The 143,809-nt window shown below is 48.0% G+C and overlaps 2 protein-coding genes across 5 annotated transcripts; both read left to right on the plus strand.

Moving 5' to 3' along the window:
* Positions 1-244: 244 nt before the first annotated feature.
* Positions 245-1,077, plus strand: TIFAB (TIFA inhibitor; the record flags this gene model as incomplete). The annotated part of the gene is made up of 2 exons (XM_080910614.1): positions 245-373; positions 629-1,077. The coding sequence occupies exon 2, from the start codon at positions 634-636 to the stop codon at positions 1,075-1,077; it is 444 nt and encodes a 147-aa protein (XP_080766740.1). The 5' UTR covers positions 245-373; positions 629-633.
* A 40,741-nt stretch (positions 1,078-41,818) lies between these two features.
* Positions 41,819-104,613, plus strand: MACROH2A1 (macroH2A.1 histone). Of its 4 annotated transcripts, none has more exons than XM_080932640.1 (9): positions 41,819-41,984; positions 48,319-48,523; positions 71,366-71,472; positions 71,826-72,023; positions 79,342-79,452; positions 85,858-85,957; positions 91,456-91,545; positions 93,491-93,665; positions 103,843-104,613. In XM_080932640.1, exons 2-9 carry the CDS (start codon positions 48,352-48,354, stop codon positions 104,006-104,008), a joined length of 1,119 nt encoding a protein of 372 aa, XP_080788766.1. In that variant the 5' UTR covers positions 41,819-41,984; positions 48,319-48,351; the 3' UTR covers positions 104,009-104,613. The 4 variants fall into 4 exon arrangements, with proteins under 4 accessions (XP_080788766.1, XP_080788768.1, XP_080788767.1 ...); XM_080932642.1 differs by lacking the exon at positions 85,858-85,957 and adding an exon at positions 87,481-87,571; XM_080932641.1 differs by having other exon boundaries at positions 79,345-79,452.
* The last annotated feature ends 39,196 nt before the right edge of the window (positions 104,614-143,809 follow it).

Consider the following 143,809-nt stretch of genomic DNA (forward strand, 5'->3'; position numbering starts at 1 on the left):
TCTCAACTAGGGTCTACCTCTGCCCAGATGTTCAGGAAAGGCAAGCTCTGAACCCAGTGCTGGGCTCACTGAAAGCACCACCGAGAAGGTGCTTGCTGTTTGTACCTTCTGTGGGGTGCTCAGGGTCCTTTTATGTTGCTCTGTGTCCCCATAGCTGGAAGCACCATATTTTCTCCTTCAAGAGGGGTGCTCCCAGGACCGGAGGCCTGTCTTCACAGCAATTGACACCCAGCTCGAAGAAGACTCTGCAAGAGTTTGTTGCATGCCTGCTCAAACCAAGAAAGCCTGCCATGTCTGTTCCTCCATTCCTATAAAGCAGGGATAAACTGTCTCCAAATGGCCTGTGGACTATTAGGCTCTGCCCTGTAAACTGGTAAGATTTGTAATACAGGCACACTTGTATTATAAAACAGTACAATTTGGATGGGCAGTACGTCTTGTTGGAGTGTGGGGAGATGGAGTTCCAGTGTTAACGTCAAACCTCCACCCCATCCCAGATTGGGCAGAATGACTTTATCTATTTAGGCACGGTCCTCATCAGCAAGATGTGGCCCCAAGATCCCCAAAGTAGGCAGCTTGTCTGGGCTCAGAAAACCTCAGAGGTGTGTCTTTGTCATGTTCTTCCCAGGATCTATGGAGCGGCCCCTCACGGCCCTGCAGGTGAGCCTGTACCACCCGACACAGGGCCCGGTCGCCTTTGCCAATGTCCCGCTCCAGCTGCGGCATGATGCCAGCCGGTTGCTGGTCGGGCGAGGGCAGGACACCCACCTCCAGCTGCAGTTGCCACAGTTGTCTCGCCACCATTTGTCCCTGGAGCCCTACCTGGAGAAAGGCAGCAGCCTGCTGGCCTTCTGCCTAAAGGTGCTGACCCGCAAGAGCTGTGTGTGGGTCAACGGGCTGCCACTGAGGTACCTGGAGCAGGTCCCCCTGCACACCACCAACAGAATCTCCTTCTCTGGCATCCAGATGCTAGTCCGCAAAGAGGGGGGCACCTCCCTTGAGGCCTTTGTCTGCTACTTCCATCTCAGCCCTTCACCCCTGATTTACAGACCCAAGGCTCAGGAGACAGACGAATGAATGAATAGGAAAACACTGTTAGGAAAGAGACTCCCCCTATTTTGGGGAGAGGCAACTCATGATCTCCCGGGGTCAGACAGCTGTTTCCCTGCCAAGCCCCAGAGAAGCAACAGAAGCAAAGCTCCAGGAGTCCCCAGACAAGACACCCCACCAGCTCTGCTGCTAAGAACAAGCCTTTCAAAAACAGGGTTTGAGATGCCTGAGCTACATCATGCAAGGTTGACACACAGAGTTCACATGGAAAGCCTGCTGGCCGCCATGTTCACAGAGAACTGATCCGGCAAACTTTGAGCAGCCCAGGGGTGAAGAAGTGCCCTCCATTGCTCCCGGTAATGGGAACTTCATATACTTTTAGAGGTTCTGGAAGCCTCACCCAGCATCCCCTCCCCATTTCCTCCCTTGTCTGGCTAGGAGTTACTTTATGTTCCTCATCTCCTATGCTGCCTAAGGGCAGGAACATGGGGTTGCAGCAGGAATTCAAGGACTCGGGGAGAAATTACGTTGTGGTAGCTCAGGGTTACCTTCAGCTTTCAAATACCCACAGACGCCCAGGGCTTAGGAGAGCCTGTGTTTAATAAACTAAAAGTATTTCATTACGCTGGCATGCCCGGTAGGATTCCCTAAGGCCCAGATGGGCCTTATGCATACCATGTTGTCATGTGGCTCTGGGGGAGGGGGGACCTGGACAAGGTGCGAGAGGAAATTGGGAAGGTAGGTAGGCGCTTGTATTTCTGGAAAGGTTGCAAGCAGAGCTACCTTCTGGCTTCTGGCGGGGCAAAGCTAGAAGCTAGAACTGCTTGGGAATGTCTTGTCCTCCTCTCTTCTTCTTCCTCCTCTTCCTCTCCACCCTCCTCTTGTTCCCTCCCCTCTCCTCCCATGTTCTCATTTCTGGACCAGAGCCTAGGTTGACCAGAGGTCAAAGGTCTTCAGGGAAAGATGGCTTTCTAGAGAAATGGGCTCTCTCAGAATTAATTCTGTGGTTGGAGGGCAAGGTTGTGTAAGAAGTCACCCCAGCATTTATGTCACTTAGAGCAAGTCAGATGCCAGTGGCGGCGGGGGTGGGGGGATTCCATTCTTCCTGAAAGGGGGTTAGGGGTAATGGTGGATTGTTAAGGACCCCAGTAGGTAAGGATGGGAGACTTCTCAGGGAGAAGGCCCAGTAAAGCTAGTGCTTACTCGTGTACCAGCAGTAGAGTCCCAGAGACTCCGATAACCACCATAACCCCAGATCCCGCACCAGAACACCCCAAACACTGAGGGTACAGTGCTGCCGGCAGACTGATCATACCCCCCGTGCCTGGGACACCCCTGCCACTTACCAACCCATACTCCTTTGTGCCCACATCCTGGGTTGTGGGATCCATACTGCTCTTCCCCATAAGAAAACTAACACTAGACAAGACACATGCGTGGTTGGGAAGTCCCTCCACCTACAGAATATGGATTGAGTATCCTCAGATCACAGACAGAAGACTGAGGAGGATGTGTCTCTACCCGAGACAGTGCTGGCCATGCTGTGAATGCCTCTCCCTTCCAAGACTCCCAAAGAAGTTTCTCATTTGTCAGTGAACTTGCTAACAAACACTCACCTCATGCCAAATGTGGACCAACTCTCAGGATCCAGGAATAAACAAAGCCAGTAGAATCTGCTTGCCAGCCTCAGAAGAAGAGGTATCTGGGAACAAATGACTTAATTACTTATCATAGCTGATAATATCATCCCTCTCCTCTATTGGAGTTAAGCCCCATCAAGTGGAGCTGGAGTTGACTCTTCTATATGTTCATGCCTCAGTTGAGGATCACAGTGCAATAAACCATTGACTGAGTGCTGGAGCCAGCTGTCACTACCCAGTCACCCCTCACAGTCCCCCAGATAAACACTGGTCTCAAACACAGGCCTCAGGTAAGAACAGTAAAATTTAGAAGGTCAGAAGCCAGGGTTATCTCATTTGTGAGCTGGGTGTCCTTGGGCAAGTGAGTTAGTCCACCATGCCCTGTATTTCTCCTTCTGGAAAGCCAGGAAGCCTCCCAACCTGCTAGAACAGTTGAGAAGATCCTAGGAGGGGTGTCATGCCTGGCGCCCAGAAGGCACTCAGAAAAAGACTGCCACCCTGAGACCAAAGATGGGGGGAAGCTAAAACTATATACATCCTGAAGCTTATCACAAACTGGGAACTTGGGGCGACTTGAACCCCAATGATCTGACCCCAGAGCTCAAGGGCTTTTGTCACTCTGTGACCCTTTAAGGATATCATATCCATGTAGGCCCTGGAGGGAAGAAAAGTTTGGTTTTTTTTTTTTTTTTTTTTTAGCTCCTTTTGTATCAGGAGATCTGGGTTTGTAGAACAAGAGACATTATTGATGCTGGAGAAGAGAAACTGCCCGTAGTTCAGGCTGATGTTCCTCTAATTCTAAAGGAAGCACAGGTACCTAGAGGGTTCAAGTGTTGTCTAGTCTGTTCATCACAGAGCAGCTGCCCACTGACAAAGCTTTAGGTGGCACACCTAGAGAATGTGTGACCACCAAAGGCTGAAGGGACCAGGGTCTCTGGGTATAGCTCCTGACATCTCTGAATCATTTGTAAAACAGACTACAGCTGCTGAATGCCTCTCTTCATCCTCTCCCTCTCCCCGGAGGGTACAAACCCATCGATGCTAGGAGTCCACAAGCTAACACTTGCTCCACAGAGACTATGGTTGGAGTATTGTAGGTGAAGTGTCTGTGTGGTCCTCAGGCTGAGGAGTAAGCTGGATGACAGGCCAGACACAGGAAGGGAGGAAGCCAGGAAACATCTGGCTTGTTTCACAAAGTCTCCTCAGGAGAATTTCTTCCTCCTCCTCCTCCTCCTCTTTCTCTTCCTTCTTTTTATTTTTTTTAGATGGTCTTATTGTGTGGCTCAGAGCGGACTGTCCTGCATCTGTCCCCTCAAGTGCTTCAGCTAGAAGTGTATACCAACCACGCCTGGCTTGTGCCAAGGGTTCAAGAGAGGAAGCTCTGCTAGACTCCTCTTCTCTTGAAAAACATAAGCCTCGAGGTGCTGGATTCAGGGCCCCCCATTTCACCTCTCTATCCCTTAAAATTTCCAGGTTGACTTCAAGATCCTGGTTTGTGGATTTGACACAGCTTTTTCTTGTCTATGCAGGGTCCCCTGTCACCATCTCCTATGAATGTCTTCAGTTTCTCCCTTCCAGAAGTGCAGCCTGCGTGACCACAGGCATGTGCACATGGAAGTAAACAGAGCACCCAGACATACAAACAGATGCACAAAACACCCGTAGTTTCAAGCTGGGCTCTGGTCAGCTTGCTGTCTGGACTACAGCCCGTGCTGCTCATTTACCATCCTATGGTCTTTGGACCCCATGCAGTGTAGAAGTAAACTAAGGCGCTGCATGCAAATGAGCCTGTGACACACGGTGTGTGTTCAGGAGGGTCAGTTGACTTTGACCAGTTCAGTAAACCAAGCTGAGCACCTGTGGTTCAGTGGACTCAGTTGCCCACACTGCACACCCAACTGCCATAAGATAAATCCCTTCTGGTTAGGTGGAGTCCAGAGACAAGGTCTGGAAACTCAGAAGTTATTCCCTTCCCTGCCTGTTGAGGCGATTTCATCTTCACGGGCCTGGGCTTCACTGACATGTGAGTCTTCCCAGCCTGACTGAGTCTCTCTATCCGTTCAATGCCGGATTCTTTGGACTCCCAGTGGCTGTGATGGGGCTGGCCAGAGGATTTTAGGCCAAGAGTGATAGTGAAGGTCTGAGGCAAACTTCACAAAGCAGGCATCAGCAATCAGAGGCCCACAGTGGAAGTAGCCAGTGTGGTCCAGAAGACCAGAGAGTCTGGGAGTTTGAAAGATGGTTGTCTCTCCCTCATCTGTCTCAGTGGGCAGCCCAGGGCTTCAGAGAACTTGGCAGTGTTCCCTTCCTCTTCCTCCTGAGCCTTTGTACCCTAACTCAAGGGGAACCTGGGTTGGGGGCATTTATATGGTGACTGACTGTCATGGAGAAGGAGAGACATCTCCCTCTCACCGGCACGGCACTTTCAGCCTCCAATAGAGGTACAGAGTGTTGGGCTTTCCCAGGAGACCCTGAGGAGGGCCCTTAGTTGTAGCAGTCAGCTGTGGATAGCCAGCTACCTGCCACATAGCCTTTCCCTGCCCCCTCTCCCAAGCATGCACCAGCAATGCCTACCTTGTTCTGCAAGCCTGCCAGCTACACACACACACACACACACACACACACACACACACACACAGACACACACACACACACACACACACACACACAAGCGCTGCTTGAGATCATAAGTCCCAGGAAACACCCTGCCAGAGATTTGGACAGGACAGTTCTTTACCTGAGGGAATACTTATCAATACATAAAGGAGCAATAGTCAATTTTGCCAGCAGGGCATCAAGGGAGCACTACCAGGGCACATAAATGTGTAAAGGAAGTCTTAGTTGAGGGGTCCAGTTTCAGGCCTCCTGGTGTCTGGGAGAGCTGAGAACATGGACTGAGAATCATTTCCATAACTACCCACTGTACTACCAGGTTGCCATCAATCAAGAGGTGCCAGAAGCAAGCAAGCAAGCCTCATTGAATCTAGATGCTTCCTCACTACCTCTGCCCCACACAAACCAACTCAAGCTGGAACACCTGCCTCCTACTCCATCCACCAACTCCTGCTTCCTCTGTTCCCTGCCCGTGGCTTCTGGGTTGTAGTTACTCTGATACCTCCAGGCCATCCATCTAGCCAAGACTTGGGGTGGGGGGAGGAGTTAAGCCCTAGGAGGAGATGCTGATTTTAATGAACTTGGTTCACATCGCAAGGCTGATTCCTCTAACCTTTCACGTGAACTCACAGGCAGATTAAAATGAAATAAAACCTACTATTTGACTTACATTTTCAGCTTATTGGAAACATGCAGTACCTCCCTGTGACTGGGCCGTGAGAAGGGAAGTTATTATCTTTCTTCAGAGTTTGTAAACGCTTTATGGCCGAGGCATTAAGCCTGCTGAGGGTGGGGGTGGGGGAAACTGAGAGGAAGAAAATTGCTGCAGCATACCTTTGTTGTTCAATCGCATGCTTCACTGGGAAAGGAGCATCCCAAATGAGCAATGGGGCGCCAGGTGAGAACCAGCAGAAGAGTGGAATTAGTTTCTTCTTTAGGCAAGTGACCCAAAAGGACACTAAAGTACCATTTGGCAAGAGAGCTTGTTCCATCCTCCAGAGAGGCTGCAACTCACCCCCAATCCCAACCTCTCCTTGTATTCCTGCTGTTTATTACCAGGAGAAAAAATGGCCTTCATCCTGAGAAACACATCTGAGAGGTTTTGTGAAGGGCACAACTCCGAACATTTGGAAGCAAGGAGGAGCCAGAGAAAGGGCGGATCTGAGCCTAAATCATATCTATGAAGTACATGCCATGTAGACATGGCTCAAGAGAAACAGGAGATCCCCCTCTGTTCCCCTAATCCTTCTGTGTACTATCAGCACAGAGAAGCCCCCAATGCTCCAGGCTTGGAGTCCAGCTTTCTACCTCCTGGAAGGAAACCTGTCCAGAATGTCTGTCTTGCCTTCTTTTAAAGCTATGGAGACAGGGGCTCAGAGAGTCTTCATTATACAGCAGAGGCTACCCAAAAAGCCAGTGCTCAGCCAGGTAGCCAGAACTGACATTTCTAGAGTTTTTTTCTGCAAGCTTGGATGTCATGATGCTAGTCTTCCAGAGAGTCTGTCTCGGAAGGCCTGGGAGCAGGGACACTGTCACATATCCTTGTTTGGGGAGTTTTAATTAACTAGGGCCAAGTCAGGCAAACAAGCCCAGTCTCAAGTATTCAACAACAACAGAAAGACTTGTAACAGAGTGGGGGGATTGCTGAGAATATAAACAGGACTCGAGATCCAGAGATTAGCATACAGGGACATGATGACCACTGCTGGCTGAATCCCTATTAACTTCAGTGGCAACGAAGAGAAAGGGTAAAGAGAAACCAGGCTCCGCCCTGAACTGTCTTGACGTTCTCTTGTGGAAATGGAGGCCTCAAGGGAAGGACTGTTCATGGCCAGCTGGGGCCACAGGTGTCTCCTGAGTTGGTTCGAGGAGGCAGAGATGGCTGGGTTTCTCTCCTCTCATGACCCACTGTCTCCCAATAGACCTCCCTTTGGCATTAGCAGCTGGCAAAGGGAACTGAGGCTGGGCAGCCTGAAAGGTCTGAGTTCCTGCAGCATGTATCGGGGAGAGCAGAGTAGATATGTGGGCAGCCAAACTAAGGAAAGCCCAGTGTGTTCTGTGTCTGTGGCCCTTAGCCTTGTCTGGGCCCTAGGGTAGCCATCAAGTAGGGTTGGGGCAGCCATAGGGGCTCCGTTGCCAACCTCTCTGACCTAAGCAACCGTAGGCAAGCAGATGGTACAGCCTAGTAACAAACAAAGAAAAGCCAGATGTGGTCTGGCTTGGCTCTTACCAGGATGCCAGAGTGCACCGCTTTGACGGCCCCTTCCTGGGAGTCATGGCACAGAGCAAAGAGGGAGGTGTCCAAAGAAGACCGATACTCAAATCCTCACTGTTCTCCATTGATTCCAGAAGCTTCCACACATACCACCTTCTCCTCACCTATAAAATGGGGATACTGTTAATGCCTACCTCACCTCTGCGAAGATGGGGAAAAAAAACCCAACATGTAAAGCAACTTAGTGTATGGACCATGCACCAAGTGCCAGCTATCTCGTTAGCCACCAGATCCTTCCAGAAAGATCCCTAGCTGCTCCCACTGAGAAGAGCCCTCTACCATCCAGCTCCACGCCAGTGCCGGGACAGTCAACTGGGGCAGTAAACAGTTATCTGTGGCACAGAAGCCCTCATCTCTGTAGGGGTCAATATGATCTAGTCTGCCGGCTAGAACTTCTTACCAGAAAAACCCTATATGTGGCAAAGACTCTCTCAGACATGATTGACAGCTACCTGGCTCTCAGTAAGGCCCTGAAGGCAGGAGGAACAATCTGGGTGGGTAAGAACAGGCTTCTCTGGACGGAGCCTAACAAACACTGCTGAAGCCTTGATAAACTGTTGTCTGAAAGGCCAGGTGCTCAGGCTGTGAAGAATGAATGACTTGGCTCCTGAAGCAATCCCTGAGCCTACAGACAGGCCTAGCCTCCCACCCTTCACCACTCAGAAACAGGCACACAGCTCCTGAGCTCTGAGCTCTGCCCCAGGAGGACTGGAAGCAGTCTGGAGTCTGGAGGCTCAGAACCAGCACTGGACCTCATTACTGAGGATCACATGGCCCCCACAGACACTCCTTAGAAGCCTAGGCGGGAAGCTAACAGGGAAGGCTACCATCCAGTTTTCTATTGCTCTTCTCCTGGGCCTGTAGATTGTGTAGTTACCACATAGATTTTGGGAGTTGAAACACCTCAAAGCCACATCTGCTCAGACTTCCCCCATGCTGGCTCTCTACAGGTCCCCTGCCTAAAAGTCTGGGTAACAGAAAAAAGAAAACATACACACACATACACACACGGTAGTTACGTGCTGTGATTTTCTCTCCTCAGCTAAAGAAAACGTATTCCCCGTCTGAGAATCCTGGCCTGCCTTCCAAACCAGAGCGAATGCTTTGAAGACTCTCAAAGGAAAACCAGGTGAGAGGAGACCCTGTGAGGAGTGGGGGAGGGTCAGTGAGCCTGCTGAGGAGTCAGTTTTGTGATGAGGGAAAGTCAGGACATTGTCTGGGCCACTAGTTCCTCCTGATGACAGCTGCCCTCGCTTGGGAGGAAGGGACCTCCAGTTTGCACACACTTCACTTCAGCAGCCTCCAGACAGGGACAGCTCAACAACTGGTTCTCTGGTACAGGAACTCCCGTGGTAGCATTTGCCAATTTCCATGATATGGTTCTTCTCACTGTGGTCCGTTTTGAGAGCCCCATTACAAGGTGACATTATTGAATGACAGGGAAGAGACTCAGAAGAGTTCCCGTGCTCCCTCTCCCCCTCCCTCCCTCCCTCTCTCTCCAGGGAAAGCTTGGCTACTAATAATTCAGATGACCACGTCAGAACATTAAGCATAGACTTAGCATCTCCCCTCTGCCACCTACTGGCACACAAGTGACACAGCAACCACACCTGCAATGCCTCTAGGGGCAGAAGCACATGCCTTTCTTTACTGGTTTTTGCCACACAGATGCAGTAGCCTCCTAGATACCAAGAGCAGGGTAGCACCAGGTTGGTCACTCAGGCTGTCTGTGTAGAGCTGCCAGCAGCCCCTGAAGAACCCCATGGCATCACAGCACCACGCTGCTAAAGCCAGAAAGCACCCCTGCCTCCAGCCTCCAGCGTGCAGTTTTCTTCTCTCTCCTCCTCCTCTCTCAGTGAGAGAGCTACTGCTTCAGGTCTAGGCAGAAGGCATCCCGCTGCCCCGACTCCATCTTGTCTATACTCTCAAGAACACAGACATTAGGACCGGAGAGGTTGCTCAGCAGTTCAAAGCACTTGCTGTTCTTGCAAAAAACCCAGGTTCGATTCCCAGCACCAAATGTTAGCTGGCTTACAAGTGCCCATATGCACAGCTCTGGGTGATCTGATGTCCTCTTCTAGCCTCTGTGAGCACTTAATACACATGGCACACATATGAGCAGGCACACAAGAACACATAAATAAAAATAAAAATAAATTTAAAGAACATCATACCACAAAATGCTTAGGAAGCAGTGAGTTTTGATTGTTTGCTGTGAATTAAAGATGGCTTATTTAAGTAAGTTCATATAACTTAAGTTTAATAATTAAAATTTTAGTAATTCTTGTGAATGATTAAATGTAAATTACATATATAATATTTATATGTACATATATAATTATATATATACATTTATATTATACACATATGAGTATGTGCCTTGTAAGTGAATCTGTGCACAACTTCATGCCTAGTGGTCCTCTGGAACTCAAGTTATGGATGCACCATGTGGGTGCTAGGAATTGAACTTGGGTTTTCTGAGAGAACAGCAAGTGCCTAGTCATCTCTCTGGCCTGGCACCTCGTAATCTTTAACAACCAATGCTTATGAGAGAGCCTCAGCACCCTTACTACATGGGACCAAGCGTTCCACTTCCCTGTTGTCAGATGCCGTGGAACAAGAAAACAGTGGAAATACCGGGAAAATGAAATGATTTTACCGTTCGAGAGCAAATTTGTTCTTACTTGTCACCACAGAAATTGGAAGTAGCCGCGGGAGAAGGTTAAGCTGCAGAATGTTCTAGATGAGGAAACGAAGGGCCAGAAGTGAGCCCAGTCTGCTCTACTAGTCAGTGGTGTTGCCAGCGTCTGTCCTACCCTCAGGATTTGCTCACCACCTACTCCTCTGTCCACGCTTTCGATATCGGGCAGACCATGGCCAGCTCTGAACTTGCCTGGTGGAGCCTCATTGCACGTCTGCCTAGCAAGGGTGGCCTGTCTTACTTCCTCCCTGGAGGGCGTATGCAGGACTGGAATCACCCTTTACTTAAAATGCAGCCTGGTAGAGAATAGAAACTGACTATAATAGTGACTCTCCTAGGGCCTTTCTGTATCAGAGCTTAAAGTCAGTGGCAGGATGTGAGGACCACCTTCCTCCTCACAAGGCTGGAGGGGACAGGGTTCTCCGAGCCTCATCTTCTATCTCCGGAATACAGGATGTTGATGTTTCTGAGAAATGCATCAGCAGGGATGAGGTACAAAGGGCTTTAGCCTAGGTTCTCTGAGTTGGCTTCCTGGACACCAAGAGCAAGGTAGCATCACCCTGCAGCTGTCAGTGTTGGGTTCTAGGACCCTGTTGAGTCAGGATAGCGGCCCCTTCACAGCCTCCAGTGGGCACACGGTATTCTTCTCCAACGTCCTCATTTCTCAGTGCCACTGCTGCCGCTTCAGCTTCTGGGCAGGAGGAACCCCCAATGCCCGGGCTGTACTCCTTCCATTTTGTCTCTCCCTGTTTTCTGGCGTGCAGGTTTAGCATGCTTGGCTTTCTTAAACATCACACTTTACGGCCGTTTGCGGTGCAATTCCATTCCTGTCCTGCCATTCTATTTGAGTTAAATATCAAACAGATGTGAGTCGCTTTTTTTTTCTTTCTTTTTTTTTTTTTTTTGGTGCTCTTTTTAAAGAAAAAAAAAGTTTAATATTAGGGAGCATGCCCTCCTAAGATCAGGAAAGCCATTCGGAGAAATAAGCCTGCTCAAATTAAAAAAGAATCGCATTGGTTGAGCTTGAGATGCTTTAAGTGGTACCTCTCGAAGTGCTAAGGAGAAATGTTTCCAGCAAGCTATAAAGCATCAGGAGAAAGCAGGGCAAGATATATGGCCTGGGGCTGATGGGGAAATTGAGCTCCAAAAGGGGGCAGCCCCACCTGGGAGGAAGCTCTGAGCCTGGAGATGAGGTTTGCAGATGAGGTTGGGGGAGGCCATCTTCCCCTGAGGCCCTTGGGAGGGCCTGTGCTCTGCAGCCTGTGTGGCCAGGCTGGGAAGGAAGGCAGAAGGGGTCCTCCGCGTGCTCAGAGACCCAGCCGGGCCTATGCTTCATGTTCTACATTCACATTTTGTACTCCATGGCCCATCTCCCATAGTGAGCTGTGACAGTCCGAACTGCCTTTCCAGACATGCCAAACAAAATGCCTTTTTCTCTCGTCTCTGTTACCATCCCGGACCGCCAGCCATTGACGGACGGATCATTGGAAAATGGGGAGAAGGTTACACCTCCTCTTTGCAGACAAGATCACAGATAAGGTTGCTCATAACCTCAGCGGCTATGGCCACTGCCCAACATACCCTAATAGCATAGAGCATCTATTCACTGAAGTGTTCCACTTGCAGGCAGGGCTGGGGCCCATTTCGTGATGGCTTTTCCCATGAGCAGGAATGGCTGATCAGACTCCAAATGTCTCCCCTCAATTCTTGGCAGCAACCATACCTGCCTCTCCAAATTATTGGACCTGCCGCCACTTGTGGCTTCCAGCCAAGAACTCTTAGGGCCAGCTAAAGTGTTTCCATGTGGTCCCTTGACTCGCTGCACTGAAAGACACCACTCTAGCTTCAGTGCTGACTGCAAACAGCATTTCCATGTCCAGGGCATGGGGCCAGCTTGTTCTGGACATCTTGGATGCCTGCTACAATGCTCTGCACACCCAAGGTTTGCCTCAGGGACAACATGGAAACACCCAGAGTTCTTGCATCAGACCCTGCCGATGACAGAGCCAACACTTCCTAGAATTTCGCAGGCAAGTGGAGGGATTTAAAGAAAGAAAACCCTAGACTTTGCTGTCTGTCTAGTAGCTGAAGTCTAGAGCCAGGTTCTGCCCCTTCCTAGCCCTGTGACCTTAGCAAGCATCACTCTTAGCCAGCCCTTTTTTGTCTTTCGTTGTTTCCTCCCTCCCCCACCGTGTGTGTGTGTGTGTGTGTGTGTGTGTGTGTCTGTGTGTGTGTGTGTAAATTTGTGTATATGGATGTCTGGCCTGCAGGTAGGCAGTTTGCATGCAGTTCCCATAGAGACCAGATACTACAGACAAGGTTGTGAGACACCATGTGGGTGCTGAGGATCAAACCCCCAGGGCCTTTGAAAGAGCAGCCATCTCTTTAGTTGAGTGCTAAAGACATCTCTGACTGCTGAGACATTTCTCTAGCCCCACGCCTGACTCCCCCTTTTGTGTGTGTACTCATTGCATGCCAAGGAGGATGCGGTGGCATGCAGAGTACTCGGTACAGTGTGGGACCAGTACTTTGGTACTCTAGTGTTAAGTAGTTATCTTTCCATCCTACCTTCAGGCTGACAGGCAACCTCTATCTGATAGTACTTGCTAGAAGGCCAGAAGTTACTTCAGAGTCAAGTACCTCCCAGAAGGAACCACAATGATGGCCTCAGGAGGAGTGGGGGATACAAAGGGAGGGAGGATGAATTATGCCTCTGAGGAAGGAAGAGATGGGAGGGGAAGCTGAAGAAATCTCAAGTGGCTGCAGATGAGGAACTGAGAATGGAGAACTGTTGCTACTCCAACGGTCCTGTGTCTAAGGCCCACCTCTGAGATGCCATGCTGGCAGGGTTAGGGGACGGGCAGTTGATAGAATGTAAGGGGCAGCTGTCTGCTGCAAAGGAAGGAACAACCACATCTGGTTTCTAGAAGGACTCTCAGCTCAAACTGAGGGTGGTCAGAAAGGGATGCTAAAGGAAGAAACTGTGCTTGGATGAAGGGCTGTGTGCAGAGAGAGATCAAGACAGGGAGACAGAGAACAAAAGACAGAGGCAGAGAAACAGAGATAGAAAAACAAAGAGACGGAGAGAGGCAGCTCTACCTTACTGCTCACCAGAACAGACAGCTAGAGGGATCTCAGACACCTCTCACCCTGCACAGCCCTGGCAATGATTTTGGGCTTCACCGAGAGCAAGAGGTCCTCGGAACAGAGCTTAGTGTCCCGCCACCACGGAATAACTCCCAGCTCACCACTGAAGGGCTGCACTCACAAACAGACCTAGAGCCCTCTTCTCACAGAGTTTGGAGGATCTCCAGGGTATCCCTTGGATTCTTGGCAGCAAGCATGCCTACAGCTCAGCACAAATCCTCTGCCCCTAGAGCTAACTAAAGAGATCAGATGTCCTGCGGCTGACCATGGGCTGGGGAGATGGCCCAGTGGGTAAAGTGTTTGCCATTCAAACATGAGGCCCTGGCCTTGGATCCCCGGCAACCATGTAAAAAGTCTGTGTGGGATCTGTGCCTATACCCACAATGCTGGGGGTGTGGAGATAGACTGGTCCCAGGAGCACATTGGCTGGGCAGTCTAGCTAAAATGGCAAGATCTGGCTTTAGTGAGAAACCCAGGCTCAAAAGAGTAGGGCAGGGGAGGGCAGAGCAGGGCAAGGCAGGGCAGGAGGTGGAAAGTGGTAGAGGAAGACACTTAAGTCAACCTGCACAAGCACAGGTAAGCAATCTACACACATGCTCACACACACACACACACAGATACACATGCACACACGCACACAAACACATATACACACACATACACACACGGCTGACTGTGGTGTGGATCAGTCTCACATCCCCCAGTCTGTCCCTCATGCCAAGAACCTATATCTGAAGTCACCCATATTCATGCTGACAGCCTGCAAGGCAAAGGGCCTTCTCAAGCTCTTCCCCACCACATCTGAGGTCACATCAGCCTTGTCCTCTGCTGATGCCGCCGGTCTTAGGCTGGTTAGAAGGTGAGCATCTTATACACATCTGCTTCTGTGACTGTGTGTGGTAACCTACTAGTGACTTAAAACCCGCACACACGCAGTCATCTGCATCATCGTTTGGCTTCCCAAATAAATGAGGTAGGCAGGCTTGTAAACTAGACCTTTTCTGGGTCCATGTCTGCAACATCCATGTAACTAGTGACTTTGTCTAACCATCTGACAGGCCTTTGAAATGTTTGAAGTATCTTAGACTGTGTTTGAAGTTATAATCCAATAAATCCATAAAATAGACTTTGGTGGCAATTCCCTCGGAGCTGCCCCGAGGGAGCAGATGCCCAAGTGGGTGTTATGTATGGCTTCTGTCAGCTCTATTCTAGGCATGTACCTGATAGTTGACAGAAAATATTTCATTAGCCCACATGCCAACTCAGGGCACGGTGTTCTTATGATGCCCATATTACAGATGTGAAAACAGGTAGGTGGAACTGGAGGGGGCAGTCACTTACTCAGCGGTACCAAGCGTGTCCCTGTGTCATTTCTTGGGCTCCTCTGCTTTCAAGGTATAGTCTCTGGGTTGAATGGGAGCCCCGGGTGCCTTGGTTCATGTTAGTGAAGGACTAATATGGAAATATTCCCACAGCAGCAGAGGCGTGATGGGATGAGGAAGCTGCTACTCTGGCCTCTGAAACCACCTCTGCAGTTGGTTATCTCAGATCAAACCCAAGACTACCCTTCCTGACCCCTCTGAAGATGTCCTTTTAAGTAAAGGGGGTACTTTAGGATCTCTAAGCCCCTTGGAAGATGTGAAAATGGGGGCAGGTCAGCCACATGAAGAGCGGCCTACAATGTGTAAACACACCTCAGGATGCTAATCTCTCAGGTCAGGCTCTGGGGCTCCTCTGTAGGAGCAGAGGCTGTTCGATCCTGTATAGATGACAGGGGGGTGTTGCGGCTCCAGGGGTCAGGCAGGACACTTTGTTGGCGCCTCTGCCCTGCATCAGCCTAAGTGTCCTGCCCAGCCTTCTCCCAGATACAAAGCAGCCATAGATGCCAGGCTAGAGAGGGGCTCCAGGTTCACACAGAAACCCCTGGCCCCTGGTTGTGCCCCTGGCTGAGGTGCACAGGGCTAATCAGAAACACCTGTGTACATGGAATTTCCTGCCCGGGTTCAGCCTTCATTTCCTCTGCCAGTAAAAACCCGAGGCATGCAAAGGTGAAAGAAACCAGTCAGTCAATCACCAGACGACGGCCACCAGGGCTGCGGAGACGGGGCTTTCTAAATTAAAATTTAATTCTCACCCGATGGCCCAGCCAGGACAACCATGATTCAAACCCTGCAGCCAGTGGCCATGACCAGGCAGCCCCCTTGCAGGATTGGACCTCATCCCCTGCTCAGAGAAAGGTGTCGCCCGCCTGCTTGGTCATCAGGCTGGAGGGCAAGCGCCTCAGATCGAAAGTGACGCCCTTCCTTGTCAGCTCCATCCTGCAGCTGCAAGGGTTGTTGCCTGATTAGCTTGCTCTTGACTTCAGATTGTTTGAATTATTAGGTGCTGGGGAGATCAGAGCTCCCCGGTGACCCAGTGGTCATTTAGTAGACAACATCAAAGCCAGGGCAGCCAGAGTCCAAACTGGAGGATAATGGTCAGAGCCTGAGGGTCTGCATTCTGTCCTAGCCCAGCAGGTTTAGGTGAGGAGAGAGTCATAAAAAAACGCCTCTGGTTTTTTCCAGAACATTTTCCCAGAGATTCCTGAGGGCTAGTAGAAGTGCGGCTTGGAATGGGGAGGAAGAAATGGTGCCCTGCCCATTTTATGATCATGCCAGCTTTGTCTGAAGAATAACTCCCCGGACAACGGAGGGGAAGTCATGAGGCCATCACCAGAGACTGAGGTGTGGAAGAGATGGGGAAGTGGCCCCCAGAGGCCAACTCTGGGATAAGGATCTAGGCCTAAGGTTGTTTTATCCTGATCTGGAAGCCTGTCTTGGGCCACTATGCAAGCTGACTTAAGTTCCCCCCTCCCCCCCATATGATAGCTGAAAGGTGGTTAGGCACACTGGGAGCTCTAGGTTGGGAGATGCAACAACATAGTGATCTCAGAGAGGAAGCATCTGCTTCTGGGACAGCAGCACCGCATTGGCAGTGGGCACAGCACAGGAGGGATGATCTAGATTTCTGGAGGACCTGATCCCCCTGCTCACCACAGACGCACTTCCTTTCGGTTCAGGCCTGAGCCCCTTTGGCAAGATGCCCACAAACCATACTCCACCCTGCCTGATTGCCTTCCCCAAGAGACTCAAGTACAAATTTGCATTGGTGATGTGGGCACTGGGATGGCAGGACCAGCCCAAGTCTTTCCTAGTCCTGGAGATGTGAGCAGGTGGGAGAGACTGTAGGAGAGGCGTAACCATGACAGCCTGGCAGGACACAGCATTTCTCAGAAGTAGAGCTTGACCAGATCTCTCTCTCTCTCTCTCTCTCTCTCTCTCTCTCCCTCCCCTCTCTCCCCCTACCCCCTCCTACCTCTCCTCTGTGTTGTGTAGATAAAGCGTATGTGTATATACAAGTGCACATCCACTGAGTGATGCTCACAAAGAGGCCAGAGGTGTCCTCCATTGTACTCTGCCCTATTTTTTAGATCAGGTCTCCATCTTACTGAACTGGATCTTTCTTACTGAACCTGGATCTTGCTGCTTTAGCTAGACTGGCTGCCAACGAAGCCCCAGGATCCTGTGATCGGAATCTTTCCGTGCTGGATGATAGGTATGGAGTGTTTTTCATGTGCTCGGCTATAACGTGGGCACTAGGGGGCTGATGTCGCCCCGTACACTCTCATTACCTCCCAATCACAACAGTCACAGGCATGCAGCTTTCACCAGAAATCACCAAGCACAAACCACACAGGAAATAGTTCCCATGAAGAAAAATTGGGACAGATCCACTTTGTTACATTTAATCAGCAAGGGGGGACAGGAGAAACGGTTAGGTGGTATAGAGTCCTTACTGCTCCTTCATTACCATGTCTGTAACACCAGATCCAGGAGACGCAACACCCTCTTCCGGCCTCTGTGGGTTCCTGTATCCATATGATAACACATACTCATGAAGGCTTGTACACACATAAAAGTAAATAGATACTTTAGAAGGGTCCTCCTTGTGTGTGTATTGGGTAGGAGTTGCTATGGCAGGTGGGTGTACAGTGAGGGCTGACTCAGCCTGACCCCGTGCTGGCTGTGTTCACTTAGTGAGAACCCACTAAGCCATAATGCACAATTTGCTCATTTTCCCATATGCATGTCACAATAAATAACATTTTCATAAAAGGTGTCGGGTCCAAAACATTGTGCATATAAATAAATAAATATTAAATGCCCATGCTAGCTGAGAAAATGTGGACCTCACTTTGTTGTGAAGTCAAAAACCTGAAAATGTGTCATTTATCTCAGCATCGGAATTAATTCCTTAAATGCTTTAGTGAATTCCCTTCCCACTTCTAAAACAGTTATTTTTTCTTTAATTTATGTATGTGCATGTACACAGGTATGCAGGTGCCTGCAGAGGCCAGGGGAGGATACTGGGTCTCCTGGATCTGGAATTAAAAGTGGTTGTGTGTTGCATGTACCCTGGACTACTGGCGCAGAATCAACAACACAGACTCTGGGAGCAGGCGAGAAACACTGCAGCAAGCCCCAGGTCTGAACGCTGTGGCAAATACTCCACCCCACACCCCATTGGGCCCAAGAAAGCATCTCTTCTAGACAGCAGTTCCCGATTGGCTGGCACTGTGCGCATCAGCAATCCTTGGTCTCTCAGGCAGTCCGAGGTTAGGCTTTCCTGCAGGAGATGCCTTTGCAGCTGCTTGTACCTCCCCCACCCTCACCCCTGCTTCTATAGAGGCAGCCAAGTTGGGAACTGCCTGTTGTGGGTGTCAAGAACTGAACGCAGGTCCACTGCAAGGCCAGTAAGGCCTCTGAACCCCTGAGACATCTCTCTAGCTGACCCTTCTCACTCTTTTCTGGTGCATGACATGTGTTTTCTACTTTTAGTAGTAATCTCATATTAAAAAAGAAAAAAAGAAAAACCTATTTCATGGCTACTGCATTTCCGCTCCTGCTGCTGCTGGTTGTAGGACTCCGGGTCCTGGCTTCTATTCCTCTATCTGGTGGATGACGCTCCATCTGTTTGGGAGCAACTCTCACCTTCTCTCCACTCCTCAGCTGCTGGCTACCTAGGCTGAGTGTGAACCCGGGCTATCTGTCAGACCTGTGCATGCCTGGATGTGGATTCCATTCCCTTTGGCCCATGCTGTAATGTCTCAGGGTGATGGGGAGCCCCCATCCAGGTTCTCGGTAGTGAAGGCACTAATTGACATTCTCAGTAAGAGGATTCAAGAGTTTCCTTCCCTCTACCTTTGCTCCAGGATTTTTTTTTTTTTTTTTTTTTTGGCCATTCTTTTTCTTTTTACATAAATAATGAAGTAATAGCCATTTTAACTGCAGCAAGCTGATAGCTCACTGTCGTCTTGATTTGTATTTTCCTTGGTGACTAACATTTTTTTAACGTGTATATGCTCAGCAACTGTTTGCATTTCTTCTTTAGAGACGGATCTGTTTCAAGTTGAATTACTTGCGTTTCACAATTAAGACTGAGTTCTTGGAGTCAGCCATGGTAGCTCACACCCTTAAACCCAGAAGTGGAGGCAGAGGCAGGTGGATATCCGTGAGTTCAAGGCCAGGCTGATCTTGGACAGCCAATACTATGGTGAGACCCTGTCTCAAAAAAAAAATAAAAGAGCGTTCTTTGTGTACTTTGGATGTCTGTGTCTTTGTCCCATTCTATCTTATTACTCTGTCCACTGCTTCCTTCCCCAGGGTTTGATGGACTCCCATTTGCCAGTACCAGCTTTTGTTCCCTCTGTTCTGGGTCCTCTCCAGAGAACCTTTGCCTACGCCAGTGACTCAAAGTCTTTCCTTTCTTCTCAAAATGCCAGCTTCAGATCTTCAGGTCTTTGATCCCTTTCGGGTTGATTTTTTTTTCTTCTTTTCTTTTCTTTCTTTCTTTCTTTCTTTTTTTTTTTTTTTTTTTTTTTTTTTTTGTGCAGTGTAAAAAGGATCAGATTTCAGTTTAAGGGAGGGTATTTTTTTTTTTCTGATACTCTTCAAATGATGAGTTTTTCTACACTCAAATGAAACAAAACACTTGTTTGCAGCGATGAGCTCAGTGAGAGCACATGACACTCAGAAGACTGACACAAGCCATCTGCTCAGGCAAGCTTGCCTCTTACACGAGCTGGCGGCACTTGGTGATGGAGAGGCAGCGGCCTGCAGTCAGCAACCCCTCATTAGTCTTTGTCTGTGGAGAGGCTGCAGCCTGAGCCTCTCCAGGATCTAAGAGTTTACGAGTTGGCTCTGTAACTTGTACCTTCCTTTGGGGAGAGAGGTGTGAGGAGAAGGCAGTGGGGAATGTGCCAGGCAGCAGTTTTAATAATACAACTCATGAGCTAGTATAGACAGGGAATTTCTCTGCTTTCCAACCACAAGTGTCTACAGGCCAGGACTCGAGTGACCCAAGTACCAGACATTGGACTCATCTTGATAAACCCCAGGACAAAAGACGTTTCTTATAATGCAAAATGCCCGGAAACACGGGGTTTATCCCTTAGGGACTTCCATCAGCCTGGCCAAGAAGTTGCTGCCCAGTTGCTTGTCTGAGAAAGATTTAGAGGCATCTAGTCCTGATCCTGGAGCCCTCATGGAGGCTGCCCGCTGTCAACTGCTAAATGCAGCCAGGGAAACCCTCTTGGTTCTGATATAATTGCTGGTGTTTGGCTACACTGGGACAAGTGGTCCAGCAGAGCTCTGTGGGTAAGAACCTTCTCCATGAGACTTATAAGAGCCACAGTGGAGAGATCAAATAACCCTCTTGCTCTCAGCCCTACAGTAGGCCTGGTCTCCATCAAGTAGGACATGCCAAGCCAGTCAGGACAGAACTTCCCTGCAGACAGCAGGACAAAGAGGCAAGCCATAAAAAGGCCTAATCTCTTAAGGCAACATGAACTGTTGGCAAGAGCGTAAGGAGAAAACAGCACTAGCCAAAGACTAATTTTCTTCTTATTGTAGATACCTGCTAACCACCTGCAGAAACGAGCATGGGAAAAGTCCTGCTAACGTTAGCGGGCAGCAAGACTCACAAATTGCCTTGTCGTAACTATTACGGACAGCTACTGGCTGAGTGCTTTTCTGCAAAGGGTATTTTTATTTTGCCACTTGACAAATCTTTCTGCTCCTAAAATACTGGTAGTATTAGCATCCTTTGCCATTCATATCAAATACAAAATTCCAGAAGCCATTTGTTTGAGTATTTCCTACAAAATATTTTCAGATAGAGAATCAAAGACTAGTACATTGTGGTAAGGACTGGAGAGGAATATGCGCAGGGATGATGTCACAATCCCTATATAAGAACATATGGATTGTATACCTCAACTGAGGACAGCAAACGGTTGCTGTAGCTGGCACCATGACTCCTCACAATCAATTTTGTCATTCTTGGAGCTGGTAGCCATCTCTCTAGAAGGAAGAAGACTAACATATGTGTCCTACCTTCTAAAAGTCACACAAGAAAGGTCAGTAAGAGGAATTTATTTCTGCCAGGCATGGTAGCAAATGCTTTTAATCCCAGCACTCGGGAGGCAGAGGTGGGCAGATCTTTGTGAGTTTGGGCCAGCCTGGTTGACAAATTGAAGCCAACCTAGTTTACAAATTAAGTTCAAGGACAGCCAGGGTTCTGTTACACAGAGAAACCCTGTCTCAAACAAAACAAAACAACAACAACAAAAGAGGAAATAATGTATTTCTACCTGGAACCCTAGCTGCAGGAGAATCCAGGAAGCTTTAAAAAAAATCATGTCTTGGGAATAAGACTGTCTTTCATCTAAGCTTCTCAGTTGAGATAAAATCATTTGCTCAAGATCACGTAGGCAGAGCCTAGGTTAAGGGATTCTCAAGTCTGACGTTATCTTTCTGGGGAATTAAGGGGAAAAGCAATCTATGAATTGTAAGCATCCTTTCCAGCTACAGTTACACAGAGCGAGTCCCTGTTAGAACTCATATTAAACTCCCGAGAGATCACACCAAATTTTGCACAGACAATGATCCTTGGTTGTGAGAAATGGGTTGTTGCCATGTTAGTGGAGACGGGGTAAGGACAGACTTAGTGAAAGAAAATAAAAATCAATGTGATTGGTATAGATCAATCTGTGATTGGTGTAGATCAAGCTTCAGGTAAATCTGTTTTCCCCTATGTGCCCCCAGCTATTCTCAGAGGATAACAGAGCTGTGATACATCTAGCTAAATCTCACGGACACTGGGGAGTTTGGTCCCATGCCCAGTGTGTCACACAGACCGGTCCATTCCATCTACACCACATGTGAAAGACACAGTAGTCTCCTTTGAGTTTCATAAGCAATGGTATTGAGCAGACTTGCCCAAGGCCACACAGTCTGTCTGTGGTAAAACTGGAGCTGGTATTCATGTCAGGTTACATTTTTGAACCATATGTATGCCTCCCTGATCCTTTATGTTCTAGAAGCTTCTCAGAGCACCTGAAGAGAGCTGGATCCATTCCAACAGCTGACCCTCAGAGGGATGGAAGTGACTGCAGCCAGATAGTGGTGGTGGGCTCTGGAGTGCTTGCTGGTTCCTGCAGGCTTGGGAACCACTTGAGACCAGGGCACCTCCCCAAACTAGTGATTCTGGCCAGACCCATCACAGAGACCTAGCCTTCTAGGTCTAGGGCAAGGCCCAGAGCCACGCTGTCCCAGATGAAGTCTAGCCCTCTGCATATGTGTAGACAACCATTACCTGGGGCAAGCACCCAGGTCTTGCCATCCTCACCGGATTTGAGTACAATGCTCACTCACCCTGTGCTCAGCAAAGAGGCTTCTTCTTGCAGCAGATGGGGATTAACAAGAACCACAGCTGGATGATGTGCTGGGCATAAGGGACTTTGGAAGGCTTCAGACCTAACTGGGATGTCTTCCTCAGAGCCTTCCTTGGGGCTCATGGATCTATGCAGCAGAGGGGCCAGAAAGATTGTAAAAGCCAGAGGGGATGGGTCACTCCAAGGAAACAGTGCCTTCCAGACACAGCAGGACTGATGTGCTATGAACTCACAGGGATCACAGCAGCACACATGAGACCTGAACACATTCAAGCCAGAAGGGTTTTGGGCCCTGAGAGGGGAGCGAACAAGGAGTCCCATCCCTTAGCACGCTGCTCCCTGCAACTGATACCTGCTGGGCAATGGAAAAAATCTGAGTTGTTAGTTTATTTTGTTTTTCTTCCCCAGTGGAGTCCCACTGAGTCTGTCAGCCATACTCCAGGGAAGGCCCTATGCCCACCAGTCATTAACCAACACAAAACAAATGTGTGTGTGCTGTCTGTTTCTTTTTGTCTTTTTGTTTCTGTTTGTTTGAATTTTGTTGTTGTTTTTTTGTTGTTGTTGTTTTTTATTTTTGAGAGGGGAAATCATTAAAGTTGAGGGTGTAGGGAGGTGAAAATGGTCTGGAAAAAGAAAGCATGATAACAGTTTTAATGTGTGTATGAGAGAGAGAGAGAGAGAGAGAGAGAGAGAGAGAGAGAGAGAGAGAAGAAGAAGAAGAAGAAGAAGAAGAAGAAGAAGAAGAAGAAGAAGAAGAAGAAGAAGAAGAAGAAGAAGAAGAAAAAGAAGAAGAAGAAGAAGAAGAAGAAGAAGAAGAAGAAGAAGAAGAAGAAGAAGAAGAAAGGGGAGGAGGAGAGGAGTAGGGGAAGGAAGGGAGGCAGATAGGGAGGAGGAAGGGTAGAAGGGGAGGAGGAGGGGAAGAGGGGGAGGATGGCAAGGAGGGTATGAGAGAGAGAAAAAGGGGGAGGAAGAGAGGGAGAAGGGGAGGAAGAGGGGGAGGAGGGGGAGAAAGTGAGGAGGGAGAGGAAGGGGAGGAACGGGAGGAGGGGGTCCCACAGCCCAAATGATATGTCAACAGTTCTGTGCCTGTCACAATACACACACACACACACACACACACACACACACACACATACATCACCACCACCACCAGCATCACCACCACCACCAGGTATTCCTTCCTCCACAGCAACTGTGGCAGCTTGTGAACCTAAATAATACTCTATTTTTTGATCTAGGAAGTGTTGGCCTGACCAGATTGACACTGCTAAAATTCTCAGAGCATGAGTTTTACATTTCTACATTTTAATATTATCTCAAGTTTCTATTTAAAAGTTTACTTAGAAGCCACACTGTCTGCTGGGCTGATCCTAGGACCAAGAAACTGGTCTACACTGTGTTTGAAAACTCTCTCGACTTTCTAGATGAAAAAGCTGAAAACCAGTCATGCCCAATACAGTTACCAACTCGGCCTAAGTAAACACAGTGAAAAGCAAGAAACATCTGGAACACCTTGGCAGAAACCATTGCATTGCCTTCCTCCTCCTCCTCTTCCTCCTACCTCCCTTTTCCTCTCCCTGTCTCCCTCTCCCTCCTTCTTCTCCTCTGCCTCCCCCTCCCCCTCTCTTCCCCCACCCCAGGGAGGGAGAAAGGGAGGGAGAGAAAGAGACAGATATCTAGCTATATACAAACTGTTTACTTCCAGAGAGATCAATTAAACTACATTTCCCAGACTTCCTTGCTGACAGGTGCAGCCATACAGTGAATCCTGGCCAATAGAATACTCAAAGTGGTCATGAGTGGTGAGTGTGAATTCCATGTCTGGCTCATACCACTGTCTTCCACAGCCTCAGTTATCCTTTCTAGCACCATGAGAAAGCTCTTTGGGGTGCTAGAGAAATATAGAGACATAAACTGCAAAGAACCTGGGCTCCAAAGGGACCATTTGGAGAAGAGCCATTCGGGAAACCTATTAAAAGACATGTGGACAAGCAAGAAGGAAGGTGTGAGGTGCACAGCAGCAAGGCCTCCTGCATCACACACGAGCTCTTAACTACAAGGCACAGTCTATGCTCTAAGCCATTTGCACTGTCCCTATCTAGAGACAGTCCCCCAATATTTTTAAGTCTCCCAGAAAACATGGTGACCTCTTAAGCTGCCACCTATTGACTTTTTATTAAAGAAAAATATTTATCTTTATTTCTTACATGTATGAAGATTTTGCCTGTATATATATATATATATATATATATATATATATATATATATACATACACACACATATATATATATATATATGCATATATATACCATATGTGTGCCTGGTGTCCTCCAAGGCCAGAGGATGGCTTTATATACCCTGGAACTGGTGTTATAGAAGCTGTCATCTGGGCAATGGGAACCAAACTCGGGTCTCCTGCAAGGGCAGCAAGTGCCCTTAACCAGTGAGCTATCTCTCTGCACCAGACTTGTAAAGCAAATCAAAGACCAACCAAACAAATAAAATAAAATAAAATAAAATAAAAAACAACTAATTCCAAAAAGGGCTGGTCATTGTCTGACTCTAAGGTGACCAAAGCTGTGAATCCAGAGGGATAAATTCGTTGTTATATTAAGAGCTGGATATCCTGTCCTATGTCTTTGCATCTTTTAAAATTCCTCCTGTCTTCCCTTTGCTGACAGAGAGCTCTGACCAGCAGCATTCTTGAGTCGCTTAATATAGGGTCTGACAGTCCTCAACCACCAGGGGGCGATACCATGTAACAGAAGTAGACAGCCACTGCAGAAATGTTGGGAAGCCTCTGGCAGGTACTCAAGTGTGGTGGCCAGATAGTCCTTAGGTAAATGGGAAGGAAGCGGCTAAGAAGTCTTCTTTTACACCTGGCTCCCACTTCCGCACAGCCCCTGTCATTGTTCCAAGAGCTATCTTACCTATATTCTTTCCCTACAAGTATAAAAACTCAGTAGCTGGAAGGTTTAGCTGCAGGGGGTATGGAATATCTGTGCTAATGCTACCCGCCACCAAAACATCTAAACGTCTGTTAAAAAATGAAAACACAGGGTCTTGGGGGGTGGAGGAAAGGAACATAGATGTCACACAGAGCCACAGACCAGCAAGAGTCTGCAAGAAAACAGTTGCTTCCACATCACTCTGTGGTTTCCTAGTAAAACCAAGGACTGTGAGTTCTGCTTTCTGGAATGGCAGCTTGCTTCCCCTCACCCCCATAACGAGCCCTTGATAAAAATACCTACGAAGGCTCAGCCTGTTTAACAGCACCAAGAGCAACTGAAGATCTGTAGAGCAAGAGAAAGGAGAGATGGGAAATCCAGAGTTCAGTATATATCCCAGTGGCTAAACAGAACCTATGACAAGCACCTCAACCAGAAGAGCATTCAATAAGCTGCTTGAGTTTTCAGTTGGGGTCTCATATCCACAGCTCCAGAGCAAGAGGATTTGAAGTCAGGTTTCCTAAAGATAGCCCAAGGCAGATGCTCGCAAGCACACGTGAGTCAGGAGATACGACCTCAAGGAATCTACAAGAAGAAAAGAGACAAGGAAGAGAAGAGGAAGCATGCATGAGAGGGGCTGAGTCTGAACAGTCTTTCTCAGGCTTGGAGGCTGGGGATAATTCCTAGAAATTCCTTTCGGAGAGCGTTGACTCTGCACATTAACTCTCACATTTCTATGTTGTCCCAGAATCTCTTCAGGGGCGTAGAAGATTGGGGTGGGGAGAGATACAATACAAAGTCTAAACAAAGGAGATGTAAAAATTCTAATATTAAATAGATTTTAAGATACATTATAAAGAAGAAAATTGAACATTTCATAATGATGTAGAGCAATTCACTAGGATACATAGTCCTAGTTTGTTCATAACTAACAATGTAGGTTTAATATATTAATATGCAAAGCATGTTACATAGAAGAGCATACAGACAAATATACATATATGTATCTAATGCATCAAAAGATGCTGCCACAACTGTCAGAAGTTAAAAAGATAGACCAATCAAAACTTGGAATAAACCATCCACAGAACTTATGAAGCTCAAAAAGAAGGAAGACCAGAATGTGGATGCCTCAGTCCTTCTTAGAAGGGAGAACAAAACGCTCAGAGGAGGAAATATGAGGTCAAATAGAGAAGCAGGGTTTGAAGAAAAGATCTACAGAGACTGCTTCAACTGGAGAATCACCCCATATGCAGCCACCAAACCCAAGCATTATTGCTGATGCCAAGAAGTGTTTGCTGGCAGGAACAAGATATGGATGTCTCTTCAGAGGCTCTGCCCAAGTCATATAGATACAGATGAGGATGCTTGTAGCTAACCATCAGACTGAACATGGGGACCCCAATGAAAGAGCTGAAAGAGCTGAAAAGTTTGCAACCTCATGGGAAGAACAACATCATCAACCAGCCAAGGCACTGAGGTGGAGAGGGTGATTGAGAGAGGGAGCACCTTCATGGAAGTAAGTTGAGGGGGAGGAGGAAGTAGGGGGTAGTGTATAACATTTGAAATGTAAATACAGAGAATATCCAATAAAATTGGGGAAAAAAAGACTTGGAATAAAAGACTTTCACACATCTTACTCCAGACCTAACTGAGGAGAAAAAATGATGAGAAATCAGCTGGAACATTGAAAACTCTGAAAATATAATTAATAAACCTGGCTTAATTAATATATATAACATATCCCCTGTGACAATAAAATACAAATTATTGCCAAGTGAATATGAACCTTTTAATAGAAGAGAGTCATGCTGAACCCAAAAGAACTTCAACAATTTTTGGTGTTTATAATGAGCTGCTGAATAGTCTCCATGTATGTTAAAAGGAAGCCAGAAGGAAGCATCCGAATTCTGATGTGCCAAATGTCAAATATGTACTTGGAGGCTAGAGAACTGTTAAAAGCACTGGATGTTCTTGCAGAGGACCCAGGTTCGATTTCCAGCACCCACATGGCTGGTCACAACCAACCGTAACTCCATCCCGGTAAAAATAAAACAAAAACAAATAAAATAAAATAAAATAAAATAAAATAAAATGCCCTAGATTAAAATAGAAATGCATTTAATTCGAGTGACTGAAAATTCCACTGAAAGGAATTAATTCTAGGTCAAGCAAGTATCCAAACTGACTAAGGATAGACAATTTAAATAAAATAAATTAAACAAACTAAGACTAGATCATTTAGCTAACACTATACTCAAGAAATATATCATGTAATTCAAAACCTTCCCATCATGGGAAACTCCAGACAGCACCACTAAATTTCTGTCAAGTTTATATATAGGTACAGTACAACTGTCCCAATAGCAAATCTTCCAGGAAGTTTAGAAAGAAAGAATAGTCATCCAGATTATATATTCAGCAAGTTATTTTGAAGGTGTCCACAAGCTGATTCAAAAGTTTATGTGGAGAAGCAAAAGACCCAGAATAGGCAACACAGGATGAGAACAAACAAAGGTGAAACATGACGTAGACTCAGACAGCACAGAAAGCTGCAGCCACAGGAAGTCTAGGGGCAGAATGGGCGAATGGCTGAATGAGAGGAACAGGCAGCCCAGAAAGAGATCCACAGGAGTGGATTTCTTGTCTTTGGCATAGGTATCTTATGTGCCTAGCAATGCATACATAGACCTTGGGCCCTCTACAACACTAGATGAAATAGGTCACAGACTCTACATGTAAAACAACAACAACAAACTATAGAAATCCCTGTATGATATCATAGAGGAAAGTCTAGGTGGCCTGGGCTTAGCAGTGGTTCTAGAAACAACACCAGAGGCACAACCTATAGAAGAAATCATTTACAAGATAGACATCATTCATTTATTTACTGGAGGCTTATTAGGTGGCTCAGAGGCTAAGAGCCCTAGAAGATCTAAGTTTGATTCCCAGCACCCTCGTGGTGGCTCACAACCATCTGTAACTTTACTTCCAGGAGATCCGATGCTTGCAAAACACTCATGCACATAACATTTTAAACTCTGGAAAAGATAAAAAAGGCTACCTTCTGCCTTAATTCAGTGGACAACATTCTGGAAAAGTGAACCTTTCAAAGCCATTTATTTGTTTGCTTGCTTGCTTTGTTTGGTTTTCTTTAAATCACCAGTTGCCAATTATTGGTGACTGGGAGTGGGAGGGGTAGATAGGCAGAGACCAAGACTTTTAGGTAGTAAAACCACTTGCATGAAGCCACAGTGGAAGTCACACACCATCCACTAGACCTTTGTGAAACATGGAAATAATAGGTAACACCTGTACAGAGTAGACTAGTGTCAACCATGGTCTTTGTGTGACCATGACATGTTAGAATGAATGGCTTGCCACTTGTAACTCACGATGGCTTTGGGGAGGGGTGTTGATAATGGGAGAGGCTGTAATAGTAACAACACCAGAGCATGGGATACAAGAATACAAAGTGTTAAAGCACCAGCAACAAAATTTGCAAAAATTGATACAGAATAAACACAAAACAGCCTGTATTCTTTTTATTTAATGATTATTTAAGGAAGTATGGAACTAAAAAAAGATGGTGTAATAGAGAAAGGAAACAAATGAGAGAAGGGGGAGTAGGGAAAGCAGTTTTGAGGTAGGAGAAAAAAACGTGAAAGAGGTTAGAAAACACAAATGTAGAAAGAACTTAGAAGCCAGGCAGTGGTGGAAACCAAGCAGTGGTGAAGCTCACCTTTAATCCCAGAACTCAGGAAGCAGATGTAGGTCTTTGAGAGTTCCAGCCTGGTCTACAGAGCTAGTTCCCGGACAGCCATGGCCACACAGAGTAACTGTGACTCTAAAACAAAGAAAAAAGAAATTAAAAATAATTTCCTAACGAGAAAGATACCAAACAAGCCCAGGGGCTAAGGAGATGGCTGGGTCAGCAAACTGCTTGCAGCAGAAGTGTGAAGACCTAGAGTCAAATTTCAACCCCGTGTAAAAGCCTGGAGGGGCAGTGGTTTGAGCAGAGCACTAGGCATTTGTAAGGATAGGCAGGGCTTTGGAGATTGCTGGTGAGCCAATCTAGCTGAATCAGTGAGCTCCTGGTTCAGTGGGAGACCCTGTCTTTAAAATCATGGCAGAGTCTGGCATCACCTAGAAGGCTAAGCTGACCAACACTGCTGCCATCCTGGACCAGAGTTAATGCTGTGAGTCAGTCCACCCCAACATCTACCCTATGTCAGCTGCTCGAGCCGGTGGAGGAGACGGTCCTGCCAAAGCAGATGTCATTACTGAATGGTGTCCTAGTTCCATAGTATGGAGCAGTTGTGCCTGCAGCCCGCACTGGTTGGCCCAGAAAACCTCAGGATAGCAGAGGGCAGGGAGGTCTGTGGTAGCCTTGAGCGTTCTCTAAAACTTGCCCCAGATGCTCTGCCCAGCTGCAGCATCATCCTGACTCTGAGATATCCCAGACCAGATTTGGTGATGCTCCAGTATTTATGGTGTGTCGGAAACTAGAAACTTTGAAGGAGACCAACAACATATTGCAATAAATATTTGCATGAAAAGTTAATTGCGAACAACAAAAAAAAAAATACACTGTGTGACACACACCAGTTTCCAGTGCCACTAAAAGGAATGACTATGTGACACAGAGGTGGGAAAGACAGATGGTCGAGACAGTGCTAGAGCAATGGAGAGAGGATGAATTAGAGACTTAACGTCAAAGACGTGTGTGAGAGAAGGCTATTGCTTGGTGTGCAGCAGCCTGGAGCTTGCGCAGACTCAGTCCTGGAACGTGCTGCCCCCCCCCCCCCATGAGATCGCTCTGGCTCTGAACAAAGACAGGATGCCCAAGATGAAGAACAGTTCATTTTCTGGATTGGACCCTCTCAAAGGCCTCTATGGTTCCTGCTACCCCTGAGACCATATTGGTACCCATGGTCCGTGCTGCTGCTGCCCCTGGAGTATTGAGCTGCCACTGGAGGCCATGCTGATGTCTGTGGTCCATGCTACCGATGAAGACCAGGTAAACATCCAAAGTCTCTCCTACTACAGGAGGCTGTGTTAGCGTCTGTGGTCTGGGTTACCTCTGGGGTCCATGTCAATGTGGGTGGCTCATGTAGCCATCTGAGGCCATGTAGATGTCCAAGGGTCATAGAAGGCTTCTGTGACTACTTCTAGTGACCCACCTGCGCCTTGCCCTACAAAGTAACAACCGAGACCGGAAGCCATCGAAAGGAACTGTTAAAAGTTGTGATGGGGATTCTGAAGGGTAGCTCTCCACAACTGATGGCTTCTGGCAGGGGTGAGGGTGGCCAAGGACTTGGTTTTCTTTAAGGGGCTGGCCACTGGGACTTTGGCCATGCATCAGTGAGTACATGGGCAATACAATGTGTGTGTGTGTGTGTGTGTTTCTTTTTCTTTCTCCGTTGGAGGGGGTTTCACATGAGTGAGAGGGTCAGAGTGAGGAGGACAGGGAAATAAAGATAATTGGGAACATTATGTGAAATTCCCAATTAATCAATAAATATTATGTTGGGGAAAAAAATCAAGGCAGAGACTGACCAGAGAAGACAGCTTGCACTGACCTCTGGCCTGCACACACACACACACACACACACACACACACACACACACACACACACACACGGGCATGCGAATGTGCATGCAAACACAAATTAGGGAGGTGTAAGGTGGGACTAAAAGCTCAAGGCGTCAAATTTTTTTTTTAAAAAAGGTAAATTTAAAATACGAGTAAAAGTACAATAGAATAAAAGGAGGAGAGGGCCGCGGGAGGGAACAAATCAAAAGGCCCAGCAAGATGGCTCAGCTGCACACGCCTGAAAACTGGAGTTCCATCCCCAGGACCCATGTGAAAGCAGAAGAGAACGGGCTCCACCATGCTGTCTCCTGACCGCCGATGTGCGCTGCCGCATCTGTGCCTGCTTGCCCACAATAGTAAAAAACAAAAAAACAAAACAAAACAAAACAAAAACAAAATAAAAAACAGTAAGAGTGTGTGGAAGGAGAGTTAGGGAAGAGCAAGGCTTAGAAGAGAGAAAAGAGAATGAAGCTTTTTTTTTTTTTTTTTTTTAAAGAAAGCTTAGAGACTGAGTGCTGTGTAGCTGCTGATGGAGAGACCTGCTGGGTTCCTGCCTTTCTTCACCCGGTGACTTCCCTTCTTTGTGCACCAGGGGCCTCTGCTGGTCACACTAAGCTTTGCAGTCTGTGGACCTGGGTTGGCTCCCCGTCCAGAGACTCCATGCCTTGTGAGCATTTGTCTGCCCCTCCCCCTCTCCACAGCCTTCTCTAACTGCTGTCTCTCATTTTGGGGATGCGGCAGGCTCCCCAACTTGAGGTATGTTCTCTGTTCTTGTGCCCTCAGGATATCTCAGTTTGAAACGGTAGATTCACTTTCAGGCTGGTTTATGACCACCACGCTCTGAGTCAGATGGAATAAAAAATTGGGACTTTCTCAGTAGTAGCTCACCAGAGGAACCAGTCTCGCTGAAACCTGAACTTGTATTTGAAGGTTGTGAGGCTGTGGGCACGTCCTCAGACCAGGATGGCTAGTCTCTTTTACCCCAGGCATCTGGCTCACCTTCTGGATGAGCCTTCCACTTACTTCTCTCCCAAACGTGGAAGCCTGGAGCTGCAGCAGGACTCTGCCAGGCTTACTTTTTTGTATGTTACTTACAGGAATCTGGGTGGGGTGCTACTTAGAGAAGCAAAAATGGCTCCCAGGTAGCTGAATCACCAAACCCCATCCCCTGCCATAGGTGAGTTTATGAAAGCTGGACACCTGAATCTCACAGTACAACTTATAGGCAGCTCAACAGGTTTGAGAACATTTTTTCCCACCAGTTCAGCTTGCTTCAGAGTGTCTGTCAGCAGGCCTTACTGCTTATATATGCTTGGGGTAGGAGTGACCTAGTATATCTGGTTTGTTTCAGGGACTTCCTGAAACCTTCTCATTGTTTGCTTGATGAGTGGAAGAGCTTCCCTGCAAGATAGTAATGTTTCGCTTTCCTTTAGAACATTCTGTGTCTTACTGAACTTATGTGTAAGGTTTTACCTACGAGAAAATTGATACCCAGCACCTAATGACTAATACCTGTCATGTCCAAACAATTTTATGTTTTGGGAAAATATACAAAGTTCAAGTTCATGTTAGAAGATAGATTTTTTAAATTTACTTTTAAAATTCAGTTTACATCCCTGTCACAACCTTCCTTCCCTCCTGTCTTCTTAGTCCTCCTACAATCCCTCCCACCATTGTCCCCTCCCCTTCTCCTAAGAGAAGGGGAGCCCCTCTTGGGTACTACACTACTCTAGGACATCTGGTCCCAGCAGGATTAGGCATATCCTCTCCCACTGAAGCCCAATCAGGCAGTTCAGGTTGGGGGAAGGGGATTCAATGGAAGGGAACAGAGACTGAAACAGCCCCTGCTCCACTTGGTGGGGGACCCACATGAAGCCCAAGCTGTACATTTGCCTCAGTTGTGTAAGGGGTGTAGGTCCAGCTCCTACATGCTCCCTGATTGGTGTCCCAGGCTCTGTGAGCCCCATGTTCCCAGGTTAATTGACTCTGGGTCTTGTGGTGTCCTTTGACCCCTTCTGCTTGCTCATTTTTATCCCCCCCCCCCCCCACTCTTCCACAAGACTCCCAGAGCTCTGCCTGATGCTTGGCTATGGGTCTCCGAATTTGTTTCTACCAGCTGCTGGATGAAGCCTCTCAGGAGACAGTTATGCTAGGCTCCTGTCTGCAAGCACAGCAAAGTTTCATTAATAGTGTCAGGGGCTGGCTCTCTTATATGGAGTGGGACTCTAGTTAAGCCAATTCTTGGTTGGCTGTTCCCTCCGTCTCTGTACCTTCTTTATCCCTGCTCATCTTGTAGGCAAGACAGATTTTGGGTTGAAGATTTTGTGGATGGATTGATGTCTTCCTCCCTCCTCTAGAAGTCCAGCTTGGCTACAGGAAGTGGCCACTTCAGTCTCCACACCCCTTTAGTAGGAATCTCAGCTAGAATTATGCCCATAGACTCCCCTATCCTCTCCTGGGACTCCATCTAGTCACCAAAGATTACCCCCACACACTGATTTCCATTCTCACCCCCAGACCTCTTTCACCCCTTCACCCCAAATCTGATTGCCATCCCTGTTCCCCTGGAAGATAAAAGCTTTAAAGTTTCTAAATTTGCAAGATGACAAACTCAAGCTTCTGTATCCCACAATGAACAGCAACAAAGGTTGTTGGGTTTTGCTTTTGTTGTAGTTGCTGTTTGCTTGATGAACAAACCTCATGAAAGGACCCATCCCTCCCCCAACGCTCTATGTACCTAAGTAGAGTCTAAGTACATCTGCTCTGAAGCAGAATCTAAACTGCTTTCAGCCTAGCTCTAACCTCAGGGGCAAACCTCTACTTCAATCTAGAAAGGTCTTTTTTTTTAATTTATTTATTTTATATAAGTACACTGTAGCTGTCTTCAGACACACCAGAAGAAGGCATCAGATCCCATTACAGATGGTTGTGAGCCACCATGTGGTTGCTGGAAATTGAACTCAGGACTTTTGGAAGAGCAGTCAGTGCTCTTAACCAATGAGCCATCTCTCCAGCCCTAGAAAGGTCTTTAAGCAACAAAAAGATGTTAATACAGTGCCTCCTCCATCCCAGAGACACCCCAGGAGGCCCCCCCTTCTTTGTTATTCTTCATTAAGGGTAAACTTTCACCCTCTCTCCCGGAAACTGGGCATTCATTGTTTAACAAAAAGGAGTGGAATCTTACAAAACCCGGGAAGGTGTCAGATGTAGAGGGAAAGACCGGTGAAGGTAAAGGCTCCCCTGGATGGAATGGGACGACTGCTTGTTAGGAGGAGGGGAAGAACAGACAGGGTAAAGGAGAACAAGCCCCTCTCCTGGCGGCCCCACTCACGTTCCCTGAGCACATCTTTCTGGTATCCTGGAGACCCACTCCTTGCCTTCCATACAGGAGCCCAAGAGAAACGAATTGTTTACTCCACAGGTGCAGGGCAGCAGAGCATAGTCTCAAAGATCTGTTTCCTGCACACCTGAGCCCTGGGGATAGAAGCACTGGGAATTTCCAAAGCAGAGTCACAAGGCCAGAGATGCCACTTCTGGACAACATCTAGCCCAGGAGATCAAATGGCTGAGAGAGAAGTCAGGTGTTAGGCTAGTAGTTGGGTTAAGCATTCTGGTGTTCTCAGCACTTCCTGAACCCTTAAAGTGGTCAAACTTTTGTGGAAATGAGGCAGACTAGGAGGAGAGAGGGAGGTGCAACAGTAATGACCTGTTAAGTAAACCTGTTAAGTTCTATCCCCCTTGTCATCCCCTGTGTAGTCTGTGTCCCCACCCCCCCAACCCCCAACTTAAGGATGTGCACGTTCTGGTTTCCGAAGACTCAGAGCATTTCTCACACTGGCACCAAGACATGGCTTTACTTCTCACTGTTGAACTTTGAACAAATCAGCAAAAGTATGGTGTGAGCACACACCTGCAGAGCCATCTACTGAACAAATACAAGTCACTATTTGTCCTGGTCCTCACAAGGGGGCGAGCCAGTCTTGACGCGCTCTTGATGTCACAGTAAAAAGTATTACATTTCATCTTGACTAAAAAAATATTCTATGTGACTAATTGGGAAACATGCATGGGGTGCTTTTGCTTGGATGCTCAACCCAAGGACTAACCCTTCCATCGTCACTCCAACCTTTTCTGAGGAACGCATGTCAAATTGGAGCACTGATGGACAGTGGACTTTACAGTGCTTTCTTGGGACATACGCCCTCGTGCCTTTGTGAGCCTCATCCTTGGGGCAGTGTGGGAGGAATTGTACTTTATGATGGTGCTGTCATAAAGACAAATGAATTGCTATCATGTGCTAAGTTGTTTGCTTCAATTTAAAAAGGACCCACCCTTCATTTGCTTCTGACTTTAAAAGAAATCACGACATTTCACGGGCCCTTAAGGACCAACAGGCCTCAGCATTATTCTTCTGGAAAACTGATTATCCAGGCTTAGCTCTGGGATAAATTCCCCAAGAGGAAGAGTTAATTGGCCGTAACAATGTATCTGTCTTTTTACCAATGCAGTTTGTTTTTGTTTTGAGATTACAAACCTCTAGCTACTCTAGCTAGCTTGAAACTTGCTGTGTAGACCAGGATGCCCTGAAACTAACAGGGATCTACCTGCTTCTGCCTCCTGAGTGAATTTTTTTTGGATGATGTTGTCCATGAAGCAAAGATACTTAAACCCTACAAAGGTCATACTGCCTGTTGATGTGGTGAACAGTTTTGAAACAGAAAAGAATGAGCCAGTTATTTCAAGGACAGCCTAATGTGATGTTGCTTTTTTCAATACCACAGCGGAGCTTTCAAGCAAAAGATATAAATTTGAAACATTTGTTTGCTACTATGAATCTGACAACTTCCCATTACTGGGGAAAAAAAAGAAACAAAACAATGCCTGGGGCTAACTTTTGTCAGCTGGGCAAGAAGAGTCTCCTGGGAAGAAGGAAATCTCAACTGAGGAATTGCCTCAGTCAGTTGGATTGTGAACATGCCTCTGGAGCTTTTTTTTTTTTTTTTTTTTTTTCTAACTGCTAAATGATGGAGCGCCATGTTGGGCGAGGTGATCCTGGGGTAAAAAAGGTTACAAATTTGAGCCTATGAGTCTGCTTCAATTCCTGCCCTGATTTCCATCAGTGATGGGCAGTAACATAGAAGTTGTCATGATCTGAATATTGAATATGCTTGCCCCAGGGAGTGGCACTATTAGAAGGTATGGCTTTGTTGGAGTAGGTGTGTCACTGTGGGTGTGGGTTTTAAGACCCTAATCCTAGTTGCCTGGAAGCCAGTATTCTGCTAGCAGTCTTCAGATGAAGATAAAGAACTCTCAGTTCCTTCTGCACCATGTCTGGCAATCAAACCTGGGTCCTTCAGAAGAGCAGCAAGTACTCCTAACCACTGAGCCATCTCAAGCTCTAAAAAAATAATCGTTTTTTAAACATTATTACAATGTTGAATCTGAAACCAGTGAGTCAACTTCCCCTGTCAGGTATATTACAGTCCATTGGTCCTGAAGGACCCAGGTTTGATTGCCAGCACCCACATTAGACAGCTCTTGGCTGCCTGTAACTCCAGGTCGAGGAACTCTAGTATCCTCTTCTGGCCTCCATGAGTACCATGGATATAGTGCATACACATAAATAAATCTTCAGAATATTATTGAATTTAAATGTAGAATTAAAGAGTATCTACAGTTAGCTTAAAAAAAAAAAACCCTTAAAATCTTCTATCCCAAATATACACCTGCACAAAGCTGATTTCTCTTCATCAAAACTGCCTATGGTAAATTATTTAATACAGAAGACATGAGAATCTACCTTTATTAAACCAGGTGTCCAAGAGGAGTTTAAAATCACAACATAATGTCACTTTCCTTGCTAACGTTTTGGTTAATAGAATTATTTTTATAATAGGATATTATTGTGTTCTGGATATGTTAGTTGATACGTTTCATAACGAGGCAGCACAATGCAGCAGGAGGAGTGCCTTAGTAGGCACATGCTGAAGCATCTCTCCAAGGTACCAGCCACAGTCTAGTATAAAATGAAGGTCTACTATAAAATGAAGTTTATTTGGGACATGAGAAATGAGTAGAGAAGGGAGTAGAGGCAGAGAAAGAAAGAGGACAGAGAAGGACAGGAAGAGAGAGGAGAAAGAAGAGAAAAGGCTGGCCAGCAACCTTGGAGAAAGATGAGGGGAAAGCGAGGACAGGGAGAGAGGAAGAGAAGAAGGGAAAGAGGAAGGGAGGGAGGCCAAACAGTTCTTTTATAGCAAGCCAGATCTGAACCTGACCTCTGCTTTGTAACTGTTGGAAGGAGCCTGGAGGAAATGATAACACTAACATTATTCAGTGAACACTTAATTGAATATTTTTCTAAGTTTTAGTTTCTAATTTGGGGGGGTGCAAGGGCTTGAATATGGGGCCATGCACCTGTTAAGTGAGGTTTCTATCACTAAGTTACGTCTTTAGACGCACTAGAGAAAAAAATATCCTTATAATAAGAACTCTTCTAGGTTGTTAGTAATTTTTAAGAGTGTCAAGTGGTTCTGAATCCAAATAGTTTGAGAGTTGTGGGTACCAGGAAAACTCCCTGGTAAGATGCCCACGAAGGACCATTAAGTTTAAAAGCAGGTGCTGAGCACTGGCATGGAAGTCATACACTTTTAATAGAAAGCAGATTTAGGAAGCCTGCATAACTCAGCAAAGGGCTCCTTACTCAAAGAGAAGCATTTTTTCCTACAGAGTGCTTGTGGTGACTTTTTCTTTTTCCTTTTTACCCTGTGAGCATTTTTATTCTTCTAGTTTCCACGATGAGGACACATTGATCCTGTATCTGGGAAAAAAAGAATCATGGTCTTTAAAAGTTAAGAGGGGCAGCTGGAGTGTGTCCCTAAGCCAGCCTGGGAAGAGTGCAGGTCACAAGGATCAGAGCCAGTGGTGAAGGCAGAGATGGAAGGGAGGTTTGTTGTAGTAACTAACACAAGAGCATGACTGTATTCTTACAGTGGCCTGTGTGGACCCAGGGCTGAAGATGGTACAAGGGGACTGCAGTTTCTAGCTTTACCTGCCCAGGGACTCAGAGGTCAGCCTGTGGCTTCTCTTAAACTCCTTCCTTCTGCACCTTGAGCACTGTGTCTTGGAATCCAAAGCATTTTCATCTCTCCAGTTTAAGAAGCATTCGGATTAGTAAAGTATATCCTTAAGAGGAATGATTAGCAAGGAATGCCATGAATCTGGGTGGCACCATACCATCAGCTGGGACTAAAAAGGGGGAGGAGAAAGCCAGTAAGAGCACATATTCTCTCACGTGATGCGAGGGCTGCCATCATGCATGCTTGTCATGATGCTCTGGAATTGTGAGTCAGGATAAATCTTTCCTCTTTGATTTGATTTTTTCCAGTTATTTAGTGCTAATAATAATACTATGTTGATGATGATGATGTATGATGATGATGATGACGACCAAGATGGAAAAGTGGTATATGAAAAATGTTATGTGGTATAGATGTCTTTACACCTGGACTGTGGGAGGAGTTTATATAGAGAGAATTTGAACATGTGGTGCTAGACAAGTCCTAGAATTTTAGAACCAGAATTTGAATCTTTTAAAGTTTTATTTTATTCATACGAGTGCTTTGACTGCATGTATGTCTGTGCACCACATGTATGCCTGGTGCCTGAGCCTCCATGTGGGTGCTGGGAATTGAACCCAGGTCCTTAGAAAGAACAGCAAGTGCTCCAAACCACTGAACCAACTGTCCAGCCTTGTAAGCAGAATTTTATAGATGGTTCTGGTAGGAGCACAGAAGACAAGAATGGAAATTGAATGTGGACCGTACACACTGTGCTTGTGAGCTTTCAGCTGAGAACAATGACTTCACAGGAAACTGAGCCCATGTTTATGACATTCTGTCTGTATCCCTAGACGTATAGGACTGAGTTTAAGCAATTAATCTGATGGAGGTGCACTCAAGGCAGTGCTGAAGTGTGGCATGGTTGTCACTTGATGCTTTAAGCCTGGTTTACAGTGGTCAGTTGGAGAAAATAACAAGAAAGATTTGAGAAATTTGCAGCTTGGTCAGAAAAGTCAGTGCAGAGGCTGATAAAGATGCTTCCTAGTAATGCAGAATAGAAGATTCATGGGGTCATAGATGTTTCTATCCAGTTACAAAAGAGAACTACATGGACTGTCAGACATGTGTGACAAGGGTCAGAGCTCCTGGGGCTTCTGTAGGTATCCCTGAGATGTCAATCACAGGGTAGAAAGATGAAGCCCAAGTAGGAATGGAGATCTCAGCACACCAGAGCTCCCAGGATACTGGAATGTTCCCCAAGGAAACACTAACATGACAAGTAGAACCAGCCTAAGAGAGAGAGGCCATGTGAACAGCAAGGTCACAAAAACAGACGTTTTTCTGAACTCATTTGACACCACCAAGTCCCTGGATTCTAGACATGGAGCCTGGAGAGTTTCAGTCTTGCCTTGTTTCATCTCTCCTTTCTATGTCCTTATTCCCCCAATGAGGAAGTGGAGTGTTGTGCTAAGCCATTGTATAAGTATGTAAGTTGCTTTTTAACTCTGTGGGGCAGTACTTCTGAACTTGCAGGTCATGACTCCCCACCCCCACCTCAGGGGGTTGTGATGGTTTGTAAATTCTTAGCCTGGGGAGTGTCACCATTAGGAGGTATGGCCTCATTGGATGGGGTGTGTCCTTGATGGACTGGATATGGCCTTGTTGGAGTGTGCATGGTTTTGTCAAAGCAGGCAAGGCCTTGCTGGAGTAGGTGAGTTGTGGGTGTGGGCTTTAAGACCTTCATCCTAGCTTCCTGAAAGTCACTCTACCCCTAGCAGCCTTCAGATGAAGAGGTAGAACTCTCAGCTCCTCCTGCAACATGCCAGCCTAGATGCTGACATGCTTCTGCCTTGACAATAATGGACTGAACCTGTAAGCCAGCCCCAGTTAATTTTTTTCTTTATAAGAGTTGCTTTGGTCATGGTGTCTGTTCACAGCAGTAAAACCCTAAGTCAGGGGTCAAATGACCTTTTCACAGGGTTTGCATATCCTCCATCTTGAATATCAGATATTCACACTATGATTCATAACAGTAGACAAATTACAGTTATGAAGTAACAATGAAACTAATTTTCTGTTTTGGGGTCACCCAACATGAGGAACTGTATTAAAGGGTTGCAATGGTAGGAAGGTTGGGGGGAACAACTGCTATAGTGGCTCACAGTTAAAAATGACTTTGCTTTAAGTGTCAAGATTTTAGACTTGAACTCTTGAACAACGTTAGAAATACTAAGACCACTGAAACTCTTGAGATGACCCTGAACCTTTAGGACTCATGGGCAGGTATTATGGCTCAAAAATGAAATGCCCACCTTTACCCCAAGTTCACTGAAGGCATGGACTTTAGCTGGTTATAGTACTTTAGAAGGTCTTGGAAACTTTGGGATATAAGTCCTAGTGGGAGGAGTTAGATTACAGAGGGTTCCTCACTGGCATGTATATTGTCCTGGCTCCCTTCTAGCTTCCTGTTTGCCATGAGGTGAGTAGCCTCTGTCACACACTCTGGCACTTGGATGGTCTGTTTTTCTGATATGTCCTAATCATTGGAGCCATGGACTATGGGGCTAAAATCATTCCTTCTTTAAATTGTTTCTTTAATTTATTAGTGACAGGAAGCCTGGCTGTATCCCCTCCACTTTCTGGACTCCGTTTTCATACTCCAGCTCATAATAGTTTTGTACATGCTTCTGTCTCAGCGTTTTATGCTTGGAATATTCCTTCTCTTCAGTAACCCCATGGCTTACTTGCTCCCTCCCTCTACTTCTCCAGGTCATTCCGTAATTGTTTCTTTCTTACTGAAACTATCTTTTTTTTAAAGGCCAGATTAACTTATTCTATTCTCCGTGTTTGAGTGTTTCGCCTGCATGTGCGTATGTGCACCACTTGGTGCTGGGTACTCATGGACGATAGAAGAGATCATTGGATTCCCCCACCCCCACAGGAATGCTGGGAACAGAATCCTGGTCCTCCGCAAGAGCATGAAGTGCTGTTGAATAGTGGGCCATCTCTCCAGCCTCAAGACTGCCTCTTAAACACACCCCTACTTACCTTTCCTATTATTTCTTCCTACCCAACTTCCTCCCAAAATTTATACCCTGCAACGTATGGTTTCTTTGTCTCTTGCCTTTCTTTTCTCACCATTAGCTCCAGGAGAGCAGGGAGTTTTGCCGGTTCTGTTTACCATTTCATAACTACACTCAAATGTATGCATGGTGCGCAGAATGTTCTAGGTATTTACTTAAAATAATGATTGCGTGGGCGACGGGCTTTAGACGGTGCTTTTTGTGTCTTTAAGATGCGCAAGGGCTGGAGAGAGTGTAGCCTGCATCTGGAGGAGCGTCTTTAATTCTGTGAATGGGCTTAGCTGCCCTTTCTCTGACACCCACCCTCCACCTTAATGTGTAATAAAAGTATCACTACTTAAATCAGTAAATCTCCACTTGGAGCCAGTAGTCAACAAACGTTTTCTTGGTGGAGGATTCCACGAGCAAAGCAAGACCAGACTTGAGGCCAGTTCTGAAGAACCCCACCGGTCCAGGGTGTTGAGATGCAGCAGGTGATCTTGGGGCACACAGCTGCTTGAATAATGCTCGTATTTAAAGGCAGGGGCCGGCTTGAGGCGGGGGATTTGTGCTGAATGGGGAGAAAAAGATCACTGGTAACAGCAATTGTCCTACCCTCCCTCTTTGTGGACGACGCTACTGGTGATGAGGCCAAAGCAAGACACACAGTAGGAGCTCACTGCAGACGCTTGCTGAGCCGCACTCCGGACAAGCATCTTCCAGAGGCCCGGCCCCTGCAGCTCCCGAGCGCAGACAGATGCCCGGTGGGGTGTGGGGTGCAGAGTGCAGGCGGCAAGGCCCGGGGTGCAACCGTGGCTGTCAATGTTGGCGTCCGCGGCCCGGCGCAGGCTGGGGTCAAGGCCGGGGCGCCGGCGCGGGGAGGGGTGGCCGGACGCGCGAGGCCGGGAAGGGATGTGACGAGCGGCGCGCTGTGCATTGTGGGAATCCCGGGGCCGCCGCGAGTGGTTCCAGTTCACTGGTTCCAGCGGAGCCGGGCGGAGGGCGCGAGCGCGGGACGCGCGGGCGGGAAGCGAGGAGGCGTGGGCGGGCAGGCAGGAGTGCGGAGCGGACCGGCGCAAGAGGCCGACCGGGCTCGGGCCCCTCACCGTGCAGCCGCCCGGTAAGTGCTGCGCGGGCCTCGGAACCGCAGGCTGCCGGTCCGCACCGTCCGGGCCCCGCGCGCCCTACTGCCGCCGCGCGCGGGGCGCTGCCTGACGCCCGGGAAGCTCAGGCGGTTACCCTCGGGCCTCGGGCTGTCCCGGGTCCGCCAAGGCCCTGCCGGGGCAGCGCGGGGGTCCGGGTGGTTTTGTTCGGAAAGCAAACCCGGAAACCAACTTCTCTCGGAGACGCACCCCTGTTCCCTCCGGGGCGCTTTGTAGGAAAGGGGCTGATCGGGTCCCCCTCCCCGCCCCCTCTCCCACGATGGTAGAGCGAGGGATGGCGTGGATCCGAGGACACCGAGGCCCGGAGGCCGAGACTGGCCGGTCCGCCGGGGCCCGGAGTGGCTGTGCTCAGAGTTTACTTGCTCGTGCGCCGACGGTCCGCGCGTGCCCTCCCGGGCACAATAAAGTAGATGCGCGGACCACGGGCCGTGGTGAGGTCGGCTGGTGGGGCACCCGCCGCGAGGCCTGAGCAGGCGAGGCCTGGGGACCACTCGCTGATGGAATCCCAGGCCGGAGCGGGCTGGAGAGGAGCCATGGAAGCCCCGCTGCTCTCGCTCGCCTTTTGTTTGCTTTGTGCTGTGGAGGTGTTATTTTTAAGGTGACTCCGGAAGGCTGTAGGCTCCCCGCGCGCCGAGGGACAGCTGAAGAGAGAGTCTCTGGGGGTGGGGTGAGTAGAGATGGGATGCTGCTGGCGGTGTCACCTGACAACAGGTGTGCAAGATGCTGAGCCCCACTCCTACAGAGACCGCAGATAACTCATTGCTGCTTAGAAGAAGATTCCTTGAAAGTCTTAGAAGAAATGTAGGGGAAAGTGTTTTCTGGGTTTGAAAGAGAGTAACTTTAGAACGAGCAGTTGAGACAGACCTTGGCTCCAACAATTGCAATCATTATGAAGTCTTTGTAAGATTTTAACGATGCAATAAAACAGCTTAGAAGAATATAGACACTTCCCTCAAGTGCTGACTGACACCTCTGTGGTTTGAGGTTTTACTGTTAGAGGAAGTGTTTTGTTTGTATACTCTGCAGCGGGGAGTCCCAGTTTTGAACAGTTTGTGCTGGAGTGGAAGACTCGAGTTCAAACCCAACCAAACTTCCTGTTACCTGTAGGGTCACCGTTAGGTGTGCAGTCACTGCTACCTTTAGCTCTGGAATGGACACCTTGTACCGGCTGCTGGAGTTAATACAGCTTGTTCACAATTGACCAACTGAGCAAAAGCAACTCGGCTCGCACACACCCTCTGACTAGATCAACCTTTTTCAACCTGTGGGGTTTTTATTCCCCTTAAGGATAAGGAATCTCCTGAGACTTAAGACTTTCCCCTTTTCTCATTTTGCTATGAGCTAGGTCATCGTTTTCATTGGTTGGCTGTAAGTGTTGATCCCTATGTAAGGTGTGGGGGAAGAGGTGGGTGGTATTGTTCATAGCAGGTACTAATTTATAATGAGGTAGAGAGAGCTCACACTGTATACTGAGAACGGTGTGGAAATCCACGTGTGGTAATTTCCTCACTGGCTTACTTTCTACCATGTGGGCTAACTTTAGGGAGTGGTACAGTTCATTCTACCACTTCCTCAGTGAGGCTTGGAGCAGATGGTGCCCCAAGTCGATGAAAGATTTATTTAAAGAGAGACACTACTAGTCTGTGTGTGATGTTCAGTATTTGCAGTAGCCTTTGGTGCTTGGTGGGCTTTTCAGAACCTGTTTTTGGAGCATGATGGAATGGGAAGGGGTGGAGGTGACTTGGATCTTTACCTGTTAACTCCACCACCTTCGTTTTATAGGCTTAAGAGCAGTGGCTCCTGCCATAACTCCTTTAAGTGTGGCTAAGTGGATCAACTCTTCATTCCAAAGAGTCCTATAACTTGCTTGCTGAGAGCAACCCTGCCTGGTTGGTGTCTTTCAGTCACTAGTATGTCCCAAAAATCTGTTCTGGGTTAGGAAATAGTCATGAGCAAGAAATGCCCAGGCCCTGCCCTGGAGGGCTGACTGTAGGTCGGTAGAGGAGGGGCAGTTGTATTAGTGGGGTTGAGACCTATCTGGCTTGGAGATCAAGGGGGGAGTTTGCTGGGCAAAGGAGGACAGATGGGGGGTGCACGTGACCGAGGCTGGAGAAGCCACATGTGGCAATTGTAGAGGATAACCTATGAGGTAAATCTAGAGCCTCAGAACCTAGGGTCAGCCGAGGACAGGGGAAACTCCACGGAATCCCATCAGAACCACGGCTGATCCTAAGAGCAGCCAGCCAGGAATCCCCAAAGGGTTCTGAGCAAGAGAGGAGAGGAGGGCAGTGGTCAGATACTCAGCCTGACTGGGCTCCTGCTCTCTTAAGGTCACATTTTCTCCTAATGACTCTTAAGGAGCTGTCATAGCACAGTCTTTAGTGGGGAGAGGAGTTCAGCGGCAGTGTTGTTCCCTGCGTGCAGCAGAAAGCAGTGTAGTGCGCATGTCCACAGGCGAAGGTTCAGGACCCAGCTACAAGCTGGGACTGGCTCCCCCCCACCCCCAACCCCCAGGAATGACTCGGATCTCTTCTGTTTGCAGTCCCTCCTTTGGATGCAGACGGCTCACTCTGGTGTGTTTGATGGATGGAGAGGACTGTTCTCTGTTCTGAGCCAGTCACAGTGCAGTATGTCTTGTGTAGTGTAGCCACACGCCTCTTGGGACATAAGAGCAGTGCCAGTGTAGATTTTCCAGCAGGACAGGAGTAAATGGAGGCCGCAGACAGGATCGCCATCCTCCCCTGCAGAAGAGACTGCTCTGCCTTTGTGGTCAGAGCTGACAGGAAGGTGGCACTCTGTGGATACACACAGTTATTCTGCTGCAGGGAATGGAGCAGGTGGGCCTCACTGACAGTGTTTTGGACACTTATAGATGAGATTCCTCCACACATACAGGTTTTCTGATACAACCCCCTAGGAGTCCTAACCAATAACTTCATTCAGAATCAGTATGCATATCTTTGTAGCTTAGATAGTGAAGGCTTCAGAATCGATCATTCCTGTGGTTTGAGTGCCCCGACTGGTTACATGTAAAGTCTACAACCTTCAGGCAGTATGCATCCTAGGAGAGCTCTGAATGTAGCTTTATACTTGTAGCTTCAAGCTTCAGATTGTGCTGGTTAAAATGTTGGTCACCCCTAATAAAGGGATGCTCTAGCATCTGTGGGTCAGTGTCCAGGTGTTAAGAAGATAAACAGTTTCCTCTGGCTGGTAATACTCAGACAGTGCTGAGAAGAAAGGTAAACAGGACCATAGATGGTCATAGCCATGATCCTTTGTGTGACTTGTGTCTCAGCCATCAGGACCTTTTCTTCCTGGGAACTCCTAAGGTGGCACAATCTCCCTGACTTTTGATGGTCTCAGCATTCACAGCAACCTGACAGATGCGTCTTCACAAATGGGTGTTATGGAACAATCCCAGAGGAGGCGCCACACTGATACCACACTAGCCATGGCTAGAGTCCTTCACCATTGGACATGCAGCTCTGTTCTCTGCTGATGGGAACTCATTTATTGAAATGGCAACTAAACAGCTACAAAATAGCAAGCAAGGTTCCAGTGGTGAACAGAGTAAATTGGTTTGGGACCGGAGACAGCTAAGAAAACAGGTGTGATTGATACAATGTAGCAAGTGTCCAGCCCAGATATATACAAATCTGGACTGGTGAGCAGGCTGGAAAAGGGGGGTTGGAAAAGCATTTGAAGAGAACATAGAATTGAAAAGGATCAATGCGTATATCAATGCATGTATTGGAGCTGGCAGAGGGAAATTATTATATAAGGAATTATTATATAAGGATTGATTGATTGAGTGAGTGAGTGTGTGAGTGAGTGAGGGTCCCTGAAGCTATATCAGGAATAACTGAGTCAGTCAATCTGGAAAGGAACCTCTAGTTACTGGGACTAAGAAGATCATCAGAACTGACCTAGCCAGGATGTCAGTAGGGACAGAAAGCACAGCCATAGCAGATTCCATTATGTGGAGCTCCTTGATGGGCTTGTATCCGCTGTAGAAGACGGGGCACCACTAGGTGGGACAGTAGGTCTGGGAAGGGTGCATGAGTCTAGGGAGCTGTGGGGCTAAGGGTGGAGTGGGAGGGAGGTGATTTAGGAGTGGTGGGTCTGTGGCACATCCCTAAAGTACTCCCTTCCGGAGCACTCCTTACAGTACTCTCTTCAGGAGCACTCCCTTCAGGAGCACTCTCTACAGGGCTGCTTGTCTTGTCCAGTCCTCTGGCAGAGTCCTCACCAGCAGCTTTCTGGCTCCATCTGTGCTATGAGGACAAATTGTACCCTGTAGCCACACCTTGCTTGTCAAGCAGCTTGCAGTTGGAGAATGCCTTCTCTCATGTCCTGTTTCCCCAGCAAGGAGGTGCGTGCTGTTGTGCCCAGTGTACAGATGACGGAGCTTCAGAGTGAGATCATATGTCCTGGTACCATGAGGAGAGAGCTGAGGAAGGCTACTTTATAAAAGGGGTTGTGGGGGTAAAAGGTTAAGGGGCCTCCTTCCTGTTAGAATCCTGAGGTTGTGTAGAGCATCATATGACATGGTTCAGGGATTACATGCATGCGTGCGTGCGTGTGTGCATGGAGCTGTCAGTCTTAAAACTCTTCCTCCTTTAAAGCCACCACAGTTCAATCATGGAGATTCCATCTTTGACATTGCCTAATCCTAATCATCTACCAAAGGCACTGCCTGTAAATCCATTGCCAGATTAAGTTTCTGACCTCTGAATACCTGGATGGAAGGCTAGAGAAAGCATGGGACACCGAAACCATGATAACGCACAACACAGGGCTGTCACTCAGAGATCTAGAGTAGGTGAATCTTCAGGTCCTAGGCTGCTGACAGCGAAGGGGTGGCCAGCACGCAGTGGTAACTAGGTAACAGTCTCTTTGCCTTTAGAATGTCTGGGACCCTCAGTGCTCATATCCTTTTGGGTAACGGGTATGATGCCCTCCCGGATGGGGAACCCAGCAAGGACAGGTAGACTTCTCTGGCTAAGTATCTTGTCAGTGGTGCACTAACAAGAGGCTGAGTGCTTGCTTGGGAAGTCACCTCGTCCAGGATGAAGAACGGTCCTCCCCTCAGATCAGGCTGCGGCGTAGGACACAGGTTAGACTGTGCTTGCCGCTCAGACCATGGGTTCAGGGTTGGCTTTCAGACTGGTTTGTCATATGCCCATCACAACCCCTGGAGCAGATAGATGGCTTCAGTGCATTTCCCCAACTTCTCTAGTAATTACATGCAGGTGTGTGGTTAAATTCTGACTGATGGATCATGATCAGCAGTGGTGTGCCCATTTTCAGGCCTGGTCCCCCCCAATCTATGTTATCCTCCTTGAAGGTTCCCTTTCCATGGCCTTGACGATCAGGAGTCTTTTGTTACAGATTCTCTGGTCAGAGAAGGAAGCAGAAGGAAATGTCACTCCTTAAAGAGTGAACATGTATAGGACTTGCCGGGTCCTGGTATTCCTGACTTCTGGCTAATACTGCTGTCCACAGAGGCAGCCCAGACACACTTGCAGGTCTCCTGGGGAACAGCTGGTCTGTGCATCTGTCTTAAAAGGGTTGAGCTGTTCCTGACCACAAGCTGTTCCTTCTGGGAGGGGTGAGATACCAATGTGTGGCATCTGGCTCTTGCCTGTCACTTGTCCAGGTCCTAGTTTAAGAACACAGCTTCTTGGCTGTATGTCCCATTTTAGGTGGAGACCGTAGTTTTCCTCCCATTTTATTACAGATTTATTATTCCAGTCCCAAGTGCATAAAGATGAAATTATTAAAGATGTACAGAACATAACAAAAATCATTATTTTTTATGAAAAATAATTTATTGAATTATGTATCCATTAGATCAGTACCCAATACAAACTGGCAATAATGATTAAGTTGTTAAATTAATGATACAATAATCAAAATTATGCTAAGTCCAATAGTTTTTATGATTATTTAATATTAACATTGTAGGCTTAAATTTTTCGAAACCTACTTTATTATTTTTACACCATGAGACATAAAAGCAAGACACTTAGGAGCAGTCATTGTCAGTATAACATTTAAATGGAAGTGACCAATAAAATTGATGTCACAGGATAAAATGTGCGAAGCTGTCTATTTTCTTTGCAAGGATCAGACGGCTCCAGCCAAGCACAAAAATGATGCGGCAGGCTCAGTGGGCACAGCAGCTGCCTGCTGTTTTGTCGTCTGTCCCTGTGAAAAGACCATAGTATTCCCGGAAAAGGGGTAATGAGCTGTCTCCAGTGGCCCTGACTGTGTGTCCTGCCTTCACAGCGAGCTTGCTGATCTGTCTCTGGGGCCATCGTCATGTCGAGCCGTGGTGGGAAGAAGAAATCTACCAAGACCTCCCGGTCAGCCAAGGCCGGAGTCATCTTCCCCGTGGGACGGATGCTGCGGTACATCAAGAAAGGCCACCCTAAGTATAGGATCGGAGTGGGGGCGCCTGTGTACATGGCTGCTGTCCTGGAATACCTGACCGGTGAGTGTTCCCAAGCCAGCAGCCAGCACCGGGGGTTGGATGTGGTGGGTCTGTGAGCTTTCCAAGGACTAACAGGACCTTTCCCTACTTATAGAACCTCTGGAAGAGTCACAGAACAGTAATTGCTTTTACAATAGATCCACGAGCGGCTAACATTTTACCTCAGTTACTTGATAACAATACACACACACACACACACACACATACACACACACAGTTTTTGTGTACAGGTTCTTCTGTATTTTTGGCTGTCAGGTACCTCATTTTCAAATCTTCAGAGTTACCTTAGTAATGTCACCTATGACACTGGATTTCTTTTTTGCTTCAGGGTCCGTTTCAGTACCTTGGGTTGGTGTGTCCCTTGCCAGGCTTGCCTGGTCTGTGTCATCCTGCGTAGCTCTCCAGGTTCTAGATGTTTTCAAGTCTTCTGTAGTGCTGATGCTTTCGAGCCCATGTTGGCTCGACAGCGGTTGTGCTGACTGTTGTTTGGTCTGGGATGCTCTCACAATAGGAGACCTAGGCCTTGCTGAAGGCTCTGGGTAGGGTGGGGTGGTGTTGACTGTCCCTGTGCACCTGGTTCGGCTTGTCATGCCCCTTGTTCAGCTGCAGTAGCATCTGCACCTCCCCACTCCACCCCCCCTCCCCCGCATCTTTCACCCACTGTCTCTAGTCTCCCGGGACCATCCTGTGGAGAGACCATGGTGGTTATGCTGGACAAGGGTTGGGGGTTTGGGTTTTTATTTATTATCTGTTGTTTGTTTGGGACTCTGAAGAGCTGAGGACGACCTTGACACCTATAGCAGTTATGAAATAGGGATTTTTCTCATTTCTTTTATTCTATATTTTCCCAGGTCACTTTTTTTTCTGTTGATCAGATGTCCAACCCCCCCACCCCTCTCTCTCTGATCTTCCCTTCTTTCTGTGCTCTCAGTAGTGGCTCATGATGGCTTGACTGGGTGTGTCATTCATGCCATTGCTCACGCCAATGCTCACACTGAAGGAAAGCTGGTTCTTGTGTCGCCAGTCCACGACCTACCACTTTCCATACGTTTCCTTTTAAGCTCAGTGGGATTCCTTAGTTTTACCACAAGCTTTGCTTGTCCAGGTCTTGGATTCCGCCACTTCTCAGGGCAGTGGTCCTTCCCACAGATCTGATCTTATATTGTCCTCACTGTTGCAGATAAGCTGGGAAGGGACAGATACTGTTCCTCATTTTAGTGAGGAGAAAACCAGGCCTCAAAGCACAGAAGGACTGGCCTGGTCTGCACATGTCCTTTACGGGGCTCAGAAGGCCCCAGGTGTTGCTGTCCTTTGTAATGGCATTGGTTAACTGGGAGAGCTTCCTGGGTACCAGGAAGACGCTCCCCTGATTCTTGTGACTGTTTCTTCTCTAAGAGAAAGGGCAGATTTAGCAAGACAGGGCACCTCTTATAAACCGGCACAGCCAGTAGCAGGGTTGCTGGACTGCTTCCGGACTGCCCACACCTCTCACCACAGCAGCTCCCAGGTCTCCCTGAATCAGACACAGCTATGAGGGAGGTGACATTTTCATGATCATCAAGCCTAGAGAAGTAGTCATTTTGTTGGAGTCATGAAGTGTTTGCACACATTTGGGGACTTTTGACTTTCTCCTTGGGATGTATGCTTACCAGTGAGAACCGTATGCGCCAGGCATGCTTCTCCCTCTACAGATGAGGAAACAGGCCTAGAGTTGAGGTGGAGTACCCGGCATTCTAGTTTGCTTCTCTATTCCTGTGGTAAAACATCAAGTAAAACCAGCTTGATACAGGAAGGAGATTATCTCACAAGATTGTGATCCTCCAAGGGAAAGCACAGCAGGAATGGAGCAAGAATAGCAGTAGAGACATGGGTTAACACTGCGTGCAAGTTCTATTCCAGGTTTGTATTCAGCTATATAGCCCAGGCCCACCTGCATAGGAATGGCGCTGCCCACAGTGGGCTGAGCCTCATACATCAATTAGCAATCAAGAAAATGCCCACAGGCCAGTCTGTTGGTGTAGGTTCCTTAGTTGAGGCTCCGTCTTCCCAGGTGTATCAAGTTGATAAGCACCTCTCTGAACAGAGCCATGTGCACCGTGACACTGTTCTCAGAAGGTTCCAGTGCTCACTCAGTCTGTGGGGCCAGATTGTGATAGGTCTGGTACAGATGCCGGACCCAGAGAACTTTGCTCCAGAACAGGTACAGGTCAGTGACAGGCAGTGGGTGACACAGGACTGTGATGCAGAACAGGGACTGAGCCAGTGCCAACAAGTGTCTCCTGGAAGACATTGTTAAAACTTTTCTGCACGTCTGGTTCTCTGCCCTTCCTACAGGGAGATTGCTGTCTTAAACAATTGCAGCAGCCTTGGGGTGGATCTGGGGATACCCATTTGAAAGATGAACCAGCCTCTTCCTTACCTTTGAAAGGTCTGCTGGAGACACAAGAGGGACCCAAACTGTAGAGCCTTCTGGATCAGGAAGGATGTCCCTAGGCTCCCTGCTGTAGTAGTTAGTTTTCTTGTTTCTGAGACAAGAAACAGGCAAAATGACTGGAGGAAGGGTGAGTTTATTTCACAGTTTGAAGGGAGTGCGCACCGTAGCAGGGCCATGGTGGCCAGAGAATGAGAGAGCTGCTGGCACTGTGTCCACAGTCAGGAAACATGCATGCTGGTGTTCAGCTTGCTCTCCTTATTACTCAGCCAGGGGCACCAGCCATAGGATGCTACTGTGTAGGGTGGACCATCCTACCTTAATTAGCCCAGTGTAGAAACTCCCTTATGTCCATGCCCAGGGGGTGTCTCCAGGGTGATTTTAGACCCTGCTGAGGTGACAGTATTAACCTTCACTCTGGTCCTCGAGCTGCTCTAGTGCTTGTATGGTGAGCATCACAGTCCCCGCCCCATGAGCTAGGGCTGAGGCGGGGGCAGCCTGCAGAGTTTCAGGAGGTTCTATTCTGAGGTGACTGGGTTGCCACTTCCCTTAAGCATGGTAAGAGGAGCTGTCCTTGCCCACTGTGACTTGCTGATTTTCTAACTGATCCACCCACCTGGGTCTCTCAGAGCTAACTAAGCCCTATGTGTTTCCACATGACCCAAGAAATCCTCAAAGACTTCCAAGAATCTTTCTGAACACAAAACATGGGGGCATTCAGCACCAGACAAGAGAGTTTGGCAAGTGGGTATCTTGAGGTATCCAATGACGGAGGCTCTTGGAGAACAGTCTGGAAAGGTCCCCGGCCTCCTGGCCAGCCAGCTGAGAGGTCAGAGCAGCCCTGTCTATTGAGAGGGCTGCTCCACTGATTCTGGAACAATCAGCATCAGACAAAACAAAACCAAAGCAAACAAGTGTTGGCACAAGGACAGGACAGGGAGGCAGTCAAGGACAGGCTCTACCCCGTCACCATCTTACTCCCCCTAAGAGTATCTGGCATTCAGGTGCTAGAGCAGATCAGGAGGGTTGGCATCAGCGGTTTGCAGGGGCAAAACATGGTTTGGTGAGGGCAAAAGTTAGACCTTTGGTAATACTTACCTTTCTAAACTCTTCTCTGTTCTAAGATTAAAAGCTGTTGACTTCTGGTACTAAACTTGCTAGCAGCTGCAGGGAACTGAGAGGAAAAGATTTAATTGCTAGTGTTCTCTCTCTCAGAGCCCCTCACTGCTGAGGTGAGAGAGGCTTGGAGCTCAGTAACTCATTGTGAACCAGAAAGAAAATAAAGGAAAAGAATTAGTCATTTATATATAATATGCACACACACATACTCAAACACACATACACACTCACTCATACACACTCATACACACACACTCACACTCAGACACACTCACATTCATATACACACTCAGATACACATACTCATACACATTCATACACACACTCACACATACACACACTCAGACACACACACTCACATTCATACACACATACTCACACATACATACTCACATTCAGACACACACTCTGGTCAGGCCCGACCCTCTGTCTCATCCACTCCTCAAGTGTTTTTGCACACTTAGATGCAGACGAGCACACATACACATATATATTTGGATGGATGGGCTGGGCCCCAAGCCACCACTTCATTTCTTCTCTGGCCTTCTTACAGTGTCTTAGACAAACGTTCTTTAGAAAGTTACCTCTCAGGGAAACTGTTACACAAAAGAAGTTACAGAAGGATGTCAATAAGTTCAAAGCAGCATTTCATACTGTTGGCTCATTACAAGTTCAAAGCAACGGTTTCACGTGGCCTTGCTTTATTTATCACAGTGCACACCTGTGGCTTCATCCTTGGACCTGACCTAGAGGGATGTTTTCTTTGATCACAAATTTGTCCCAAGCTTGTTTCTCGTTTTAGTGTGATTATGAAGGTTCATTGTATTTTTTTTTTTTATAATGCAGCCTTTATTTACTCTCCTATGAGGAGTGGGCACATTCTATTCTTGTTTTTAACTTCATTATATCTTTCTGGCAAATCAACTAAAACTATCTCTTAAAGCTTTCTTCCTAAAATTATTTGAGTCAAATCAGGAATTCTACAAAATCATTAATTCATCTAAACAGCATTAATTCATGAAAGTTCATCTTCATGTTGATCTGCAGGAAACTTGCCCAATAGGGTGGGCTGAAGCCCAGGCATCTTTAGGCTATGTAATAGTGACAAGAAAGGCATATCAGCTACAAGAAGCAATCCTGACATGATGTCTCTTGGGACCTTGCCTCTCAGGGCTCACCCATCCAAGCCATGCAAAAATGGTGGGCCACTTCCAGGAAGGCCACCTATTAGCTTAGCATCTCTCAGAGGGCTCCTGACAGACTTCATGGAATTGGGGACCCTAAGAAAAAGACTTACTTTATTTTGAGCCATATATTTAGGGTATGGGGAGTGTTCGTGAATGCAGGTGTCTTTGGAGGCCAGAAGACATTGGATCTTCTGTTGCTGGAGTTATAGGCAGTTGTGAGCTGCCTGACAGGGATGCGGGGAACCACACTGGTCTTTTGCAAGAACAGTACCCACTCTTAACTGCTGCATAGGCTTCCTAGCTCACCGAGGAACTTTATGATGAGCGATACGTTAAAGACATTTGACTGTTGCCTCAGTCCCAGAAAACCACGGAGCTTCTCCCTGCTCAGATGGAGGGATGGCTCAGCAGTTAGAGCATGAGCTGCCTTCCCAGCCCCCACATGGCAGCCCACTGCTGTCTAACTCATATATCAGAGATCTGGTGCCTCCGAGGGCACCGTGTGTGCTTACTGCACATACATGCAGGCAAAACACCCATGCATATAAAATAAAATTAGCAAATCTTTTTTTAAAAGTTAGAAAAGACATGGGACATTACTTCTGGTCCCCTGGGATTTCTGTTGGTATTGAGGTGACATGTTAGTGATAGTGTAGTATTTATGGCTGTGATCAGGGCTGCTGTCAGCTCCTGCCCCATGCCTTATGTATAGGAGAGAGAGCAGTCTCCAGCAGATTCAGATTCCTTTTTCTAAAACAACAACAGCAAACCCAAAACATGCTGGTGTCACTGAATTCTAAAAGCAAAGAGATTCAAGATGTAGTGGATCCCAAGCTTTATCATAGGCTTTCAGGAAGTATCTATATGAGCCAGGTGTGATGGCGCAGGTGTGATGGTGCAGGCCTGTAATTTCAGCACTGGAGGCAGAGGTATTACTTGGAGTTCGAGGCTAGCCTGGTCTACATAGCAAGTTCAGGACAGCCAGGATTACACAGAGACCCTGTCTCTCAAAAGAAAAGGAACAAAGGAAGAGGAAATACCTATAAGAAAGCTTTGCTATGACATAGTCAGGGACAACAAGCCCAGAAGAGGGGACATCTGTGAAGGGCTAAATTAGGAGACACAAAATGTCACCTTAAAGAATGAACCAAGGCTGGACATTGATTCTCCACGTTGGACCGACTCAGCTTTCCTCCAGGGAGAGCTGGTGATGTAGGTAGAGTTGCAGTGCCTAAGTGAGACAGTCACTTGGGAGGGTGTCTGCTCATGCTGTGTGAGTCAGTCCCACACCAAGTTAGGGAAGGACCTGGGCCTGGGAGCTTTCTCTGGAAGGAAGACCCTTCGTGGCCTCTCAGTCCAAGGTCTGAGAGAACAGGCCCCATTCTTTCACGGTTAGACCTCTTTCCTGTTTGTATCAGAGCCCTGTTATGTAATCTGGTTACACACCAGTTCTATATGGAGCTTTCTAGTGACTTAAAGTCTGTGTGCTAAAATGAAATCCACCAGCAAAGGACACTATACAGCTAAGCAGGATGGGATCTGTTGGCTACAAGCTCCCAGGATAAACCTTCCCCACAGGATGTCTGAGTCAAAGCTGAGCTGTTTAAAAACCTATGGTTATAGTATTATATGACTCTTGTATAAGGCAGCGGCCTTTAGCTCTGTCTTGCTCAGATCAAGTCTATAAAATGTATAAAGTGTTAAGACATCACCAGTAATTGCATATTGCTAATCTCCTACTTTTTTGTTCCATTTCCCAAGCACCCCACCATACACACACACTTAAACACAATATTTCAAATATTGGTGTTCCTTTCCCCTCTCATCCCTGGCCAGAGCCTTCCTGTGTTCTCTCATGGTCAATGAGGTATTTGAGTTGAGGTACTTGGCTAAGGGTTATTAAGTTTCTAGGCTAGCAATGAGAAGCAGTGTGTGTCTGTCATTGTCCCTCCCTCTGATTTGATGGCCACTGCACAGTCTGAGTGAGGTTCAGCTCTTGGGCCTGACTGCACTAAAACCCCAGGCACAACATGACTTGCTAGCTGGGTTTGGCTGACAACGTGGTCATCCTCATCTATGCAGCTTCTGACCTCTAACTCTCTAGCTAAATGTTGCATATCCCTGTTGGTCAGTGGGCCACTGTCAGCTCCCACCCCGTGCCTTACAGAAAGGGGAGAGGGCAGTCTCCAGCAGCAGCAGACCTTGCTGTGCACATGTGCCTGGTAGCTAGTGACTATCACAGTTGTCATTTCTGATGAGAAAGATTCATGCAACTTTGAAGATTAACGTAGGCCAGGCCTGTAGTTAACCTGTCACTTCCCTTGAAAATGAATCCCAAGTCTCTCTTCTGCTTGCTTTTCTGGGACACCGCACTGTGTCCTGAACTCACACGGCTAAAAATAGAGCGGAAAGAGGAATATGTTCGGGTTGAGCTCTGCAATACTCCACAGGCCTTGGAGCGCCTGCATCCCTTGTCTGCATCATTGCTCATGACACTGTGTTCTTCAAAGGCAACACCAACCTCATTTTCCTTAAAACAGAAGTGAGAAGTCAAAGTCTGTACGTAAGAAGTTGAGGGTGGGGAGAGGGTTTCGGGAAGAACAGTGGCTACTGAAATTGACCGGTCACTGTGCCGGGGGCATTTGGATGCCTCTTTCCTTTTCCTGGCTTTGTGAGTATTGGAAGTTTAGGAGGCTGAGATTCCCTTGCAACCCCGCCGTCCAGGGTGGGCAGCTGGCACTGCAGCCTCGTGTGTGCAGCAAGGAAGAGTCCTGGTCTGCTTGTCACCAAAGCAGACTGTCAGTGGTCTCTGTTGGTGACACATTACAGTTTTACACAGTGAGCTATCAAGTGTCTAAGGAGATTAAGGAACGGTGACCACCTGTGACCTGTGGGTTCCTCGGTCTCCTGAGGGGATGGGTGACTCAGGGAGCCCTTGAACAACCATCAGTTCAGCACTACTTCCCTAAGGAGAGGTGTCAGCAGTCACGGATTCCACGGGGTATGCTTGAGAGCCTGGAATCCAAGGGTGGGCCTCACCCCACTTGTAGAGGTGGGGCAGGGCTGAGGACTCACCTCTTCTACTGCACACGGATCTGCTACAGAGCTCCCAGACTGAGTTCTGATAGTTCCTAATCTGCCCATCCTTTATCCATCCTTATTGTTTAGGCTTCTTTGTGTGTTTGCTTTGAGACAGGCTTTGCTGAGTACTCCTGTCTTGGCCGGAACTCATTGTGTAGATGAGGCTGATTCAGGCTCACAGAGATCTGCCTGTCAGGTGCTGGGATTAAAGGCATGTGCTGCCACACCCAGCACTGCCATTCCCCTATTTTGAAGTCTGTAGCTGCATGCTTTTCCACCAGCTTCTTTGTTTCCCAAAATAACTGAGACGACATATATATGATTAAATGCTTAGGCCAATAGCTCTGGCTTGTTCCCTGAGCTCATAACAACCATGTAAACTAGTCTAAGTCTACCTCATGGTTGGTTACTGCTCCTCAGTCTCATATGATCATCTCCTTTAGTGTTCTGGGTGAACTCTCCCATGCCTCATTATTTCCCAGAGTCCTATCTGTCTCTATAGGATGTCCCACCTTCTAATCCTGCCTCAGCTCATTGGCCATTGGCTTTTAATTGATAGGTGGTGCTTCCACACAGTCTGTAAAGATTCTCTCTGTATTTCCACAAGGACAATGTGATGGTTTGTATATGCTTGGCCCAGGAAGTAGCACTGTTAGGAGGTGTGTCCTTGTCAGAGTCAGTGTGTCACTGTGAGTGTGGGCTTTAAGTCCTTCATCGTACCTGCCTGGAAGCCAGTCCCCTCCTGTTTGCCTTCAGAACAAGGTGTAAAATGCTTCAGCTCCTTCTATAAATGAGCCCCAATTAAATGTTGTCCTTGTAAGAGTTGCTCTGGTCATGGTGTCTGTTCATAGCAGTGAAATTCTAACTAGGATAGACTTCAAATATAGGGTCAAATTTTAAATTGACCATATTTTTCTAACCTGGCTAACTCTCCAATGAAGACAAGACCTATCGATTTATTCAACAAGCTTTAAGCACAATCACTGAGGAACTATTCCTAACATTCTATTCTATCTAGCTATAGGCCTCAGCCATAGGTCCTGAGTTACTTGCAGTTTGAATTGCCCTGGCTTGCTCTGTTTCATATGTGTCCTCATGGCAAACTCCCTTGGTGACTCCTCCTCCTGCTCGACTTTATTGGTGACCTTCTTTTTTTTCCCACCACATGGCCCTTACTTACTGGACACTCACCTGCCTTGTGGCCAACTCCTTCTCCCTGGCTCTTTTCACATAGACCACTGGCTGGGATTGGAAGTCCAGCCTTTCTATTTACTCTGCCCAGTCATTGGCTGTTCAGCCTTCTATTAATCAATCAGAAATAATTAGGGAACATTCTTTACACCACATTGATACTAGAGATTCTTCAGTATTCAATGCCAGTGTCCAGACTGTAACTAGACCTCTGGGCACAGAAATCAGCATCTGAATACACAGAGTGCAAGACCAACCTCCAACAGGCCTATGCCTTAAGCTTAGAATCCTGCCTCAGCATGTTTAATGCTGAGGTTGTAGGTGAGGCCTTCCACATTCATTGCGTTGGTCCTCTTGGAAGCATCTGTCTGTCTTATTGCTGTGGTTCTGGGGATTGACCCAGGATACCACATGTGCTAGACAAGTGCTTGACCATTGAGCTACATCTCCAACCCTCCTCAACAGCATCTTCACAGGACAGAGAAACTATTTTAAGTCTAACATCAGTTCTTTCTCTCACAGATGAGCCCTTAGTGCATTCATCATCAGACCCAAAGACATCCAGGTTTTCTCCTACGTTAGCTTCTAGGAGCTCTGTGGGTTTTGTCCTTCAGTGTTAGACCTGTGGTCTAATTTGAGTTAAGTTTTTGCCAAGAGTACAACATCTATGTTGGGACTAAGGTTTTGCACATAGCTGTTTACACATTGTAGTATGCTATTGAAAACCCCTGCCTTATTGAAGATAAACCACAGGACCTAAAGCCTTTAGTGAGCATGGGGGCTCACGGTGTCTTTATTGTCATGGTAGCTTTTGAAAGGCATCTGAGTTTTTTATTTATGTCACCAGTGTCTGCAGAATAGACAAGTTCCACATAAAGGGTCTGTTTTCTTGGGCTGATAGGAGCTTCAAGCATCTTGAAATCTGTTTTGGTTTCACAAAGCGGATCCGTATCAGTTGGTAAATACTCACAGGTTGTTTGGAAACTTGACAATGGATGTCCCAATCTCTATAGATTATAGATTTCATATATTAGTATTTCATTCCACCTCCTGACTGTTAATCTTCCTGCCCCCCCCATCTTTTCTGAACTTTCTAGATAGCACTTCTGCAGAGTAAGTGCCCTGCGTCTTCCCACTGTCTTAGTCCTCCATTATAAATCATAATATGCAATCTGTGATTCAGACAGAAAAATCACGTTGTAAAAACGATGTGTGCACCACAGGGACGTGGAGGCAGAGGACTTCTGGGAGTCACTGTTCACCGTGTATGTTTGAGGCAGGGTCTCTCATTTCTACCTTTAACTGTACTCCAGGCTAGCTGGCCTGTGATTTCCAGGTGACTTCCTCTTTGCCTCTGATCTTCCTCAAGAGTTTCCATCACCTGTACACCCTTTCTGTGGGCTCTGGGTTTGAAAGTGGGTCACCAGACTGGGGGGGAGTGCTTTTGCCACTGGGTTGTCTCTTGGCCTGGCCCATAGAGTTTACATGTCACCTGTAGTGCTTCAAGTCTTCTTGAGCTCTGCTGGAGCTCTTACAAAAGTTGGCTTGGTTTTTATTTTTTTAATTTAACTTCTTGCTTTTACTTCATTTCTGATTATCAAATACATGTATAGTTATGGTATGTGTAAATAATATAAAATCACTTTTAAAAAGACTTAATTTTGTGTATATGGGTGCTTTGCTTGTATGTATGTATTCAGTGCCTGTGGAGGTCAGAAGAGGATGTCTGATCTTTTAGAACTGAAGCTACAGATGATTGTGAGCCCCCTTGTGGGTGCCGGGAACTGAACCCAAGGACCTCTACAGGAGCGGGCAGTACTCTTAACTACCGAGCCGTTTCTCTAGCCCTGATATGAGAAGTTCCTGTTTAGAAGTCGACACACACACTTGCTTTATACTTACTTATTTTGTATGTGTATGTGTGTGTGCATGAGCATGTTTCTGTCACAGGTCTGGAGGTGCCAAGACAACTTTTGGGAGTTAGGCTCTGGAGACTGAACTCAGGTCATCAAGCTTGGTGGCAAGCATCTTTCCCTGCTGAGCCGTTGATCCAGTTTGTTGCTCTGAGTTTGTCCGTGTGTATTATGTATGCAATGCATCTTGGGTATTTTCTCTATCTCCTTTCTCACTCCTTCCCCCTTCTGCTGAGCTCCACTCCAACAGGCTTCCCTCCTGATAGTCAAGCTTTTTGGGTTTTGTGCACCTCTGGCATTTATTAGGGCTGTTTTTGTGAGAATGGGTGGACTTCTTTACATCACTGAAGAAAATTCCTCTCTCTCCCTTCCCAGAAGGCTCTGTTTTTAATGGTTTCAGTTTTCATTTCCTTACTTTGAAGAACTTGGAATTTACCTGGTATGTGGTGTAAGAAAGATGAATGTTGATTCTGTTTCATGCGGTAAGCTGTTTATTCCAGCTCAGTCAGTCAAACATTCCATCTTTTCCCTTCTAGACCCCCTTTCTGTTCCATTGGCCTGTATTGTTGTAAACTTTCCTGGTATTCACTGCCTTACCCTTTGTTGGATTTACTTTCTCTATTATGTAAATATTTCCATGGTAAAACCCATGGAACAAGAATATTCAGCAAGGTATGTGGCGTCTCCTCACTCTCTGTCTACCCGTTTCTCCCTGGTTTTTAATAGATGTATTTCTTGAAATTATTCTTTTCTTTTAGGATTCCAGAGTAAATCTAGAAAGTAAAATGGAAAGAGAAACCAGTGTGCCAAGAGGGTAATGGTGTGCATAGGCTGCTTTGGTTGGGAGAACCTGAGGGTCTTGAATCAGCCCTTGCCCCTCAGCTGCTTACCCCCTCAGCTCCTTACCCCCTCAGCTCCTTACCCCCTCAGCCCCTTACCCCCTCAGCTCCTTACCCCCTCAGCTCCTTACCCCCTCAACCCCTTACCCCCTCAGCCCCTCACCAAAGCTCAGTCTTCTTTCAGGACTGTAAGACAGGGCTTGGCAGCCTCTCTGGCCCAGCTTGGCCTGTTTTCCTGTGGGATGGCAGATTTCTTTACTCTGTGGCACTGTATTGAGAGCCTGTGTTCTAATCTATGAAACCAGGCCAGGGCCTTGGAGAACGTCCCGTGTGTGCCTTTCACACTTCTGACCACACCAATGCTCGGGCCTCTCAGTCAGAAATTCATCTGGAATGACCTACTTGTGAAAGATTCACCAAGTGCACACGCTGGGTGCTCGAAGCAGATCTGAGTGAGTGTCCCACGTGTCAGTGATATCAGAGGCCACCTCAGACTCCATCGCAGGACTGTGCCTTCCTCTCCTTCTCTCAGTAATACACATAGCTCCTGGGACACAGCCTGGCAGCCCACAGCTTCACAGGACAGTCCTTTGCTGGAGGATGGAGGAGGCTAGTCAAAATGATGAACTTCAGGAGGAGCTGGGCAGGGGGACATCTGGTGGTGTCAGGAAACCTAGGAACTCCTCTGGACCCTAGAGTTTTACATGCAGCAGAATTAGGATGAACTTGAGAGCAGTGGGGCACACCTGTATGAGGGGTGCACAACAGGGCAGCTGTTGCTGGCAGACAGGTGGGAGTTAGAAGGCTCTCAGGGTCATCAAGGGCTGTCAGCTACACCAGGAGCAGCAGAGGCTGCTAGGAGCCACCCAGGAGACACTGGTTAAACATTGCAGTGTCCTTAAAGGGCCCAGGACCTCTCTGTGTATCACCCTCCAGGAATTGCTTCTGAAAACTTATGGAGAGGAGAAGGAAGTAGGTAAGAATTCTGCATAATCGATTTTAAGATTTCCCACTGAAATCACAGTGAAAACCATGAGATGTTTACAGTACTCTTGGTTCCTATGTCTAGTTGGCTCAGAATTAAATACCATAAAAAAAAGTTTCTTAGAGCTTGTAGTGAGTTGCAGCAAGACCAACCAAAGTTATTAATCTCACCCAACCCTCCTCTGTCTGTGTCTTCCCACCGCCCCTTTCTGGTTTGCTTGCCGAGAAGATGAAATATACCCTCTTTGGATTGGCAAGGCTGCCCCACTCAGCCTGCTGCTCTGGTCGAAGTTCCTACCTTCCATCTCTTTGTTCCTACCTTCTCTTCTGGCGCCAGCCCCTTCCTTACGAGGCAGTCCCATCCTCCATTCCATGGAAGGAGAGCCCTCAGGTCCCCATAGCTGCCCCCTGCTGCAGGGCTGTCTGCCTGGTGTCCTCTCACGGTGTGGTGTGGTCTTATGCCCCTTTGTCTGTAGGGGTGGTCTGAGTCTTCACAGAAGCATGGCTCCTTACAGGGCTCCCATTTCAGCTGGCAGAGCCCCCTGAGAACTCAGTCTCTCTGCATCCTCGTGGACGCCCTTCCTTAGATCCTGACTGATGTTCCTTGTAGTAGCAGGTAACTGGGATAGATTTGGGTAAATGCTTACCTGTTGTCTTTATAATTCTGAATACCATCGCTGAAAGTCAGTATCTCCATTTATTGAGAAAATGAGGATGACCCACCCAAGGCAGCAACATTTTCCCTGCCTCAGGCTCAGTGTAGACTCGGAACCTGGTCTGTGGTGATGTTTTGAGAGCATCAGGCAAGTGAGCATGGAGCGCTTTATGTTTGCTGAGCACTTAACTGTGTGGCAGGGACCAGTGAGATATTTTACACTGGGCAGGTCCCTGGATTCACAAGGCACCCCAAGACTCTTCCAGAGCAGCTCCGCACAGTGACTCAGCTCCTGCAGGGCGGCTCCTACACAGGCTCTGCAAGGCCAGGATCCTCGGCAGGTAAAGAACACTGGGCGCCAGGACCGCTAGTGTTCTCTGCACTTCCTTGTTTCAAGCAGCCCCTGAGTACCTCAGGAGGAATAGTGTGTGCCCAGCCTGTGTTCTTACTGAAGCCTCAACCTGAAGGGGCAGGCTCCAGAGCAGTGACAGCAAACTACCAGTGTGTGCCCAGGGTCTGTACGGGCTGCAAACTGCAGGATGACAGGTATGGAGCCAAGGGTGAGGGAAGTCCAGAGCATGAGCAAGGGTGTGGCCAAGGAGAGGCTGGTCCTGGATGACCTGTATCGAGGTTTCAGGAGGATCTGGCCAATGCTGGCAGACGTAGAACAAGCATGTTGCTAGGGAACATCTGTGCAGCCAAGGGCCTCAGAGCTGCAAGGCTTGCCCAAGCAGGCATTGTAAGGTTCTGTTGCTGGAGGGTGCTGGGAAGGGTGTAGAGTATCCCTTCATTAGCCCCTCAAAGAAGGGCGTGCAGAATGGAGTTCTGAGTGTGTATATGCAAATGCTCAGACAGTGTCCCCAGAAGCTGAGGTCCCTCCTGGGGTCCTTCCTTTTGGAGTACCTCTAGAAACACTGGGCTGTGGAGAGTGACCTAAAGATCCTTGTGCTCACGGCAGGCTGTGAGGCAGCATCTAAGGCAAAATCCGAGGACAGCTTGGAGCAGTGCACCCTGCACTCTTGTTTAGACTCCTTCCCAAGTTTCCCTGACTCGGCTCTGATTCAAGCTCCCCAAGGCCACACTGCCAGCGTAAGAGTGTCTGAGCCACGGCCCTCACAGCAGTGCACAGTTTGCTGCTCTGTGCCTAGTTTCCCTCTAGAAGTCTGTCTGGGGAGTGGTGCCAAGTGGGGGCTTTTTAAATGAGCTTCCCCTTTACTTTTAAAATCAGTTCATTTCGGCAGACATCTGATTCTTCACCCTTCCTGGGTGCATTAAGAACAAATGGCTGTGGTTTTCCACACTAAAACAAACATGCACATTAACCATCTCCTTGTAAATTAACTGAGAGACCTTGAAAGTAAGCAGTTGGTGGTGCAGAAGGCCCTGACCAGCACCTGCCAAGGCTGGGCCGGACAGGTTTCCTTAGGCCACCTCCCACTCCGCCTCTTGGAGTTGGCTCAGCAGCTGGCTCTGGTTCTCCCCTGCCATGGTGCCCCCTGCTGGGGTCAGATGAAAGTCCCAGGCCCAAGGCCCAGACTGCCTGTTGGGCTACCCAGGGGTGCTGTGTTCTATCAAGGCAGGTCTGGCAGGACTGAGGTTAATGGAGTTCAAGTGCATTTTTCAAACATATGTAAACTGTTAAGTGTAACAGGGAAGGATAAACTGCTGAGGAGACACCAGGCTTTCTGTTGCGCTTGCTTCTCATGCACATCTATTCACCCAGTTATTTAGATGGAAGAAACCCCAGTGTTCAAGGCTGTGTTGCCCTGTTCCCCTCTTCTCCCTCCTCCCCCTCCTCATGAAGTTATTGTAGTAAATAGTAGCTATGTTTTCTAGGCATTTTACTTAGTAACTCAACCTTTACAAACCTTAGAGGTGACTATAATCCCTGTTTGACAGAATGGGAAACTGAGGCTGACTGTTGTCTTGGCCACAGCAAATAACAGAAGCTAAGGTTCAAACCTCGGAGCCCAGCAGTGGGCCTAGTGCCACCTGTGGTGTGTTTGCACTCATGACTGCCACCCTTTGCCTCAGGCCAGCTGGAGGTGCTGGAAGCCCATGTGTGCAAAGGCAAAAGGAGGGCTTCCAGGCAAAGAAGCTGCTGGAACATGGGGATTGGCAAGGGGTTACGGTGAGGTGAGACTAGCCATTAGCACGCATGTCAGATATCTTTACTCTTGACATGTGCAAAGTGATTGTCCACTGGAATGAATTTAAAGGCTCCCAAGTTCTGCTAAGGTTGTCTTGTTAGTAGCCTCCATGGAACTGGACCAGATGCCACCTGGTTCATGGGGCTGAGAGCAGGGGTTAGCCTGGCCTTGCAGGAAGCAGAAGAGTGGCTCACTCCTGAAGACTGTCCAGCGCCTGCATAGCCTTCATTCCACAGAATGCCCCAAGCCCAGGGCAGGGCAGCAATAGGGGCTTCACTGGCAGATCTTTGGCAAGGGGATTTGCTCTGCTGGCTACAGTCTCTCCTACCCTCCCCCCAAAGGTAGGGTAGGAGCAGTGGATTCTGTCATGGACATGGCTGTAGACACTCCAGGCCACTGAGGGAATTGGAGGGGGCCAAGGTGTGGTCAGGACACAGGAAGTTCTTAGCAATCACCCTCCAATTGGGGTTGATTGGGTTAAAGCCTTCCGGAATAGTGTCCCAGTTCTGAACTTAGTGAAGTCAATGGAGGGGTGAGGAATCAAAAGGAATACAATAAACAGACTCCCTGTCATGTTGTTGGCTCTGTAGTAGATATCTGTATTCCCCTTGGGATTATGTGAACATTTGCTCTCTTTGATTCCTGATTGTTATTTTCAATCTTTCTTTCGTTAGATGAGATGCTTCAAACAGTTCTGTAAAAGCCCCAGATTCTTTCCTATTGCAGGGTTGTGTTTGGAGTTTGGCTCAGCTTCACCGCATCACCTGTTAACTGTTAGAGTCTGATTCTCCAAGCCATGACATCATCTCCCTAAAGGGAGGTCGACGGCGAAATGCTTCCATGCAGCAGAGTTGGTTCAGTGGTTCAGCTCAAGATGCTGCATTGTCAGCGCATGCACACGTGTGTGTGTGTGTGTGTGTGTGTGTGTGTGTGTGTGTGTGTGGTGTTCTAAACCTTTGGTGTTGGGATAGACTTGAGAAGTAGGCTGTCAGAGGTACTCTTGTTCAGCCAGCTGTCCCAGAGATGGAGCAGCTGCCAAAGCATGGCCTTGTCCAAGGCTGTGGGAATCTTGTCATGTTGCTCTAAAACCATCAAGTTCAATGAGGCTGGGAGCTTCAGGCCCTGAGGAGACATAGTCACATCCCCAGTCCTGGCTGCCACAAGCCAGGAGCCAGTAGCTCAGGGGAAGAGTGGATGCTTGTGTGTCTTACAAGTCAGATCTTAAAATAACACTAAAAGAATAGCTACCAAACTACCCAGCGGTGTGCCTCACACAGTGTCTCTGCCTGGGGAGCTCTTACCATATTTAGAATCCTCTTTGGAGCTGATCTCATGCACTCTGGGCCCCAAACGAGGCCAGTGTTGGTCATTAGCCTGTTTCTGGCCAGGAAGAAGATTCCTGGGGGTGGAGGGGCTGGTCAGGGCTTCTGTCTCTTCCCTCCGAAGCTCCCAGCCCAGCCTCTACACAGGTTTCACTTTGATGGTGGCCTCTAGGTATAGCTCCTAAATAGCCCTCTGAGGAGGGGTCCAGGGACCAGGCCCTGAAAATCGTGGAGAAGTTTATAAATTGGGTGTTTTTGTGATTCTGTTTGTCAGAATTGTATTTCCCTTCAACTAGCCAGAGGCAAAACATTTGAGGTGCACAAGAGCTTCCCGTGAGAAATGAAGGGAGAGCGGGTACCCTCCCATGTAGAATACATCAGTGTCTATGAGCTAGGGCAGAGGCAGAAGCCCGCTCTAGTCTAACTTAGCAGGTGCTCCCTTGGTGGTGGAACTTGGTCCTACCTCAGGGACGTGGGATGGAGTGCAGTGACCTGTTGTGGAAAAAAATGTTAATATTAACGGGGGTTTCTACCCTGCTTTGATTCAGCTCCCAGATAAAAGGCAAATAATATTTATATTTATTAACCTTAATCAACACTAGAGCTGGGCAGATATCTGCCCTCTGCTATAATGACTACCTCCCTACCGATAACCCCGAGTTATAACTTGCCATGTTCCACCTCGACCACTCTTACTCCAATTGGCGGCCTTCACGGCGTGTTCTCATGATTCACTTACCCTGTGGCGTCTCCTCTCTCTACTTTCTCCCTTCCCTTGTGGTCTCTCCCCAGCTCCAATGCTGGGAACCCAAACCCCGCCTGTCTCTCTTCTGCCCAGCTGTGTCTCTAGGCATCTTCATTCACCTATCAGGGATAACTTAGGGGCCTGGGTTACACAGCATCGCTTGTATATGTGAGCATTTTCTTGTCCCTGGGGGCAACCAGGCCTTGGGGGGGGCAGTAGTCAGTATTACAACACATAGCAAAAGACCAAACCTCAACCGTGGCCTACTCTAGGGGTCTGGGTGAAGTGGTCTGCCCTAGGGCTATGGGGTGTAGTGGGCTACCCTAAAGGCATGAGTGTAGTGGCCTACCCTAGGGCTATGGAGTTTAGTGGCCTACTCAGGCTGTGGGGTGCAATGGTCCACACAGGATGTGGGTGCAGCTTGGCCTCCATGGTTTTGCCATCCATGTCACTCACCAAGGTCTCATTCCGAGGAACAGACCTCAGGTCTTCTCTGCTAGGACACAGTGTCAAAGCAATCACCCTCTCCCACGTCCCACTTTCAAAGGCTGTTGTGCCCCGAAGAGCAAACAGTTTATATCTCTCTTCCTCCCTGCAGCAGGCAGCCTCTCCTGGCCAGAAAGGCTTTTATTTTATTGCTGTTTCTAAAACTGGGCCTCTGATGAAAGGGCAGAGGGTATTACTGTTGTTCAGCAGTGGGTGACGTGTGCTGCAGCCCCTGCTTTCTCGGCAGTCAGCATGTGTCCTTCGTCTTTCTCAACTTGTAAAATGCCCAGGCCCTCTGCCCACTGCAGTGCAGAGGCAGATTGGGGCGTGGAACACGTTTCCTGTAAAAGGTGTGTCTTTGAGGTGCTCCGTCTTGTATGTCCCCTGATGATAGTGTTACTATGGTTACTGTCCATCTGGAAAAACATGAGCATAAACAAGATACAGTACTTGCTCAGTGAGCTGGAGTCTCCCCACCCCCTCCTTACTTTTGTAATGGATAAAGTTCCTGTTTCCTGCAGAGTCTGGGGCCCACTTTTTGGTAGGAGCCTAGGCCTGCACATTAATCTCAGCTTGTACGTGTTGCTGGGTTTTGCAGAAAGGAAGCCTTGGGCCTCAGTTCTGCCTTACAGAAGACAGGGGAGTGACACCCTCACCCTGCTCTTTCCCAGACCTGCACACCCACCCCCTTCTCATTGCTACTCCCATGTGGCTTCAGGCTGGCACCTCTGAGTGGAAGCTGAATTGACATTTCCCAAGGGAAAACTAAGGCCACTGAAACTGGAGCCACAAATCTAGAACCCCGGGTGGAGGCTAAGGAAACCTGGAGGGTGTCTCTGGGTCCTTGGGGAGTCTTCGTGCTCCTTGCCCTCTGTCTGCGCTTGTTTTCTTCTGGGGCACTGAGTTGCTTTCTTCCCACCCCTCTCGCTGCCTTTCCACCCAGGTCAGTGCCCACGCCATTCAAGCTTTCACCCACGCCTCTCTTCCGCCCCGCCTGGGAGGCCTTCTGCTTGTGCTCCTGCACAGACTTCTCTGCAAACTGCCCCCACATGATCAGTTTGTCAAAGGGTGGGCTTAAGGATTTGGTATGACAGCCCACCACTTGGGTACCTGTGTGTATCATGTTAACAAGCAACAGGTAAGGTATTGTTAGCACACTGGGGTGAGCGGCGACTCTAAACCACCTGTCACCAGCCACTGTCTATGCTCTGGCTCCGGATGCCGACAGCTCCTCCTTCCCTATAGCCTCAGAAAGGGAGACAAGGCCAAAGATGGGAAGAAAGCTTTAAAACAGGCTACACAGCTCCACTATGCCAGAGGCCACTCTTAAGTTCCAGCCCTGGCCTGCTTTGGTGGGCTCTTCTCCCTGCCCTTAACTGCCAGAGTCTGCTCTCTTGGGGCCTTGGGCACCTACTTTGCTAACCTTTGGACTGTGGCAGGACAGTAGCTTTGCAGGTGTGCTGCCTACACCCCAAGCACAGGAGCTGAGGGTCTGCTGGGCCTGTGAGCAACGTTCAGGAGAGCAAGCTCCTCAGTATTGAGAAACTACATTGTTCTGAGGTTGTGGGGGGACAGCTAAGGTGGGAGCGTCGAGCCTTTCTCCAGCTGGTACCTTAGGTACTAGCCATCTTCCCTGCCTCACCCCATGGCTCTCGTGGCCATGAAGCCCAGGCATGGTCATCTAAAGCTCTGGCCTGCACAGTCTTATGTTGAACTCCTTTCCAGCTGGTAAGACAGGAACCCCAATGCCTCTGTGTCCCTTCTCAAACATGGGGCTATTTATCTCTGTGAGGACTGAGCAAAAGGATTTCCTGGATTTGGGGAAGGCAGCCTGCTGTTCCAAGTATGGCTGATTGACCCTAGCCCTAGCCCACTGCCACCATGAAAGCGTCTTTACGCATATGTAGCAGGTTTTGCACAGGGCTCAGTTGTTAATATTAAATATATACATACCATCTCAAGTGGTGGTTTATGCACCACTGTAGCTCTCAGGAGACTACAACAGGAGAATCACAAGTTTGAGGCTAGCCTGGCTACCTAGTAAGTCAGACCAAAGTGAGACCCAGTCTCAGAACAAGCCCAGTAGACAGTCATTAGTGTTGTAAGTTTCAGGCTCTGTTTTCATGCGGCTACCTATTGAAGTTTGGTCTGTTATGTGTCGTAATGCTAGATACTGGTTCCCCTTGATGAGATCCCCATGTACACCAAGTGATGCTATATAACTTTGCTCCTTAATGTAAAACTATTGGTTAATAAAGATGCCTATAGCCTGTAGCTGGGCAGAAGAGAGGTGGGCAGGGCTTCGATTACCAGGCTTGGGTTTGAGGAGAGACCATAAGGAGAGAGGAGAAGAGAGAGGAAGACACCACGGGGAAGGTGGGTTATGGGACCATGGCCATGAAGTCTGGCTAGTTGGAGTAGGACCAGCCCAGGCAAAACATGGCAAGTTAGGTTTGAGGTTATTGACAGAGAAGTAGAAACAATAACATAGAGGGTTATTTTAAGGCTTCTTATATAGAGGTGTGTGTCTTTTATTTGGGAACTAAATGATCAAACGTGGAGTAGGAACCCCGAATAATGTTTACCACAGCAGCCGCCTACTCCAGGTTATTCCAGGATGCATCCAAGCGTTGACTCTGTCAGAACAATCTAGAACATACAGCACAACTGTAGTATTAGTGTCTCTTCAGCGTAGCAGAACGTCAGGCCTGAGTTGGCCAAGAAGGTGGTGCAGAAGGACATTATGGGCAGGGTGGTGACGCAGGGCATCAGACATCCAGGAACAGCGCGCATGTGCCAGGAAGACAGAGCAGGGATGGTGTGGGTGGTTGTCAGGAAGGGAGCGGGAAGGGATCTGCCAGAGGGGACGCCTCAGTGTCACGGAGGATGGTGTTAGGGCTTTCTTTTCATCCCCTGAGGCCGCTTCCCGGGTAAGAAAACAGACTGTATAAGCATCAGTTGCAAGTTGGTCTCCATCTCCCAGTCTTGTTTCTTCCCTCACATGATTTTTGTTTTGAAGAAACTTCAGACATACAGAATGCTGAAAAAATTACTGTATTATTCTTTTTTCCCAATAATTCGTCTTTTAAAAATGTGCATTGGTGCTTTGCTTGCATGTATGTCTGTATGAGGGTGTCATGGTGCCTACAACTGGAGTTACAGAGAGTTGTGAGCCGCCATGTGTGTGCTGGGAATTGAACCTGGGTCCTCTGGAAGAGAAGTCAGTTCTCTTAATCACTGAGCCATCTCTTCAGCCTTTATTGTATTATTCTTAATCAAGAAATGATCTATATACTACAAGGTACAGTGTGCTGCTTTGGTACATGGTTACACGGGAAAATGAGGAGATTAGTTTCGTTAACGTATCTGTCTTTCATGTTCCTGTGTTTAGGTTTGGAGAGCATTTAAAGTACATGTTAGTGACCAGGAAATACACAGTATTATCAGCTGTAGTCACCTCTCTGGTCAGATCACTAAAATTTTCCCTAACTCGAACTGCTTTTTCACACCCTTTGACTATCATTTCCTCCCCCCACCTCAGCCCCACCCCCCGCCTATGGTGAGCACTCTATTCTTGACTTCTAAGCTAAACTTCTTTAGATCTGGCATCTTAGTAAGCTCATAGAGTGTATATTTATCTTTCTGTGCCTGGCTTATTTCATTTAGACAAGTCACCTGAGGTCTCTAGAGTTCAGGCCTGTTCATATTACAAAGGGCAGTGTTTCTGATCATGTGCAGACTTAACAGTACCTACCACATTTGCCGTGTTCACTGCTTCAAGACAGTATCAATAAGCTCCACTCCTAAGTACTTCAGCATGAGTTTCCTTTTTTATTTTCATTTTATGTGCATGACTATTTGCCTGCATGTGTATATGTGCATGCAGTACAGACAGAGGCCAGGGGCTGATGTCAGAACCTCTGGAACTGGAGTTACACATGGCTCTGAGCTGCCATGTGGGTGCAGGGAATTGAGCCCAGGACCTCTAGAAGAATAGCCATTGCTCTTCGCTGCTAAGCAGTCTCCAGCCACAGCACTAATGTCTTAGGAACAAGAACATTCCCTTCAGAGCGGCCATGCTACTATCTAACGTAGGGAACATTCTTACGGCGTGACTCCGTGTTCAGGCCTCTTCACTTGTCTCCAGAAGGACTTTGGAGGATTCTGTTAGAGTCACCCATTGTAGTTGGTTCTGTCTCTAGCTTTTTAGATCCTGCAATATTTCCATCCTTTTGTTTTATGTTACCGTGACACTGACTGTGAGAGGAGCCTAGTCACAGCTTGCTGATTTCACATCCCAGTGTGCAGGTATTCTTTGATCCAAGCGTCCAAGATTTCTCAAACACCATCTACATCAAAGTCCCTTCCCCTTGAGTTCTACAGAAAGGCGATGCATTACCAGAAGTGCAGGCATTGTGTCCTTCTGGCCACAGTGCAGGTGCATGCAGTTGGTCATGTCTATGTCCAAGAGTCCCTCACAGGCTGGGAAATGGGAGCCAGAGCTGGATTTAGACCTTAGTCTCACCACTTACATAGCTAGTGCCCTCTGCTGGTCCCCATTCCTCCTAACCTGTTTCAAAACAGAAGGTAGAACCTTTAAATTCCACCCAGCCTTTTATTATACCTCTGAGTGGTTGCCCCAGAAGCACTGCTTGCAGAACACACCTGTGTGGGGATTTGGGGGCATATGGGTTCTCAGGTGCCCTGAAATGACCACATGCTTTTTATCTGCCCTGCAGCTGAGATCCTGGAGCTGGCTGGCAATGCAGCAAGAGACAACAAGAAGGGGCGGGTCACGCCGAGGCACATCCTGTTAGCTGTGGCCAATGATGAAGAGCTAAACCAGGTACGGGTCTCTCCAGCCTGTTCCCGGACATGCTAGCATATACTCAAACCAAGCCTAAACAGCTTCCTGCCTTTTGGGGCGTGACTAAAAGTAGGGTAGGGAGATGACATGGGGTACTTTGCTCTCCCAGAAGGAATGATAGCATAAGTTCATACCAACTGAGAACTCAAGGACTTGAGTCCCATGTAGTAGGTCTGAGTCCATTCAGCATCCATGTAGCTGTCATGGAGTCAAGAGCAGCAGCAGCTCGGAGCAGATGTGTGTGTGAGCAGGGCTGACCTCTTGAATCAGGCAAGGGCATTCCTGGAGCAGGCCGTTTGGCTCACTGCCTGTGACTCTGGTTTTCCCGAAAGCTGCTGAAAGGAGTCACCATAGCCAGTGGGGGTGTGTTGCCGAACATCCATCCAGAGTTGCTAGCGAAGAAGCGAGGATCCAAGGGAAAATTGGAAGCCATCATCACGCCTCCACCAGCCAAAAAGGCCAAGTCTCCATCCCAGAAGAAGCCAGTGGCTAAGAAAACAGGAGGCAAGAAAGGGACCCGGAAGTCTAAGGTACGGGATCTGGCATGTGTATGATGGGGTAAATAAGGTCACAGGGGACCCCCCCACCCCACCCTTTCTAGAACTGATTCCTGATGAAGGAGTATGTAGGAGTCTAACGTCCTGGCTAGTCGAGAATGTCTCATGGAACCTGGGTTTAGCTGTAAGACTGGACATGGGGAGTGGCTTCTAGGAACAGGTGGAGGTGGCCCAGAGCCTGGCCATACCCACCCTATACCTGGTCTCCCACACAGATGCACGGGCCATGGGAAGGTTTTTTGAGCCAGGGATCACCAGTGATACAGTCCTCAGAGGGGCCATCTGCCCACATACCTCGATGCTGAGCTCGACAATCTCATTGTGTTGCCATGGCTACATGTCCTCTTTGGGTGCTCCAGCAGGAGCTCTCCAGACAGCTGTCTTTCAGAACACTTGCCTCAGTCCAGAGAGAAAAGCAATGCATTCTTCAGGCAGTTCAGACCTAGCTTCACCTGAAAGCGTTGTCCTAGATGCTGGTCCTCTGTGGAGAGGAGAGCCTATCAAACATGGCCCAGAGTCACTTTAATGGGGAAGGGCAAAAATTCCCCATCTGTTGATGTTGCTTTGGGATCTGTGTAAGCTGAGGAGAAGGCGCTGTGTCTCTTCACACACACTTGTGAATGCAACAGCACTGCTCTGAAATACAAATCTGAGTAAATACTTTTTTTCCAAGGTCCAGAGTTGCTCCCCACTGCTGAAAAAGAGGAGCCTAACCTTGAAGAGTGGCCAGTATTTCTAGAAACTAGAAAGCGTTCCACCTTTCTGGATACTAGAAAGCATTTCACCTTTCTGGATACTAGAAAGCTTTCTGCCTTGCTCAGGAGTCCAGGAGGAGGAGGCTGGACAGGCAGGGACGGGACTTCAGAGAATGTTCCTTATTTGTTTCTGCTAACTGTAAAGTAAGCAGACTGGAAGGTTCCCTTCCCTCTCCCTGTCTTTGCAGTTGGGAGGGAGGGCAGGGCAGAGGAAGCAGGACGAGTCCCAGGGTACTTGCTATGGAATGTCAGGAGAAACAGAGAAGCCAAGTCTCCTCTCCCTTGAAAATGGGCCTCGGGGGGTCTGACTGCCCGCAGGGAGGTCCTGGCATTAGGTGCTGGCACTAGCAGGGTAGAACTGTCTTCAGGCTCGGCCCTTACCCTGGCTGCATCTCTGCCTGTGCTCAAGTCAGGCCATCTGAACATCTTAGGTGCCAGTGCCTGGAGCAAACCTGGCTGAGCCTTGTTCCCCTTGACCGTTGTCTTCTCTTGTAGTTTCTGCCCAATGACTTTCTGACTGTTCCAGCTTACCAAACACTAGGAATTGGTTCTTTATGGAGTGAGAGAGTGTATGTGTGAGTATGAGGTGGGGGGGGAGAAAGAGGTGTGTGTGTGCGCGCGCGCGCTCACGCGAGCGCGCGTGTGTGTGTGTGTGTGTGTGTGTGTGTGTGTGTGTGGTGTGTATGGCATGTGTATGTGTGTATGGTGTGTATTTGTGTGTCCCTCCAGCCCCTAGTAGCTATGTTTCTAATAACCATATGTCAGTAATCACTCAAACATTCAACTTTTCTCTTGATTACAAAAGCAGGGAGCCTGTGATGGTGGTCTGTTTTTCTTCCACACAATAAAACACATTGTCTGCTTACTGTACCAGTATTTGGCTAACATTAAACCCTGGGGGAAGCTGAAATTGGAACCGTGAACAGCTAATTTTCAAAACATTTGTTTAATGTAAATTGTGGTGTCAGCTCCCAGAAACAGTGGAGGCCCTGGCATTTCCATGTTTCTTGCAAGGTTCTGAAAATCGCCCTTCCAGGAGCATGCGCAGAGCGCCCCACCTCAGGAACGTGCTAAAACACTTGGCTGAAAGGGAGTTGGTATTTTTCAAGTGTCAACACTGGAAGTCCAAATCATAATTTCCTCCCGCAATTCTATATAATTTGAAGGTTTTGAAAATGTCCAGCGTGACAGTTGAGTCAGCTGCAGGGGAGCAGTCTGTGGGTTCAGAAAGACTCTTGCACTCAAGGCCAGGGCTCTGGCTGTGCCCTAGGCTCTTCCTACTTGGGTGGCCTCAGGCAAGTCTGCCCCCCACCCCCATCTGCCCTAGCCCATGAAATGACAGAGCCTGTTCCAACTCTACAAGCCAGTGAGTGACTCTGGGCATATTGCATAATGTATTTTTTGTATAAGTCATGTGTGTACGTTTGGCAGGCAAAAAAAAGTATGCAGGGAAAAAACCCTGCTCCTATCACAGTCTATAAGGAATTAATATCCCACCTTTCAGAAAGTCTATGTATATAAAAGCATGCATGTATGGAAACCGTTTCCATCCTACATGCATAACACACAAGTCACACAGCCACTGTTTTGGCCGTGTTGTGTTAAAAGTGGAAGGCCCAGTCTGTGGCCAGATGGTATTCTGACTTTGCCATTTGTGTGTTGTGGGTGGGTTCCCTGTGGTGCTCAGCTTTCTTAAAGGGAACCTGGGAGAGCTTAAGCAAGGACTCAGGCAACACTAGCAACAGCCTGTGTCCTGAGGGAGCTGCCGCTCCCCTAACTGTGGTCAGTCTTTCTTTGTGCGGACTCCCTATGTGAAGACCCCTGGGTGATGAGGATGGGGTCCTCACTCACTGCCTGGCAGAAGAACTGGATGATTTTGGTGAGCGCCTCTTTTCTGAGGAATAAATAAAGTATAAACTAAGTGATTAATAGCTTATTAAAGCCATGGTTCTCAACCTGTGGGTCACATGTCAGATATCCTGCCTACCTGTTGCAGGACGCTTGATCACACCTAGAACCCCGAGACTGTATTGTTTGCTGGTAAAGCCTTTTTCTAGTTATGGTGTGACTCTTAGTACACGCTTTTAATCCCAAACAATGAAGATAAAGTTTGTAAAAGGAAGCACCATGTTTGAAAGTCATATCTAATTGAATGGCAGACAAAGGGATGGATCGGAGAAAGATTTGACAGAATAGGAAATTCCCAACTCTCATGAGAGGAAAGGGAAACTACTTAAGGCACAGTGCAGAGAGAGGGGAGGGAGGCAGTTTTACCTGGAAGTTGTACAGAGACAGGTTGAAGAGAGAGCAAGCTAGACACAGGTGAAGACAGAAGGAGCCAGAAGATCAGAACAGAGTGCTAGAGTTAGTTTGAGGCCAAGGAGAGCAATTTGGGAGAAATGGAGAGAATCCAGTTTGAATTAGCCTGAGAGAGGAATCTGAGCCAGAACAGCTGAGTTGACCATCCAGCCAGAGCTCAGAAAGAACTAGGAAGGGTGAGCCTATTCAGTAGCAAATCTCAGAGGCTGAAGATATTCTAGGCCTGGACTAGGTTGTATGGAGGCTAGAAGCTTCCAGGACTAGGCCTCCGTTAAGCAGACAGAAGCAACAAACCTCAGATCAGTTAGATCAGGTGAATAAAAGTTGCTTTTACACATATCACACATTTACCTTATGATCATAGCTAGCAAAATTACACTTATGAAATAGCAAGGAAATAATTTTATGGCTAGGGGTTGCAACACGGGGAACTGTATTTAAAAGTCTCAGCATTAGGAGGGTTGAGAACCACTATATAAAGAGATATCAAAGAAAGGCATTGTTTCTAATAAGGAATTGCCACCCAACAGTCTTCTGCCTTTTAGTGATGCCAAGGAGCTGAGGTGAACTTGGTCGGTGGGTCTCCGTCCATCATTTTTGACACTGAGTTTAACAGTCTTAAATGTGACTCCAGATTGACTTTGACCTTCTAGGCTTTTTCAAAACAGCCCTGCACATATCCAATGCACAACACTTTTGCATTTATATAAAGTATAAGATTCTAAAAATCTTACACGCATTTGAGTTAGATGGGATTGCTTAGATCAGAAAAGGCAGTAGGCCTTGTGTCACTATGCATGAAAGAAAAGACAGTTTTCTTCCAAGATAGTAGGAAGGGATGTGATTGCAGCCAATAGGCTTCACTTGAACACCGTTATTATCAGAAAGTAGTTGCTGCTTGTATGCAGGGCAGTGGGGCTGACCTGGGCTTCTGCTACTTTGAAAAAGCTCAAGTTCTCTGCAGAGAAGAAGGTTCGTTCTCTGTGCAGCACTTGACTGATTTCTCTTATTCAGCCAGGAGCCCTCTAGCCTCTGGCCCATTTTCTGATGAAGGGAAGGCAAGTGGTTTTCAGTTTCCTTGGTCAGACAGCTGGTGGAGCCAGGATTTAAATGCAGAGCTAACAAGTTTAAATAGTATTGCTTGTGCATCCTATGATCACTGGCTGCTTCTTGACAAGAGCTCTACTGCTCTGATGGTGGAGGACTGCAAAGCCTTCCCCTGCAGGGTAAGTGAGGCCACACAGTCCTAACAAATCAGTGCTGAAAGTCACTTGCACCCTCACAGCGTAAGGCTCAGGTTCCACGGTGACCGCTGGCTTGCATGGAGCATGGAATGTCTCTTCACAGAAACAAGCTGACATCTGATGTTTGACACATGTTAGAGGCCTTTTCCCTCTAACGTCCTATCTGTGCAGCCTTTGGGGAGACCAGCATCCCATCATTGGCCACAGACCCAGCACTTCTTAGGAGTGACGTGGTCCTGAGAGTAGTGGTGTTGCCTACATACCTCCTGAAAGAATTTTCAAAAAGCTTTGCAGCATACACATTTAAAGTCCGATGCTTTTCATAAGAAATTTAAGGATATGTTGGTATAGTCCATATATTATCATTTATAACATTTTGTCAATTTTTATGTATCCAGTAAAAATACACAAAGCTGTTTATTAACATTGGAAACCTTACGTTTTACTTCCCTCCTTTCATTTACCCTACAGAATTTAATTCTAACATAATACTTTATTGAAGTGTGTGTGTGTGTGTGTGTGTGTATGTGAGAGAGAGAGAGAGAGAGAGAGAGAGAGAGAGAGCATGTGCATATGCACACACATGCACACGTATGTGTGTGTATGTGCCACTATACAAATATGGAAGTCAAAAGACAACCTCTTGGATTCATTTCTCTCTACACCTTTATGTGGGTTCTGGGGATCATGCCCAGGCCACTAGGCTTACATGGCCTGTGCCTTTACCTGCTGAGCCATTTCACTGGCTTCATGCAGTGCCTCAGCCTTATGCCCACTGTTTTAATGACTTTTGTAGCAGAGCACTGTATGTCAGTTCACTTGAACTATTTCGTGTGATTTTATACTACATGATATACATTTTCCAAGGTTGGATAATTACCACACTTGATAATATACATTTATTCAAACCAGCAAATGCATTTCAGGTTTAGTAAACTATTACAGGAAAAGCTAAATTTTATTAGAAAAATATCTTGTGGTGGAATGAATAATTTCCTCATTCATTGGCTCAAGGATCCTAAGATGTATGAATTGCTGTGTTGAGACAAAGGTCAGTGTCCTGTCCTACAGCAGAAGCTGTTGGTATTTGCAAAGTCTTGCTGCCTAAAAGGGATGAGAACCGAGAAGTCTGTTACAACAGCAACAGTGTATCCTCTCTATTCCCGGGACAAATGGTCAGGTTAGCAGACTCCCATCAGTGAGTTCTGAGAAACCTTTTAGGATGAACTTAGATTTACAAGGAGTTACAAAGACATTGCCCATGGCTCACCAGGTTTCCTTTCCTGCGGCTAACAGGCTACACTCACCAGTGAGTAGCAGCCAACATTAGCACACTGCCATCGACCAAGAGCTGGCTGTCAGTGTGCTTCTCAGTGGTCTCTGGCTGGTAACTCAGTGGTTTCTTCAGTTTTGTTGAGAGTGGAGGACTGAAAACGGCAAACTTGTGAATGGCTTTGTCAGTCTTCCTTCCCAGAAAGTATATAACAGAAGCCTGTGCTTCCCATGCACGTCTTGATTATTCCTGGCTCTCTTCTTCTCGTCAGATCAGATAAATGCAAAGTATGAAGTCAGCAAATCTGTGAGACTCTGTATACCTCTGCTGCCCTGTGCTCTCCCTCATAAAGCGCTTTTGTCTGATCTCCAAAGCTTGGAGCTTTGGGTTTAGCTTATTTAGTTTACAGAAGGCATCAGCCATGCCATTGCGAAAGCACTCCTCACTGCCAAAGCAGTCGACAAAATGACATGTTTTTCCAATGCAAGGAGGACTGCTAACACACCACTGCTGTGGATCTGAATCCTAAACGGGTACCTGGATAGGATGCAGGCCTTGCCTTGAGCTCGGTGTCTGAGGCTGTCCTTATGGAAAGCAGACTCGTCTGAAATACCCCCTGTCCCACCATGTAGGCAGGTATTTGCCACTGTGCTATGTATGCTTCAGCTACACCTTGATTTTCTCCCACTGGGCCTTTCTTGGGATTGATGTATTCTGATAATCTGGGGGAAGGGAAAAGAAAAAAAATGAACTGTCTAATCTGAAGACTCACCATTCCCACTGTCCTCAACCCAGCAAATATCCAAATGTAGAAAATCTACACACAAGCCAAATGTATATTTCTATTAGTTTTCACCCTAAAAAAAGCATGCAAAAACACATATGTCCCCCAGAGCCAGGCATACTTCTTACCAGTTTCTCAGGCAGTGGAAGGAGAGGCTGTGAAGGGGAAAAGGTCAAGGACCCACATTAGAAGCTGAACTGGGGCTCTGTAACTCTCGGAAGTTCCTCCAGACACCAGGAACTTCCATGTATTTTGCATGTATTTTGGTCTGAAGGACGCTGGGGAATGTGCTAGAGTGAAGGACACTGGATGTGGGAACAGCAGCCTCCATGGCCCCCACAGCTAACTCTAGAGAAGGAAATGGAAGCGGCTCAACGGTCTGCTTCCTCCTTCTGTCTGTCAAGGCAGAAGCTCGCACTGTAGCCCAAGCTTGCTAACAACTCACTGTTTAGTGCAGGCTGGCTTAAACTAGTAACAGTTCTCCTGCCTCAGCCCTCTGAGCACTGGATTACAGGAGTGTGCCTATAACAATACACTTGAGTTGCACGCAAAGACCTAAAAGGTGAAATACCTAGAAACTATTAATGATGAGATGTTACCCTGAATTTATGAAGCGATTCTACTCTAAATTATTAAAATGTAGGTTTGCTTTTAAGATTTCTCAAGGTTATAAGTAATCAAAATTCAATTTAAAATTTCTTCTTAAAACTCTTGGCTCTGGAAATAAATAACAGTCCCCACTGTGGGACATGCCAGTGTTTGTCTCCTCTGGCTTCCACTGTGGGACATGCAGTGGCTTTATTTCCTGTGGCCCCTGAATTGGTACTGGGTGAAGCCTGGGGCGGTCTCTCTGTTAAGAAAGAACTGTGTGGCCCCTGCCTGATGGTCCATTTTCTAACTCTTTGGTTTGTACAAGAAGAAGCAGGGAGAAGTCAGCAAGGCAGCCAGTGCAGACAGTACAACGGAGGGCACACCGACAGACGGCTTTACCGTCCTCTCCACCAAGAGCCTCTTCCTCGGCCAGAAGGTAGGCAGACACAGCTCAGCCTGCTCCAGGGCCCTGGGGTGGGGGGTGGGGGGTGGGGAAGAGGGCAGAGGCTGAGATTCCTGGGTGTCACTCAGCTCAGTGGGTGGACAGAACAACTCCAGGTTGGCTTTGCAAGTGGCCCCAGAGAGGGGTGAATGCGGACAGGACAGGATCAACAAGCGGGGCCTGGGGATTCTGCCAGGTTCCAGGAAGGGGGAGTGCACACAGACAAGAAGCTCCTACTGGGGGCCAGGACCTGTGAGCTCAGCCCAGGGAGGAGGAGCTTCTGTGGGTTGTTTGCAGGGGGAAGGATCTAGCTGGTCCTGGTGGGCACTGCTCTGACCCAGGGAGCCGGGTTGTTCTTAGACCAACTAACAGGTATACCAGGTTTCGTCACTGAACCACCAGGCGACTCCTCGAGCCAGTTGCTTGTTTTAACCACGGGCAATATATTTTCAGCCGGCCCAGTGATGCAGCTTTGCCAGGACGCCATGGTTTTGTAAAAGTTGATTCACTTTTATCGAGAATAAAAATGATGCAAAGGCTTTTTAGACCTGAAAATGAGAATTGATTAAAGGAGGGGTGGGGACGGCTCGGCTTTCTTAATCCTCTGTAACATAATCCTGAGGGACTGAATCTGGCCCTGGGTCCACTGGCTTTAAGGTGCTCTTCATTGGGTTAGAAGCTGCATCATTTTTACGTCCTCACTGTCACACCGTTTTCTTGCTCACTCATGCCCGTTGTCCCCTGCCCTTCCCTCTCATGTCACTAATTGCACTCAGACTCTCATGATGCAATTCCTGCAGTGACGCTCTGGAATCTAACCATCGCTGTTCACATCCTCTAGCTGTTCTCTGTTTTCCGTGTGCGTCTGTCTAAGGCAGCAGCTCTAGTTGTCATCTTAAGGTCTGGGCTTTGGAAGTTCGACTTCCTCTCAGCTGAAGGCAAACACCCGAGTCTTCCATGCCTTTCACAGATCCAGTCATGTTGCCTCAGTTGCCACTGATGTGTGAGAGAGACCCTCTGCTGCTTAGGACTAGCCTCCGTTCTCCCTCCCTAAGGAAGTGCATAGCCAGGGTGGGAGGCCTGCTGAGAGCTGGTGATGCTCAGCACCTAGGGACCCCTCTCACCCCCTCTGCTCTTAGTCACCTCCACCCTGGCCTCTCCTGATTCTGCTCCCTTCTGTTGCCCTACCCCCCACTCCCCGTCCCCTTGCCAGCCTCAGCTAGAATTCACATTCACCTCGATGGCAAAGACACGCAGCAAACATGAAAGCACTGAGCTCTGGAGGCGACCATGTGCAGCACAGATGCCCTTCTGTTGCTCTGTTGCTTCAGCAAGAGATAGGGTCAGGTCCACATCTGGGCTGTTGCCTGGGGCCCCACTGAAGATACCTGGCTTGTGTCTGCACAGCTGGGCACACAGCTCTCCGCAGTGTTTCTCCCTCTGGGATCCTCCTGGTCTCAGACTGAAGAATGGGCACCTCAGGGATGAAAATGGTCTAATGCTTACTGCCCCCCAGGGCCTGCAGGGTCTGAAAAGCCATAGGAACAGGAAAAGTATTGATACACTGACAATTTGAGATGGTCTGATGAGCAGGGTGAAGGTGTCCGGCTAGGTCACGCAGCCAATGTGGCTGTTTAAAATCTGGGCTTTGGTGAAGACTTGCTGAGCCAGAGCCTAGAATAGAAGTCAGCCCTGAGAACAGCACCGGGCACTGACGAAAGGCAGCCCGTCCACTCTTGTGGACGTTTGAACACTTTGGTCCGTTGGATATGATGAAACTGCCTTCCTACTGAGTATGTGTATAGCAGGATGTGCTGACACCTGTGCTCCCCAGGAGAGGCTTCACAGAGTCACTGAAGATAGCAGCTGAGTACCTTAATCAGCTGAGCTCAGCCTGGACACCCATGTGAGGAACTGGAGTGCCTCTGGCCTTTCAGGAACCCTCCACTCCTGTAGCTGAGGCCAAGGACATTATTCTGAAGCAGCACTTGGAGGCCTTTTATTGACTTTGACGGTCAGGAAACAAGTTTAGTGTGTAGTGCCAAGGGGCAGGAGTCATGAAACGGTCACAAGTGCCACACAGGCATACTGGAAGCCTGGCTCGGACGTTAGTTTTGGTTTGGGATTTAGAAAATGTTTCTGAAAGTGTACTTTAGAAGGGATGGCTGTGGTACACTGCTCTGTGTACCTCATTTCCCTTCTGACAGCAAAAGCAATCCTTAAGTACAGCTAGCAAGCTGGTGGAGAAATGTGACACTGTGTGGCTGGGAGCCAGTTGCTAAGCTACTTGCAGGAGGGCCAGCCCTCGGCTTAGGAGCCTGGGCTCTAATTGTTGTTGTTAATGATGCATTTCAGACTGAAGTCTCAGGAGCGATCCCCTCATTACTCTGCGATTTCCATGTTCACACACATTTTTGAATTTTTTAAAATAAGAAAACAGTGCTGTTAGCCTGAATCCACTTTTTTTTTTTTTTTTTTTTTTTGGCTTAGTGGTTGTGCTGAGACGTGTGGCTTTTGCTAGGCCCTTAAAAAAAAAACCTCATGGTTTATTAAAAAACAAGCGAACAGAAACCCCCACAGCAACAGCAGCAAACCATTGGCAGTGTGCGCATCCACGTCTCTGTCGGCAGTGAAGGTTCAGTCTGTGGCAGAATATTTGAAGCAGTTGGAAAAGCAGATTAGGGAGGGCAGAATCCAGTCTCCAAACCTCCCAAATTGTCCAGATCATGGTAGCAGGGATTCCTTTTGACCCATGACACTTCTGAGGGTGGGGAGTTGGCAAAGTGAGGGAGCTGTCAATCAACCTCATCCCTCCATTCAAATTGCTGCCCAGCTTATAAACTAGAAAGGGAATGTGGTCATACTGTGTGGCGCCATACTGACTTCTGGCAGCTTCTGGATTGCCTTGTCTTTCTAGGGCACTGTCTGGCTAGAAGCCTACAGTACATTGGCCTAAGGCTCTGGGAAGATTTACACTAGAAACATGTGGCATAGGCACAGCCCAGAAGTGAAGACAGGCATGGCCTGCTATGGCTCCCTGGGGAAGATGATCTTTACAAGGTGTCTAGGAAGAGCTCTGTTGAAGGCAACTCCCTTCCCCATTCCCTTTAGCAGGGAAGTGGACTCTGAGTCCAGGGAAAGAATTGCACTTGATGTGAGTTACACAGGAACATGAGGCCAGCCCAGCCAGCTCTCTTCATTGTCATGAATGGCACCAGAGTTTGACAGTTAAAGGCAGGCCCAACATACCAATAAGAAAATCTGTAATATCACTCGCACGTCTTAAGACTTCATTTCTAACCAGATTTTAGAAGGGATTGTATTGTTTCCTTTAGCCAACAGTGTCAGGTCAGGGTAGTAGAACTCGCTTCTCGTCATCAGTGCCAGACACTCTCAACATACCCCCTCCACCCTCTGCCCCCTCCCATAAGGCTAGACTGGCCTTTAGCTCCCAGAATGCAATGCAAGCCTAGCCAAGGCCCAGTTACTGAGCTTGGTGTTTGTTTCCTTTAGTCCCACTTTCAAAGGAAGAAGGTGTTCACTTCAGCTCAGGAGCTGCATCTAATGGTATTTGATGTTCATTGCTAAATAGGACATGACCATCCTAGGTGACCTGAGTAGCAGGTGTCAGAGACAGGCCACCAACACAGGGCTGAGATCAGGGTGATGGGTTTGGTGGTGGGGAAAGGGACTTTGTAGTTTTCTGGGCTAAGTCCCTTTCTTCCAACTGTAACCAAAGGGACACACTGTTGCTCTCTTGGCAATGCCCCAGTGGTGTGTTCTTGCAGCAGCCAACAGGATTCACAGCTGCACTAAAGTTTCCATGCTGAGGTATAAAGCTGAAGTTTTTAATCTTCCCACAAGATGACAAAGATGTAATCACTGTACTCAAACACTGAAACCACTAATGATCTTTCTCCTTCCCAGAAAATCCGACTACTGGGAACTTTCACAGTTTTTGGCAGTCTGATTTGTAATTCAGGTCCCTCTCCTCTGCCATACTGCGTGTGGCCGCATGCTCTTCGGCCAGCTGACTTCTGTTTTGGCCCAGGACGTGGCGGTTCAGCTGGAGATTACCAGGCTGGTCCTTTCACAGCTGTGCACATGTAGCCCGTGTGCCCTGTGCTCAGGGGGTTTTGCTCTCTTGTCCAGGGGCTTTGTTTTTCTGCTGATGGTTACCTCACAGCTGACCTTTGCCATTGGTTCAGCCTGTCCTAGCCAAGTTAACTACCCGTTCATTCTTTACAAAGGATGACCCAGTTCTCTCCCCACTAGTCTCTGTCACACACTCTGTAGAGAATATATTCTTTAAGAGCAGCACAGACTTGTAGCCAGCCCAGTACCATGTTCTTAATACTACTGTCCAAGCATGATGGACAGTTGAGTATTAGCCTTAGCTTAGATTTGCGGGAGAGACAGACAGCCCTCCAATGGTTGGTCTGGTACCAGTATAAATAACAGCCTCCTGAGGTGCCATGGTCCTTACTTCCAAGAATGTTCTCCACCTGTGGCCACAAGGAATGGTGACAAGGCCAGGAAGAACCAGGGGTTCTCCAAGGAGCCAAGTTCTGTTTGCAGCCGCTTCCTGCCTCCAGCAAAGGCAGGATACTCCCAGTTTCCCCAGAGAGCCCATTCCTCTGGACAGAGGTGTCACAAGCCACTGAGGGTCAGAGGATGCTTCCTAGCTGGGGGAATTAGAGCTGGTGAAAACATGCGTCTCCAGTGAATACAAATCCCAGATGTGCCCATACAATTACGAAAAGTTTGAAGGGTTGAACCTGCATGCCTTTTTAGCACATCATTCTTCAGATGCTTAAATGTGTGCTCAGCCATGCTCCACAAGCAGAGGCTTTCCTCTCCACTTTCTCCCTTGCCTCCCTCCCTCACCAACCTCTTGCCTTTTGTTTGTTTTTCTGGAGGGGAGGCATAGAATATTTTTTAAGAACAGCATTTCCTTGGAGCCCACCCTGCTCTCACCCTCCTCCCAGCAGGAAGGCACAGCCAGGGTCTGCACTCCTCAGTATACCTGCCACTAGGATCATGAGCCCCTGATGGGCAGCTGTTGGCTTTCTTCTTCCAAGTTAGGGATGTGAAAGGCCTGCAGTCACGGGCTAGGGCGAGGAAGCCCATGCACAGAAACCCAGCATTTCTTCTGTCTCTGAATCTTTCTTTGGTCAAATGACTACATTCATCCCTACCATTGCTTTCTCCCAAGGAAGTACTCTTAGTCTAAAGGACTTTTAGACTTTGAAAACCGAGCAGCTTTTAAGGATCAGAAGCTTGGGGGTGTATTTCTCTTGCATATAGTTTTCCATTTTCCCCCCTTTATCCCAAAATGGCCCCAGAAGTTCAGCACCCTGGGGCTTCGTTTCCAGGAGCCATCCTGTATTCTACCACTCTCCCCCATGGTGAGTGCCAGGACAAGGACTCTGTCCTGCTGCCCCCCTGCAGGGTCAGGCCTAGGTGGGTCTGTGTGCTTAAGGCACAATTGATGTCACTGAAGAAGGAGCAACTTGATGACAAGACAGATTGTGAAGGTGCAAGTTTGGCCACAGCTGTACTTAAAGAAAAGGAGGGACTGGGGCAGGGTGGGACAGCAGAAGCTAGCACCCACTGCTCCTTATTAGTGACCAGAGCTTGCCATGGCAACAGAGCAACAGGTGGAGAAAGGTCAGTGGCTCTTGAGAAAGACCCAGTTGATAGGGCGGATACAACTCAAGATATTTACAAGCCAGCCATCAGCCTCAGTGCAACCTGACCATTGAGATGAAAATTCTTTTCTAAAAAGACACATTATCTTTCTGGAGAACTGCTTGGGTGCCTCCCCGGGTGTCACCAGAGCTCCAGCACTGTGTGAGTCACGGGCATACAAAGTTAAGTGTTCTGGCAACAGACCATTCTTGCTCTTTGCTACTCCTGACCAAGACGGGAGCAGGGAGGGTCAGCCAGCAGCCACAGTGATCAGAACAGTCTTAAAGAGCTACAAACACTTGCCAAACAATGGCACTTTGTAGGTGTCCACACAACCAGGTAGGGTTTCTCTCTTGCCCTAGTGCCCTCCCCTACCCACACTGAGCATCGTGCTTCTGGGTCCTCATCCTTACAAATTCCTCTAAAGGAGAGCTGCCAGCTTTCTTCCCAGGCCAGTGTGGCTTGTGCCTCCTTTTCACCCTAAGCAACATCTGCAGGTTCCAAGCGCCCGCCTAGCTTGCTTCCCCTCAGCACCCTGTGGCACAGGAGTCTTCTGTCTGAAGTAGACCCACACTATCCAGCAGCTGCCAGTCTCTCTCTATGCCCAGTGCACTGCGAGTGTCCACTGCCTCGCCCATGCCCAGGGCTCTCACCCTCTGCAACTTGCCGGCTCTCCTGTTATTTCCCACCTCGTGCTTTTCTTTTCAGCTGAACCTTATTCACAGTGAAATCAGTAATTTAGCCGGCTTTGAGGTGGAGGCCATAATCAATCCTACCAATGCTGACATTGACCTTAAAGATGACCTAGGTAATTGGGGATGGGGTTTGGCACCACCAGATGTCAGATGAAAAATTATGGAACCCAGAATTTAGGCTCTTTGCTTGCCTGGATTTAAGCATGGTCAAGGCAGATCTCCAATCCCTGATTGGCCTTTGATTGTGGGCCTTAAATATTGACTCACTCCAGACCTCACCAAATGGAGATGGTCTCTTATATCTCATTGAGTCTGATTGGCTTCTTCCCCTGCATTGCAGACACATCACCGTCTAAATTCTCTTCCATAATGATCAGACTGACTGCTGGTTTCGTGGGAGGGATTTTAAAATGTGTGTATTGTTGTTTTCTTCTTTTCCTTTTTTCTTTATTTCTTTTTAAGCTGAAAAACTCAGGTAACAACAAAACAACAGTTTCTCCATTTAAGCTTTGGTTAGAATGGCACCCAAAGTGTAAGAAGGGAAGCCAGCTGAGTTTCATATCATGGATCTGTACTTTATTATTTACCAGCTCCTGTCCCTTAACCTTTCCTAACCATGTGGCATGTGACTGACTCCCACCATCTGCATGCACTGTGCGGCTGGAGGCTGTTAGTCAGAAGAACAGACAGGAGCACAGGCTGAAAGGTCCCCTCGGGTGTCCCACCTCTGTGGTTTCATCATTTCACGAGAGGAACCATCAGTTGAAGGCATAAATGCCCCTGCAGGACACAGTCTTGCCAGGGCACACAGGCATCCGGTATGTTCTGTGTGCCTTCTGCCCCCAACCGCAGCTGCTTTTGTCCTACCAGGGACTGGACTCTCATCCAGAAGTCCACTCCCACCCACACAGACAGACCACAGCAGTGTGTTGAAAACAGACTGGAGCTCAGAAGTACCTGGTTGGGATTTGTTTCCCACCTGCTTCGTCCAGAAGTCTGCCCGCCATCTGTAAAACAAAAGGGCAGAGGCTATAAATGGCAGCAGTTCTGTCCAAAGTATGTAAAGGATTCTCTGGAAAAAGAGAAAAGCCTGGAAAAAAATCTTTCCACCCACTCAGGGAAAATCATACGCCCTCTACAAAGGTCTGTGCTGGTTTCTTGAGCTGTCAGAAGGGAAACAAAAGTAACAAAAATCAAAGGTTACAAGTTGACTGCTACAGATGAATGGAGAAACTCATTGTTGTGGTTGGCCTGACAGTCCACATTTTTCAAAGCAGATGCCATGTTTTTGTAGCCTTCTCAGTGGGGTGCCAGTGTTGTATAGGCTTCTGCAGGGTTAAGCGGGACATTCCTTGTTTTCTTTCTTTTGATCTTTGCAAATGATCTCATATGTGTGTTTCTCTTTTTTTTTGGACTTGTCCTTCAAATGTTTAATTTAAACATGTCACATTTGATATTCCTCCTCCTGTCCTCACCCCCATCCACATGTGCGCACACTGCGTGGACTGATTGCCCCTTGGGCTCAAATGTTGGAATCGACCAGGTAGGCCAGCCCCGCCATTGGGGCCTTAGTGAATGTGCCTGTGCGTGGGTCTCGGTCCAACACAGTTGATCTACATCTGTTTACCTGTTATAGTTGCAAGTTGTTCAGGCTGACATTGCCTCGATCGACAGTGATGCTGTCGTTCACCCGACAAACACTGACTTCTACACCGGTGGTGAAGTAGGTAATGCCGAGCTGGGTGCTGCCGAGTGTGTGTGTGCATGGTCAGTCGGCCGCGCAGACAGCTTGATCCTTTGACAGCTATGCAGGCTGCATTCATTTCATACTTCCAGCCGTCCTGACCTTCCTGGGACCTTCATCCCCAGTTGTGAACTGGAGAAGTACGGCTGGCGTTAGCCCTGTGCTTCATGCAGCGGCCCCTTGGGCACTTCTGGTTTGGAGACTGGCTCCCCTTTTTTTCTCTGCCCCCTAATGTGTGGCTTTGTTGCAGACTGGGTTCCCCGAGGTGTCAGTTACAGGTGGGCGGGGCCACCTCCATACCTGTGTACAGGTTGTGCCCACCCAAGTTTCCCCATATCAGAATCATGTGTATTCCTGTGAATGGCTTCACAGATCAGATACATATAAGGGGTACCCTTTCTAAATGTGTCCCCACACGTGAGGTTTCAGCCAGATTGGCGGTGTATATTTTATAAACTGTCCTTGGATAGCACTTGAGAAACAGTGTCCTACACTCAGGAAGCACTTGGGTCTCCCCTGGCAGCTGGTGCCCTCTGTGGGTCCAGTGTGTTCACATGTTCCGTGTGGCTGAGGTATGAAGAGGCAGGTTGCTGAGTCCTGGAGTTGCAGATCCACTGTGTGGGCTCAGTACTCAGTTATGTCCCAGGCATTCCCTGGCTAGGAGGGCCCTGAATCCTAGCTTCACTAGCTACTGGCCAAAACATGCAATTACTCCATGCCTCAGTTCCTCTACTTGGTAATGAGGCTTGTGTGAAAAATTGGCAGCACACCTTCTTGCCTAGGTCCTGGGACTTGACAGTGTCCCAAAGAGAATGACATTCCTAGCCAGCCCCCAATCCTATGAGTCCTGCAGGAAGCCCTCCCTGAGTCCTGTGCTCTGGGTACAGATCGCTTAGGACTAATGCCCAGTGTGGTTCAGTGTCACTGTCAGAGCCTGCTGCCATAGAACCTCCTCCTAAGAAGGTAGCTTAAGGAAATATGTTTCTTTTCTCAACTTAATAAAACTTGATGGGAAAGACGTAAGTGTCCAGGGCAGTGGATGGAGGGAGATCTGTGAAGCTCCTGGGCAAAGTATCTCAGTCAGGCCCAGAGAGCTGCTGGCCATGTGAAAAGGCTCCTGTTTAGCAGAGCTGGCCACATATATGGGAAGAGATAGAAGTTTTGAGACAGTGTTACAGCCAGCTAGGGGGTGAGAGAGCTGTGGCCCCCACAAAGAGCCCAGTCCTCCCCAGACTGGATAATGACAATGCTGGCACCTTATCCCAATACCCAGAGATTGCTATCTTTTGTGGCTCATTAGCAGTGTGGGCCACAGCATGGGAACAAGGACATAGCACACATCCCTGTCACAGCTAGAAACCTCAGTAAGAGGAAAGACTGTGCCAGGTGGGAATCCAGTCTTCCAAAGCCCACCTCTGCTTTCTCTGCCTCGAGATCCAGTCCAAACTAGTACTGACCTCAGAAACCTGTACAATCCCAAAACCGTAATAATCCAGATTCATGTATGGCCCCAATTGGCTCCAGCTCCCACTTTGATGTGAGAGAAGGGAAAAGAGGAAGCTAGGGAGAAATGGCTGCACTTTGCATTTTCGTGTGAATTCCTGAGTCCTGACTGCTGGAAGAAGGGATTCGAGTGCAGGAATGCCTAGCCCAGTGATTAACTTCTACCATCAACAGTTCTTTCTAACAGTGAAATAGACCACAGGCTGAGCCTGACATTTGTCCAAGCCTAAAGTTTTGCTTAGGCTGTTTTGAATACTGATACTTATGCCTGCTTTCTGAGCATGAAATAATGTTCTTGTTCTCATGGGAGTAACACATGTTTATGCTTGGGGGCGAATCAGCCAATTGCTTTATGATTAACCCCGAAGTTGAGCCTAAAAAGCAAGAGTGTTGACAATACGGTTGAAAACGGGCCTGTTTCTTGTTAAAAAGTACACGTGTGTCTACATGAACATGTGCATACATGTGTGTGTAGGAGTCAAGTCCTGACTGGGTTGATTGCCTGTGACCTAGGGTTCAGTTTCTAAGTTTGAGAAATGCATTAAGTGTATTTTTAGCTTGCAGCTTCACTTCTAATTAAAGCAATATTTAATTATAAGTAAAAATTTTAAAGTAAACACTATTCCTAAGCTAAAACACCTTTAATTACGACGCAGCCTATTTCCTTAGGAAATACTTTATATCTCAAGAGGGAGTCAGTGATCTTTGCAAGCGAAGCACTGACTTTTCAAATTGCCCAGTTCTTACCTAAGAGTAGATTTGACAGAAAATGTGAGCCACAGGCAGTAGCCAGTGGAATACCCGTCCCCTCTTCAAATGTCTTAAAGGGAAGACTAAACCAACAAACTAGTTGGTTTGGACCCCACACTCCCTTTTCCTTGGCTGCATGGATATTTCGAGTGAACCTCTATCGGGGTCTCACATCCGGGCCGTACTAATGTCTGAGGGGCCAGAGCATCCCGAGACACATGGTACATTCAGCTGCCACTACGGTGCTGAAGTTAGTGCAGATTTTCAGTAGCAGCAGGTGAGAGCCTCTGGAGATGACTTGGGGACACCTGGCATAAAAGCTCCTGCTGCTGTCAGGGCAGTGAAAATGCAGGAGCATGCAGTGCTGTTGAGGACAGAGGCTCCCACGGCTGGAATCCAAGGCCCAGGCCTCGCTTAGCCGAGGAACTGCTCCTGGGCAGGGGACTGCTCCCCATACTCATCCACTCACTGTGGGCTTTCTGCAGTGACAGTGGTGGCTCTGTCTTACCTGTGACAGTGCCCAGAGGATTGCCTTTTGCTTCCAGACACTTATTGGGGTTAATTCCCCTGTGAGGAGCATGCATGCACATGAGACAGGTTTTGCTAAGACAGTTCTGACCTGGGCTGGTTCATTCCAATAGACTTTGACCAACCCAGGTATGATTAGACTTTCCAAGATAAATGGTGAATCCTAAGGGGAGTATTTCATCCTTTTTGAGGAAAAGGATTTTTAAAAATTCACAGAACTGAGGAACCAGAGCTTAAAGAAGGAAAGAACTCTGTTTGGCCGAACGTGACTTGATGCCATTGCACAGCAGAGACAAGCTGCTCGTGGCCCATGTGAGCTGTGGAGCCCAGAGTCCCCAAAGGTGCTGCTCAGCGTGGCTCTCAGAGCACGTCTCCTGGGCTCAGAGAGGCCGTTTAGAAACCAGCCCAGGCAGCCAGCCACCCTTCCTAAGCCTTGCGCAGGACCACTTCATCTCTAAGCTCTGCTTCTGATGTCTCTCTCCTGTTCCTAAAACAATTCCGAATCATGAATGTAATTAAGAGAATATTGTCTGAATCCATTTTTCTTTGTTTCCTTTATTTCACATATGACACCAAAGCTGCAAAATAGGAACTAAGCATGCAATGCTGGCCCGTAGGTGGCCAAACGGGAGCGTCCTCTCCTTGACCTCCTTCCAGGAGTGCTGGCTGCCTGGTGTGGGGAGCACGTGCTACTCACTCACAGACCTCCTTCTCTGGGGCTTCTCCCCAAGATAAGAAAAACCTCAGCAGGCCCATTGGAAGTGAATGTCGCCTGCTTTCTCCTGCCCATGCACACAATGCAGGCCAGACATGTCTGTCAAGAGCAGATGCCTCCTTCAAATCTCTGGCATCCCCCACCTGAGTTACACCCTGAGTCGGGGCAGCAAAAGTAGCCAGAGAGAACAGTAGTGCCTAGTGGCCACTGGCCGAGGGCAAATCCTTTCTCTGTTTTCCCAACCTGACCAGCCAAGGCGTAGGTCCTGTTTTGCAGTCTTGTGCCACTTAAAGTTTGTAATGACGTGACATGTGGAGTATCTGTGTGCCGCAGACCGGGTGGCACTCTGACCCTGCCCTGCCCTTGCCTAGGAAACACACTGGAGAAGAAGGGTGGCAAGGAGTTTGTAGAAGCCGTTCTGGAACTTCGAAAAAAGAACGGGCCCTTGGAAGTAGCTGGAGGTAAGGTGGAAAGGGGGCGGTGCTCATCTGGTGTGGCGTGCGCAGTGCTGGGGAGGAGCTGAGGGTTGTAGCAGTGCCGTTGTCTGCAAGGTAGAAGCCCGGTGAACGTGACCACTCAGAACACAGAATGCAGCCCACACATAGTCAGCAGCACTGAAGGCTTATAAAAACTGCCTTCGAATCTTAAAGTTACTCAGTAGCTCCTGTCTGCCTGGTGTCTCAATCTCAAATTCAAAGGATTTGCAGAAGCAACATTTGACAGATCTGAGAGCCAGGGACAATTGAGGGTGAGGCTGAGCCCTGCAAGCCTGCTGGTAAGCCATCTTCAGCCAGCTCTTCTTTTAATGGGAAACATAAACATCCATCTCTTCTGTGCCGTTACCACCGTTCTTAGTTAGAGAGGGATAAACAAGACTGGCATGTCTGTGGGGGAACGTGCAGAACCTGGAAGTTGGGCTCAAGTTCGGGGATGGATCTTACTTTTGTGGTTAGCATGCTTGAAGAACAGGGCTTCCTGAGTCCATCATGGGAAGGGACACCTGCTCTGCATGAAGACAGATGTACAACCCCTTCCTCATTTCAGACTTGTCTGCTTTTTTCTTTCTTACTCTGCAATCCAGTATGGCTGATTTGTTAAGGCCTTTGGTTTTAAAAGTAAATCTTGACTAAATGTGGACATTAGTAATCATAATGTCTACACAGGTCCTCTCAGAAAACAAACACAGCCAGCCTCACCCAGTGATGAAGTGTTCCTTGCAGCCTAGGCTAGTATTGGGGGACTGTAGTAATAAAATGTGAACTTTGACCAGTGCCATGATTCTGTTTTCCTATAAGGGGTACAGTGGACAGAGCACCAATGAGAAAGTTCTTTCAGGCAGTCCCACCCACAGCCAGCCTTGTGTTAGGGTAGACACAGAGAAAGATGACTCTCCAACAAGGGCTACTGGCAGCCCCTACCCACGTGCCCACTGTTGGCCCACCAGTGACTCCTGTCGCATAATACAGTCTGATGGAGGAGGCAGCCCAGTACGCCCAGAGCTATGACTGGGGAAGGCTGTTAGAATGGTTCAAATTATTCTTGCTAGTTTTAATGACATTGTTTTGGTCTTGATTCTAAGTTATTTTAGGTTTTTGTTGTCAACCTAAGTCTCAAACTTCTGGGCTCGGGTGCTGGCATTACACCTGGCTTGTAGTAGTTTGAAAAGTGTCAGGAGAACCAAGTATGTACTAGCCAAGAGTCGGTTTGTTACTAAGTTTTATTCCAGTCCACTGAGCACAGGGTTCATGTCAGCCCTTTAGCCCAAAGCATGTGAACCTAGTGAGCACCACCGCACAGCTGTTGATGGTGCCATCAACAGGGTGTCTCCATGCCACAGCCTTAATGATAATGCTGGGGCAGTGCCGATTATTAAACAAAAAACCCAGGTTCTGACACTCAAGGAAACCAAGATCTCGAATGTCTTCATGTAGTAGTTCCTGTGGTGCACTGGCCCCAGAACTGCCCCAGGGACTGGATGGGCAGGCTACTTACAGCTCATGTGTGTGACAGAGCTGACAAGGGAGAAGCAGACAGTCATGGAGATGTGTGGCTGAAACTGGCCTGTCCTGCAAGAAAGGAAAGAGCTGCCCCCTACAGAGGCCATTTTGTTTTGCCACCATGGGCAGGATCAGGTCACATAGCCAGGCCATCTTGACTTGGGTCAGAGGTCCATCCCAGGTACTGACTAGCAATCAGTGGAGCAGGTGTGTGAGGTGCACTCTGTGGAGCACACCATACTTCTGAAGCAGAGCAGCCCACTGACAGTCATCCACAGCCCCTGGGTATCAGTGAACTGAGTGCCGCAGTCTCGGACACAGGCCACAGAGGTGGCCAGGGCGTCACGAGAGTGGAAGAGTAGGTGTGAGTTTAGCCTCTGTGACACATGCTCCTTCTTGTCCTTTCCAGCTGCTGTTAGTGCAGGCCATGGCCTCCCTGCCAAGTTTGTGATCCACTGTAATAGTCCAGTCTGGGGTGCAGACAAATGTGAAGAACTTCTAGAGAAGACGGTGAAAAACTGCTTGGCCCTAGCCGACGACAGAAAGCTGAAATCCATCGCCTTCCCCTCCATCGGCAGTGGCAGGTATGGGCACGGGCACAGCAGCCATGTCAGCTACGGGTGCATTGCTGCAGTCATGGCCCCAAGTACAGAGCTGTCACTTGATGCTGAGGCTGCATCTAAGACTTGCTTCTGCCAGAAGCACAGTCCAAAGAATGCCAAGGTGAACCGTGGTGTGCCAGGGCTGCAGAGTTGGCTCAGCTAGGGGCACCTGCCCTTTCAGAGTTTCCAGCATCCACCTTGCGTGCCTTACAGCTGTCTGTAACTCGAGCTCCGGAGTAATGTGCTCTTAGCCTCTGTAGACAACTATCTACTCTACAGGTAGCGTACACAGACACATGCATTTTTAAAATGATGGAGGGCTGATGAAAAGTCAGAAATATCTAAGTCTTTGTGACAGCAGGTGTCACCACAGGGGTCTACAGACAAATGACAGAGGGTCTTGAAGGGTCACTAGGACACAGGTGGGCTCAAACAGGAGCAGGAATGCAGGGACCGTAAAAGAACCTTGGATGCCATACACACTTTTGCACAAGACCTTTGTCTAAACTAGGGTTTCTCTTGCTGTGAAGAGACGCCCTGACCAAAGCAGCTTTTATAAAGAAAAACGTTTAGCTGGGGCTGGCTTAGATTCCGTTATCATCATGGCAAGAAGCATGGAAGTACACAGGCAGACATAGGGCTGGAGGGGAGCTGAGACTTCATCTGCATAGGCAGCAGCAGGAAGAGAGAGAGAGAGAGACACTGGGCCTGGCTTGAGCATCTGAGACCTCAAAGCCCATCCTGCAGTGACACACTTCTTCCTAATAGTGCCACTCCCTGTGAGCCTATGGCAGTCATTTTTATTCAAACAACCATAGTTTAATATAGTTCCTGACTCCCATAGTCTCGTAACCAGATCATGATGCAGAATACATTCATTCCAGCAGGGCAGACTCCAAACTACATTTCCATGTCTGATGCCAAAGTGTTTTTCAGCTCTTAAACTCCTCTCTGCTTTGCTGACTTTGTTGACAGTAGCACCCACTCCTCTCCATGGGCTGGTTCCACTCCCTGTTAGTGGCTCTCCTCAGCAGGTGTCCCATGGCTCTGGCATCTCCAGCATTTTGGGTCTACCAAGGTAATCCAGGTTTCACCTTTACAGCTTCACAAAATGGCCTCTCTAGACCTCCATGCAGGGACACCCCTGCCCCACCCACACCTGGCCTCAGAGGGAGATTTCTCAACCCCTTTCTTGTGTCTTTGACTCTAAAGTCAGAACCGTGTGGTTAAAGCTGCCAAGTTCTGCTGCTGCTGGGCTGGATCATGGCCCCTTGTTCAAAGATATTTTCACCAGCTCTCTGTTTTTCAGTGGTCTCCTTCATTGTCTAAGCTTGGCTGTCATGGAACTTCCCCTGTAGACCAGTCTGGCTTTAAACTCAGACATCAGCCACCCTCTGCCTTCCTAGTGATGAGATTAGGTTGTGCGTCACCATGCCTGGCCCTAAGCTCTTAATTCCTTTCCACAAGTTGGCAGCTTAGCTGGGTGGGGTCTTGCTCTGAGGTCACCGCTCCCTTTATTCCACTTTGCATCAGGTTTGTCTTTAATCTGTTCACACTTCCTGGTGCCCCTTTTCTCCTCAAAGTGGACATTTTGTATCTTCCCTTACTCAGCTTGCTCCTTTTTATTATAGATCTGTAGAAGACTGGCCACTAATAACCAAGAGACACAGTCAATACTAGGCTGTCTGGAAATCTCTGCCAAAGCTGTCAGTCTTCCTTTTAGCCCTAGGAAGATCTTTTGGACAAGGGTAGAGACCAGCCTCATTCTTCACCAAAATATTACAAGAATAGTCTCTAAGCCACATATTAACATTCTTCTCAGAAACTTCTTGAGCCGGGCTCCCACAATTCAAATCACCCTCAGCACCACTGTCTTTCCTGTTTCTACTAGAAGGCCCACTGAGCCCCACTTAAAGCATTCAGCTCCTTTTCCAGTCCAAAGTCCTCATTCTGCCAACGAGAAGCCACATGGTCAGGCTGATCCCAGAAGCGCCCCAGTCCATGTATGGACTCTGTCTTAAGCAGGGTTTATACTGCTGTAAAGAGACACCATGACCATGTTCTTACAAAGGAAAACATTGAACTAGGGCTGCCTTATACTTTAAAGGTTTAGTCCATTATCATCATGGTGGGCATCATAGTGGCACACAGGCAGACATGGTGCTGGAGAGGAAGCTGTACATCTGGACTGGCAGGTAGCAGGAACATAGAGTGAGTCACTGGGTCTGGCTTGAGCTTTTGAAACCTGAAAGTTCTCCCAACGTGACACTTCAGAGTGTCACTCTCTATGTGCCTGTGGGGGCCATTTTTGCTCAGACCACAATAGCCCTCAATCCAGTTTGCTTTTATTCCCTAGAATGTGTTGTCTCCCATCCCATGAGTGTAGGTGAACAAAAGGCCTGTTGCTGAGGTCTGTATACAAGGCGGGGCTGAATGAGCACTTAGGGCTACGTCCTGCCTAGCTCCTTCCTGCTCATCATGTACCCTAGGTGGACTTAGGAGACCCACCCTTGGAAATCAGACAGAGGACCAAAACGCGGACCGTATAGTCCTGCAACTGAGTGTAGAGGTCAGACCTAGTTGTAGACCATTCCTCGGGTCTGTTTTGGGCAACGCTGAGCTCAGCTGACGTCAAGTGTTGACTCCATCATACACTAGCTGATCCATGGCCTAGAAAGGAACCTCACTCTGAAAAGTAGGCATGGCCATTCCTGGGGCAGCCTCTCAAGGTCACTGTCGGAGGTAATGTTCTTGCAGTGAGTGTTCTCAGAGCTCCACTCTGCAGTGGGGCACTGCTGCCTCAGAGAGTGTTGGAGATTGCATCTTCTTGGCCACAGCGTGGGAAGGCTCTGCTGGGCTGAGGCTCTAGCTGCCAGCATGAGATCCCAAGAAGCTCTACCTGTGGGTCTGCGCTGGTGGGTGGTGTGTCCAGATGGGGTCCTGACTTCCCTAGGAAGCCCATCCCAGCTGGAGGCTTCTATCCCTCCTCTATCCCAGGCAGGACATGGTAAGGAAAGCAAGTCCTTTCAGTCAGTCTCTGGCCCACAGGCCAACACTCTCTTATGTTCTCACAAGAGCTATGGAGGACAGAGGCCTCTGCTCCCTTGCGGGCCACACTGAGATCTCACACCTCCAGGCCCCACCATGGTCAGGTCTTCTGCTGTTGTTGACTCTGTTTCTCTGGAGCCTTTTGCTGTTCCTGACTGTGGTGGCAGAGGGAACCCATCCCTCCCAGGCCAGGAGCTGTGGAAGATTCTCTCTCTTTCTCTTCCTAGCCTACAGTGTTTAACACCGTAGGCTTCGTTGCCAGAGGTCCCTCGCTCCAGTGTTGTTTGTATACGTAGTCTTCCTTGGACCTCTGGATGAAAGACCAAAATGAGCCCAACCATGTAAATATAGATGAACCTGAAGGATTCCTGAGCAGACATGAAAGCTCACACCTATGCCTTCAGCCTGCCCATACCTGCAGCCTGTTCACACCTGCCAGCTCACTCTGCAGGTGCCACACTACAGCAGGAGCTCAGCCCAGCAGCCAGGAGAGCTGGGAGTCCTGGAGAAGTGGGTAGGAGTCTCCACTGACTGCACATCTCCACAACATCACGCCTAGACGAGGAAAGCTGTGTATAGTAGCTGATCTGTAAGACCAGCCCTGGGAAGACTGGAACAGGAGGATGGCTTCAGGTCTGAGAGCAAACTGGCTACAGCATAAGACCCCACCCTGTGTCATGAGAACAGACAGTTGAACCTTCCCAGCGACCTTTCCTTTTCTGTGCAAGTATCTGCAAAGACAAGTGTCTGCTTGTGCTCCAGAACTTGTCATAAAACTGGATGTGGTATAGGTGCCAGGACCCCTCCCAAAGTAGATTCAAGACCATTTTTTAACAGTGCTTCTGGACCAGAATTTAAACAGCCATACTTAATGCTCCTGCCTCCCATAGAAGAAGGTCTGTCCTTCGGTATTATGTTGCTGTGCTGTGTGACCTCTGGTAAATGAATTGGTCTCTCTGTTCTGGTCCTTCCTTAATAAGCGAGGCCGTGGGGGTCTATCCTTCTTCACAGATGGTTCTGAGGCTCTGTTAATTAATGCTTTGGATGACTTTGATGTGCCCTGATGAAAGGTGCTTCTGAAGAGCAGGGCCATAGAACCTTTATTGGAGGTAATAATTTCACGCTCTTTCATATGGCTATTGGGAAATTCTTAATTGAAGCATAAAAGTAATTCTCATAAAAGAACATCTGTTATTACAAACTTATTTACATTTTTCATGGAGTAAAAGTTTTTAAAAATAATCAGTGGGAAGCTTTTAAAGGGCGGAATGCCAAGGGCAGCACATGTGCTAGCTTCCCGGGCCACATCTGCCCGGCAGACCTCATCCTGCAGCCCTGCAGACAGCTGCCCTTGCTCTCAAGGGGAAAGAATGGGATTAGATTAGGCCAGCCAGTAAATCACAGGGCTGAGAGGGGAATGAAATGGCTTGTTTGTGGCATGCAGTGTCTCTGGCACAGAAGTCACAGTGGAATGCAAACAAAGGGAGGAGCCGGGACATTCCCCAGAGGGACTGCTGATGGCCCCCAGGGGCAATGGCCTGTTTCTGCTGCCCCAAGCCTTTGGCCAGAGGCTTTGGTCAAGATGTTAATACACACCTTGTGCTGTGAGACAGGAGAAATAAAGGGACCCCACTTGGGGCAGCATTCGGAATGTGTATGGGTGGGGCTTGGAGGAAGCCTGCCTCAGCCTTCTGAGCATAGAAGGACAGCTGCTCCTGCTTCACAGAGTGGACGGTGCCAGTATCCATTTTCTACTGTCACCCAGCAGTACTGTCAACTTCCTTCCGAGGTCAAAGAGCCACGTTTAGAGGGTTAAGACTTGTCCCGAGGCTCCACAGCTCATCCTTGGTGGGACGAGAGCTTGCTTCCAGGTTCAAAGCTTGTACTGTGAAGCAGGCTGGACCTGCTGCATGCTGCTTGTGCGTTCTCCATGCCTAGCATCCTTGCCTACACGCCCACTGTTTCAGACTTTCCAGGGAAGTGTGGTATATCTCAGTGTTGCCTGAGCTTCCAAGGCAGCACAGCAGCTGCCTACCCAGCATCCTTTTAGAAGGGAAGAAGAGAACAGAACCCACCCTGAGGGTGCAGCTTTTTGGAGGGCTGGAAGGGAGAGACTGCTCCCTACTGGTGACCTCTAGCCATGGTAAATGGCCACCACCATCCTTGCTCCCTGCTGCTGAACTCTAGCTGTGGTAAACGGCCACCACCATCCTAGGGAACATCTTGAGCGTCAGTGCTTTTGACTTCTCTACAAGAAGTAGCCTTAGCCTCAGGCAGTTTCACAATGTCATTCTAATGCCACAGAGGATGTGGGAACACGGTGAAGGCCAGGAGTAACCAGCATGACATAGAGATCTAATCCTAACACAAGTGATAGCCGTGTCCCACATTATCTTGAAGCTCTCCTCTTCTCCCTCCAACACAGCTGCCTAGACTTGTCTATCGATGGGATGTTGCTCTGACTTAGATCAGGGGTCACCAGCTGGCCTGTTCCTCACAATGGCCCTTCTTCTCCCAGAGGTGATGAGGCTTAGCAAGACCTACATAGGGGAGGACTCTGCAGACCAGAGGAGCTGGAGCCTACTCCAGATATAGCCCTTGTGAACCCTACTGTCCAGAGCCCCTGAGAGCTCTTTGCATTAGCCTAGGAAAGTGGGGCCAGATGTGGAGAAAGGGTGTTCCAGACACAGCAGGACTGACCCAAGGGAAGCTCCCATGACTTTAGTGTATGCCAGGCATGGCCCAGAGCTGGTAGAACAGGGGACAGCACTGAACAAGGAACTTAAGGTGCTGTGAACAAAGGCCACCAGTGAGAGCTGGGGAGTCTGGGGGAGCACAGGTGAGAGGAGGGGAGTCTGGGGGAGCACAGGTGAGAGGAGTGGAGTCTGGGGGAGCACAGGTGAGAGGAGTGGAGTCTGGGGGAGCACAGGTGAGAGGAGGGGAGTCTGGGGGAGCACAGGTGAGAGGAGGAGAGTCTGGGGGAGCACAGGTGAGAGGAGGGGAGTCTGGGGGAGCACAGGTGAGGAGGGGAGTCTGAGGGAGCACAGGTGAGAGGAGGGGAATCTGGGGGAGCACAGGTGAGAGGAGGAGAGTCTGGGGAATCACAGGTGAGGAAGAGAGTCTTGGGGAGCACTGGTGAGAGGAGGGGAGTCTGAGGGAGCACGGGTGAGGAGGGGAATCTGGGGGAAGCACAGGTGAGAGGAGGGAAGTCTGGGAGCACAGGTGAGAGGAGGGGAGTCTGGGGGAAGCACAGGTGAGAGGAGGGGAGTCTGGGGGAGCACAGGTGAGAGGAGGGGAGTCTGGGGGAAGCACAGGTGAGAGGAGGGGAGTCTGGGGGAGCACAGGTGAGAGGAGGGGAGTCTGGGGGAGCACAGGTGAGAGGAGGGGAGTCTGGGGGAGCACAGGTGAGAGGAGGGGAGTCTGGGGGAAGCACAGGTGAGAGGAGGGGAGTCTGGGGGAGCACAGGTGAGAGGAGGGGAGTCTGGGGGAGCACAGGTGAGAGGAGGGGAGTCTGGGGGAAGCACAGGTGAGAGGAGGGGAGTCTGGGGGAGCACAGGTGAGAGGAGGGGAGTCTGGGGGAGCACAGGTGAGAGGAGGGGAGTCTGGGGGAAGCACAGGTGAGAGGAGGGGAGTCTGGGGGAGCACAGGTGAGAGGAGGAGAGTCTGGGGAATCACAGGTGAGGAAGAGAGTCTTGGGGAGCACTGGTGAGAGGAGGGGAGTCTGAGGGAGCACGGGTGAGGAGGGGAATCTGGGGGAAGCACAGGTGAGAGGAGGGAAGTCTGGGAGCACAGGTGAGAGGAGGGGAGTCTGGGGGAAGCACAGGTGAGAGGAAGGAAGTCTAAGGGAGCACAGGTGAGAGGAGGGGAGTCTGGGGGAAGCACAGGTGAGAGGAGGGGAGTCTGGGGGAGCACAGGTGAGAGGAGGGGAGTCTGGGGGAGCACAGGTGAGAGGAGGGGAGTCTGGGGGAAGCACAGGTGAGAGGAGGGGAGTCTGGGGGAGCACAGGTGAGAGGAGGGGAGTCTGGGGGAAGCACAGGTGAGAGGAGGGGAGTCTGGGGGAGCACAGGTGAGAGGAGGGGAGTCTGGGGGAGCACAGGTGAGAGGAGGGGAGTCTGGGGGAAGCACAGGTGAGAGGAGGGGAGTCTGGGGGAGCACAGGTGAGAGGAAGTGAGTCTGGGGGAGCACAGGTGAGAGGAGGAGAGTCTGGGGGAGCACAGGTGAGAGGAGGGGGAGCACAGGTGGCTGTAATGGCATTACTCCCTCACCAGCACACATTCAGAAAATTCCTGTTGTACTTGAGGAAACCAGTCCATCCTGCATAAGTACGTCCGGAACCCGAATCTAAACTCCAGAGCAGAAGCTCCAAGTCCTGAGTCTTTGATGTCCACCCAAGTTAGAGAAGACTGCAGAGACTTGGAAAGACCCCACAGGCTTCTAAGCACAGGCACTGCCTTGGTTCCCATCTGAACATCACTTCTGTCTGTGCAAGTGTCCAGGTCTGCAGCCTTCAGCACAGCTGGGCACCATACACTGATTGGCAGCTCTCTGGCAACCTGAAACCATCATTGCTTACAATGCTTGCAATGACTAAGATGTCAATAGTCATTCAGTCCTAGCTGTCTGAGGGTCTGGGGGGAATAGTCTCCCACCTTTACAATGATCCTGGGAATCCGATTATCTCTAGTGGGCCTGGGCCACACACTGCTACCTAAGACACATCTTGTCCAGCCCTCTGACTTAACCAGGCTAGTGCAGAGCACAGACACAGAAGCCTGAGGCTTTCAGCTGCCCAGTCTCTGCCCCGGGGCGGGGCATGTATTCCGGTCACCTATGATGGGATAGCCAAGGGACTGTGTGGCTACAGCTGCCCTCACCTTTAGGGAGCAGGTATGGCTGCCGAGTCAGCATCTTATACATCTATTTCATCACTAGGGCAGCTAGGAGCATTTGGGACCCAGCTCAGCAGCAGAAGAAAAAATGCCCATCTTGCTTTCTGCTTCTCCCCAGGGCTCCCATTCCCCCAGCAGCAGGCTAAGGTACCTCTCACCCTCCCTTCCCCCAACCCCTGCACGCTGAGAGTCTATAGATTATGGACTCCTGCCCTGCTGCCTACACATAAACGTGGCTCCCAGTGAGAGTGGCTGAAGGCCGGAGGGCAGAAGCTCTGGGTGTGGTGTGGAGTCTGGCCTGGTGTGCAGGACAGGCTGAGCATGGCTCTGGTGGAGTATGGGCTGAACCCTCCCATGCAGAGAATAGCTCCTCCCACTTGTCAGAGCCCATCTGTCCAGGCTATGCCCACAGACTGAGGTCTATCTGCCCCAGCAGCCTCCCTGCTCTTTGGGCCCAAGTGCGGGGCTCCAGCGGGACACACACAGCTGGCTGTGGGCTGCACCATTGGGATGTGCTCTTTACAACAACGCAGTTCCCACCCAGCCTGCATTCTGTAATACTCTGCCTGAGAGGATCAAGGCAACTGTGCCAGCCGCCTGGCACCTCACTGTAGCACTGACTTCACACCTCTGCTGTCCTACAGCTTGGCCACACCACCAGACTCATTCCGCCAAGAAACCAGACTGTCTGGAACTCCGAGCTGAGCTGTGTGTAGAGAGGCCCTGGGCATGTGTCACACCCTACAATGGCCCTCTAGGAATGTTCAGCATAGGTCTCTGAGGTGAAAGCGGGCTGCAAGAGCTTTTTCCTGCGGCAGTATGTCACCTTGAGCACTGGCATCTGTGGAGAGTGTGGCTTCCCGGGTGGGTGGGTGTCACAGGCACAGTGCAGGAGGCCAGGTGTGCTGCGAACACATTGTCAACCCAGAGAGGACCAGCCAAAATGGCAGGCAGGCTCAGGACTGTAGGCTTCGGTGGGCAGGGGCATAAATGTGGAAGCTGCTCCAGGTGTGCTTTATTCCCAGCAGGCCAGGCCACTCTGTAAGTGCATGTACAGTACTGACCAGGAACTGGCTCAGGTACACGTGCACCCATCCATGCTAAGCTTCCAAGTCCTGAGTTCACACTCTGAGCCCCTTGTGACATCGATATTCACACACCAGTGTCAGGAGACTGACACGGAGGCTTCAGTGATAACCTGAAGTCAAGGTTGCTGACACTTGTCCCGGAATTCCGCTCTGCACCATAGCCGTCACCTTGTCCTCTGCTGTAACACCAGCGGGTGCAGTTTGGAAACGGTCTCTGGACCCACAGCCCTTACTTCCATGACAGTAAGAGTGCTGTGCAACTGGAGGTCAGAGCTACTCAGACCCCGTGGCCATGTTGGGCTGGTTCCAGGGACCATGGGAAAAGCAGCAGGAGCTCATGCACCTTGACCACTCATCGTTCAGCATTCTCAATTCTTGCTGGCCACTGTGCAGAATGTCCCCTGGGTCCTACCTCCCCCTCAGGGTTGCATCACTCTTCCTGTGCTCACAGATGCCTGGTTATATTGCCTGCCCCTTGTCCTGTGAGTGCTGGATGGCTTTGTCTGGATGACCTCCCACTGCAGTACTTTTGGTTGTGAATGAGCTGGGCTTGTTAAGCACGCAGCAAGCAGACAGGAGCACAGTGAGCGGAGACTGCAAACATCAAACCAAGCTGTGTCACACAACACCCAGCCAAAACCAGCTCAGGAAGCCCAGTGGAGAGGGCGAGCGAGTGGAAATGAACTCACAGCAAGCAGATCATAGATGTCAAATCAGTCAGCAGTGACCTGCTGGGGAGCCCCACCAAAGCCATCCGGCTGGAGCTCTCAAGAGTTCTGAGAAGTGTCCAAGGGTGAGCTTGGCTTCTTGTCCCTACAACAGATACTCTGATACCACAGAGTAACAGTAACCTTGCTGGCCATCTGCTCTTCTTTCCCCTAGTGTCAGAGCCAGTCCGCCTCAAGACAAGGCAAGGAGACACCCGAGGTAACTGTGCTCTGAGACTAGGGAGGTCACCGTGTAGAGTTTACTCCCAAGTGCCAACTGTACACGACAGTTCCCTAATAAAGCTTGCCCTTCCTTTGTAAAAGAGGGCTTTCTTCACACCCTGTAAGCATCTGCCCAGTGTGAGGACCCTGCAGGGGAGGCCTGAGGTGGATTCACTGTAGCTAACCACTGTGTTCTCTCCTACAGGAACGGGTTCCCGAAGCAGACAGCGGCCCAGCTCATCCTGAAGGCCATCTCCAGCTACTTCGTGTCCACCATGTCCTCCTCCATCAAAACTGTGTACTTTGTGCTTTTTGACAGTGAGAGCATAGGCATCTATGTGCAGGAAATGGCCAAGCTGGATGCCAACTAGGCCAGTGGTCCCTAGAGCCAGCACGTGCTGTGCCCACCCCCCCACCTCCAACCGGAAAGAAAGAAAAAAGAAAAAAAAATCCCCTTGGCTCTTACCGGGAGGTGGGGCTCCTTTCCTTTTCAGTTCTGCTCATCTAGGGAAAATGAGGTTTTGGTTTCCGGTTTGATTGTTTTCGGCCTTCTAAAATGTTTTCTGTTAGCACTGATAGCCAGCATTGTCCTTGTTAAGCACTGCGTTCCAGACCGTGTCTGACTTAGTTAACCTAGGAGATTTTATAGTTTTACTTTAATGAAGTCCCGATGAGCACAGAGCAGTGGGGAGACGGTCACCCCCCCCCCCCCGTGTCGCAGCAGCAGGAAGCCTCGTTTGTAATGTGTGTGTGGTGCTTTACTGTACATCCAGTGGCGTTCTTTTTACTATAACGTTTCCCCCCCTCAGAAGAAAAATCAGAAAATTTGCAACAGACCTAACTTTTGTTTACTTTTTGTCTTAATGATAGATTTGAAAATGAAAAAAATGTTAAAAAAGACAACTGGATCTGTTGTCCTTATTATATTTGCTGTTTGAAATTTGTGTGAATCGATTTTAGTAAAACGTTAAGCTGTTGTGCCTGGCCATGTTTCGCGTCACTGTGCCTGTGAGCCCCAGGCCAGTATCCCTAGGACATGGGGTGCAGCCATCTTACATCCCGGAAGCTCCCTGACAGCCCCTGTACCCCGGCAAGCAGGTCAGACATCTGCTGGCCCTGGGGGGGTGGTGAATCCGTGTAGGAAGCTTCGAGACTCCCGAGCGGTTTGGGTGTCAGTCCCATCTCCGAGAGAGGGAAGAGAATACACCCAAAGCCACACTGAAGTTAAGCCGATGATGCAGAGACCAAAACCTTGCACTTGAGGCTAGATCCGTCCTGGGCCCCATCTGTCTCTGGTTTGTGGCTGGGTTCTGCAGATTAAACTCAAGCCATGGACCCTCTGCTGGTCCGACTTTGTCAACCCCCTACATTACTTTGTCACTAACCAAGGTCCCAGGATCTGGCACTCAAGACACCTCAGTGAAACAGACATACTCTGCTTCATGGGCACATGTGATATCATCTAAATGTGCTTAAAAGCACAGAAGCCTCCTGGTATTTCCTTGGTGAGCTTCTGTCTAGAAGGGCAAGTAGACGCAGGAAGGAGTACGAAGCTCTGTACGGAGCGTGGACCTGTGTGCAGCATCTCTTCTATGCCACCTGTGGTGGCCCATGCCTTTAACTGGAACTTGGAGGCAGGAGCTGGTAGAGCCCTGTGATAGAAAAGCCAGCCAGGGGTATATAAACTGCATCTCAAAAAACAACCAGATCTTTCCATGGGGGTCTGATGAAGTCCAACCAGGTCAGGTCTGAGTCTTAGGAGTAGCCACAACCACTTCCAGCTCAAACTGGAGCGATACGTCCCTAGCTTCCAGTGCCAGAACCCTTTCTTAACCAGGCCGGTGCTAGGTGTAGATTGTCTCATGACTGGGAAGGGGCTTCGTTTGTGACTGATTCCGCCAAGAGGGTGCACCTTAAAACAGGGCTCAGACTTTCTAAAGGAGCTTACCCGATCCCCAAGAGCACTGTTCCCACATGTAGCCCCGCAGGAGCACAAGTAGACACCACTGTTTGCTGGTGGTTTGGGCATTTGTCATGTGCCAGCCACTGTAGTGAGTACTTGACAGGCAACAAAGTACATGCTTCCTTGTTGCCACATTTATTAAAAAAAAAAAAAGCAGGCCCCATTGTCAGCCGTGAACCTGCTGTTTAGTGACAAGATGCTGCCACCTGTGAACAGACCCTGACACCAATCTCTCTGACAGTCCACCCAGCCTTGGTGGCACATCTAAATCAGAGAATGAGACATCTCAGGCACCTATTGAAGTGTATGGAGGGAGCCAAGGTTTAAATGGCTTCTTTGAGACTTGTTTCTTCACCTTTAGAGCAATTCCAGTGAAGCAGCTGTCGGGAGTTTTTGAAGACCCTCCACTAGATGTCGCCCAAAGGATTGGGAAGGGACTGGAAAAAGGGGGCAGCCAGTTTCTGCTCTTTCTTGGCAACAGCACAAAAGAATTCACTGCAATTCCTGGGGTTTTCAAAGATCACCTTAGTGATTCTAAACTTTGAACATCCACAAATAACCTCTAAAAACACGCCATCTGCCCCCACTCGGAAGACCAAGCTTGAATGAGTAAGACATACATACAAATGACTGTGAGGGGACACACATGCCAGTGTTTCCTTGCGGGTGTGTTCTTCTGAAGCCATACACTGCTGGGTTAGTGACAGAAGATGCCATAGCACAGAGTCACCATCTCTACCCCAGACTCCAGGGCCACATGCCCTTGGATTCTACTGTGGCCCCAGACACTTAGGAAATATTTTTCATTTTTGGCATATGTGCACGTGTGCCCTGCTCTGTGGAATGTTTACTAAAGACAGCCTGTAACCCCGGAGATAGACCGGCTGCCAGCATGGTCTGTCTTCCCTGCCACGGCACTGGTGGCCACACCTGCCACTTAAAAAAAAACAAATGTGTGTGTGTGTGTGTGTGTGAGTGCGAGAGAGAGAGAGAGAGAGAGAGAGAGAGAGAGAGAGAGAGAGAGAGAGAGAGAGAGAGAGAGAGAGCTAGGAGTTTGAACTCCGGTCCTAACATCTCTGCAGCAAGCACTGAGCCATCCCCTCTCCTCCCCTGACCTGGTTCTGAAGAGCAACCCTTGCTCTGAGCAGCAGGGCTCTGCCCTGAGTAAGTCCATGGTTTTCTTAGTGGCTTCTTCCATAAGTTTTCAAGTGACCATTGGGACCCAACAGAGACCACAGCTCCAGTTAACAAGGACCAAGTTAACAACAGCAGCTGCAAGTCCCCCCTCCCAGCCTCCACACACCCACTACACATCCTTTTCCCTGCTTCTCAGAACAAGCCCACGAGGATGTCAATGGCCTTTACATGTAGGGAAACCGCAGACGCATACTCCTGGAAGACCACATGGCTGTAAAGGGAGCTAGGATTCGAACCTAGCTCCACATGACTACAACCAGAGATTTCTCAGGTCGTACTCCCCTTTGGCATCAGTCCACTATTTTGGCAGGACCTGGGTGGCCATAAACACCCCAGTGCACAAAAGAATCAAAATGTATACTGAAGAAGCTGGAGAGCTGTTCAGTGGCTAAGAGCACTGGATGCTCTCCCAGAAGACCCAGGTTTCATTTCCAGCACCCACTATGGTAGCTCAACTGTTCATAACTCCAGTTCCAGGGGATCCAGCACCCCCCTGGCCTCAGTGGTTACCAGACATACACGTGGTACAGACAGCAAACACCGGCAGGCAAAGCACCACATGTATAAAAATAAGTCATGTTTTAAATGTGTATCTAAGCAAGCTTGACATGGGTTTTATGAATGATTCCTATGACAGAGGTCTCTGATGGTTGGCCTGTCACATAGACAGGCCAGGCAGCGCCTCTGTCCAGCAATGGTTTGGAGAAGTGAGCTTTGCTTCCTGGTGTGGAAGGCTCAAGAGGGTTTTTTGGAGCATGTAAGCCAGCACTAGACTTGGTAGGGAAGATTATGATCTCAGTCAAGGGAGCAAAATGCTGGGGTGGTAAATGAGACATGGACAGTTCCCTCAGCTCCAGGCTGGAGGCACCCTGTTTTGCTGATGGCCCAGGCTTTGTCCCCACTCCCACTCATGACAGCCACCCCTCCCACCTTCTGCACCCCACTCCCAGCATTTGACAAACTACTTGCTATTCAGGGTCAGGTGCCCACTGGGCCACAGCTGCAGCAGCCTTGACAGACAAGATTAGCTTATTCCATGAGCAACAGTCTCTTGCTTCATCCAAAGCCGACGACCCTGGCTCCCAGGGCTCCTGGGCTGTCTGCTCAGCCTTCCTCTACAGCGAGCCTCTCCATCTCTTGTGTGCCATTCAGGCTGCTTGGCAGTTACCCTGTGGTCCTGGGGGCAAAACCTGACCCATATTCTCATTAGCAACCGCGATGTTTAATTTTCCCTGAGGCACCAATGTCAAACTTTATCTTAGAAGCTGGCCTTTGGGGGGGGCCTCCTTGCAGAGGGGGCAATCTGCCCGAAGGTTCAGGGGCACAGGGGAGCCTGGCGCCCACTCCTCAGTGAGAAGAAAGAGACATGTTCAATGGCGAGGGGTGAGGCCACCCTTTCTTGGGCTTTTCTTCTGTTTATAACTTGACCTGTCATGTTTGCTTCTGGGGCCCCTCGTATCAAAATCATATCACATGGCCCTGCCAACAGGTGAGGCAATACACTGCTCATTAATCCCGGGGCCCTGACACCCCCTGTATTGCTGGCAAAGGCATGTAAACAGACTGGCCTTTCTCTGACCCCTGGAAACCAACCCAGCAGGCCTTGTACTGTGAGACTCAGGAACTGTTGCAGAAACATGGCTTCCCCCCATCAGAAGATGCCTCCGCTGCAGCCACCCCAGCAACCCCATCCTATGGCCATGTGCACGCATGTCGGTTTGGTCAAGGACAGAATTGTGGGACATGCAGATAACCATCTTTAGAGCTTAAGAGGGCAGTGAGAGCTACCTCAGAACTTAAGAGGGCAGTGGGAGTTACCTTCCACAATACTAGTTTCTGAGAGACCCTCCTAGACCTTTGCCCTGTGGAGTGGCCACGGCTGTCTGTAGACCTGTCATCAGCACCCCTGGATGGACTGCAAACAGGTCTAAAGCCTCTGAGACAGAGGCTGCTGGGTTCTCCAGCCCAAAGCAGCCAGGCATTATGATCTCCATGCCCTTGATGATACCCTGGTTGTGTTCTAATGTACACATGGTGGGCGCCATTTGTCCTGGCCCTGAGGTACCCCAACTGCCTTCATGAGCAAAACAGGGAGGCTGCCCCAGTGTCCGAGGTTAAACATCAGTACCTTGACTTTAGGTTTACACCTGTACTGTAGTGAGAGAAAGAACATGCAGCAACCAGAACGATGCTCTCCGAATCATGCGTCTTAGTACCTGAAACCACAGTACAGGACGCAGTAGAAAGTAGTGCAGCTTAGAACACACAGAAAATGGGAAGCCGGTGTGCTTTTCTGGCCCTGAGCCCTTGGGACTATGACTTTAATCTCAGCACCATCAGATGACATGTTGTCCCATCACCCCCTTCCAACAAACCATAAAGGCTTAATGGGGACGAGACCCATCCCATTTAGACCCTAGCTAGTGGTACATTCCTAGCTGACCACCATGACTTGCTCAGGCCAGGCCCCTGATTAGATACTCTGGAACATCTGCCTGTGAACCCCTGCCCAGGCTGACCAGGAAACTTCATATTTCTGCACTTTGAAACAACAAGGCTCCCTCAGCTTAGGCGAATAAATTAGAGTTGAGTTCAAGTAGGCTCAGCTGTGGCAGATAGGCAAATTGATTTGCTTCCCACCTGGGAGATTAAATTCCACTGCCCCCAAAACCAGCAGCAGGGTAATGAGCTGTCAGTCAAACAGTGCAAGGCAAGGCCCCTCGCATAATTGAAACCCAGCAGCTCCTTGTTAGGTCCCACAGAGGGCCTAGCTCTGAGGTCTCACCTTGAGGTCCTCTGGCTACACATTAAAAAGGAGATGCCATCAGGACAAGCGCCCCGTGAACTTTAAGGAACTTCCTCGAGCTCCAAGTCTTTGCGCTGTGTTTGTCCACCGTTCCTTAGAGTACTCAGGGAACCAATGATGTATAAGTCTGAGCGGAAAAGAGGAAGCTGACAATTCCCTCAGCATTTCCGCCTTCTCCACAGCTCTCTTCTTACTTCCAGCGTGTCTCCACCCCCTCCCAAACCATCGCCATGTTCTCTTGGCCCCTTCCAGCACACAGAGCACATGTTACCACTGAAGTCCTCAGAGCATCCCGATAGCCCCAGTGTTTGTCGTATAGATTAAATACCGAGACCCATACAAGTAGGAGGCTGCCCTCCAATGCCCCCTCTGGCCCAAGGGGGAGAAAGGCTGGCTACTCTCTCCCCAGGTCTCTCACCAGCAGCACTGCACCTGACCTGACTGGAGCGGGGGTCACGCACCAGCTCTCAAGGATCCCACCACCTTTGCATAATTACAGTCCGGCTCAACCCTGCATGCCTACACACACACACACACACACACACACACACACACACTGCCTCCTGCAGAAATGCTTCCCTTCCGGAAGGATGGTTTTTCTCAGTCCACCCTAAATGTCCATTGGTCAGAACATCGTGTTCGCCAGACCGCTGTCCTGTTTGTAAGCAGCTGACTCCTCCCCTGGACTCGTGAGTATGCCTTTACTTACTGTCCCTTACCTCTCTGGGCCATGTCCACTAGAGGGTCTGGGGACTAAGTGGGCAAAGAAGACTCTGCCTTTCACAAAGACAATGCAATGCACATCTCACACCCTCTGTGCCTTGCCCAAAGGGCCTGAGCCGATGGAAGCTGTGTGAGTCACTGCTAGCAAAGGCCTAGCAGTGGGCATAGAGCCTGCCTCGGGAAAGCCAGTGCAGCTTCAGCAAATGAGGACTCCCTCGGGCTTACCCCCAGAGGCCATTCCTGACCCTGTAGGCCCACGTGCACACAATGGCTTTAGCATAGTCTGGTGTTGGAGGTTCGTCCCTGTGGCCACAGTGTGTACCGCAGCCCGGATCTCACAGCCTCCGGTGCCTCTCTCTGCCTGACCTATTCTCGGGTTTGAAAGGATGCAAGCACAGCCCTCTCAGGGAGGAAGGCTTGCAGAAAGGACTTGGCATTGTGGCAGCAGAGAGCCTTGGTTCGTGTGCCAACGGGCTGTGAAGATAAACTTTACAGGACAGGGTACTGGCCTCAGAGAGCTGTCCTCGCTGGGCCACTTGCACATCCAGATGATTGTGTCACAGGAGGCTCCTTACAGGTCACCCTATCTATGCCAGGAGAGCCAAATCCTGGAGCTTGCGCCTGAGCCTGGCTCCCCCTTCTGCAGAGCAGGGCTGCCCAGGTAGGTCTCCTGTGCGCCTGTCAGGAAATGTGTCTCCACTTCTGTTTTCCTGACCGTCGCACCCCTGAGCACTGTGGCATCGGGGGCCTTAGAGAGCCCACCCCAGGACTCAGACTACTGCCAACGCAGTAGTTGAAAACATCAGTGGTGCATAGAGGCTGTGCAGTAGGGAACTGCACTGTGTTTGGACAGAGGAGCCCATGGACAGCATCCCATTACAACCTAACGTACTGTCCCTTATGACCCTGTCTTCTGGGTAACGTATTTGGATCAGAGAGCTAAAACTATTTGCCCAGGCCACAGAACAGGGACCCAGATAAACTAGGAATCAAGACAGGAACGAGTGATTCTGAAACTAGTCGTTATTCGTTCTCCCATTGGCCCTGAAGATCTGGGATCCCATTTCACAGATGAGGACAAGTGAGGAAAGGCCAAGCCCAGGTCTGAGGCTGCAGAGCTAGTGGCTGAAACGCCATGGTCTGCTCACCCAGGGTAGAGACAGGATACTCCTGCAGAGCCCAGGCTGACAGGAATGGCTCTGGTGCTCCGCCGCTCCTCAGGTTGGGGTTCTGGCAGAAGCCGTCCTGTAATTAGTAGACTCTTGTTAAGACCCAGTCGCGCCACACTTGGGCCAGCACTTGTTTTTGTTCCCATGTGGAGGCCCTCTCAGGAAGGCCAGGCCCATGTGCACAGTCCCATAAATCCAGTCGGCGTCGTTCATTACAACGTTCCGCTTCAGGACCCCGCCAGCATCAGCCTGCGAGGGCTCCTCAGGCCGTAGGGCCTCCCGGCAGCCAGGCACGCTCTCTGTGCAGCTCCCAGCCTCAGACATGAGCTCATCCAGCGCGCAGCGTGTGAGGAAGTGGCCGGGCGGCACTCTGGAAACACGGGGACAATGTGCCTATTAAGGCCTTTCAGCTCCCGCCCCAGAGAGCAGGACCACCCCACTCTGCACCCTGCCCAACTCAAGGTAGCACACTGAGAAGACATTTCATAGAGATGTGCCCAGGGGTGTGGCCTGTGCTCCCATTAGATGTCACCAAGAGTCAGGGACAACACGGTGGCAGAGAACGGGGCTCAGAAACAGAAAGCTTCCAAGGTTGTCCTGACTCTCAGGGGCCTGGTCCACTCTGCAGGTAACTCAGCTCTACAAAGTCACCGTTGCCATGGCTTCAGAAAGAAAGCTCTTTCCAACCTTGGACACTCCTAGCCAGGGGACAGTGCCATGGACGTCCCCTGGATGGCAGGGCAAGGACATGTGTCTCCTCACTGGGGAACCTGTGACGGTAGGTGGATACAGAGGAACCCCAAGCAAGCGGGACAATGGCCTGTGGTCCCCAGCCCCTGAGTCCTGCCTTTCCTGCAGGGAAGACCTAGCTGGCCTTTCATTTTGTGGTTCATAAGGACTTAAGCCACCACCATGTGATCTTGTGTAAAGTCACCCCCCCTTCTGGAGGGTGGCACAATGCTTGTCTTGGCCTAGAAGAAAGAAGTACATTCATTCCTTTGTTACCACGTGGCATGAATGCTATGTGCCAGCCTGCCTCGCATCCACACTAGCCATGACCAGGGAGCAGCTACCTCACTCGTGTGGCTTACAGTGGGCTGCTTAGGAACCACCATTACTGTATGCGGCTGAAGGGTCTGGAGCCCTCCATGTGACAGTGCCGTGGCTCAGAGCATCTAGGCAATGTCTGGCTTGGAAAGAACACTCTAGAATGGTATTGGCTAATCTGGCAGACACTAATCACATTGGTTAAATTTAAGCTAATTAACACCAACGAAGTCACTAATTTATTTTCTTCATCTACACTGGCTGCATTTCAAGTACTCGATGGCTGCACAGAGTCAGCAGGTGTCAACGGTTGGAAGTTCTTAACGACAGAACATCAGTATGTCAGAAAGTTAGAGTGGGAAGATTGATTCTAGGACACTCTTGACTTCCGGAGAGCTCACCGGAGTGTTTCATGTCATTTGACTAAGGATATGGAACAAATGTCCCCCTCCCCCACCCCCCCCCAGAGCATTGCCACGAGCAAATGATGCTGAGCCGCTGACCACTACTAATGGGGACAGTGGGACCGGCATGCTCACACAACAAACACTTCTGCATTCCAGCAACAGACATTCACCATCCTGTTGAACTCTTCAAAGGACTTTCCCGTTAGTGACAAATCTCCAGCGTCCAGGCCCAGAGAGGCCGAGGACTCAGGCGGAGTGTCCCAACCAGGCCTGAGCACAAAGCTGACGTTCTCGGTGGCTTTGCCCAGAGGGTGAGGATGTGATTTGCCTCTGCATTATCCAGCTCCTCTGGGGGCCAAGATCCCTCCAAGTCCTTAGTGTAGATATCATTTATGCCCCAGAATTTCGGGGGACTACTTCTGAGCCAGTGCTTTCCCAGGTCACCCGGGTCCCAAGAGGAGCTGCTGGTCTGCTGGCCCCCTCCACCAGGCTCAGTCATTATGCAGAGATTGTGGACTGAGTTCTCTGCTACTGCCCTCTGCGGGGGTCAGGTCAGCAGAACCAGATGGGGCAGATGATGCCCAGTGCATGTGTCTGAGGTTAGGGAGTGCCTTCATGCTTCTGTTCCAAGCCACAGCCAGGGCATATGACAGAGACGAAAAGTAGGGTAGAGGGCTGGCCAGACTCTCCCAGAGCCTAATGCCTGAACTTGTTAGCCATCCTCAGCTGGTTTTTGAGCAAAGAGGGAATGTTTGCAAAGAGGGCCAAGTATGCCCAGTAGCCCCGAGGCGACTGTGAGTGGACAGTTCCTCTGGGCCACAGACAACTCATCCTCCATCTCAAATCCCTTCCCTCGACTTGACTATCTCCTTGTAACAAACTCATATTCGTCTGGTACTCTGAGAAGTGACCACCCATGGCAACAGGTAGAGAAACTGCAGCTGGGAGAGCCCTGGCGTTTGCCAACCCTCTACCGCCTTGGAGTTTGACATTGAACGGTGTCACCCGCTCCTTCCCCTGTCCTTTCAAAGAACAATTTCCACAAACAAGGCCCCTGGTGTGGTCTGTGGCTCCTGAGGCCAAACAAGGAGGCCTCTTTACCATTCAGGCTTCTTGGGGTCCCTCCTTACTGCAGGCTGCCCAGGGACCCAAGTCACCCAGCAGGATGAGTGCTGAGACCTGTAACTTAGAGGACACTTCCTCTTTCACAATCATGGGCTTGTTTAGCAACCCAGAACCACTAACCTTGTAACGGGTCCAGGAAATAGGCCTGGACCAGAGAGCCCCCATTCCCACTCAGGGGCTTACCAAGGACTCACCAGAAACAGCCTGCCAACCCCAGAGCAGTCTCCTGGCTGGACTTACTTCTCCAGCTACTGGCATGAACTCATGGTGATGAAAAGGCCCAGCCAGGCACACACCCAGTCTCAAGCCTGGATCAGCACATGGGAGCGGCCCACTGCTCCATAGAGGGCAGAAGGAGGCACAGTACCTCCCCAAGGCCTCATCCTACATTTGTCTTGCGGAAGCCCTAGGACTCCAGTTTAAGAGCCTTTTTATAGACTCCTATAAAGGAGAAAGTGAACTTTTAACATGTTTGCACTCTACTAAGTCAATACACATAAAAGGAATGACAGCTGGGTTTCCTCTGCCCACTTGCAGCCCGGCCGGCCAAGGGCAGTAGGTGCCCTCAGCTCCCGCGGGCAGCTCAAGGCTGCCCTTTGTCACTCCTGGGCTTGGAAGATGGCCTGTATTTTGAAGAGCAGAAATGGACGCGTCCGCGAAGGTGGAAGCTCCACCCTGGCTGGGCTAGAGGGGGCGGGGAGGTGAAGGGGAGCGGTTCCTGCCCTCACTCAGCAAGACGGCCCCCCAGATTCATAGTTTTCGTGGCTTAAAGATGGAGAGGAGGGAAAGCAGGAAGCTGTAAAGGTTTTACTAGGAATTCTCCACCATCCTCCTTTGGCCCCAACACGCACGCTGCCCTTCCATTTAAAGAGAGCTTCCTTTTGGCTTTGAACTTCCCCCTTAAATCAAAGCAGCCCTGTCTCACCCTTCAGGTTGGGGGTTCACCTTCACAAATGCTTGCTTGCCCTCCTGGGAGGAACAGTGAGCCTGCTTGGGGGGCACTGCTCACCTTGGGGCAACCCTAGAGGATGCAGCCTTCTCCCTACCACCTTGACTCTGGCGTCCCATCAGAGTGGAGGGAATCAGGGTTTGATGCCTGAGGCCTGGTAACACCTCAGAGATGAGATTGCAGGGACGAGGACACCAGCAGCCCCCATGGGCAAGTCACAAGAACTATGGCCTCAGTGCTCTCCTGGAAGTGGTTGGTGATCACTGTGCTTGGGTTCCAACTCCGTGATGAACTAACTGAGCTTCTCTGGGTCTGTAATGTACCCATTTTGTTTTTCAATTCTGTTATACACAAAGACACACAACCACTGTGAGATGGCTGTGTTGATGAAACTGGAAAGCCTAATGCTGAGCCTCGCAAAACTCTGACAAACTCGCCAAGATGGCGTCCGAGCCTCTGCAAACAGAGGCAGCAAGCGGGGAGAGACGGGACCTGAGAAAAAGTGCTGACAACACAGCGACTGGCCTCAGCTAGAGCCATTTGGACCCGTAGAAAGAAAACTTTAAAAAGAAATGTAGCTTGGGACCATTCCTAAGGGACCAAGCGCCACATGGATGCTTAGATTCTGGATGACGATGAATAAAATCAACACACTTGAAAATTGTAGGCGAATGTGTTGAATTGTATAATCTTTACCCCAGGTTAGCCCTGGAAACCCCTCTATCACCTCTTCTCCACCTTTGGACAGTCACAGCTTCCCTCAGTCTCTGTAGAGCTGCCTTTGTAAGAAATCATACATAAAGGACACCGTATACCAGCCTTGCATTTTGTTTGACTTAATTGGTGCAGTCATTATGTTTGCAAAGTTCCTCCATACCGTGACACATGTGAACGGTCTCTTCTCGTTCCCTGCGACATCACTGCGCTTAAAGGATGGCATGCCTCAGTCATCCATGAATCAGCTGATGGACAGACACGTGGGTTGTTGTCGGTTGGTCGCTAAAATACATGACACTGCTAAGAACAGTCACACACAAGCCCTTGGTTACATGGCCACACATTCTCCTTGATCCAGGGTAATCTGGGGGCAAAGGAATGGGCGTCTGTAGGTTGCTGCTCATCAGCTGACGTTAGGGACGCAAGCTGAGCGGGTCTGTTCGGTGTTCTGCCAATTCTCTTATCCCCAGAAGCCGTGAACACTGGACTGCATGGGAAGGAGGAATGAAGATCTCCATAGACTGGAGGTTGTTGATCAGCTGCCTGTTAGAAAGTGAGGTCATACTGGGTTGTCTGGTGTGATTGCAAGGATCTTTAAGCAGGAGCACAGAGGGGAAAGTCAATGAGGGGCTAAGGAGACCTTGACCCACCAGACCTGGCCTTGAAGATGGGAAAGGAGGCCAGGAAGTCAAGCAGGCAGTCTAGATGTTAGCAGGGAAAATGAAAAAGATCTTGCACGAAACCTCCGGAAGCAATGCAGCCTGCTGCCTCACGCTTGACTCTAGCCCAGGGAGACCCAACTGGACCTTCCAAGTCACAGCTGCAAGATAATACATTTTTACTGCCTTAAGCTACCTTCTTAGTGGAAATTTGTTATAATGAGAAATGAGAGAAAGCCAGTGCAGGTGGGTACAGAAGCGTGGATACTGGGTTAGACAGTACATTTGGGGCTTAATTTTTTCAGAAACAGACTTTTTAAAATATGGCTGTGCCATTTTGCAGTCTTACCAGAAAGTGTGAGTTTGGTCCTTTCTAGATTCCTGGGACAGCCATGTTTACTGTTGTGTTCAGTTTTATTATTGATCTTCAGAAAAGAGGAGTTGGCACCCACCATCCCAGAGCAGAACGGCTTATTGACTGAGCTGTGGAGGAAGGAAAGATGACAAAGAAAGATCAAATGTTTCTTACTGACTCGCAGACATAATCAGAAATCGAGGGAGGGAGCATCTCGCTGTCCTTTGGTCATTCACTATAGAAGAGTGTTGATCTCAGGATTTGCTTCCTAGCTCTATGCTAAAGACAAGACAGCACAGGTGCTCAATCAATTAACATCATAACAGTCATGATGGCAGGTCTAGAAGAACAGGCTAACTTCTGCCTGCTCTCAGGCACCCAAGGAGACAGAGAAGGGAGCCCTAGTGCCAAAGAGCGTGGGTTCTTGAATCATTTAATCACCTGTCTCATTTGACACGTTTCCAGAGTCATCTGTAGATCTCGGAAGTCTAACTTTGCCTATTAAATTTTACACAGTAGTGAGTTTTGTTGTGACCCCATTGTGTGTGTCCATAATGTACACTATTCCCATGTACCTCCATGGCTCTCTCTTGCCCCTCCCCCTTTCCTTATCCATTACCCTGAAGGTTGTGTTTTTATACATATATTTCTCCCTCCCCTGCCACCTAAAGCCATGCATGAGAAGTGGTGACATCGGCCCCTCTCCATCTGGTTTGTTGCATTTAACATGTTCACTCTCCGTTCTACCTGGTCTCAAAAACAAAACAATTTTCATCTTCCTCATAGAAGACCAGTGCCCCACTGCGTAGGTATGCCACAATTTCCACCGATGAGCGTGGGGTCTGATTCCCTAAAGCAGCTATTGTGGGTAGTGTTGCAGGAAGCATGGTGTGTTGACTGTGTTCCTTTGGAAATGGAGTACCCAGGAGCAGCAGAGCGGACAATAACCTTGCTTGCCTTTTGTTTTGTTTTGTTTTGTTTTTTGAATGTTCATTCTGGTTTCCACAGTGGCTAGACTTGTTTATAACCCAACTCCTAGTATAAAAGTGACCGTTTCCTCTCCTATGTCCCAGCGTTTGCTGTTACTTTCCTTGATTCCCCGATGAGACAGAATTTCCATATAGCGCGGATATACACCTTTTCCTCACAGCTAAAGATGCTAAATAAGTCTTTCATGTGGGAATGAGCCACGAGTGCTTTTGAAAAGCATGTGTTGAGCTCCTGGCGTATTCACTCTAAAGAAGTGATGTTCAAAGTCCCTTATGCCCTCTGTGGGATGACAAGGCTTCCCTCTCCTTCTAAAGGTTGTCCCTCCTCTGTCCTTTCTAACTGGCCACAACTCCTCTTATCTTTTTCTCCATTATCTCCTGAGCTGCCAGAGTCTTACTCAGAAAGTCACTCTCTGTGCCCGTTTCTTAAAAAGCAGAAACCTAAAAGCTAAGCGCCAAAGAATCCCATCTCGACAGCAAAACCCACACGCCACATCTTAATCCTTCCCAGCTCTGTGTGACCAGACAGGACTGCACACGCCTCTGTATCTCAGCACACGGTTCCGCCCAGCGTGAGTCGGAAGGAGAATCATCCGTCCTTGGCTGACTGAGAAGACCAAGGCTTGAAGTGGCCGAGTGCTTAACTCAAGGCTCTGCAGAAAGAGTGACAGCTGCTGCTAATGCTTTAACTAATTGTTTTATTTTATGTGACTGTGTGTAAGTGCTCACGTGTGCAGGTGTGCATGCACCTGTGCACGCATGTTGGAGGCCAGCCTCAGGGACCCTCTTGTCTCCACCATTCGAGTGTGGTAATCAAGTATGTGCTCCCATGCTTAGCTTTTTCTGGGGATCTGAACTCAGGTCCTTGTGCTTGCAAGCACTTTAACGACAGCCATCTCCCCAGCCCCCCAAATGTACCCAGGAGTACTGTTTCCTCTTCTTTTAACCAATCTCACCCACAGGCATGGTTTTCAGTTCTCTTCACCCATTGACCATGAAAAGGCCATGGTTCATCCAATCCAGAGCTGTTGCTAAGGCTGTCAACAGCCATAAGCACAAACAGCTCTAGCTGACTTACTATCCATCTTACCCGGCGCAGCCATGCATAGCTCGGTGGAACCCATTCTCCATCACAGCGAGAGGAAGCCCTGCTTAGGTTAAACCAGCATCAGTTCTGAACCCACTGGTATTGTTAACACTTTTATAAAAATGGAAACGAGTCAGAGTATCCAAGGCTAATTACACCTCTCCCCGTCTCCTGATCCCAGCCCACAGGGAAGGCTCTGCCGGTGGATCAACAGACCTGCTCAAAGGTCCCATCCTCAACTTTTCTGTGGCCTGCTCCCCTCCCCCCACACCAGCAAAGTCTTTAGTGGCCCCATACCTCAAGCACTCTTATTGTTCCCATTCCATCACAAGGAAACAGAAACCACGAGAGTTAGGATGGCTTGCCTGTCACACAGCTGGTAGCCAAACCCACGTCTTAAACTCATATTCTCTGAGCTCTTCATTTCTCCCACAGTGGCCTTTGCCATGGAGACCACCCATTCCACCCCCCACTACCCAGCCTGGCCTTGCTACGCACCACTTATCCCAAAAGCGCACAGTGCACAGCCTGGATGCCTACATCACAGAGGGTGAGGGTGGAGGTGGGCAGAACCAGGCAGCCTCCGCCCACCCAGGCTCCCATCTGAGGCTCTCAAAAGGAAGCTGACTTTGACGTGGAAGTCACTTCTGTTGAAAAGCATGGGGCATTCATTCTGTTATGATTTGGGCATGTTGCTACTCTGGAGAAAGTGAATTCATTTAATGAGCCATACCTTGTTCTCTTGAGCCAAGTCTTTGACCCCTGTCAGAGGGCGTGACAGAGCAAAGGAGATATGGGGAGAACAGGAAAGCAATGTGAAACCATGTCAGACCCTGTTCCAAACCCAACATGACTAGCCGTGTCTGTCTGCCCATCTCCTCATTACCCCAGACCCCATGTAATGGAGTCAGAGTACCTAAACAATACTGCCTCAAGTCCAAGCTTGGTTGCAAACCCAGGAAAAGGCAGACCCTTCCCCAACTTAGAGCTCTCTGGCCAACAGTAGTTCCTCAAGTGCACCTCTGGTATCTCCAGGACACCAGAAAGGGCCAGCATATGCCCTCTGCTCACTCAGGAAACCAGAATCACGAAGTAATCACTGAATGACTTACCCCAAGGGTACTTTCTAATCAGGCTTGCTCCCCACATTCTTCAGGGCCAGGCAAGGCTTGGAGACCGAGAAACAAAACAGACACATACTTCAGTCAAATTTTAGAAGGACAGCTAGCTTCATTCATTACTTCATTCATTCATTCCCTTGTAGCCTATTTTTATGACAGTGACTAGCATTGGCAAGAACTCTGCAGCCTCCACAGTCTTTTACACATGACTTCTCTTTGGTGACTCTCATACCATTGAAGCAGAGAGGATTTCCTGCCAATTTCACAGCTGAGCACACCGGTGCCAGGAAGGACTTGTCCCAAGCAAAGTGGCTGAGTTATGCTAAAACCTAGAAAGGGGGTGTGTATATGGACTACATACATCAGCTAGAGACCTTTGGGCTCCTCTTGTGACAAGATAGGTGTGCCAAGGTACAATATACCAGACATATTTCATGCCCATACGTATCTATAATCTTAGCACACCAGAAGCTAAGGCAGGAAGATGGTGAGTTCAACATCAGCCTGAATCAAAACAACAAACAAAAGAAGCATGTATCATGTGTTTATATGTTTATGTGTGTGTATGTGTGTGTGTGTACACATATGGATCAAGAATGTCGGTGGTCAGTATGCTCCTCCCAGCCTTTTCCCTTGGCACTAGAGCAATACTACCTATCCCCTTCCAGCCATAGGGCATCACTACTGTGTATCTAACCAACCTTATTTGCATACTGGGCACAGCAACTCTATACCAAGAGGCCTCCAGTGGCAGAAGAGGAGAATGCACATGTGGTTTTTGCACATGCCGTCTCTTCCACGCACACTGCACAAAGCATGCTCTTCAGGACATTTTAGGATATTCCTAGGCACCTGACCTGGCACACTATGGGGGTTCAAGGACTTTAGTCTGGATTGAGCAGAGTCCCTCGGCGAGTGAACCAGTTTTCTCTGTGCCCTGGCCTCCCAGGAAGAGAGGATAAAGATGGAAGGAAGCGAGGGTGGAGGAGGCGTCCGAAGGGATCTGTGACTACCCCATGCCCATGCGGTCCCTGTTCTCGCCTTTGTCTACACCACTGTAACTGAGAGGCCCGTCTAGACTGAGCGGCTACTGGAAGTAATCCCAGGGAAATCTCCCTGAAACCCGATCGCTCCCCTTATCGAGGGGAAGGCAGATTAACCTGACTGACTGGCTGAACAATGGACGTGATGTCTTAGCAGGATCTCCATGTGTCTCAGATGCGGAAGAAGCTCCAGCACACACAGCCCACCTAGTGGAGGAGCCTGTCCCTTGGGGTCAGCACCCTGCAGGTGAGGGCTGCAGGCAAAGATGATTCACTTCCTCTAGGGTGTCATTTCTTACCTGACCACTAAGGTCCCTGCTGGGGCTCGAGGGTACCACACTGTAACTGCACAAGTTTGTGGAATGCACAGAGAGGCGCCTAGCCTAAACATCTCACTTAAGGTCACATGAAGAGCAGTTGAGTCCAGAGTCAGCCTGTTTGGCAGAAGCTGGAGCCCCACCCTCACGCTCCCATCTTGCCCTTGGAGTCAGCTAGCCAACTGTGGGTCCTTTCCTGTGGTTCAGATGATGTTCTAATGCTTCATCCATGCTGCCTCATCACCGTTGTAAGCCCTAGTCTGGCATGTTCTCACGAGGCCTCTAAGAGTAAGATCAGCCTGTGCCTGAGATGCAGATCACATTCCTCAGAACTACTGAAACTCAGAATTGATTTTTCCCCTCTATCCATCTAAAGTAGTCAGCTAGCAGCAATAGGCTGGAGAACTGATTTCTATCCAGTCCCTGGAGAGACTCATATGTACTGGGGGTGAGGGAGGGGCGATCACTCTTCTGAATACTATACCTGTGAACTGCTTTAATGCCACACTAGGGCTTCCAGCCACAGATTAGGAGACTGAGGCTCGAAGAATTTGTGAAGGAAATTAGATAGCTCTCCCTCTAGGATGCACCTGAGGGGTTTCCATGGCAGCGCTGTCAGCTCATTAACTAGAGTGGGTAGCTCTGACCTCCCCTAATGCCTCCTGAGAGTTTTTGTAACCTGAGCACCCAGCCTGGCCCTAACTCATTTCAGCAAGTGGCATCGAATGTGTTTCTCTCTCTGGGAATCTCAAATTGGATAATCCTTGTCCTGGTGGCTTCTTATTGGCTAGAGTGTCACCTGGCATGCCAGTGACCTGTTTGCCTGCGTGTGTGATGTGGTTCTAATATCCCAGTCGGCACTCCAGAACCGCTGCAGGACTGACCAGGGTGAACGTGACCTAGATTCTCAGCTCAGGACGTAACCCACTTCAGCTCTCAGGCTGCGACTGTCTGGGTCTTCTGTTGCCTCAGCTTGCTTAGGCTATGGAGGGCATAGGCAGAGCCTTCGTCTCTAGCCAATGGCCAGCTTTTTCCATGTGGCTTTCTGAGAAGGCAAGGAGTACCAGCTGGTCCAGGCATACCCTCAGGAACAGGGACCACTCCAACAGGGAGAGGGTCTGAAAGTGCCCAGTCTCAGGTGGTGGAGGGAGGGAGAGGTGGCAGAGAGAGTCAGGTAGTAGCTTGGCATTGAGGGCAGAGGAGGCAAAGAGGCAGCTGTCACTAGTTGCATACCCAAGCCCTCTGGGTTGCAGTGGGACAAACTTTGATCACTGGATGCTACCCACTGACGACTCCACTCAGAAGGACATAGGAACAGTTTAAAGATTATCATATCAAATGACACATGGCTGGGTCCTTAGACCACTGTTGGTGACAGAGTATCAGATAGACTGGGGTTGGGGCAGAAAGAATGGAACTGTCCATCTAAGGGGGGGGGCGGGAGAGAGCTGTGGATCATCCATTTTCTGTACCATTCATTTGCTGTGTGGCCTTGGGTAGAATACTTAACCTTTCTGAGGTTTGAGCCTGCTGACTTGAAAAGAGACCGAAACAGTGGGCCTGCCGTGCGGATCAAACTTGATAATGCATGGAAAGCATTTGGCAGGACGCCTGGTACACAGTAAATGCTCAATAAATGTTTGCTTAGAAAAACAAAAAGACGAAGGCTGATTCCAGAGGCCTTTCCCCTCCCCCCAGTCCCCTCAATCAATAAAAGCAGCCCTTTTATCTAAATCCCCAGGGCCAAGGGGAAACCAAACACAGCAGCTGCAGTCCTGCCCCTCAAGCCCTGCACACGCCTGCCCCGGCTGCTCCGGCTCTGTCTCAGTGCTGCTATGGCCCAGGAAAGAATGCTGGCACTGTGACCTAGCCATGAACCTCCCCCAGCCTCAAACACACACAAAAGCCACTGCCCTGCCTCACAAATGCCCCACTAACGTCTCTGCCCCATCGGCAGCCCCTGGACCTGGACAGATCCTGACCGAGTCCCACACCTGCCTAGGGTTGCTGCATGACCCACATGTTTAAGGAAAAAAACCCGACGTGTTCTTCGTATACATTACTTGTGGTGGTATTTTTTTGTGCTCGGTGCTGACTCCCACATAAAGCAGAGAAATTCAATCCAGTGTAAAATATGCTTCATAGAAGATGGTAACACAAGCTCTTCACACCCTGGGAACTTTCTGTTGGCCTTTTCACAAGAAAATTGTGGGGTCTCTCTGGTGGGATGGGAGGTATATAAGTTTGCAAAGTGTGTGTGTGTGTGTGTGTGTGTGTGTGTGTGTGTGTGTTTGGGCAAGGGCAGATTCACCCAGAGCCTCCAGGACATTTAAAAGTTATCCCACCAGCGTGTTGAGTGGGGCATGGGGGTTTCCGGGGTGTTTATCAGCCACTCGTGTGCAACCGTCACGGGTAGGCTGCATGTCATCTCGGACCTAAGAGACGAGGCCATGTTCTTGCTTTCCTCTGGATCGCAGTGCATCTTCAAGTGATGTTCGACGGAAACACCCCAGGGTCAGGAAGATTCCCAAGCTGCAATCCTGCTCTTTACCACTGAAAAACGCCACGAGGCTTCCTTGATCTGACCTCAGCCCGAGGGTCAGGCTGGAGGGGCGTGCCAGCTGCAAGGAGTAAAGCTAAACAAGACCGTTGAGCCTGTGCCCAGCACACCATAAACATCTGTCCCTTCCCTTCCACCAGTGTCCATTTCAGAACACAGTATATCTGAGCCGCCCTCATCCCCAAAGTAGGCCAGTGAATCCATTATGTAGATAGAGCAAAATAATTTTTAAAATGACTATTACTAGATTAAAATAACAGGGATTAAAAAAAAAAAACCTCCATGGATATTATCTAAATAAGCTTCAGGTTTCCTGCATGTGCAATAAACAGACAGATAAGCAAGAAGCCTACTGGGTCTGGATGAAAGCTAAGCCCTGGTCTTATTTCCAGAAGATGGAAGGATGATGCTCTTGCTTTGCCAATCTCCTGTCTCACAGTCACTGTTCAATACGGGGAGAACCACAGAGAAAAAAAAATCGATGGGACGGTACAAAGTTCGTGTTAAAGTGGAAGGAGCCATAAGGCCGTCCAGAGAATGCTGCATCTTTCACTTTTAAAAAGGGAGACTTCGGGGCTGGAGACAAGGCTCAAAGGTCATGAGCCCCGGCTGCTCTTCTAGAGGACTCAGTTTTGGTCCCCAGCACCCACATGGTGGCTCACAACCACCAGTAACTCCAGTCACACGAGATCCACACCTTCTTCCGGCCTCTGTGGGAATCAGGCACATGTGCCGCATGCATGCATATGCATACTTGCACAAGTGTGCATACATGCATGTGCGTGCACTCACGTGCATGCGCGTGCACACACACACAGAGAATACATAAAATAAAATGTAAAAAATATAACTCTAAAAAAACAGAGGCTTTTTAAAAATTGGCTTATGTTTCCAGTTTTTAATTCGGCATAGTTAAAAGGAGAATCCCACATTATATATTCTGAAACTAAAGGCAGACAGAATCCTCGGTTGGCACAATTGTCTTACAAATGTAAAATGAAATGCTCCAGCCTTGACTCCAGCATTTGTTGACTCTTGATAAACACAGACAGACCTGGAACCCAACAGCCAGACAAGAGCAAGAACACTCTGTGACCCACTCCCCAGCCAAATCCTTCCTCTTGACAACGGTTGTCTGTTCCCGAGAGTCCCAGGAGAGCATCCTCCTTCCATTGAGGTGCAGTGGGATGCGCCCCGAATGCTGCGTTCAACATTGGTGTTTGAGTGTTTTGTCGGATTTTTTTTTCTGGTGTGTGTGTGTGTGTGTGTGTGTGTGTGTGTGTGTGTGTGTGTGTTTCCAAGCAGTATTTCACTGTGAAAATGTACCACAATCTGTCCATTCACTGACTGGAGAAACTCGGGTCACTCCAAGTTTGAGATTCTAGTGAATGAAGCTGCTATTAATATTCACGTAAAAGTCTCTTGGTGAACATATGTTTCCATTTCTCTTGAGTAAACACTCGGGAATAGAATCTGGCCAAGTATGTGCTTCACTCTGAAGGAAACGGCCAGCCCCTTCCCCAGAGGGGCTGCCCAATTTTACACTTCAACAAACAATGTGTGACACTCCCAACTACTCCACCCACCGGCACATGGAATCTTTGTTTTTTTTTTTTTGTTTTTTTTTTTTCCTTGCTTTATTTCATTTTAGTTTTTACGTTTGAAATTTATTCTTACTCAGATTTATTGAGGTATAAATCATAGGTAATAACATTTGCTGGCTTTAGGGACACAGTTTGATTAACTTCAGTCCTTGTATGTAGTTATGTAACCATAAGCACAATTAATCTACAAATGAACAGTCAACCTTTCCACTGTCCCTTTAAAGTTCCCTCTGCATGCTCTCTGCAGTCAGGTGGTCCGCTGGCCTTTGACCCTGCCCCCACTGATCTGCCACAATCTGCCCCCTTCCACAGAATCTCACACAAATGAAGTCATCCAATGAGTGGATGTTTCCCTTAGTGTTTTTTTTTTTTTTTTGAGATCGGTCATTTTGTTGTGTGCAGGGATATTTCTTTTACCAGCCACTATTTGACAGTATAGGTCTGTCACAATCTGTTTATCTATTTTTCATTGGGTGGTCACTGGGCTGTTCCTAGCTTGGGACTGTTATAAATAATGCTTGTAAGGATATATGCGTCTTTTTCAGTATCCTTGGGTAAACAAGGATTCCTAGGAGACTCCTTGCTCCCATCTGAGCTGCGTGGTTATTTATGGTCTGTATTCCTACCAACATTCTAGTGTCCTGAACTCTCACCCATTAAGCTCTGCACACTGCATTCTAGAACTTCTCCAGTTTCAGCTCCATATGCTTCCAAATCGATCCTGGAAATCAGTTGCAAAGGCCAAGCAACCACACTGTCGGGTTCCATTCTAGGAGTGACCCCCATCCCAGTGCCACTTTAAAAAAATGAAAGTTGCCCTTTTTCATCAGCGTGACCACATACCTAGCTGAGCATCTTAAGCAGGAGAGGTGGTTTTAGAGAGTGTGGTCCACGGCAAAGGCATGGTGGCTGGAACGTTTGGCGGGGGAAGCTTTACACCTGGGGCAGGCAGGAGATGGAGAAACAAGGTAGGAGCTATCCCCGAGAGCCCCCAGCTGCATCCAGCTTCATCCAGCTAGACTTTGTCTCCTTAGGCTTCCGTAACCTCCCCAATGAGGACTACATGTCCAAAATGTCCCTGGGAGAAATATTTGGTTATTCAAACAATGATATCAACTTGAAAAAGAGGAAAAGTTTACCCGAGCATATGGTTTTAGAAGTCTGAAGCCATGGCTGCTCAACCTCCTGGTAGGGAAGGAGGACAGTGGAAAGTCACCTCTCCATAATGTTTGGGAAGTGAAGACAGAGAAGGCACAGGTGACCCAGCATTCCCAGTAAAGAGCATACTCCAGAGACCTAACTTTCTCTAACCACACTACATCACTTTCAGGTTCTGCTGTTCAGTAAAGGATACTGTTCACATGATAAAAAAAAAAAGAAATAAGTAGCCAACCACACACCGGGAGAAGATACAGTGGACCTGCCTTATCCATGAAGAAAATGTACCAAGATTCTCATCAGATGCCAGAACCACAATAGTACCAAATGTGCTCTATGTTTTTCTATACAGACACATACATATACACCCATACATATGTACACATACATACATACGCATACATACACATAGATACATACACACATACATATATACACATACATACATACAAACATGCATACATATATGACATTTATAAATGAAGCACGGTAAAAGGTTAACGATGATAACTAATAATAAAATGAAGCAATTGAAATAGTCCATGGGAACACAGTTATGCAAATATGGCCTTCCCCTCCAAAACATATTGCTGCAGGGTAGATACTAGCCACTCTAGCACACAGTGTCAGATCACTCAGAACCGTCAACTCATCCCGTGCCAGGCCTCTAGGTGCAAAGTGCCCAGCAGAGGCTTTCCCACATGCTTGTCAGCTTATTGACCCATAGACCATGTGAGGTGACGTCACTGCCTTAAGAGGTCATATGTCAGAGGGCCTTTTGCTGCCCTAGAACAGAATGAGATGCTATGGCAGAGGAAAGATGGCTGAGCAACTTCCTGGCTGGTATTTTGCTCATGGAGTGCTTGGAGAGATGACTGAACTTACACCACTAACATGACCCTGATTCTGCCCATCCTCAGGGCAGAGTCCAAAGAGAATAGTGAGAAAACCCACCAGACAGGGCACAGAGCCCAGACCTGCCCCAGCCACAGATAGCTGCCTGGCACTGGGCTTCTCTGACAGTTAGGACAGTGACATTCATCCTGGCCATCTATTGCTTGCAAGTGGCTTCAGACACACCAAGTGTGGTACATAGCTGTTTGCTGCCAGAAACATTAGCACTGCCATCTTCTTCCCCTTCCTGTCCTTTCTCCCCTTGTCCCTTTGCTCCAATCTCCTTGTGTGGCTTTTCTGGGAAAGATGCCACCAAAAATCTGTGAATTCCAGCAAGAGCTCCAGCAACAGACCAAGTCTTTGCTCCAGTGAAATTTAGCCTAGCGAACCCCTGGGTTTCCTGGGGTGACTTAGGTAGTAAGAGAGAGCTATGTACAGAGTCACAAACAACTCAAGCATAGAAAAGCCAGAAAAACACTATTGTGGCCACAAAAACAAAGTCAATTTTTAAAAAAAAGATTAATTAATTAATTAAATGTACGTGGATACACTGCAACTATCTTCAGATACACCAAAAGAGGGCATCAGATCTCATTACAGATGGTTGTGAGCCACCGTATGGTTGTATGGTTGCAGGGAATTGAACTCAGGACCTTTGGAAAAACAGTGTTCTTAACTCCTAAGACAGAGCACATGCCGAGCACTGGCTGGTCATGCAGGGGCAGCAGTAAGGGCAATGACCCTTTGGGAACTCGACCCTTTGGGAAAGAGTCATTGTCTCCCTCTCTGGCTGCTGACTAGGTCCCATCATGCAAGAGTACCACTAGATAAAACAAAGATAAAGCAAGAAAGGAGGAAGGACTCTAGATTTAGAAGTGATCAGAAAAGCTAACCCCATGTGTAAACCAACAAATCCTTAATCATATGACCCAAGCTGTACATTCACAGAACCCACTCACACCAAGAGATGACCACAGAAAGCAAACTTGAACCTAACTGGTCTGCTAAGCAAGTAACATTACCTAGACTATTTTACCAAGCCTACCGTTTCACAAATTATTGTACAGATAATCCTGAGTTCAAAACTATTCAACATAGCACATGTCTAGAAAAATTTGACCAACTGTCAAAGAAAAAGACTGTCAATGGGTGCCCAGCCAAACCCAAGGTGACTCGGATCCTAGAATTATCAAACAAAGATTTTAAGTGGAGCTACAGTGCGGATTTTAGAACTGATAAACTTAAAATGTAAGCGTCACAGAGTAGGTTCGGTAGCATGGAGATTATAGAAGCAAGAATGTACAACAAGGATGTGGATTTTTTGACATTATGATTGAATTGATGACCCAATTCAATTATAGAGGGGAAAAATGTAAGGACAGCTGAACAGAACCTCAGAGTTTCAAAAGGTCTAACATCCGTATCATTGGAAGCCCCTGAGAGAAAAGGCAGCAGTAGTATGGAAAAATATTCAAATTATTTTCATCTTGAAACTTCAGAAAAAATTGTGTGTGGGGGGAAGGGGTGTGGTGTGGTGTGTGTGTGTATGTGTGAGTGTGTGTGTATGTGTGTGTGTGTGTGTGTGTGTGTGTGTGGTTACAGAATAAACAAGACAAACAGACTCAAACTGAATAAAGTTAAAGAATATCAAATCCAGAACCACAAAAACCAAACTGCTTAAAATACAGAGGAAAAAAAAAAAAAAAAAAACCCTAAGAGCAGGTAGGAAAGACAGTGCATGGTCTATGGGAGCAAGTATTCCAAGCACTATTATAAATCTGCCTGCTTCCACTCAACTGACTTTTAACAGATGGAAAAGGACAAATTCTTCAATAAATAGTGTTGAAAAAGCCGAGTGGCCACATGCAGAAGAGTCTCGCTCACACCAGATATCAAAACTGGCATCAGACTTAAGTGTGAAACTCGAGATCATAAAAATAGCTGGAAAGAAAACTCAGGCAGAAGCTCCTAACCGGTGGTCAGGATGATTTCTTTGGATATGATTTCAAAAGCAAGGGCAAGAAATCAAACAATATCAAACCAAAATAAACAAACAAGAAACCCTACAACAGCAAAAGAAGCGATTTACAAAATGAGAAGATAACCCGATAACCCACAGAAAGGGAGAAAAATCTTTGTAAGCCACCTCTAGAAAGAGGCCAAGAAACAAAACCAAAACAAACAACAACAACCCCCCCCCAAAAAAAAACCACAACCAACCAAACAAACAAAAGCTTCGCAACAACCTACAGTATTGTGTGAATTTTCTGGGAGACGTGTAAACAACTGTTTCCACTCACCACAGACCAAAGAAACACTTGCCCCTGTCCAGTCCAGTGAACCAATGACCAAGTATAACAGGGCAGTCCAATTGTAATTGAACAGGAGTGCAGTGATGGACAGAACTGAGGACCACTCAGGTTAGAATAGTCTCCCTGCACCCTGAGCAACTGTGTATCACTTCTATCTCCTCAGGGAAGATATGAGTGCTCCCCATTTCCACAAGGGAATATCAATCACTCTCCCTGACACCAACCTAGACACAAAGAGAGCCAATAAGGAACTCAGGTTGTAGCGGATGGATGCTGCTGTGTTCGAAATGATAGCAGAAGTTTAATGATGAAGACCAGCAAGAAGGGAGGTCACACAGTTACCCTCAGAGGACAGATGACAGGCTTTCCCCAACTTCTCAGTTTACTGAAAGGAGCTCAGAAAAAAATCATTACACAATAAGTAGGATGTAGGGTAGGAATCAGGAATGGTTGTCAAACTTAAGCTTTCAATACAAAAAGAGAGAAAGACCCTTCCTTATGTCATTCTAACCAACTATGGGACTAAAGAAAACCAACGGGGTGTTTTGCTGTCATTAGCAAATTTGCTGCTCCCACGTGTGATTTCTGAAAAAAAATGGGCAGCTTTGAAACAACATTATATTTACACTAGGGTTGAACAGGTTGTAAATATTAAACATTTACAATTTAAGACAGAGTCGAAGCTGAGGAAGTTGGGGAGGGCCAAGGTGAATGTTGAGAAATGGTGCTGGGGTTGGGGTTATCAGTGTGAGACAAATGCTGTGATACCTTCACTCAGACAAACAAATAAGAGCATATAAACACATGTATGCATGGCTAGTGTCTGCAGGTATTTCCAAGCTCTGGGCACTAATGTGGAGGCAATGATATTAAAATAGCCTGAGGACATAGACTGCCCAGATCTAAACACCTTTGTCCAACTTAAAATAAGCAAACATAGACAATAAACAATAAAAGCACTATTTCTAGGACATGTTTTTAAAAGGATCCTGGAGTGTTTTGTGGTACCAAAAATGTGAAGAAATGTTAAAATATGATTGGGGGTTGGGGATGCAGCCCCCATGGCAGCCCAAAGGACCCACATCCCTTCTCTGGCTGGCTTCCTGCTGTGTGATGAAGCCCTGGCTAAAACTGTGTATTCCTCTTCACAGCTCACAATCTATCATGAGGCAAAGTCAGGGCAGGAACTAGAGGCAGGAACCTAGAGTAAGGAACTGAAGGAGAGGTCATGGAGGAACGCTGCTTATTGGCTTGCTCATCCTTATGTCTTATACCCAGGACCACCTGCCCAGGAACAGCACTGCCCTCAGTGGGCGGGCCCTTCCCACATCAATCATCAGTCATAGCAGACCTGCCTCAAGCCTTCTGATGGCAGCATCTTCTCAACCAAGATTTCTTCTTCCCAGATGACTAGCTTTCACTGAGTTGAGAAAACTGACCAATCAGTATTATCCCCAACACCCCCAACCCCAAAAGATAGATCTATGTAAGGGTCACAGGGTCACAAAAACCAACCTTGGAGACTTCCTCTGGACCAAAGCAGATACAATTTGAACATCAAACCGCATAATAACAGATCATCTATAAAATATATGTGGGTCAATACTGACATAATAAAATGAATACATGGGTAAGTAAGGTATCGGGCCAGCTCTTACATACAGAATAATTGCAACCACTGCAATCAAAAGGGACAAGGTAAATAGAACCCATCATTGGCCCAGCATGGTGATGACTGTGGACAACCTCTGCAGATAACTCTGCAGTCAACATCCACAACACCAAAGTTAGAGAAATGCTCAGAAACAGTGGGGGGTTGCACAATCACAAAACAGTTCCTCCGAGGCATTTATTAATTTCAAATGGAAACTTTTAGTAGATAAAGCTGTCAAGACCACTTGAGTGAGTGGTGCCTGTGACATGTTACAAGCAATGAGACTAACTGGTGGATGACTGAGAAAGGCCCAGCACTCAGAGGGAACCCAGGCCCCAAATGTCTCTCTTGATCTAATCATGAGAAAACAGGCCTATCTCACGAGAAAAAACACAGAATAATCCTTCTAACATGTTGAGATCACAAAAGCCAAGTAAGGAACTAAGGTGGACAGGAGGGGACTAAGGATAGCAAAATTCTCCACCGACTTTTCCACACTGAGTGGGAAAGCCTATGCAGTCAGAATAAAGGCTGCTCTTAAGTTCATGGTATTGGAGCAAGGTTGATTTCCTATGGCTATGGGGAATGAAAGTAAGGAAGAGAGTCTCAGTACCAACTCTAGAACTTCCTTACTTTAATGTTGTAATTATGTGTATGTGTATGAGTGTGTGTGTGTGTGTGTGTGTGTGTGTGTGTGTACAAATGCAGTAGCCAGCAGAGGCCAGAAGAGGGCACTGCATCCTCTGGAGCTGGAGTTACAGCTACAGCCTAGATTGGCTGGTCAGTGAGCCTCCACTTCCACAGTACTACAGTAACAAGTACTTGCTATCATATTTAGTTTTCTACTCAGTTCTTCCTGCTTCTGTGCAAACACACCACTACTGAGCTGTCTCCCCCAGCCCTGGGTCTGGATTCTTGATAGATACTGAAATGGCTAAGGCTTTCGACTGTGAGGATGGGATATAATTTGTATTGAGAGATGGACATGAATCTTGGTCAGTATGCTGTGGTTTGTGACATATTTAGATGTGTCCTCCATAGATTCATGTGTTGGAAGGTTGGTTCCCCAGGGGCAACATGGACAGTGATGGGCCTTTAAGAGGTGGCACACATGGGGGTGGGGACTCTTGGGTCACTTGGGGAAGAGGAGCTGGGAAGAGTGTGTAAGACTTAAGAGTCTCCCGCTGGCATCCAGTTTTGAGCTGTGACCTATTCCTCACACATATGCTTGCCACTAAGAGTTGATGTGGTCAAGAGGGGCCCTGACCAGAGATAAGCCAATGCCAGTGTGATGCCCTGGGGCCTCTTGTCGGTTGAAATTAGCTTGTCCTTGGGTACTGACTTCAGTAACAGAAAATAGACTGATGTGATCACCAGTTGATAACAAGGGCATAAAGGCTGCTCACTGTCTTTATATCCATAATATAACCCAAAAGTTATATATTTGTAACAAGCTTCTAATCACTAGAGCTGAGCTGATATCAACCCTTTATACTATTTTGTCTACTTTCCTGACAAAAATCTCAAGATATCACTTGCCATGTTCTGCCTGGGTCTCTCCTATACCAACAGGCCGGCCCTCATGGCCATGTGCTCATGATGACTTCTTTCTTCCTCTTCTTTCTCCTCATTATCCCTGCCTGAAATCCCAAGCCCAGGACCCAAACTCCCACCTACCTCTCTTCTACCCAGTTACAGGCTGTAGGCATCTTATTATTAACCAATCAGAGAATATCTTGTTGGCTGCATCTAGAGAATATCATTCTGAGTGAGATAACCCAGTCACAAAAGAACAGACATAATATGCAGTCACTGATAGTGGGATGCTAACCCCCAGAGGCTCGCACTGCCCCAGAAACAACTCACAGACTGTAGGAAGTCCAAGAAATAAAGAAAACAAAACAAAACAAAAAATCTTTACACAACAAGAAAACTTTGACTATTTTCATGTTACTTTTTGTTTTGCATGTACTTTGTGCTCATTGTAACTATTGGGTTTTCGATGCATACAGTCAAACCTTTAAAAAGATCAAGTACTGACTATTCATATAGATTTATGTAAAAATTATTTTAAAATCTGAAAAAAAAAGTACTGACAAAAATGTATTGTATAATTTTACGCAAAAAATGCTTGAAATCTGTACATTTATCTTTGTTTTGTAAAATAAAGATGTTAAAAAAAAAGAGAATATCTTGTGTGTGTGTGTGTGTGTGTGTGTGTGGTGGTGGTGGTGGTGGAAGGGCAGGGTTTACATCACCAAAGTTGATATATGTGAGGAATTGTTCATTTTGGGGCAAGCAGATCTTGAGGTACAGAATTTAACATCTTAGTACAAGCAGCACCAGACCAACCCCCCACAACACAGAGATAATAAATTTGAATTGGTTTCTTCACACTATGAACTAAACTTAACTTGAAATGGGTCGGAGATCTAAATGTAAGACTAAAAACCATACAGTCCTTGAAAGAAACTAAACACACATCTCTATAACTTTTGACTGGGTGATAGTTTTTTTTTCTTAAATATAACTCTAGTAGACACACACACACACACACACACACACACACACACACACACACACACACATATCAGATTAAACTGGTCACTGCCAAAATGTTTAACTCATACTTCAAATAATATTATCAAGAAACTGAAGGGACAATTCACAGATTTGGGAAGCAAGTTTTCAAATCATTTGTCTGAAGAGAGACCTGTGTTTAGGACATACAATGAGCTATGGGCACTCAACAATAAAATAACAAATAGCCCAATTTTTAAAATCAAAAGACCTAAATAAATATCTCCAGAGAAGATGGACTGATAGCCAACACACACATGAAAAGATGTTAACTACAAGTAGCTACAGAGAAAAGAAAACCTAAGCCCCAGGGGGCTTCTTAGTCCCACTGAGATGGATACAATGAAAAAAGCAGGTAGAACTGTGCTAAGGATACAGGCACAGTGGAATGGGCATATATTACTGGTGTAATGTAACCGGATCCCCTCTGTGAACAATTCAGTAGCTGCTAAGAAACTTAAACATGAAATCACCATACAACCTAAAAACTCGACTCCCAGGTACAGCCTTGGAGAAGTGAAAACATCCTCATATAAATGTGTATAGCTATGAACCCATAAGCAAAATATAGCTTATCTGTATTACGGAATAGTACATAGCCATAAAAAGAAATGAGGAATCGTATGCATTTTATTCCACGATCATAAAAGAATATGCTAAGTAAAAGAAATTAGGTACAAAGCGAGTCATAACTCAGGACTTTGTTTACATGGCTCCAACATGTTCAGAATAAAAATCCTCAAGGGAAGGGAGTCGCTTAGTGGTTTCCAGAGACTCCACAAGAGAGTGGTGGGGTGTGAATGCTCATAGGTCTGAGGCTTCTCTGGGGCCAGAGGAAAAGGTTCTAGAGTCAGATAGTGGTGACAGCTTCAAAGTCTTACAAATACACTAAAAGCCACATGATTCACAAGGTGATAAATGTTATGGTATATGAACTATATCTGAATAATAAAATGAAAACCACAGACTGATATTTGCCATAAAAACACATGTAAAAGCGCTTTAAAATATTAGCAAATGGAACACAATACTATATAATAAGGCCAATAAGGCCATGTGAGGTTTGCATGAAAATCTGTATAAAGTATCAACAGAATACACACTGGCAACTATGTAATTATCTTACTGGATCCATAGAGACAAGACTCAATGCCAGTTAACATAGAAAAAAAGAAAACCATACAACACATCTGGAAAGAAAAGAAACAAGCAAATATTGTCACAGTTTCCAGTAAGGAATCTGGGTGTGGCTTCAATGGTGGCTGAGGCTCAAAAGTCATGGTAGCAGTAAACAGAGGTTGTTGTCAATCTCTTTAGATTAAAGTAGCAATGACTGCCCTTCCCAGTCCCTCCATGATGTCTGCTGGGTTTCATTCCTTATCAGCTACTGAGCTCAGGGTCTTTCTCACCCACTGACTGTCCACAGGAAGCCTCTCTTAGGGTTTTGCAATATGGCCGGCTCACAATGCAGAGTCTGGCTTCTGCGCCCCGTGATAGAAGTCCCGAGGTTTTAGTAAACTGAGTTTTAATTTGATATCGATACCCCACCGCCTTTGCTGTATTCTGTTCACTGTAGCAGGACAGGAAGTCCATCCGATGATAGTAAAGGAAAGAGCTCACGCAGCAGCATGAAAAATGGGAAGTCAGATCTTCATGAGCTAACTTACTGACTGCAGCCACCATAGGCTGCCGTAGGCGCATGCAGACAAAAACACAAAAACGCTGATGTTCTGTTTAACAGCTGAACAGTGGAACTCCTCCTCTCTGAGGCAGAGAACAATAAAAAAACATCAACTCTCACCAGCTCCATTTTGGAGGGACTTCACAGTGCAACGAACAATAAATGAGACCAGCGAGCAAAATGTGAATTGTCTCTGCCCTGAGGATGCAACTGTTCATGTGATAAATGTAAATGAATACACTCCCCCCAAACCCCACCCCCTACTCCTAGTTCTAAGAAGGGAGACTTTCCATCACAGAATAAAAAACAAAATGCAAAAATGTGTTATGTTGCTACACCCTGATATCAATCGATTAAAGATGACACTTAGAATACTTTATGTTATCTATAGTTTACCACCATAAATGCTGAGTTTACAGCAGCATAAACACAAAATACCTATCAAAAGATGATAGGCCTCCAAACAGAAAATTAATGGTGACAGAAGCTAAAGAAGCCTTCGACAGGCAGAGAGTTCTACCACAAAAATGTATGTAAGACCTGGGGGTGGCAGTTAGTTTCATGTTTGAATGCTTGGCCCATGGGGAGTGGCATGATTAGGAGGTGTGGCCTTGTAGGAGGAAGTGTGTCACTGTAGGGATGGGCTTTGAGGTGTTTATGCTTAAGTTACACCCAGTGTGGCACACAGTCTCTTTCTGCTGCCTGGGAATCAATATGAGGAACTTTGGGCTCCTCCTCCAGCACTATGTCTGCATACATTCTACCATGCTTCCCACCAATGATGATGGACTGAACCCCTGCAACTGTAAGCCAGCCCCAGAGTTGCCATGGTCATGGTGCTTCTTCATAGCAATAAAACCCTAAGACACTGTTCCCTTCAAACTGAGCCAGTGCCAGTTTCAGCACTAGCAAGCTCTTTTGTGAAAATTGGCAAACCGATTATACTATCTGAAAATTCAAAGGATGTGAATAGTCCAAAAACAAATACAAAGACCAAGCAGGCATTCCACCCACGTTCACAAGCACACACAGTACATATCCATTCTTATTCACAAACACACAGTACATATTCCATCCATGTTGACAAGCACGTGTGCACGTACACACACACACACACACACACACACACACACACACACACACCGAATTCCATCCATGTTCACAAGCACAAACAGTAAACATTCCACCCAATTCCAGTTACGAGGAATCCAATGGCCTCTTCTGGCCTCTCTAGGTACTGCATGTATGTGGTGCACAGACATATGGGTAGGCAAAACTTACCCACACATAAAACTTTTAAAAATGTTTAAAAAATAATGAGACCACTATCACTTTGATACCAAAGTCAGACAAAAACATCACAGGAAAAGAAAACTACAGGTCGGTTTCTGTGGCCAACACAGATGCACAAAATTCCCAATAAATACAAGCAAAGCAAATGCAGTAACACATTAGAAGGAGGGTTTATAATAACCAAGTGCAATGTCCCCCAGGCACGCGAGCATGCTTCACACATGCAACCCAACAGGTGTGATGTGTTGCACTGAGGAATAAAAACCTGGCACTCACTTGATGCAGAAGAAGCATTTTGTCATTCTTAACAGGAGTTTTCTCCAATTTAGATATGGAAGGAAACTTCCTCACCATAATGAAAGCTGTTCATAACAAAGCCTGAGGCTAACACTACAGTCAGTGGAGAAGACTGCCTGAACTCTAAGACCGGACACAAGACAAGGATGCTGCCTAGGCCTCTTCTGTCCACTGCAGCAGAACATGCTATCAGGAGCGATTGGATGGGAAAAAAGAACTGGAAGGCATATCAGTGGGGAAGGTAGAAACAAAATTGTCCGTATTTGTAAATCAAGACCCCTGAGATGCTCAAAGTATAAGGAAATTCAGCAAAGCTCTGTGTTAAAAGAATCAAAATCTCCAAATAAATTCCATCTCTGCTTACCAGAACTATCAAAAGGAAACAGGGTAGCACAGGGGTAGGGGCTGGGGGAGACTGTCTACTTTCAAAAGCTTTAAAACCAAATAGAATACTTTAGTAAAGGTAGCCAAGAAGACTAAAGAGCTACACACTGGGAACTGTGCATTCCTGATAGAAGAAACTAAAGGATGTGTATATAAAAAGGAAGAATCCTTATACTCATGTGTTAGAACATTGCTTAAATGTCCACACAGGCCAAAAGCAACCTATACATTCACAGTGGTACCTACCAAATTTACGTCGATATTCTTCATAGGAATTGCAACAAAAATCCTGGACCATAAAGGACACTGAGCAGCCAAAACAATTTTGAAAATCAAAAACAACATTGGAGGCCCCATACATTCTGGTTTCAAGGTGTACTGCAGAGATGGCAACGTAAGTCAACCATCAACAGCATGACTGACACAAGCCAGCCACACATGCCAGGGTACCAGACTCCAGAAATCTCCCAAACATACCCTTAACTAATTTTTGGCACCCAAACTGGTGATAACAAAAGGTCACGGGATGAGATGTCTTTTCTCCTCCATAAGGGGTGATGGGGAAAGGGGATACCTACCTATGAAAGAATCAAAGCAGACTCTTCACATAGCACAAAAACCAACCCCAAATAAAACCAAAGACATAACATCACTGATCGGCATGAAGATGAGAAATCAAAGCCATGAGGAGACAGCACCTTACGTTGGATAGGGAGGCTCTCATAAGCAGAGAGGTAGTAAGCGGTGTTAGCAGAGGTTTAGAGGAAAAGGAACCTTCATCTATTGGTAGGGACAAACACTGGAAAGTTATGGAGAACACCATGGGATGTTCCTACAGACATTAACAATAGTACAGGAATGAAAGAGCCCCCAATTAATGGTCTCATGTTTACTGAAAAATTACAATAAGCATAGAATTAAAAAATGCTAAATATCCATCAATAAATGACTGGATAATGAGACTATGATGTGATCTATGGTATGTGTGTGTGAGAGAGAGAGGGGGGTGGGGGGAACTGGAGGGAGAGCGAGAGAGAGAATGATTCCACCTTTAAGAAGAGACTCCAGGGCTAGGGGAGATGGCTCAGTGGGCACAGTGCTTCCTTGTAAGCGTGATGACCTGAACTTGGCTACACCCATTTAAATATTGCCATCCGCCACAACTCAGATCAATCTGGGGGACACTGTAGGAGCTGAAGTAAGGCAAGCCCCATGCATACGCCTACTTCCTCTTCATTTAAAACAAGGACATAATGTCATGTGCAATTAGGTAGCTTGCTGGCTTATAATGACTATTTACCATGAATAAACATATCAAGTCATCAGTGGTCCACCGTAAGTATTACTGTACTAAAGACGAAACACTGCGAACACATTTAGAGAATGTCACTACCTGATTTGAAGATTTATTTTAAAGCTCTGATAAGCAGGATGGTTCAGCACTGATATGAAGATCATTGAACACAGGAGCAGATCCAGAAATACTCACACAGACAAGTTTTGCAAATCCTTATTTTAAACTAAACACTAGTAGATCACTTTTAGCAGTACTGAAATGACTTGTGTAGATACGTGAGAAATGAAATGAAGGCTCAAAAACAAACTAATCTATGATGGCAGAAATAAAAAGAGTTGCTGGCTCCCAGTGGGTAAGGAAGAAAGCTCAAGATAACTTCTGGTAGTCAAGGCAACTTCCGGTGGTCAAGACAACTTCCAGTGGCCATGGACCTGCTTTTGTTTGGTGGCCAGGTTGTTCCTGGGTATATGGTTCTTTCAAGATCCATCAGGTTTCACACTTAAGAGTACACTTAACCTAAAATCTGAAAGAAAAAAAAAACCTCTCATGCTGGCCGCCGTGTGGAGACAAGATGGGAGCGTGGGTGCGAAGAAGCAGCAGTCGCAGTGTCAGGAAAGAGCCAACAGGATGTGGACTGAAGTGTAGATTGCATCAAATTTGAAACAGTAGTCCCTTCTAGGACAACTTCTCTTAGGGTGACATTATCAGTCATCATCAGTGACATCATCACTGGTCCCATTACAGTAACTGCAGCACAAACATGGTTGAGTGCCCGCCCTGTGCTAACAATAACCACCTTTTCCTCTGAGAGGTGGTTTTTAATGAGATGGGATCTTGCTTCTGTTCTAAGCTGCCTTCTTCCACGTGCTAGTTATACCTACATCGGCCTCTAGCTACTGGAGGTTTTTATGAGGACTTGGTATAAAGGAAACATTGCTTATTCCTAATTCTAAAGATAACAGTACCTGCTGTGCTGCAGGTGCTTACAAAATACCTTTTTTGGGGGGAGTTAAAAATGCCATGAAGTAAAATACTGCCCAGAGGAGGTTGTGCATGCAGATTTGCTCAACTGGGAAGCACCAACGGAGCCCACAAGATCTTAGATAATATAAGTCGGCCTTCATTAGAATACTCGAACATCCAAGTTTCAAATGAAATTCAGATTGGTGGAGGGTCAGTTCGACTTTGTGTTTTTAAAAAACATGCACTTCTAAATAAAATCTTGGGCTGGAGGGATGGCTCGGTGGTTAAGAGCACTGACTGCCTTTCTAGAGGTCCTGAGTTCAATTCCCAACAACCACATGGTGGATCACAACCATCTGTAATGGGATCTAATGCCCTCTTCTAATATGTCTGAAGACAGCTATAGTGTACTCATATACATTAAATAAATAATATTTACAAATAAAAATATCTTAAGGAAAAGGTGTATGCAGGAGAAAAGCTGATAAAGATGGATTTAAACTGTACAGCACGAAGCCAAGTTCCAAAGCAACAGTGGAAGACTGGCACAGAGATAGGCTCCACCCTACTGACCATAAATTAGGTTTCTAAATGTAGGGAAAGTATGCTCAGAAAAGGAGGAGGTTCTCTGTTCACCTCCAAGCACAAACCACTGTTGGAGTTCATGAAGTGTCCTTGTGACGGATACTGGGTGAGCTGCCCATCTTGTGGTCAAATGGAAGCAGACCACGGTCCCCAGAGAGTAAGCAGAACATCAGCACTAGACACACCCATTGGGGGTGGGGCATTCTGTGGAACACCAAGCTGAAGGAAGTGGTGGGTCTCAGAGGATGAGCTCTCAGCCTCCAGGTAGACAGGGGATGAGCAAACATGCACAAAAACCCACTCCATCCAAAGCCACCACCCAACCATAGTCCCCAAGGGACAGAGAGAATTCAACAACAAGAACAAAAAGATGGACAGTTGATAACAGACAAAGAAGATCTGTAAAACTAAGTCCTAAAGCAACAGTGATGGAGGTTAACAAATCGGGGGTCAGCACCTGCAACATCTCTGCTGTGTGCATCTACAATGAAGAGGGTTGCTGTAGACTGTTGAAGACTGCCATTATCCTCCTCCTAAGGCATGGAGAATAAGTTCTGGAGAACCAGAAAAAAAAGGGGGGGGGATCACCAAGCCCAGCTAAAGGTTGAAAAAAACAACAACCAAATTAGAAAGACGATGAGTAACATAGCATGCTGTTGTGGAATTAACTGTGCCAGGTTCCTTCCCACAATATATCAAAGAGCTAACCCTGAATAGGATTATATGCAGAGATAGAGCCTTCAAAGGGGTGGTCAAGATGAAAGGATGCTATGAAGAAGGAGCCCTCTGAGATAAAGTTTATCTCCTTATAAGAGAAAGAAACCACAGAAGTGGGGATCTGTGTACGTGCGCATGGAACAAGGACACAGTGACAGAATGTGGCATCTCCAAGGCAGCAAGAGAGGCCTCACCTCAGACTAGTCACATTGGATCCTCTTATCCTGGACTCCCAGCCACCAGAATGTCAAGAGATCTTGATGAAGAACAATCTCCAGACAGCTGAGGAGGAACTAAGAACATCGGCCAGATTGAAAAGGTCTTAGGAGGGAGGCCTTCCTCCTAAGAATTGGTAGAACCAAGACTGTAAATATAGACTTGAAATGAATTTGAATTTCCCGAGTATTTGATGTTGAATTAGTGGTGCACATAAATCATCTAAGCAGAGCTGAAAAAAAGCCCACCTCCAGGGAGGAAATATGGGTCAGGAAAGGACGTCACTACAGCTCCACCGGGAGGGGTTTGGAACATCAATGCAATGTAATTGCAGACCCTCATGCTGACCTAATAGATGGACGCTGTAGGGTCTGGGAATGATACACTGAGCATGGCATTGACGGGTGGAAAAGAGCAGCAACTAATTCTAACTCTGTCTTCTCCAGTGAGAAGTCAGCAGATGGTGTGAAGGTGAGGAGCTCAGATGGACAGATGAATACGAGTGTTATGGATACAGGGGGAGGGGTGGTATTTAAAAGGTTAAAGTACTAAAGTAGGTGCCTCTGGGAAGCTCGAAGGGAGAGAAAGACCGAAGATATGCAGTGTGTGTATGTGTGTGTGTGTGTGTGTGTGTGAGAGAGAGAGAGAGAGAGAGAGAGAGAGAGAGAGAGAGAGAGAGAGAGAGAGAGAGAGAGAGAGAGAGAGTTCACTTTTTGAACTAGTACACCCTTTAGGTATAAAGTTAAGTTTTATTCTTCAGCTAAGACCCAACATAAAAACACTAAGAGAAAGAAGAGATAAAAGCTTTGAAACCTCTGAAAAGCAGTTACTAGAACCCACAGGAAGGTTGGCCCATGGCACAAGCTGCTTGTTCTGAAGGCTCCTAACTCTCTGACTCCAGCCCTGGCAGGAGACCCTGTCCCTCCTGAAGACATTGTATGTGAAATCTCTGGATAACTCTCACTGGACCTGCTCACCTGCTTACAGTGCTTGTTTTAAGCAAACTTACTCCATGATACCCTGATCCCTCTTCCCAGGACACCTGCTGCTCAGCATTGGGGTAAGTTTGGCTCCCATGCGTGGGTCATGCATTATGATTCTACAGAGGAATCAAGAACATAGAACGAAATGTCTATCTTTCTAGCTCTGGGAAGTCAAGGTTCCCTGACACGCTGGCCATCTCAGACCAAATCTATTGATTCTACTTCAAGTTGATCAAAGAACACAGGATCCCCAGTTCTTGCTGGAACCGTCTAAGTTGATGTGTTTGTTACTAGTTTTTTTTTTTTTTTTTAACTTGTTGATGTGATAAAAGCAATTTTAAGAAAGGAAGGGCTTGTATTGGCTTATAGTTTAAGAATCATTTATCTTGGCACTGGGGGTGAGGGGAAGTTGAATTTGGATGGCTGGAGCTTGAACTGGCTGGTCACTTTCATTCACAATCAGAAAACAGAAATGCTTAAGTTCAATTGACTAGCTCCCAGCCCAGGGAATGGTGCCACCCATGGTGGGAGGACTTCCCAGTATAGTTAATCCAATCAAGACAATCCCTCATAGGCAGTGTCCAGAAGCTCATATCACATATCAATCTAGATTTTATCACATTGACAGTTGGGATGAATTATCATGATTTGAGACTTATCCTGAAAGTCATTTTTAAAGGTTAAAAATTACAGATGTTTATTGGGTATTTTGCAAATGGTCACAAGAAACTAATGCACTATTCAGCTTAAAGGCTGCTTCAATCCAAGATTTACTCCATGATAATGGTCTTGCAGTCTTCCTTATCTTTTTCACTTTGAACAACCTATTTCTCAGTTTTCCTATTATTTAAAATCTTGAGAGACTGATCTCACCTCATGACAAGATCAATGGGTTTGTCACCTAAGCAGACTCTTAGGAGTGACTTGTTCACACTGGCCAGATCATCCACCGCCATGACTTCATTAATGTCGTTCTTCAGAAACTCATTAGCAGGCTTGGTAGCCACACTGTGGCATTTTTGGCCACAGTATGTGCCTGAGGACATGTTCTGGGGGTGTCATCTATGAACATGAGGATGCCAAACAGACTGAGCCCATTGTTTATGTTATGGCTGCTTCAGACTCATGATGTAGTGGGATGTACTCCATGGTGGCTTTGTCCCTCTACCCGGGTCCTGTTGGTGACTGTCTGAGGTACACAAAGGCCATGTAGATGTCATCACCCTAAGCAGAGATCTGCATTTGGCTTTCATCTTTTAGTCTAGTGACCATTTTCCCCCTCACCAAGAACAACAGTGGCCCAGTCTCTTTGTGTGACTG

Source organism: Micromys minutus, assembly GCF_963924665.1.
Source record: "Micromys minutus genome assembly, chromosome: 1".
Taxonomy (NCBI): Eukaryota; Metazoa; Chordata; class Mammalia; order Rodentia; family Muridae; genus Micromys; species Micromys minutus.

Bases quoted from the DNA above. Each gene is read 5' to 3' on its own strand.
- MACROH2A1 (XM_080932640.1), top strand. From the start codon at position 48,352: ATGTCGAGCCGTGGTGGGAAGAAGAAATCTACCAAGACCTCCCGGTCA. The intron at 85,958-91,455 runs GTAATTGGGGAT...GCCCTTGCCTAG, and splicing joins TGACCTTAAAGATGACCTAG to GAAACACACTGGAGAAGAAG. The intron at 91,546-93,490 runs GTAAGGTGGAAA...TGTCCTTTCCAG, and splicing joins GCCCTTGGAAGTAGCTGGAG to CTGCTGTTAGTGCAGGCCAT.